This window comes from Corythoichthys intestinalis, chromosome 3 (genome assembly GCF_030265065.1).
Source record: "Corythoichthys intestinalis isolate RoL2023-P3 chromosome 3, ASM3026506v1, whole genome shotgun sequence".
NCBI lineage: Eukaryota > Metazoa > Chordata > Actinopteri > Syngnathiformes > Syngnathidae > Corythoichthys > Corythoichthys intestinalis.
In genome coordinates, this window is record NC_080397.1 from 66,259,558 (window position 1) to 66,403,736 (window position 144,179).

At 39.9% G+C, this 144,179-nt stretch overlaps 5 protein-coding genes and 1 long non-coding RNA gene across 7 annotated transcripts; 3 read left to right on the forward strand and 3 right to left on the reverse strand.

Annotated features, from left to right (window-relative positions):
• Positions 1-13,371: 13,371 nt before the first annotated feature.
• Positions 13,372-24,473, forward strand: LOC130913577 (coiled-coil domain-containing protein 42-like). Its single transcript, XM_057832279.1, has 7 exons — positions 13,372-13,491; positions 13,583-13,727; positions 16,051-16,143; positions 19,087-19,269; positions 19,360-19,581; positions 19,666-19,824; positions 23,790-24,473. The coding sequence occupies exons 2-7, from the start codon at positions 13,596-13,598 to the stop codon at positions 23,886-23,888; spliced, it is 888 nt and encodes a 295-aa protein (XP_057688262.1). The 5' UTR covers positions 13,372-13,491; positions 13,583-13,595; the 3' UTR covers positions 23,889-24,473.
• LOC130913576 (dynein regulatory complex protein 10-like) lies at positions 23,805-41,076 on the reverse strand. Its single transcript, XM_057832278.1, has 5 exons — positions 40,842-41,076; positions 31,279-31,939; positions 29,166-29,387; positions 29,014-29,085; positions 23,805-27,072 (listed from the first exon to the last, which is right to left on the reverse strand). The coding sequence occupies exons 1-5, from the start codon at positions 40,850-40,852 to the stop codon at positions 26,773-26,775; spliced, it is 1,266 nt and encodes a 421-aa protein (XP_057688261.1). The 5' UTR covers positions 40,853-41,076; the 3' UTR covers positions 23,805-26,772.
• On the forward strand, positions 40,570-85,406 carry LOC130913575 (two pore channel protein 1-like). The gene is made up of 27 exons (XM_057832277.1): positions 40,570-40,812; positions 41,018-41,112; positions 45,114-45,250; positions 47,246-47,422; positions 47,493-47,606; positions 49,537-49,667; positions 51,641-51,729; positions 54,753-54,787; positions 54,885-54,943; positions 55,017-55,116; positions 55,214-55,330; positions 55,408-55,532; positions 58,371-58,419; positions 58,493-58,556; positions 58,629-58,673; positions 58,747-58,803; positions 62,633-62,686; positions 62,815-62,887; positions 62,976-63,083; positions 63,156-63,317; positions 67,667-67,782; positions 72,225-72,271; positions 72,335-72,403; positions 72,484-72,580; positions 72,680-72,813; positions 79,641-79,733; positions 83,722-85,406. Exons 2-27 carry the CDS (start codon positions 41,019-41,021, stop codon positions 83,863-83,865), a joined length of 2,490 nt encoding a protein of 829 aa, XP_057688260.1. The 5' UTR covers positions 40,570-40,812; position 41,018; the 3' UTR covers positions 83,866-85,406.
• Positions 85,407-96,788: 11,382 nt separating this feature from the next.
• On the reverse strand, positions 96,789-107,486 carry LOC130912869 (uncharacterized). The gene is made up of 2 exons (XM_057830962.1): positions 107,406-107,486; positions 96,789-99,973 (listed from the first exon to the last, which is right to left on the reverse strand). The coding sequence occupies exon 2, from the start codon at positions 99,872-99,874 to the stop codon at positions 99,206-99,208; it is 669 nt and encodes a 222-aa protein (XP_057686945.1). The 5' UTR covers positions 99,875-99,973; positions 107,406-107,486; the 3' UTR covers positions 96,789-99,205.
• Positions 107,487-120,853: 13,367 nt separating this feature from the next.
• On the reverse strand, positions 120,854-122,637 carry LOC130913644 (uncharacterized). The gene is made up of 3 exons (XR_009062795.1): positions 121,711-122,637; positions 121,478-121,600; positions 120,854-121,296 (listed from the first exon to the last, which is right to left on the reverse strand). It is a non-coding gene; the product is annotated as an uncharacterized LOC130913644 (long non-coding RNA).
• A 12,430-nt stretch (positions 122,638-135,067) lies between these two features.
• Positions 135,068-136,507, forward strand: LOC130913594 (uncharacterized). Of its 2 annotated transcripts, none has more exons than XM_057832319.1 (2): positions 135,068-135,144; positions 135,523-136,507. In XM_057832319.1, the coding sequence occupies exon 2, from the start codon at positions 135,902-135,904 to the stop codon at positions 136,460-136,462; it is 561 nt and encodes a 186-aa protein (XP_057688302.1). In that variant the 5' UTR covers positions 135,068-135,144; positions 135,523-135,901; the 3' UTR covers positions 136,463-136,507. The 2 variants fall into 2 exon arrangements, with proteins under 2 accessions (XP_057688302.1, XP_057688301.1); XM_057832318.1 differs by having other exon boundaries at positions 135,070-135,144; positions 135,870-136,507.
• Positions 136,508-144,179: the final 7,672 nt, after the last annotated feature.

Here is a 144,179-nt window from a genome sequence, read left to right on the forward strand (position 1 = left end):
GCCAAAAAATATCGGCCATGTCTTTTTTAAATATATATATTTTTTTAAATTAAATCGTTTTCTAATCGTATTTAACGTTACACACATAATATGTTACACTCATCCAGAGTCTTTAGTTTAGGCGTACGTTAGGGTTATCAAATTTATCCCGATAACGGCGATAATTATGTTTTAAAAAATGTATCACGTTAAAATATTTAACACAATTAATGCATGCACTGCATGACCCACTCATGCATTGTCGCGCTTAATTTGTAGTGGCGCCGTTTTGCCTATATAGAGAGATAAAAGGCAACGTAAAATGAGTAGAGTGAATTTTGGCAGCCTTTGGAGCCTTTTTTTAATTGGCTAAAGCTTTACAATCCCTCTCCCTACGATTAGAAATATCATGGGAAGCAATGTGGGGAAGCAAGGTAGCAACTAGTCTTTTTCTTAACACCTTATGTTATTTCCCAACGCAGAGAAGATATATCAATTGGTAGCACTACGCACAGTCATGGTTCCACTTCCCATCATGCATTTGGGCATGGCTACAGTATCATTTACTGAAAGCTCAACAAATACACTAGATGGCAATATTTAGTCACAATATACAAAGTCACAAGTCTTTCTATCCGTGGATCCCTCTCACAGAAAGAATGTTAATAATGTAACTGCCATCTTGAGGATTTATCGTCATAATAAACAAATACAGTACTTATGTACTGTATTTGGAATGTATATATTCGTTTTTATTCATTCGAGTTTTATTCATTTTTTTCTTAATGCATTGCCAAAATGTATATAATCGGGAAAAATTATCGGGAATGATTGGAATTGAATCGGGAGCAAAAAAAAGCAATCGGATCGGGAAATAGCGGGATCGGCAGATACTCAAACTAAAACGATCGGGATCGGATCGGGAACAAAAAAACATGATCGGAACAACCCTATTAAAAATATTTCGGGACCCAAGATTGTTGTAATTTTTTAATTTCGGACCCAGAGGATTTTTAATTCATGACCCCTGCTGTATACCCACCTGGACGCCACGGACGCTCGCCGATAGAGCTAGCCTATTTCTAACGCAAATGCTATGCTAACGATATAAGTTACATTTAGTGCAGCACTTCTCAAATAGTGGGGCGCAAAGCCATGCCAGGGGTGGCGCAAGTGACCTCGGGGAAACATACTTTTTTGCTGTACGAGAATAAGTTGTACTTGCACACCCACTCAGTAGGTGGCAGTGGTGCTCTCATTTTAAGAGTGTGCGCAGTATTTTTGAATAGAATAAGAGCACACAGAAAAGAATACAGTACGAGACGAGGAATGACCAGTCTATTTACTGTGTGTAAACATGTTTGCAGCGGGAAGCCAAATCAATTAAGATGTCACTTAAAGCGCTTGTGACACGAAAAAGCATGTTTATTTCATAATACACGAGGTATTTTATGCTCCTGAATGATATGGACCGCTTGGATGTGTGTGGAAGCGATCGCTATATTTATTTAGTTTTTTGAATCCCGCGCCAGGAAAATGAGTGACTTCCGGCTTCGGTCTCGCATTGAGGAGGAAGGCGCTGTGACGTGTACGGTAGAAGACGTCCTCTTCACGCTACAGTGTACTGTTGTGTATGAGGACGAAGGATTCAGCTGATTTTGCGGATTAATACTTTTATTTTTTGCATCACGCCAGCCAAACGGCTGCAGAAAAATCATTCTGTATGCGGGAGAGGCGTATGCGCCTTTTTGGAGTTTCAAAAGGTTCCCATTCACCGTGGATATTTACTGTGGGACCATTGGACTTACAAGGAAGTGAGTAAACATCTTGTTTTGTATTATGTCAAATACGAATACAGTGATTACAAAGTAAACACTATAAAATTCCTTTAAATAAAGGACTACTTACGTTTGATCATTGATAGGCATGTAAAAAGCTATTCTCACGCTCATTAGCAGTTAGCTGTTAGCACGTTAGCTGCACAACAATTCCAGCCACCCTCCTCCAGGGAACGAACTGTAAATTGCTCTCCGCCGGGCGGTTTGCCGATCCGCAAAGAAACTCGACAACCGGGTCGTCATGTCAAATAATCCAGGCTAGTTATGTGTGATTTTCCACTTCGAAGACTTTGAAACATCCCTCGGTTCGGGTTAGCATGTCGGCTAGCTGTCACTCCTTCTGGTCTGTTTACATTCTCCGAAGCCGGGGAAGGGAAATGACATATGTCCGATTTAGGTGTCATAAAATATCGTTCGGGAGGTGTGACAGTAAAGGTAAAGTCGACTGTTTTGACCATTATGGAGTAATTTTGCCATGTCGTCTTGAATAAATGGATTTTTATTATTTTATATTCCATTTAGCACAAGTTATTTGTCATGACCATGCCATTTATTTAGCAATTGGGGAAAGTACTTGGGTAAAAAGAATATCCTGTAAAAATATTGAAGTAAAGAGACAGAAACAATGACATTTTGCCACTCTCTTCGTCGCGTTTTCCTCATTGTGAATAGTTCCCCCTCGACGGGCTGACTGGTCCTTCTCAAGCCATTTATACAGCTATTGGGGAAAAATACTTGGATAAAAAGACTATCCTGTAAAAATATTGGAGTAGAGAGACTGAAACAATGACATTTTGCGGCTCTCTTCGTCTCGTTTTCCTCGTTCTGAACAATTCCCCCTCAATGGGCTGAATAGTAAAACCGATGAGCCCAGTCTACCGCTGACGTCATCCACCTGTTGGGGATGCTAAAGCCCTATAATGGTAGGCTTGGCTAACCGGCAGATTAAAAGACTAATTTCTCGTCATCTGCGCTTTGCTAAATTGTTGTATATAGTCGAATCGTCTCAAAATATGATTCTAATTCACATAATAATGCCATTTAAGACTTTTTTTCTCCTGTCGTATGCTCTTTAAAGACATTAGACCCCGATTACATCGATAAGCCGCTTGATCGTTTTTCATAACAGAAAATAATTGAGAAGCACTGATTTAGTGGGGGGAAAAAAACAGTTGTCCCACAGATTAGAGGATATTCGCCGTTAGCGTTAGCCTAATGCTATGGCGAATGTTATGCTAACACTATGTTTACATTTAGTGTGTGATTATCACTCAGCATAGATGTTTATAGGCTAAAGTAACATTGCATAATTGCGCTCGCCAAGAAAACAAATCTTACTGTGTGTGCAAGGCTTCATGGAATCTGGAGACGACACACTGGTGAGTCAGGAAGGGGAAGAGCGCGGCATGTCACGAGTGACAAAACCAGATACTGCTACTATAGACCCTACTCACCTACGTCACAAAATTGGCGTGTCGCTGTTTCCGGCCGCCATATTGTACCTCTTTTTCAGACCTATTCTCATTGTTTTCAATTAGTCGAGCAAGTTATACAGCAATTCATGGAAGCCCCGGTGTTATCTGACGCTGTAAACTCATTCGATCCGTTGCATAAAAGGCGTTACGTGGAAAAGCTTCAGTTTATCCATTCGCCAGATCTGTATTTGATGCCTAAATCGATGTTTTTCGACCCGCTGGCTTCGCCTGACATCTGATATCCTGATATTTACAACTATCTTGTCCACACAAAATCAGCCTATTCTCACGAAAGTTTGAAAAACTTTAAGAGCTTGGAGGCTTATAAATGCTACGTTACTGGTTGGGTGAAACAGGTCCTCGTACACGAAAATTCGGCAGGAATCTTGTGCTCGGAAGGTGAGTCACGAAATTTTCAATTCAAAATCTTTTGTTCTTGCTAACATCCACTGTCAAGTCTAATGTATTTCAAATCATTTGTCAATGGGGCTAGGGCTTTTAATGTTTATATGGTTTAGCGGTAGCACTCTCACTATATACATATATAATACGTAATAAATATGAAGTTCGATAGCACTACTCCAGATTGTCCCTAGTTGAATTTATTTTTTGGCTTTTGACCTCAATCGTGAAATTGTAAATTAATTGTATGACAACTGTCTGATTATCCCCTTATAATTATATATTTTCAGGTAGTTCATTCACAACGTCTGAGTGTATGTTGTCGGCGATTAGCCTAGCAATGATCTTAATTGTGGTTGTCAGCCCAAAACCCTCTAAATATATATTAAATGCATCTTACCAGATATAAAATGACTACTACATAATCTGTGGTAGTCGTTTGGAGCCCAGTTTTCTCGTCGAATTGCAGCAGTCAATCGCGATCTCCTCTTCGGGTCTCTCGGAATACGGTAAAAATTCAAATCTCTCCGTCTATCTTCTCTGTTTTTGCAACCGTCCGCCACACACAACTTCATCATTTTGATTATTAATGTTAACGAGCAGAAAAACACGCCATAATAGGAGGAATTTGCGAAGCGCTAATGCATTAACATGACTCGTACCCGGACAACATGGCGTGGGGGCGTGGCTGTGACGTCACGTGAGTAGGGTCTATAGTCTAACTAGACATAAAATGTCAAACATTGTGAACATGTGACGGAAACTTGTGCATTTTCGTCTCAATCACGAGTTACTTTTCGACAATCACATTTACAGTCGCTGAACAGGATTTGATCCCACACTCTATGCATAAAAAGTGTCAGCTGTTATTAACCGGGACTCTACCCTGTATTTACAGCCATTAAACCATGTACTGGTTTTCCTACTTCTTCTGATTTTATGGGACAGGGAGTTAGAGAAAGTCACGTTTGATGTTTTCAGATTATAGCCAGATTTACACCGTCAGGGTCATGTCCCGCATGAAATTCTCAAATAATAGGACAAATTAATTTAATACAGCTGGTTTATATTTAAGTCTGCACGTGACAGGAGATTTTCCTTGCTTCTGTCGCCAAAATGTTTGATCATATAGAGTTCTGTTGAGTTGCTTTAAAGTGCGTACATGGAGCGCAGTCCAGGCCTGATTCCTTTGGAAATTATAAATGGTCATGTTTGTAAAATACCAGTGTACCCTATTAATTCCTGGATAAAGTCAAGCGCTGGCCAAGTTTTTTTGTGTGTTTCCTGTTTTTCAATCAATTCATGATAATGTCATTCTCCCTATAATCTGTGACAATAACACATTTAACTCTCACAACAGTAATGGCCCGAATTCTCCTTGTCCAACCCACAAAAGACAATATACCTAAACAACGGCCAAACACACCCTTTTTCCCGACCACAGCCCGTCTTACCAGAGCCTTTAAAAGACTGAATGTTTAAAGCTGTAATGTGAAGTAAGGTTAGCCAACCATGTTTTTGAATAATATCAATGGCTAAACAGTTATAAGCATATTTTCATTATTTTTTTAACGCAACCCTTCCAGATTCTTTGTTTAACCCATAGCAACGCCCTTGACAACGAAAATGCTTTTCTTCGGCAATCTTCGGAAATCTTCGGAAATTACGTCACACCGGGAAGTGCGAGGGAAGTCCGCCATAGAACAGTATTGTTTGTTGCATTGCTTCTCGGTAAGATGCCACGGCGGTGTGTGGCAATGTTTTGTTCTCACTCAAATGAAAAGTTGTATGAGTGGCCAAAGGATAGCAGGGCACGTAAATGGACATCTTTCGTTTGCACGAAGCGAATTAATTTCACGCCATCATCAAGTAGTGTTCTCTGCTGCAAACACTTCGAAGATGCCTGCTTCCTTAACTGGTCTGGTTATGATCAAGGATTTGCCAAAAAGTAAGTCTGATTTTTGGATAGATGACTGATGACTTTATCAAAGCAGAGCTGCCAACTGTTGTGGAATGAACAGTATAAGCTAGCGACGTTAGCCGAAAGTTAACTCGTGGCAATCCCCGATCATAGTTGTTGTTGCGTTCGCTAGGTTAAGCGTGTTTAAATTGTGAATCATCTACAATCTTGTCCGAAAGGGTTAATCCACTGTCAATCGGGAAAGGGGTGTGGAGGTGAACATAAGCGGGTCGGCGTCGCGGTAATTCATGGTCACGTTGCAGTAAGAGACACACACCGCCGGTGAGTTTGTGCACATTTATTTGTGTTATGTATTTCCACCTTCATGCTTCAAGCATCGCATTGCATTTGTACAGTTCGGCGTTTCTTAAATCTGGCCCCCTTTGCAAAAAGTTTGGACACCCCTGGCTTAAGACTAAGGTCAACGCGTGGAGTTTGGCCTTTTGACCGGGTTGTCAGGCTTCCGCCGGCACGGGTCGTTGGAATTGCGCTAACGCGGTTATAGCGTTTCAGCTGGCGTGATTCCGGCAAACTGGCTAAAAGGCCAGATTCCTTCAATATTTATAATTAAATAAAAAAAATTTATCTGATTACTCGATTAATTGATGGAATTTTCAGTAAAATACTCCATTACTAAAATATTCGATAGCTCCAGCCAAATGTATTAACAAATCATATGAAGCTCATTAAACAGTGCGTTTGAATAAACGCAATTTATAATACATTTTCGGTGGATTTTAAACTAGAGCTGGATTTTCAGTATTTTAAATTCTTCAATGCAGTTTGCATCAATATACCATATATTCTGACACTTCTTTATCTTTTCAGCAGTTAAAAAGGTCTTCTGATGTTTACATGGGTGTGATATCGCCACCTCCTCAATCTCACACTTGGCCTGTCACGTCCCACAACATGCTTTTATTATAATAGCATTCTCTTCCATTAGTATTAATAAAGTACATTCTATGAATATGTGTGTGTGTGCGTAGTAAGCTGTCCATTCATTAAATATAGATACAGAGGCATCTCAATGTGTTTTTGTTTTTCCTCTTCATTGCTCTTTGGTCAAGCATGACTTATTTCTTCACAGTGTATTCAGTGTGTGGATGCGTACATGTTAAAATCATTTTAAATCAGCAGATGCATTTTTCTGGTTCTTATGTCTGCATCACCATCCCTGCGTCACCTGGTAATTATTATGGAAAAAGAGCTGCACATAACATTTCCATTATGTGTGTGAATGCCACAATGTCTTAACCAAGGAGCATCGCATCTCCCTGAGAGGTGATAACAACAAGTCTTGAAATATATTTTAGGCATGGATGTCCTGCACAAGGTCAGACTTATTTGCTGAAGAATATAAGACAGCTCGCTAAAGGAGTTTATTTTAAAGTGAACATTTAAAAAAAAAGAAGAAAAAAAAGCCATAAAAAAGCATTATTATTGATGCACCTCTGTCACCTTAGATTAAAAAAAAAACAAAAAAAAACTAATGAACTGTCCAGTGTATTCACAAGTAACCCGCAGTTAAAATTGTCTCATAACACAATGTGAGGCACACTTACAGTGCCTTGCAAAAGTATTCGGCCCCCTTGAATCTTGCAACCTTTCGCCACATTTCAGGCTTCAAACATAAAGATATGAAATTTAATTTTTTTGTCAAGAATCAACAACAAGTGGGACACAATTGTGAAGTGGAACAACATTTATTGGATAATTTAAACTTTTTTAACAAATAAAAAACTGAAAAGTGGGGCGTGCAATATTATTCGGCCCCTTTACTTTCAGTGCAGCAAACTCACTCCAGAAGTTCAGTGAGGACCTCTGAATGATCCAATGTTGTCCTAAATGACCGATGATGATAAATAGAATCCCCCTGTGCGTAATCAAGTCTCCGTATAAATGCACCTGCTCTGTGATAGTCTCAGGGTTCTGTTTAAAGTGCAGAGAGCATTATGAAAACCAAGGAACACACCAGGCAGGTCCGAGATACTGTTGTGGAGAAGTTTAAAGCCGGATTTGGATACAAAAAGATTTCCCAAGCTTAAAACATTTCAAGAAGCACTGTGCAAGCCATCAAATTGAAATGGAAGGAGCATCAGACCACTGCAAATCTACCAAGACCCGGCCGTCCTTCCAAACTTTCTTCTCAAACAAGGAGAAAACTGATCAGAGATGCAGCCAAGAGGCCCATGATCACTCTGGATGAACTGCAGAGATCTACAGCTGAGGTGGGAGAGTCTGTCCATAGGACAACAATCAGTCGTACGCTGCACAAATCTGGCCTTTATGGAAGAGTGGCAAGAAGAAAGCCATTTCTCAAAGATATCCATAAAAAGTCTCGTTTAAAGTTTGCCACAAGCCACCTGGGAGACACACCAAACATGTGGAAGAAGGTGCTCTGGTCAGATGAAACCAAAATTGAACTTTTTGGCCACAATGCAAAACGATATGTTTGGCGTAAAAGCAACACAGCTCATCACCCTGAACACACCATCCCCACTGTCAAACATGGTGGTGGCAGCATCATGGTTTGGGCCTGCTTTTCTTCAGCAGGGACAGGGAAGATGGTTAAAATTGACGGGAAGATGGATGCAGCCAAATACAGGATTATTCTGGAAGAAAACCTGTTGGTATCTGCACAAGACCTGAGACTGGGACGGAGATTTATCTTCCAACAGGACAATGATCCAAAACATAAAGCCAAATCTACAATGGAATGCTTCAAAAATAAACGTATCCAGGTGTTAGAATGGCCAAGTCAAAGTCCAAACCTGAATCCAATCGAGAATCTGTGGAAAGAGCTGAAGGCTGCTGTTCACAAACACTCTCCATCCAACCTCACTGAGCTCGAGCTGTTTTGCAAGGAAGAATGGGCAAGAATGTCAGTCTCTCGATGTGCAAAACTGATAGAAACATACCCCAAGCAACTTGCAGCTGTAATTGGAGCAAAAGGTGGCGCTACAAAGTATTAACGCAAGGGGGCCGAATAATATTGCACGCCCCACTTTTCAGTTTTTTATTTGTTAAAAAAGTTTAAATTATCCAATAAATGTTGTTCCACTTCACGACTGTGTCCCCCTTGTTGTTGATTCTTGACAAAAAATTAAAATTTTATATCTTTATGTTAGTGTTAGGTTTTGTGTTGGTTTCTCCTAGTGTGACTTGTCCCTGTGATTACCCATTGCTCTCACCTGTGTGTGTTTTCCCAGTGTATCCTGCAATCTGCATCCACCTGTGTTACCCAGCTGTTCCTCGTCTCGTTACCCCTTGTCTGTGTATATAATGACCCAGTTTCTGGTCACTCCTGGTTGCGTCATTGTCTATGTCAATGTCAGCGTCTATGTCCATGTAAAAGCCAAGATCCTGTCCAAGCCCTCGTGTATCCGTCCCTCCGATTTAAGTAAGTTTTGTTTGACTCTTGCCCTTTTGATCCCCAGTGGTTTTGGTTGTACTTTGTGTTTTTGATAGATATCATTAAAACGTTTTTTGAGTTCATCGCCATCTGCCTCCTGCCTTGCATTTTTGTTTCTCTGCTTTTGGGTCCACACAACCTGCCTGCCCAGCATTTCCTGACAGTTTGAAGCCTGAAATGTGGCGAAAGGTTGCAAGGTTCAAGGGGGGCGAATACTTTTGCAAGGCACTGTATAATGCAAAATGCCATTGAATAAACCTGATGCAAGTATTTTGTGGGTCTGATCTGATGCAAGTATTTTGAGGCGCCATTTGCCGTAGCGTGTTCGGGCCAACATTATCAGAAGCATCTGCAAGACAAAAGTGTGATATAAAGTGTGACTTTTGTGCTTGAAGTTAAAAAGTCACACATTTCACATTATTAACACTTGTCACTCACACCATCAATGAGGGCCATCATCATTAAAGTTTCATATGTACAGTGGGGCAAATAAGTATTTAGTAGGGCTGTCAAACGATTAAAAATTTTAATCGAGTTAATTACAGCTTAAAAATTAATTAATCGCAATTAATCGCAATTCAAACCATCTCTAAAATATGCCATATTTTTATGTAAATTATTGTTGGAATGGAAAGATAAGACACACGACGGATATATACATACAACATACTGTACATCAGTACTGTATTTGTTTATTGTAACAATAAATCCACAAATGGCATTATTGACATTCTTTCTGTTAAAGTGATCCACAGATAGAAAGACTTGTAGTTCTTAAACGATAAATGTTGTAGTTACAAGTAATAGTAATTTTATATTGAAACCCCTCTACATGTTTTCGTTTTAATACAATTTGTAAAATTTTCAATCAAAAGTAGAGTTCATATAATAATAAGAAGAAGAATAAAAATAACAATAATAAAAATAGAGTGAACAGTTTTACGTGTATTTTGCATAGCTATTTTGATATGGAATGCCAGTTCATTTTGCATTGTTGTTTAACTGTGTGTCAGAATAGGGCCTCATTACTATAGGCTAAAGTGCCGAATAATATTGCACGCTCCACTTTTCAGTTTTTTATTTGTTAAAAAAGTTTAAATTATCCAATAAATGTTGTTCCACTTCACGATTGTGTCCCACTTGTTGTTGATTCTTGACAAAAAATTAAAATTTTATATCTTTATGTTTGAAGCCTGAAATGTGGCGAAAGGTTGCAAGGTTCAAGGAGGCCGAATACTTTTGCAAGGCACTGTGTACATATATATACATATATATATATATATATATATATATATATATATATATCGTGCAACCGCTTTTGTTTCAACCCAGCCATTAAAAAAAAGTTAATTAACTATATCTATTATTTAAAATGTCATTTTTAGCTTAGAATCATTAATTGATGTGTAATATTTCGTTTTTTTAAAAAATGACTTTAAAAAATTATTCCCTCGCATATTTTAAACTTTTAAACAAATTACTTCAGAATGGAAAAATGGTGTCTGTAAAAGAGTCACGGATATCTGCGTCATAACTATCGCTTAATTGTATTTTTTTGTTACTGTTGCATTTTCCCCGATATGTTATCTGATTCATAACTGATCCAAAGAAAGAAAAATTGAAAAAAACAAAAAACACGTTTAAAAGGGTAAATATATGAAAAAGAACATCTCGACCACTCTTTGATGTCTGCAATTTCTGCATCATGACCCTTGTTATATTACCATGTTTAACCCATAAAATCCCCCAAAAATCTGGCTGTGACCATTCCCCTCTGTGTCTTGACACTCGATGATACATGCTACATGGAGTTTTTTTAGATCGAAACAAGGTAAGTACGTGATAATATCTCGTTAAAATCATGATGTCTCTATATGCTCTCGCGTGTTCTCACCTCCAGTTAGGGTTTCGCTGTTTAAATTTTTTTTTTTTAAAAATGCCCACTTTTCAAAAAATTTTCCCCCAGAAAATTAAGATTTTAAGCATAGGCGGAGTTTGGCTTTTGGAGCGGGGGGGGCCAAAACATGTTGATGACCCCAAAACGCAGTGTCAGCAATAAAATTAACTTACAAGAATATTAATAATAATAAGTTGAAAATGAGCGTTTTTTGTTTCCCATTATTCTTGAGGGGAATTCTAAATCAGGCTGCTTAGGACAGCTATACTTTTCGCCAAGATCGTCATCCATTGAATATGGTACGCCAGCCGGTGTCGTGCCAATGTAGTTACCCCAGTCAAAATTGTGTGCCCTGGGCGGAGCCATATGGAGGTAGATTTGTGTCTTCATTATTCGATCCCCCAAAAAGTTGCTTCAATCAAAAAAAAGTTGCTTCAAGCAAAATGTATATTTTCAATATAGAAAAGTCACTTCAATTTAAAAAATGCTTTTTTTTTTTTTTTTTTTTTTTTTTTTTTTTTTTTGATTGAAGTAATGTTGTTTGTTGTTGTTGTTGCGTTTGGCTACATTTTGGCCGGGACATTTGTGTCTTTATTATTCAATCAAAAAATAAGTTGCTTCAAACAAAAAATATATATTTTCAAAAGAAAAATCACTTCAATCAAAAAAAAGAAAAATTTCAATCATAGAAAAAAAGTTTTTGAATGCGAAAAAATATTTGAGAGTCAAATATTTCCCTTTGAACACTTCATTTTTCATTAAAAAAGTTTTTCAAACCTTTTTGTGTGACATTTGTGTCAAAATCATTCAATCCCCAAAGAAGTTGCTTAAGTCAAAAAAACATTTTCAAATAAAGAAAAAAATCATTTGAAAAATAAAATTGCCCTCCCCTAATTTTTTTTTTTTGGGGGGGGATAATATATGCAAAGCAAATGACCGTCTAAGGTGATCGTCACAAGATCTGTTTGAAAAATCATTTTGAACCATTATAAAAATATTGTTTTTTGTTCATTTGTTCATTTCATTCATTTTTGTTGTTTGTTTTATTGCTTTACAACTTTTATATATGGCGGAAAACACAGACAAGACTGAAAAAGCAGTTTCTGCTCTTGCACTCCTCTTTAAAAGAAACTGCCGTATTTGAAGCCAAAACAACTGTTGTGTTTGATAGAACAACATGTCTATATGCAGCCATAGCAGATTCATGGCGCATAAAGCCTCCGAACTATTTTTAATTTGTCCGTTTTACCCTGAAAACTCACGCAACCGCTTTTGTTTCAACCCAGCCGTAAAACAAAGGTAATTAATTATATTTATTATTCAAAATGTCTGTCGTTTTTAGCCTATAATCATTAATTGATGTCTCATATTTCGTTTAAAAAAATAAAAACGACTTTAAAAAAAATTATTTATTACTTTTAAACTTATTATGTCACGATGAAAAAATGGCGTCTGTAAAAAAGTCACGGATATCTACCTCATAACTATCGCTTAATTGTATTTTTTTGTTACTGTCGCATTTTCTTGATATTTTAGATGATAAATAATCGACCCAAACCGGGAAAAAAATTGAAAAAAAAGTTTAGAAGGGTAAATATATGAAAAAGAAACTCTTGACCACTCCGTGATGTCTGCGATTTCTGCATCGCGACCCCTGTTAAATTATCATGTTTCACCCATAAAATCCCCCAAAAATCCAGCCGTGGCCATTCACAGCTGTGTCTTGACACTAAAGGATTCATGCTACATGGAGTTTTTGGATCAAAACAAGGTAATCACTCGATAATATCTCGTTAAAGTCATGGCGTCTGTAATTCTGCTCTCGCGTTCTCTCGCCTCCAGATGGGGTTTTGCTGTTTAAAAAATTTTTTTTTTCTAAAAAATGCCCTCCTGTTCAAAATTTTTTGTCCCCCAGAAAATTGAGATTTTAAGCTTTCCAATGATGTATCACACATGCATATTGGACAATTTTGAAAGTTGGCTAAATTGGGGGTCTCAGAGCGGAACTTCAATCACCTGAGTGTTTTCCGCCATATATAGGAAAGTCAATTACATGCAATGACACTTTTCTGCCACAAGGGGGGCCTTGACCCCCTCCCCCCTTAAATTCCGCTTATGATTTTAAGCTTTTCAATGATGTATGACACATGCATATTGGACTATTTTGAAAGTTGGCCAAATTGGGGCACTCAGAGTGGAACTTCAAGTCACCTGAGTTTTTTCCGCTATATATATTTTTTTGCCACTGTTCAGTGAAAGAGCTTTAGTTTTTGTTTGTTAAAACTTCCTTACAAAATTTGAGTATTTTGGTGTAGAACTCTTGTTTATGTAAAGATCCTAGCGACTGTCTGGTGGTTACCATAACAACGACCAGAAGCACCCCAGCGTCGACAAAGACTTGGAAAAGTGATACCAATACAAGCCAAAGTACACTATCAGAGCCAACCTTCAAATTCAGTAGTTGAATTTTGGACATCATATATTAATCATCTCCGAGTTTCCCCGAGGAGAGCATTTCACACACAGTAAGTTGACACGAAACCGTGAAACTCGGCCACTGTCCGCGTGTCAGCCATCAATGATCATTAACACGCTCCTTGTTGTTGTGCGTTCAAGTGTGAAGTGCAGCATGTCCGAGGGTGGACGCTGCGTTGTGACGGCGAGGAGGAGGAACTTCGACAGGAACGACACGCTCAATGAGCTCATAAAAGGTCGTCTTGAGCAAGAACATCTAGTGGCCGTACTGGAGCAACGCGCACAGGTGGCTCCCCAATCTCTGCTTAACCCTTAGATCAGTACTTCTCAAATAGTGGGGCGCGCCCCCCTGGGGGGGCGCAGAGCGATGCCAGGGGGGGCGCATGTGTCCTCGGGGAACATGCTTTTTTCTTTTTTTCTTTTTTTTTTTTTGCCGGACTGGAATAAAGTGTACTTGCACATCCACTCAGTGGGTGGCAGTGGCGCTCTCATTTTCAGAGTGCGTGCAGTATTTTGGAACTAAGGAAGGGCACTCAGCACACAGAAAACAGATATGAAGAGCAGTGCGCCGCCGCCGTTTTCGAAAGCCGTTTTCCGACCGGACTCACTCACGCAGCGACCCACTGTCTTGTCCAGTTCTCACGTCGCCGCCCGAGAAGTGCCATTTTCGGCTTGGGATCGTCACGACGACCGCCCTCACCTACGGTTCTACCTCGGCCGCCGAGAATGCGCTTTTTTCGTGCCGTTTGCCTTTTAGCTTTGACTTTTAATACAGTGGGGTGATGAGGAAAGACTACTGTTTACTGTGTCTGAAAATAATTATAGCGGACTGCCAGAAGCCAAATCAATTAAGACGCCACTTAAAGACATTCGACCCCAATCTCATTGATAAGCCGCTTGATTGTTTTTCAGCGAAAACGTGTCGAATGTTGCCAACAATAGTCCTGCTTTGTCAGTGTTATATCAGTAAACCAGTGAGCATTGTTAGCATGCTCATTGCAAAATGACTCCACACCATTGCAAAGGAGGTAATACTGAGTGTGAGCAGCAAAAATAAAAACTGTCCTTCTGTCCAAGGACACTCTTTTTTTTCCTTTATTCATTTTTGTTTTTTCGGACAAATTTTTTGGCATATTGTCCTCATGAGTAAATGTTTCTAATCAATTTGAATTTGTTATTATTTACGGATTTTATTACATTTTATTTTTCTGTATCAAATGGTCAAAAATACTTTGAGTGTATTTTTACAGTTTGAATGTGACTTTTTTTTTAAAATTCAGGCAAATTGATGCACGTCAAGTCTTCTCTGTTACAAACAAAACAATGTTAAAAAAGTTATACTTTATTATAAGTTCATCTGTTACTTTTTTTCTTTATTAGAAAAAAAGGACACAATGTTAGGCAGATGCGTATTTATAATAGTAATTTTATAGACGAATAATACTATTTACAGTGGCGGCGGAGAGTTTGGGGGGGCGCGAAACATTTACGTCTTGCTTGGGGGGGGCGTAACAGAAAATAATTGAGAAGCACTGCCTTAGATGCATTAGTGCAGGGGTCGGGAACCTTTTCGGCTGAGACAGCAATCAACACCACATATTTTTAAATGTAATTCTGTGAGAGCTACGGAAGCATATTGCATTCACATGAAAAATTTTTTAAATGGGGGGCTGTTTTTTGAAAAAAAATTTTCAACTCTCCGTTTTTCTGACATTTATTTTTGGGGCTATTTTTTGAATTAATTTTTTTTTCAACCCTCCGTTTTTCTGAGTAATTTATTTTTAAGGTCGTTTTTTTTAATTAATTTTTTTCCCAACTTCGTTTTTCTGAGTCATTTATTTTTGGGTTTGTTTTTTGAATTAATTTTTTTCCCAACTTTGTTTTTCAAAATAATTTATTTTGGGGGTTGTTTTTTTAATTAATTTGTGTTTTTCCAACCTTGTTTTTCAAAATAATTTATTTTCGGGTTTGTTTTTTGAATTATTTTGTGTTTTTCCAACCTTGTTTTTCAAAATAATTTATTTTTGGGTTTGTTTTTTGAATTAATGTTTTTCTTGGTAGCCATTAGCATTAGCCAAGCTCAGGAAAAAATATTTATTTGAAAAACGACCCTTTGAAGGTCTCGCGAGAGGTGTCTTCCAGTATTGAACTTGCAGGACAGAGTTCGCGCGAGACTTCCAAGTGCTTGAATTTTGAATAAATATTTTTTCCTCGGGAGCCAAGCTCAGGAAAAAAAAAATTAATTCAAAAAAACAAACTCAAAAATACATTATTTTGAAAAACAAAGTTGGAAAAAAATTAATTCAAAAAACAAACCCAAAAATAAATTATTTTGAAAAACAAAGTTGGAAAAACACAAAATAATTCAAAAAACAAACCCGAAAATACAACCCCAGAATGGAACCGCAATGGTGCTATTTGTTTTGTGCTAGGTTTGTCCTCATGTGTGCTGCAAAAAAATTCGTTTGTGCTAGTAAATATTTTGTTTATTGATTTACTTTAAAAAAATGTCCTCAACATCAGAGGGCAGCACCCCACTTCCCGCTTCACTGATAACAAAATTCACAAAATGACAAAAGTAACCTTGTGCCTTTCGTTTCCCTATGTAGACGTTGGAGTGTTTGCAACGATGTGAAGATGAGCTACTTAATAAAGTGAAGACAGCCAAGAAATTACTCACAAACCTTGTTAATTCTCCAAAGGTACATTAGATGATAACTTCACAAACACTTTACATAAGACCTCATGATGACGCTCAATATCAATATCCCCCCCAAAAATTTGTGGAGTTCACACCTGGGTGTTTTCTCAAATCATGACATATTCGTTAGGCATTAAGGCAGGTAAATTATCATGAACTCTAAGGCTAGAGCACAAAGGAATGTTTTTATTGGGGACTCAAATCCCTTGAAACGTATCTATTACTGTAATGAAATTTGAATACCATTTCCCCCAAGTACATTTAGCATTTCCTACATGAAATTTAAAGCAACACTAGGTAACTTTTTAACCTTTATAAAATATTTTCATAACATTTGTGATGTCGACTTACAACTAGTTGAATGACACCTCTTTTATATCTGGAGGGGGTCTGTATCACTTTCACCGGCACTAATTAACTTTGAGGAGGGTGGCAGGAACTCTGCCACACAAAAAACTACAAATGTGCTGACTGCTTTACGGGATGGCCATACTAAGCCACACGGTCGCTAACCATCATATGTTATCATTAGCCACAATTGGATTCTTTACCATATTACCAGTGTTGTTAATAACGGCGTTACAATATAACGGCGTTACTAACGGCGTTTTTTTTTTCAGTAGTGGGTAATCTAATTAATTACTTTTCTTATCTTGGCAACGCCGTTACCGTTTCTGAGGACGGAAAGGCATGCATTACTATGCGTTATTATATTGGTCGAAAAGTCTGAGGGAGACGGACGGACTCACCGAGACGACAGAGCAGAGCAGGAGTGGGGAGGAGGCAAGAAAGTTGTAACGCCGAGCAAACGCGATGCTAGGTAGAGGTAGCTCCAATAATACATGTTGTAGCCGATAGGCTACAAACTACGCCCAAATGTTATGGTAGATATGGTAGACATGGTAGATATCACATATAATGTATATACAGTGCCTTGCAAAAGTATTCGGCCCCCTTGAATCTTGCAACCTTTCGCCACATTTCAGGCTTCAAACCTAAAGATATGAAATTTAATTTTTTTGTCAAGAATCAACAACAAGTGGGACACAATCGTGAAGTGGAACAACATTTATTGGATAATTTAAACTTTTTTAACAAATAAAAAACTGAAAAGTGGGGCGTGCAATATTATTCGGCCCCTTTACTTTCAGTGCAGCAAACTCACTCCAGAAGTTCAGTGAGGATCTCTGAATGATCCAGTGTTGTCCTAAATGACCAATGATGATAAATAGAATCCAAATGTGTGTAATCAAGTCTCCGTATAAATGCACCTGCTCTGTGATAGTCTCAGGGTTCTGTTTAAAGTGCAGAGAGCATTATGAAAACCAAGGAACACACCAGGCAGGTCCCGAGATACTGTCGTGGAGAAGTTTAAAGCCGGATTTGGATTCAAAAAGATTTCCCAAGCTTTAACCATCTCAAGGAGCACTGTGCAAGCCATCATATTGACATGGAAGGAGCATCAGACCACTGCAAATCTACCAAGACCCGGCCGTCCTTCCAAACTTTCTTCTCAAACAAGGAGAAAACTGATCAGAGATGCAGCCAAGAGGCCCATGATCACTCTGGATGAACTGCAGAGATCTACAGCTGAGGTGGGAGAGTCTGTCCATAGGACAACAATCAGTCGTACACTGCACAAATCTGGCCTTTATGGAAGAGTGGCAAGAAGAAAGCCATTTCTCAAAGATATCCATAAAAAGTCTCGTTTAAAGTTTGCCACGAGCCACCTGGGAGACACAGCAAACATGTGGAAGAAGGTGCTCTGGTCAGATGAAACCAAAATTGAACTTTTTTGCCACAATGCAAAACGATATGTTTGGCGTAAAAGCAACACAAAACCTGTTGGTATCTGCACAAGACCTGAGACTGGGACGGAGATTTATCTTACAACAGGACAATGATCCAAAACATAAAGCCAAATCTACAATGGAATGCTTCAAAAATAAACGTATCCAGGTGTTAGAATGGCCAAGTCAAAGTCCAGACCTGAATCCAATTGAGAATCTGTGGAAAGAGCTGAAGACTGCTGTTCACAAACACTCTCCATCCAACCTCACTGAGCTCGAGCTGTTTTGCAAGGAAGAATGGGCAAGAATGTCAGTCTCTCGATGTGCAAAACTGATAGAAACATACCCCAAGCGACTTGCAGCTGTAATTGGAGCAAAAGGTGGCGCTACAAAGTATTAACGCAAGGGGGCCGAATAATAGTGCACGCCCCACTTTTCAGTTTTTTATTTGTTAAAAAAGTTTAAATTATCCAATAAATTTTGTTCCACTTCACGATTGTGTCCCACTTGTTGTTGATTCTTGACAAAAAATTAAAATTTTATATCTTTATGTTTGAAGCCTGAAATGTGGCGAAAGGTTGCAAAGTTCAAGGGGGCCGAATACTTTTGCAAGGCACTGTAAGTCTTGTTATTTCAAGAAATCTCATTGAGTAAAATCGATTTCAAGCGCTGTAGCAGTAGCAAAATTAGTGGAGTGTACCCCACCTCCACAACATTGACGTCTTTTTACATTACTTACAGTGGCTGCTGCTCGCAGGAAAAACTTGTAATAGCCCTCGTCTTTGAAGGGGGCGGGGTCAATTTAGCAGCCAATCAAACGTGCGTTTTAGGGAAAAAAATGGACTGGCACATTCATAGAGTGAAAAGGGGTCAATGTAAGTCTGAACATAATAAAAGTACTGTAATTCACTTAATAATGGTAGGATCTATTTTATCCTTACAATATATAGGAAGATAGGAAGGATATATAGGAAGAAATTACCTATATAACTGAAGTCATTATATAATGCAAATAAGGTTGCTTAAAAGTTGGTGGGGATAATATGAGCATCCTGAAAAGTTGGTCGTGTTATGTCCCTCCCGTCCCTATGCAAACGCCCTTGGGTTTTACTGTAAGTTACTGTCTTTTAAAGCCAAAATATCCCCTTGTGAAGGAACAAGCTGCAGATCAAAATGTTAAAAAAGCAGAGAAAGAAGCCAACGAGAAAGAAGTCGAGATGAAGATGCTTAAGGAAGAGTACACACAAATGCAGCACACAAAACAGGAGCTCCTTCTTCGCATGCAAAGTTATACAGTTCATCAGGACTACATGCAGCAGGTGGTAAAACTAACTCGGGTAAGGTAACAAAGTCACATGATTGCACAGCAACGTGAAGAGAATCGGTTATGTTATTTTAGTCTCTGACATGTTTGTGTATGTGAACAGTTTGAAGATGAAGCATCTCTAGCAGGTCATCTGGAGAATCTTCTTCGCATCAGGGAGCAGCTTTGTGAGAAGCAGAGGTTAGCAGAAGATCAGATGGACCAGCAGAGGAAAGCCCTGCTGACCTTTAACAGCCAGCATCACATGATGCTTCTGCAATGCAACAATCAGCTGGCACAGATGCACCGCAAACTGGATAGGGCCCATTCTGAAGCAGAACACTGGGTATTGAACCTAATGCCCATGAAAAGGAATCTTATGTTGAATGTTGTACCATAGTAATTGTTTTTCTGTCATTCCTTTACACAGGAGACAAAGTGGAAGCACATTCACAGCACTGCAGCCAAGGCAACGCTCTTACTGGGACAGATCAAGATGGCGACACTCAACCTCTACGAGTTGACGGGCGGTGACATGGAGGGAGAGAAAGGTGTCCCTCTGAATGACAATGACACACAACTGGACAAGGTAGGTACCCTGACGGAGCAACTACTGCAGCACATACAGTGTAACACAAAAGTGAGTACACCCCTCGCATTTCTGCAGATATAAGATATCTATTCATGGGACAACACTGACAAAATGACACTTTGACACAATGAAAAGTAGTCTGTGTGCAGCTTATATCATCGAGTTAATTTATTTTCCATTCAAAATAACTCAAAAATTAGCCATTAATATCCAAACCCCTGGCAACAAAAGTGACTACACCCCATAGAAGCTACGTACATCCCTAAATGTCCAAATTGAGTACTGCTTGTCATTTTCCCTCCAAAATGTCATGTGACTCGTTACAGGAGTGCTGTCAGCATTGCTGCAGAGATTGATGCATGGCTGTCACCCCAGGAGGAAGAGGCTTCCTCCTGGGGTGACAGCTATGCACACCAATTTGATGCAGAGTGCAGCGCAAACACGGCACTCCCCATACGCATAACACGCACTGCGCGTAGGGCACCAACTCTGCCTGAAGGGGCACAAAAAAAAAAAAAAAAATCAAGTTTGTAAAAAATCCTAAAAAATAGTAATTGTAATAATAACAACAATATATAGTATTTAAAATAAAACTTTGTAAAGCCTGATAAATGCAAGTAGTACAAATATAAGTAACATAGGCTCATTATTTACACAAAAAAAGAATCTCCTGTAAGGCCCTCTCGTCAGTCTACCTTTGCCCCCCCATTCCCTAGTGGTTTGCTCCATTATGCTTCAGTCGCAAATTTGGCAGAAGTTTTATTCTTGAAAGGAAATGTCATCGAAAAGAAAACAAGAGTCGGGGCGGAAAAAAAGAAGAGGAAAAAGCAGCGAGATGATGCCCGCGCATCACTTGCAGGTAAGAATGTTGTTGTTGTTGTTTTTTTTAAAACAATTGTTTATTTATTATCAGCTACGTTTACATGACTACAATAATCTGATAACTGGGAAAAACCATGTAATGACAATAATGAGATTTGACACATTTACGTGACGTGATAATCAGGAAAAAACTGGTTTACATGTTAAGTCAATAGTTCGATTTCTTTTCAAGTACATGATGTAAAACTCTTGGTCTCCGCATAGGCCTTCCTCCATGTTTACCAAAAACCCATGCTTGCTTGAAGTTGTCCCACTGAACCTCTTCAAATGCCTGTGTGGCGATTGCGTTACACAAGCTCGCTAACTGCAGAGTAGGCCCATAGGCTGAAAGCGAATCAGTTTGGCGTCCCTAAGGCCTCTCTAGCGACATCCATTTTTCCATTTGTACACATGCTCAGAGATGTAAAATAGCTGTGTTTATCAGATAAAGGATAGCGGATCATGCTCTTTACATGACCACTTGAATAATCTGGTAACTCCAGAAATCAGGTTATGAACGGTTTATTAGTGTGCACAACCAAAAAAAAACACTCCAAAACACTGTGGTGGAAATGATGTGACTTGCAAATTCATTGCACAATGAAAATTAAATGGAATGTTACGAGACATACCGGTAGTGGTTTTATGCAACGACTATGTTGATACCGAAATTTTTCCATTAGTAAGAAGCCGTAGTCATTTTCGAGAGGTTCAGAGGCCAAGAGCGACATCTACTGGTGAAACTAATTAGTAAAAAAAAAAAAAAAAACAATCTTAAAGCTACAGTGCCTTGCAAAAGTATTCGGCCCCCTTGAATCTCGCAACCTTTCGCCACATTTAAGGCTTCAAACATAAAGATATGAAATTTAATTTTTTTGTCAAGAATCAACAACAAGTGGGACACAATCGTGAAGTGGAACAACATTTATTGGATAATTTAAACTTTTTTAACAAATAAAAAACTGAAAAGTGGGGCGTGCAATATTATTCGGCCCCTTTACTTTCAGTGCAGCAAACTCACTCCAGAAGTTCAGTGAGGATCTCTGAATGATCCAATGTTGTCCTAAATGACCGATGATGATAAATAGAATCCACCTGTGTGTAATCAAGTCTCCGTATAAATGCACTTGCTCTGTGATAGTCTCAGGGTTCTGTTTAAAGTGCAGAGAGCATTATGAAAACCAAGGAACACACCAGGCAGGTCCTAGATACTGTTGTGGAGAAGTTTAAAGCCGGATTTGGATACAAAAAGATTTCCCAAGCTTCAAACATCTCAAGGAGCACTGTGCAAGCCATCATATTGAAATGGAAGGAGCATCAGACCACTGCAAATCTACCAAGACCCGGCCTTCCTTCCAAACGTTCTTCTCAAACAAGGAGAAAACTGATCAGAGATGCAGCCAAGAGGCCCATGATCACTCTGGATGAACTGCAGAGATCTACAGCTGAGGTGGGAGAGTGTCCATAGGACAACAATCAGTCGTACACTGCACAAATCTGGCCTTTATGGAAGAGTGGCAAGAAGAAAGCCATTTCTCAAAGATATCCATAAAAAGTCTTGTTTAAAGTTTGCCACAAGCCACCTGGGAGACACACCAAACATGTGGAAGAAGGTGCTCTGGTCAGATGAAACCAAAATGGAACTTTTTGGCCACAATGCAAAACGATATGTTTGGCGTAAAAGCAACACAGCTCATCACCCTGAACACACCATCCCCACTGTCAAACATGGTGGTGGCAGCATCATGGTTTGGGCCTGCTTTTCTTCAGCAGGGACAGGGAAGATGGTTAAAATTGACGGGAAGATCGATGCAGTCAAATACAGGAACATTCTGGAAGAAAATCTGTTGGTATCTGCACAAGACCTGAGACTGGGACGGAGATTTATCTTCCAACAGGACAATGATCCAAAACATAAAGCCAAATCTACAATGGAATGGTTCAAAAATAAACGTATCCAGGTGTTAGAATGACCAAGTCAAAGTCCAGACCTGAATCCAATCGAGAATCTGTGGAAAGAGCTGAAGACTGCTGTTCACAAACACTCTCCATCCAACCTCACTGAGCTCGAGCTGTTTTGCAAGGAAGAATGGGCAAGAATGTCAGTCTCTCGATGTGCAAAACTGATAGAAACATACCCCAAGCGACTTGCAGCTGTAATTGGAGCAAAAGGTGGCGCTACAAAGTATTAACGCAAGGGGGCCGAATAATATTGCACGCCCCACTTTTCAATTTTTTATTTGTTAAAAAAGTTTAAATTATCCAATAAATGTTGTTCCACTTCACGATTGTGTCCCACTTGTTGTTGATTCTTGACAAAAAAATTAAAATTTTATATCTTTATGTTTGAAGCCTGAAATGTGGCGAAAGGTTGCAAGGTTCAAGGGGGCCGAATACTTTTGCAAGGCACTGTATGTAGATTTCCCCTTTCATATTCATTGTTTCCACATTATGTCCAGACTGTTTATATAGTGCCCTATCCGTCCATGTATATAAAGGTATAATATTAAAGTTTTCATGTATCTGTGTTTTACATATGGGCCTGCATAATACTATAATTAATTTAGAAAATGTTTGTACCATGGTTCAAAAGAATATTTCACCTTATAATCCCTGAATGTTTTGTCTTGTATTGGTGGATGGGGGGATGGGGGGGCACCACAAAGCATTTATGCCTAGGGCACCAAAATAGCTAGTGCCGGCCCTGGTGCAGCGTATGGTCTGAGCACTAACAGGCTGACCCCCCCCACCTCTTCAATCTCTGCAGCAATGCTGACAGCACTCCTGTAACGAGTCACATGACATTTTGGAGGGAAAATGACAAGCAGTACTCAATTTGGACATTTAGGGATTTAGTTTCTAAGGGGTGTACTCACTTTTGTTGCCAGGGGTTTACATATTTGGAGTTATTTTGAGTGGAAAATAAATTAACTCTATTATATAAGCTGCACACAGACTACTTTTCAATGTGTCAAAGTGTCATTTTGTCTGTCTTGTCCCATGAAAAGATATACTTAAATATCTGCAGAAATGCGAGGGGTGTACTCACTTTTGTGATACACTGTAAGATCAACACATTCATTGTTCTGCCTTTTCTGTAGATCAGGATGTTCATACAGGACCACAAGGACATTGTCAGACAACATCAAAGTAGCTCACACAAGAATGATGCTGAGATGATCAAACATTACAGTATTTAATTTTGACTTGTTGTGTATTATTGCTTTTATTTCTTTAATTTCTAAATCTACTGTGTGCAAGATTTTTTGTATACTTATGAAATGGTGGATGCTACAGTATATGGAATCACATAAACTTGTTATGAAAAAAAATGTCACAATGTATGTATACTGTATCTAAAAAAAGACAATTCGCATTTAATTAGCAAATATGACTTCCAAAAATATCAAGATACAGCAAGGCATTTCCATAAAACAGGCATTTTCTGTTATTGTTTGAATCAAGTATGATCCCTCTAAACAAAAAAAATATACGTACGTCTGAAATAATCTTACCTACAAAATCTTATCAGATTGCTGAATTCTAAAGGAATCTAAGACTTTTGAGAGGTATATGTATACAGCAAAAGAAATTCAACATATTTCGAAGAAAAACCTAGAAACGCAAAAAAAATGATATCTGTAGTTTGCAGAGAAATACTTTTACAGATCTCTGGTACAAAGTTTAGATTGGGTGGATATCCACTTTTTGAGTTTTCAGGGTGAATTTAAAATGCTTAAGATTTTGTCTGTTTTTTGTCCTACATTATTAGAAAATTAACTCACAAACGGTAATAAAATATAATAAATATTAACCTGTCCGTGAGATTTATTCATGTTGAATGACTCCTGTCGCTGTATGACATTTAACCCTCCCTTCAGTTTCAAGCCATTAGGAGGATTGCTAGGCCCACACGAGATATGATTATTTTTTATAAATTTAGTGGCATAGACATATTTTGATAGCATTTAAGGGGCTGTTCTGGCTCCCTGTTTTTGTTACCCCCTACTCTACTTCTCTAATTGTAGCTTATCACCACATTTTACCTGCAGAGCCGAGAACGAAAAGTGGTATTCAGTATATGTCCAAATCGCTTTTGGCATATGGCAAAATGGCTTTTAGTATATGACATTTTTTTACATATGGCATTTTTTTTATATGGCAAAATGGCTTTTGGCATACGGTGGTTTTTTTGTTTTTTTGGGGGGGAATATGGCTTTTACAGCACATTGACACAAAACTGGCACCCAAGTAAGGTGATGCCGTTGACAGCCTTGAACGTCCAAATTTCCCATCCATTTTCAATGACAGAAAACTATTATAATGGTAAATGTATGGTCAAAAATCACACGTTTTTCTGCCATTTCAAATGAATGGGAAATTTGGACATGCATGGCCGTCAATTGCATGGACATGCATGTCCAGCTAAAATACAAAAAAAAAAAAAAAAAAAAAGCCATATGCCAAAAGCAATTTTGCCATATGCCCCCCCCCAAAAAAGTCATATGCCAAATGTTATTTTCCCATATACAAAAAAAAACTACCGTATGTCAAAAGCTATTTTGCCATATACCAAAAAAATGCTATAAACCGAAAAAAATGCCATATGCCAAAAGCTATTTTGTCATACGCCAAAAAATGGCATATACCCAAAAAATCCATATCATATTCCAAAATTCATTTTGCCATATACCCCCCAAAAATGCCGTATTCCAAAAGCCATTTTGCCATGTACCAAAAAAGACCATATGCCAAAATCCATTTTGCCATATACCAAAAAAAAGCCATATGCCAAAATCCATTTTGCTATATACCCCAAAAAAGGCCGTATTCCAAAAGCCATTTTGCCATGTACCAAAAACGACCATATGCCAAAATCCATTTTGCCATATACCAAAAAAAAAGCCATATGCCAAAATCCATTTTGCTATATACCCCAAAAAATGCCATATTCCAAAAGCCATTTTGCCAAATACCAAAAAAGCCATACGCCAAAATCCATTTTGCAATATACCCCCAAAAAATGCCGTATTCCAAAAGCCATTTTGCCATATGCCAAAAAAATGCCATATGCTAAAAGCCATTTTGCCACATGTCAAATACCACTTTTCGTTCTCGCTATCTCTTCATTTTAGGAGGCTGACGTTGGATCACTATTCAACAGTCCCATGTTGCCATCATGTGGTTGAACAAGGAAACAGCAACTGGTGGGTAATTTGTGTTCTAGTTTATCAATCCTCCGCTAAACAACTTTAATACAAGCTTACTTGGTAAATGTGAGGTGGAAAAACTTGGAAAAAGCTCAGACTTTCCTTTCTACTACAATTTTGTGTATATCTGCTGCTTGGCTTGTCTTTCACTGGGAAGAAAGGTCACTAAACCCTTTCATATAAAAAATATTTTTTTTTTTTCTACCCTTACAAGGCACTCATTTAACTCATCATGCTTATCTTTCAGTGTCATTGACAGCGCTCGACATCTAATCCCTTTTGACTGAGAGGGGCGAATGAACACAGATTGGATGTCTAGCACCGCCAATGGCATTGAAAGATCAGCATTCACGGCCAGTCCTCCCAGTTTAAATGAACTGGAAATCTATCACCGTTAATGACATGTAATGAATTAAACACTATGACAAAAAACTACTTTAGCGTGTACATCCATTTTTAGTCATTTAAGTAGCTTTTAATAACATTATATAAACTCAGAAAACTATTACAGTAAAATACTGTAATATAAAATATACTATATGTAATTAATCATTTCAATGATACATATAATATGTAAGTTGTCCTCTGTAGTGACCACTGTCCCTGAAAGGGGTATTACTATAGTACAAGGTATAGGTTGACCGCATAAACCAACCAAAAAGTGTAAATATACACTAGATAAAAATGCTTGTTTTTTTCCCACTGTCTGGACTCAGACTAAACTTTTCCTGCTTTAGGTCAGTTAAGATTACCAAAATCATTTCCATTTGCTTTATAGCTAGTTTAATGAAAAGGGTTTATAAAGCAGACTTTTCCTTGCTTCAAAACTAAAGCAGGAAAAGTTGAGTGGCATTCGATGACATTAAAATCTGGACTATTTCTTCTTCTTGCCTTTGCCTTTACCTTTGCCCTTGCCCTTGGCTTTCTTTTTGCCCTTACTACTAGGTATGATGGGGTTAGCGAGTAACATCTTACGAGTACAGTAGCCCCTCCACCATGATTGACAATAGAGAGCAACCTTGAGCTTGCACTCAGAAACTCTTTTCTCATCTGCAATCCGCCGCCTCTCCATGATGTGGTCATATTCCTTCTCCAGGTCTGCGTAAGGCTCCTCCAACCTTTTACGTTCCCCCTCTTCCCTCTCGACATCGATCTGACATAACTCCAGTTCAGTCTGAGAGACAAAGACAGTGAAGTGGATTAAATCACTTTGTGGATTGTCACAATTTCATATCCAGTTCTAGATTTTTTTTTTAGATTATGTCTCTATAAGAGGAAATGCATCTATGATTGAAATTTCAGATTTCTACCTATTTTCTAAGTGGGTGAACTTGCAAAATCACAAGGGGTGCAAATACTTCTGCTCACTGTACATTATTAAAGGGATCCTCTATTCTTAAGACATAAATGTTAGTATGAGTTATAATAATTTGATATTAAAACCCCTCTTAATGTTTTTGTTTTAATAAAGTTTATAAAATTATTTTCGGTGATAGGTCGCCATTCTTGTTACGTCGCAATGCGTGACGTCACTGGTCCCGTTGGCGAAATTCCAGCGCGTCACTCGTTAGCTTTCCCAACATGTCGTCAGTTCTACCCTTCCTATTTGAACCAGATCTGAAAAGTGAAGAGCAGGACAGCACTGTCGGTCGTTCAAAAGACGAGCTTCAGGGAAAAATGCGTGCAGCAAATACCTGATAAGACAAAAGTTGGGCAAAACTGGTGATGCGAGAGAGTCCTGTTGTGAACTCCGGTTGGGAGCGAGAGTGCATGCTGTTGGGATTCGGGAACTCCGGTTTTATTAGCAGATATTCAAGGTAAGCATATTGCATTTTCAAACGTTTTCCCAATATAATTATGTAGATTGTTAGCATCCAGAGCTGTCGTGTGCTTTACATACAGTACAGGCCAAAGAGCACACCTTGTGTAATCCAGGTCGTGTACATTGTAACGCGTGGTAACTAGGATACGTGTATAAAAGTACCAGAAAGGAGAGAAGCTTCCACTTATGCACATTCATTCACAAAAAATAATATTTCCACCTTGACCACTCTTCACTCGGGAGCTCAGCAGTACGCAAACACGCATTGCCTGACGAACTCCAACATTGTTGTAAGGTCCACGTCAGAGTCACTGTCGTCACTGTAGCGTGCCATAGTGCATTAATTATTTAGTATGATTTGGGGAAAACTCCCACGAAGAATAGTCAACAAAAAAGATAGCTATACTAATCCAAATCCACGTTTTTTACTCACTCGAAGATCCAGGAATTAGACCGATCCCATTGCAATATCGCAGCCGCGATTAGGCCGTCGATTCCACAAAAGAGACTGATCCGAAAAGCCGCTGTGGGACCGACGAATAACAATAAATGGACAGATCCAAAACCATTATTGCAGATGCGATGGGACCCTTACTTGACTGAGGATCCAGGAAAAATGTTCGGGCGCCAGTTGTAACGCGTGGTGGGTAGGATACATGCATACAGGGACCAAAAAGGGGGAGAAGCTTCCACTTATGCACATTTATTCAATAAAAATAATAATTCCACCTTGACCCCTCACTTCACTCCCCTTTATTCCATTTGACTGGAAATTGCATCCAAAAGCAGCACATCGTGGCATTTTACTTCGCGAGTTTATAAGCAATTGTTGAACACGCTACACATTTGGAAAGATACCAATTACGTCATCACTGCGAGCCCGGAAACCATGGTGCCAACTAACGGTCAAAATATGGACTAAATATTATGAAATATTGCCATTGATTTAACATTTTATGAGTTTATAACAACATTTTTTAGTACAAGAGAACAATTGTGGTTTATTAGAGCCTACATGTATTTAAATCAGAGGATCACTTTAATAATATAATACTTGCTAACATTTCTTGTTTTTTTGATGACCAAAAATGCTCTTTCGTATTAACTTGCTATACTATACATTGGGTTAAACTTCTTAACTGTTAACAAAAATAATAATTCCCAAAAGTAGTCACTTGCTCTATAAAAGGCTAAAGAGCTTAAGTGTCAGCTTTTGAATAGCTGTCCACTGTAGTAACTAATATCCATCAAAGGGTGAAGTAACAAAAAAAGAAAAAACTCAAAAGTTTGTACCTGGTGTTCTTCTATTTCATCGTCAAACTTTTGGAGCAAGTACTCAATTTCCATTTCCACATTTTCATTTATCTGCCAAAGAAGGAAAAACAGGAGGTTCATATAATCCCAGCCACATAAATGATGTCATAAGAAGCTATAAAAGTGCACACCTCTTGGAGTGTTTTCTCCCCCTCTCTGAATTTAAGTGTCGAAGTGTGGATTCGGATGTTGAGTCGGTCTATTTCCTGCTGGATGCTGGTTTGCTTCTCTTGCGACGCCTTGATGATGGACTGGCATTGTTCATCAGCGAGAAGCTGCCAGTCAACTGGTTCTATCTGGTTCTCCTTAAGAAGACGCTCCAAAGTTTGGATGTCATCTGTCTTCTCGGAAATCTAAGAATCCAATCCAAGAGTTGGGAGAGGTCACACAAGTGCTCTGAGTCACGGTATTTTATTGCTATTTCCAACAAGGGATGAATAAACAGTGGACATGCCCCTGTTAAAATACTTTTCTTGCCAAAGTAATGTGGCAGTTTATATTCTTACATAAAAATGCATGTGATGAGACACTAATGCTATCTTACAGAACATTGTTTCTATGACAGTATTGTATCTTTTCTGGAGTGGAAATCATTTTCATTTCGGTATTCACCACCCTTCTACAGTATCTTCTAAAAGTATCTGAACCTTTTGGAATTTCTCACATTTCTGCATAAAATCACCATCAAATGTGATCTTTTTGTCAAAATCACATAGATGAAAAAAAACGGTGTCTGCTTTAACTAAAACCACCCAAACATTTATAGGTTTTCAAATTTCAATGAGGATAGCATGCAAACCATGACAGAAGCGGGAAAAATAAGTGAACCCTCTACGTAAGGAGAGTTAAAGAGCAATTGAAACCAATTTTTCCAAAACAATTTAAGTCAAGTGTGTGCCCAATCACTGATGAGTGGCTTAAAGCTGCCCTGCCCACTATAAAACACACACCTGGTAAGAAATGTCTTGATGAGAAGCATTGTCTGATGTGCATCATGGCTTGGTCAAAAGAGCTGCCTGAAGACCTGCGATCAAGGATTGTTGACTTGTATAAAGCTGGGAAAGGATACAAAACCATCTCTAAAACTCTGGATGTTCATTAATCGTCAGAAAAGTTGTCTACAAATGGAGAGAGTTTGTTGCTTCTCTCCCAGGGAGGTCCCGTCCACCAAAGATGACGCCAAGAGTTCAGCGCAGAATAATCAGAGAGGTAAAAAAAGAATCCTAGAATGTCTGCTAAAGACTTACAGAAACCACTGGCACAGTCTAACATCTATGTGGACACATCAACTTATGTAAAACTATGCCCAAGAATGGTGTTCATGAGAGGACTCCACGAAGAAAGCCACTGCTGTCGGAAATAAAACAACAACAAAAAAAACACTGTTGCTCGTTTAATGTTCGCAAAACGGCAGTTGGACACTCCACAGAAGTTTTGGCAAAATATTTTGTTGACTGATGAAACCAAAGTTGAATTGTTTGGGAGTAACACACAATGTCATGTGTGGAGGAAATATGGACCAGCTTACTAGCATCAACACCTATTCCCCACTGTGAAGCTTTATGGAGGGAGCATCATGATTTGGGGCTGTTTTGCTCCCTCAGGACCTGGACAAATTGTAATCATTATTGGAAGAATGAATTCAAAAGTTTATTAGGATGTTTTGCAGGAAAACCTGAGGCCGTCTATCAAACAGTTGAAACTAAAAAGAGGATGGATGCTGCAACAAGACAATGATCCAAAACACAGAAGTAAATCAACTTCAGATTGGTTTAAGAATATCAAAATACATGTTCTGGAGTGGCCAAGTCAGTCTTAAACCCCATTGAGATACTTTGGCATGACTTAAAGACAGCGATTCATGCCAGATCTCCCAGGAACCTGACTGAACTACATCAGTTTGGTAGAGAAGAATTGGCCAAGATCTGCAGAAACAGGAATCTGGTTGAAGTTACTGCAGCCAAAGGGGGGCACAAAAAATTGAATGTGATGGTACTTATTTCCCCCCCTTCTGTCATTGTTTGCTTACTATCCTCATTAAAAAATGAAAACCTATAAATGTTTGGGTGGTTTTAGTTAAAACAGACGTTTTTTTTCATCTGTGTGATTTTGATAAAGATTAGCTCACATTTGATGGTGACTTTATTCAAAAATGTGAGAAATTCCAAAAGGTTCAGATACTTTTTCATACCACCGTACATTACATTTTGGCAACACGGAAGATGTGATTATACAACGTCTCACCTCCACATCTTTTTGTATGATAGCTGCTGCCGTTTCTTCTAGTTTGACTATAAGTTCCGTGTCAGGTGACACGGTCTCAAGGGCTAACATAATTTCCTCTTCTGGGGTGGTCTGCAACCTTTCCATCATATGCACATGAAATTTCTTCAGTCCCACTACGAGTGTGGACTCCATCTCCCCGACGTCAATGCTAACCTCTGGTCTCAAACCCAAAAGGGTGTCAGGGTGGCTGCGGAAAAACCGGAGCAAGTCCCTGACAGAGTACTTGAATTCCCTCTCTAGCTGAGCCTTCCTTTTCCTTCTGGCACTTTCTTCTCCCGCCGGTCCACCAATGATCTCCTGGAAGTCATTGGAAGATTCCAGCCTTTCGCTTAACATTTGATGCGCAGCGAGAAGTCTGGTAAACTCCTCTTCTACATCACCACATGGACAAGCTAATTGGGAGAAGCCAGAAAGGGATGATACGATCTCTATTTGACTGATGCAGTTCTCCAGAATGTTTGAGACAGTCTGGGCCTCGGCAGAAAGAAGCCTCTGCTGTGGCACCTCATTGACGAGACCAGCTTCCCAGTCGTCGTCCTGCTGCAGACTGGGGGACAAGCGCGGTGGGCTATCCTTGTCTCTCTCCCTCTCCAGCAGCAGAACATCAGACATGCTGTCACTGATGGAGAAAAGAACCGGGATGTGAGACTGCTGATTTTGAATAATGGGATCAGTGTTGTTTTCATCAACGATGACGAGAACGAAACTAATTCGTCAATGAACACTTTTTTCATGACGAAGACGAGACGATAACAATCTATAAGTGTGTTTTGGGAGACTAAAACATAATGAGACCAATCCAGTTTTCATCTGACGAGAACAAGATGAAAATGCGCAATGGTTTCTGTTACCGTAATTTTCGCACTATAAGGCGCAACTGACTATAAGCCGCCGCACACCAAATTTGACATGAAAACGACATTTGTTCACAGATAAGCCGCACTCTACTATAAGCCGCAGCCTTCCTCACTGTATTATGGGATATTTACAAAAGATATTAACCGATAACACTTTATTTGACAGCGGCATCTTAAGGCTGTCTAAGACCAAATGTACCACCATGAAGCTTCGAACCAATTGGCTGCAAAGCGTAACGAATTAATAATTAATAAAAGAAGCCTCATTTGGCAATCACTGTTCCCTTGGAGGAGACAGTCAACTTCTGCTACCACCTGCTGTCAACACTGTTGTCATCCAACATGCCTCTTAGCATGCATTCCAGCCCTACAGATATAAATAATAGTCAAAATGCATGTACTGTTCAAATTATTTCTTCAGTTACTGTTCCAGTTGTTTCATTAATTGCTTGTTACACGTTATTTGACAGTGGCGCCATAAGACTGTCATTAGACAATCATAATTATGACATGAGACTGTCATGAGCATTAATGAATGTTTATAGCAGATGTCTTTTAGTGTTATCCGGCAAATTCTCACATTTTGAATGGATGTAAAACATCCAAGATGGACACAAATGGAGTTAGTGACATAATTTGCCAGATGACACTTAATGACATCTGTCATAAGCATTTAGTAATGCCCATGATAGTGTCATGCAGGGGTCGCGTTAACCGAATATTTTCCGTCGTTGACCGTTTTTTTTAAAACGGTGACGGAAAAAACTGAAGTCCATCTGTCATTTTGACAGGTTGCAATTCACACCCCAGACCACAGGGTGGCGAGTGAGCATATTAATTAGCTATTGTCTCTCTTGATGCATGACGTCGTTGGCCTTACTCGGAAAAATGTCAAAGCAACTGAGTGTCCGAAGTTTATTCAAAAAGCCCCAAAACGACGATGGAGTTGATTAAAGAGGTGAAAAAAGAGGGACTGCACAAGCGGGCACGCAATACAAGTCCATGCGCACTTGGAGGAAGGTGTGAGACTGCGTTCAGGCAACACAGCAGGTGAACTATTAATTTCATTGTTCCATATGTAGCCTTCCTACTGGGGCCACAGTCAGCTGTTTTTGTCACTGCGGAGAAAAAGTTACATATTCATCTGCTTGATGTGTGATGGCACGGTGTGGATTCTCTGTTAAGCTTGTTCGGACAGAATATTAATTAAAAATGAATGAAAACTAAATATTATTGAATATGTCATTATTATCATTTTAAAAATTTAAGTGACGGGTAAAAATAGATTATGACCGGATTTTTATGACCCTGTCAGTCAAAATGACAGACAACGAAAAAGTCTAGCGCAACCTCTGGTGTCATGTTATAACTATGACGGTCTTATGATGCCACTGTCAAAAAAAAATGTGTTAACTATTAACCCAAATAAATCAACAAATAAGCCACACTGGACTATAAACTGCAGGATTTAAAATGAATGAAAAAAGTAGCGGCTTATAGTCCGAAAATTACGGTACATGTTCATAATGTATGACATTTTGTGTAGTTGGCCTGCATCGTAGCAGCGTCTGGTTGTGTCACTCGTGACGTTTTGCGCCCCGCCCCCGTCCCAACTCACCAGTGTGTCGTTCCAGTCTCCAGTCAGGCTCGCATACATGGTAAGATTTGTTTTTTTTGGCCAGAGAGAATATGCAATGTTGCTTTAGGCTTTAAAGGCCTGTGCTGAGTGATCATCACACATTAAATGTAACTCATAGCGTTAGCATTAAGCTAACGCTAACAGCGAGCATCCTCTAAACTGTGGGACAACTGTTTTTTTTTTCATACCGTTTGTGGCGTTCAGGTGTCTGTAATTAACTCATTCACTCGGCAGCAATTTTCACCAGAGAAACCCCCTTCGCTCTTGGCCGTTTTACTGGATTTTGACTGATTTTGCAAGCAAGGCCCACAGAAAATTTTGTTCTATTGCTATATAAACATTGAACCAGCCGAAAGAAAGATTAGACTTTCTTCTTTCAGCAGGAAAAAAAGTAAGTTCGTATCTTTTTCCATTCTTTAGATATCAGCATTAGAAAATAGCTTAGTTTGCGCAATTTTCCAATTTCTAATGAAAAAACAAGAGAAATTGAGCTTTTTGTAAAAGCATATATTTCAAACATAACTTTGACTTTAACACAGCTATTTTTTTCTTTTGTGACATCCCAAACATCTGAATAATGTTCCCCTTCTACAAAATAACAAACAACAAGACAAATAGAGCTTTGGATAGCAAAGTAACAATTTATTTACACATAACTAAACTATTGAACTGAGAGATGACGCTGTTGTGGCCGCGGCTGTATCGGCAGACGGGGTAAAAATTTTCCCTCATCACCGCCTCTCTGTCTCATCAAGATAGATTTTTTTTTAATCTTTCTTTTGTAGTGACCACTACCTCATAAAATAATTCACCTAGGGAACTTGTGCGGGGCATGTGCCTTGTGTTTAAATCGTTCTCCGCATTTTTCTCACGCTTCTTACTTCTTCCTGACTATTTCTCTTCATTCATTTCCTTTCGTGGTCCGATATGAGTTCTTACCAAATGCGCAACTGCCCTCCAGTGGCCAGTTTTATTGTTTTAAAATGGATTTTGAGCATTGTGCTTTGGAGCAAACTTGCATCAGAACCTAGAGATGTCTGTTGTGAAAAAAAAACGTAAAAGACGTATAAATACGTTTTTGGGACACTTAAACAATTAAAAATAGAACGTATTTATGCGTTTTAGGGAGCAAATGAGTTAATTGAAAATAATTTACTGTTTTCCTGCTGAGTGAGTACTATCATCAAGTTTGTGTTGTCCTTGTAGATGCTACAAGATCTGCTCATCTGTCAATGTTCAAATACATAGTTGAATAGAAATAGTTGGAAACCTTTATTTGTTATTTTTGGAGTTTTTTTGTTTTTAATTTTACAGACCCAAAAATGTTTCTTAAACATCAACTAAAACTAGACAAAATTAGTCTTGAGTTTTCGTCAACAAAAACTAGACGAAACAAATACATTTTGAGATTAACAAAATATGACCAAGACAAGTATTATCATCTAAAAGATTAAGACTGAGACGAAAATGAAAAGGGCTGCCAAAAACAACACTGAATGGGATATGACAACACATTGTTAGCCTCTACTTTATAACAAAATAAATATCGATTGTGAACGAAGTTATCATCTTACTTGAAATTGATTTTTCTAAAAATTTAATGGATCCGCCCCAACATCATAGGCGGAGTTTGATTTTTGTAGGGAGGGGCAAAACATGTTGATGACCCCGAAACGCAGTGTCAGGAATAAATGTAACATTTACAGTTGTGGTCAAACGTTTACATACACTTGTGAAGAACATAATGTCATGGCTCTCTTGAGTTTCCAGTTATTTCTACAACTCTGATTTTTCTCTCATAGAGTGATTGGAACAGATACTTCTTTGTCACAAAAAATATTCATGAAGTTTGGTTCTTTTATGACTTTATTATGGGTGAAAAGAAAAAAGTGATCAAATCTGCTGGGTCAAAAATATACATACAGCAGCGCTAATATTTGGTAACATGTCCCTTGGCCATTTTCACTTCAATTAGGCGCTTTTGGTAGCCATCCACAAGCTTCTGGTTGAATCTTTGACCACTCCTCTTGACAGAATTGGTGCAGTTCAGTTAAATTTGATGGCTTTCTGACATGGACTTGTTTCTTCAGCATTGTCCACAAGTTCTCAATGGGGTTTAAGTCAGGACTTTGGGAGGGCCATTCGAAAACCTTAATTCTAGCCTGATTTAGCCATTCCATTACCACTTTTGATGTGTGTTTGGGGTCATTGTCCTGTTGGAACACCCAACTGTGCCCAAGACCCAATCTTCGGGCTGATGACGTTAGGTTATCTTGAAGAATTTGAAGGTAATCCTCCTTCTTCATTATACCATTTACTCTCTGTAAAGCACCAGTTCCATTGGCAGCAAAACAGACCCACAGCATAATACTACCACCACCACCGTGCTTGACGGTAGGCATGGTGTACTTGGGGTTAAAGGCCTCACCTTTTCTCCTCCAAACATATTGCTGGGCATTGTGGCCAAACAGCTCGATTTTTGTTTAGTCTGACCACAGAACTTTCCTCCAGAGGGTCTTATCTTTGTCCATGTGATCAGCAGCAAACTTCAGTCGAGCCTTAAGGTGCCGCTTTTGGAGCAAGGGCTTCCTTCTTGCACGGCAGCCTCTAAATTCATGGAGATGCAAAACACGCTTGACTGTGGACACTGACACCTGTGTTCCAGCAGCTTCTAATTCTTGGCAGATCTGCTTTTTGTTGATTCTCGGTTGAATCTTCACCCTCCTGAGCAATTTTCTCTCAGCAGCAGGTGATAGCTTGCGTTTTCTTCCTGATCGTGGCAGTGACAAAACAGTGCCATGCACTTTATACTTACAAACAATTGTTTGCACTGTTGCTCTTGGGACCTGCAGCTGCTTTGAAATGGCTCCAAGTGACTTTCCTGACTTGTTCAAGTCAATGATTCGCTTTTTCAGATCCATGTATGTATATTTTTGACCCAGCAGATTTGATCACTTTTTCTGTTAACCGATAATAAAGTCATAAAAGAACCAAACTTCATGAATGTTTTTTGTGACAAAGAAGTATCTGTTCCAATCACTCTATCGGAGAAAAATCTGAGTTGTAGAAATAACTGGAAACTCAAGAGAGCCATGACATTATGTTCTTCACAAGTGTATGTAAACTTTTAACCACAACTGTATACTGTAGTATATCTTGACACTGTTCGTATTCAATCCTTGGGTCATGCGCAGTTGTTGTTGAAGCTTTTGAAAGCTGAGGTTAAAAAAAAATATTGTTATCTTTCTTGCCTCCTCAGGTGTAGTTTTGGCAAAGCAAAGCAAAGGACCGTCTCTAAGGTCACATGATCCGTTACAAAAATAAATTTGATCTATTATGAAATACTTTGTAGGAGTCTTGTTCATTTCATAATTTTTCTGGTTTGTTTTATTGCTTTACAACTTTTATAGACAACATTGTAAGGCTAGGCCTTTAGTCTAAAGGGGAAATTCAGAATTTTTGACATTAGGAATAATCTTCAAGTTAGTGGGGGTTTAATTATTCGGTGGAGTTGATTTCAACAAATTCCATGCAGTTTGTCAGTTATTTGTTAGTTTCAGGGCTCCGGAGTGGCTATGCTAGCGCGAGTCAATGGTGCCTGCTTAGAATGCCAATAAAAAAAAAAAATGATATCAACAGATCTAACATGGTCAAGTAAATACAAAATGCAGATCATTGTTCGAAATAACCAACAATGTCACACCAAACTGCCGTAATTCATTTCATTCTGCAGGACTATTTTTTTTAGATGCGTAATGCAACCAAAATAGAGAGGAGTGCTTCGGCCACTCGTGCTCAGTCTGCTGGGAGTCCCTTTTGCCCCCCCCCCCAAAAAAAAACAGCGGTGAGAAAAACAAATGTGATATCACTCTGCCCTGTTTGCCAAGACAGCCTGTTCCCTTCAGAGCTGCCCAATTACAAATGTTGCTGTTCATACTACAATTATCGATATGCAATGATAAGTTTTGATAACTTTATCCTGAAAACAAAGCCAACATTGTTGATTGCATGGGTCATCGGTGATTCTCATACATGCATGTTTTTTATTGGTATGCTAAGCAGGCACCGTTTACTTGCGCTAGCTTAGCCACTCCAAAGCCCTAAAACAAAAAAATAACTAACAAACTGCATGGAATTTGTTGAAATCAACTCCACCGACTAATTAAACACTCGCTAACTTGAGGATTAAAATGCCTATGACAGCAAAAAGCATGTTTATTTCATATTTTCCGCGGTATTTAATGCTCCTGAATGAAATGGACCGCTTGGATGTGTGTCAAAGCGATCGATATATTTATTTAGTTGTTTTTTTTCCCGCACCATGAAAATGAGCGACTTCCTGTTTTGACGAGGATTGCTAATGTGACGTCAGCGGGATAGTCATCGTCAGTATACAGCCAATGCTACAGTATGCAGAACGACTGCGGATTCAGCTGATTTTGCGGATTAATTTGTTTATTTTTCGCATCACGTCAGCCAAACGGCTGCAGAAAAATGTTGCTGCACCAGGGAGAGGCATGTGAGCCTTTTTGGGGTTTCAAAAGGTTCCCATTTACCGGCAGGTATTCACCAAAGCAAGCCCTACTACTGCGGGACCACTGGACTTACGAGGAAGTGAGTAAACTTTGTGTTTTGTATTATGTCAAATACTGGGATCATTTTAATACGGAGGTGGCTTGCATTTTGTTGTTGACATGCTCCATGTCCACTCGGCCGACGACCGGCGGCCTGTCGCACACCCCCCCTCCGGGAGAGCACTATACCTATTGCCCTTTGGTGTGCCCAGTGTTCTGTCAAATTTTCCACCCAATCAGAAATTGCAACTTTGTGTTAAAAATGGCCGGGTTTTACAAAGTAAACTCCACAAACTTTCTTTAAATAAAGAACTATTTATTTACGTTTGATCCTGGATGGGCATGTAGAAAAGCTCTCCTAGGCTCAGACACATTCTGCCATGTTAGCTGCACAACAACTGCTGCTGCTCTCCTATAACTCTCTCGCTGTTTACGTCTTCGCTGTGTCGTAAAGCACTATTTTGCCGTATTCGTGTTGACCATGTGGCAGCTACGCGCTCCTCCGACATCGGCCGGTTTGCTTCCCCGCAATCGTGCCCTCTGCCCTCAGCAGGGAACAACGAGCTCTAACATGCTCGCCACCGGCCGGGTTGCCGACCGGTGAAGACAATCGATAACCCCGCTACCGTGTGAAATGATCCGGGCTAGTTATGTGTTATTTATCGTTTCAAAGACTTTGAAACATTACTTGGTTCAGGTTAGCATGTTGGCTAGCTGTCACGCCTCTTGTTTTGTTTACATTCTCCGAAACCGGGGCAGGTAAATGACAAAAGCCCGACTAACTACAGTGGCATAAAATATCGTTTGGGAGGTGCGACAGTAAAGGTGAAGTAGACAGTTTTGACCATTACGGAGTAATTTTGCCATGTCGTACTGAATAAATGCATTTTTATTATTTCATATTCCATTTAGCACAGTGGTCTCAAACCGGTCCTCAAAGGGCCGCAGGGGGTACTGGATTTCATTCCAACCAAACGAGACAAATACCTTTTCACCAATCTGGTTTCTTACAAGTGTAATCAGTTGATTGCAATCAGGTGCTGCTTATGTTAGTAGAAACCTCATTGGTTGAACTGTTTGTGCTGGATCTGTTGGAACAAAAACCAGGACCCACTGCGGCCCTTTGTGGAGTCGGTTTGAGACCGCTGATTTAGCACAAGACTCTTATTTGTCATTACCATACCATTTATTTAGCTATTGGGGAAAAACACTTGGATAAAAAGAATATCCTGTAAAAATATTGGAGTAGAGAGACTGAAACAATTACATTTTGCGGATGTCTTCCTCCCATTTTCCGCCTTCTGAATAATTCCCCCTCAATGGGCTGTATAGTAAAAAAGATGAAACCATTCTCCTGCCGACGTCATCCTCCTCTTGGGGATGCTCGAGCCCCATAATGGTCGGCGTGGCTAACCGTCAGATTAAAAATCAAATTTCTTGTCATCTGCGCTTTGCTAAATTGTTGTGTATAGTTGAATCATCTCAAAATATGATTATAATTCACATATTAATGCTATTCAAGACTTTTTCTCTTCTCCTGTCATACGCACTTTAAATTAATTTATAGGAAAGTCAATTACATGCAATCACATTTTTAAGCAAGGGGGGGGGGGTCATTGCCCCATCTGCTCCCCTCAATATCCGCCTATGCCTAATTACACTGACGACGACGTAACCGTCCAGACGTGGTTTTTTTTTTTTTTAAATGCACTTTCCATACTTATTCTGCATTTACATGCAACCATTTTAAAATGGTTGCATGCATCCTGATCCATTCATTTAATTTATTAAAGTTAATAAGATTCTGTTCTGATTCTACTGGAAGAAATAGCACAATATCACTATTATGGTCTTGGTTAATTGGCAAATAATAATTTTTAAAATAATTTACCAAAGGAAAATATTTCATATGCACTGGCCAAGATTAAATAGAAAAATTTAGAAACTACAGTACTCTACTTACGTTGGCGTGTCAGCCGCGTTCATACTGTTGCTATGATACTATCAACAACAATGGCGGCTCCATGAAATTCTCAAAATGTTCATGTACAACCATATCATCTATTAATAGGCCCATTAAAATATGTATAGAAATAAAGTGTTTATTGTATTGGGGACTTTTATTTTGAAAACACAATGCGACAGCTTGCCGTGAGTCGCTGAAATTGTCGTAAAAAAAACCAAAACATTGCCACACCAAAAACCGACTTAGAATCAGAACTAGATTTAAATGCCCTACGTCCGTCAGCGTTGTTGCTTATGAGAAAATAGTCATAAAATAACTAAAAAGTTGGACTATTTTTCCAGCCTTCCGGATTCTGAAAATGCAGCGATGGACACAAGAGGACAGCTTCGGCTTGTGACACTTAGCCAATTGATTCCCTGACAGACGTCCCCTGCGTGCTAGGACACGACCAACGCTGTAAACAACAAAGAATTTTCCATACTTACTTGATATCCATTGCTTGTTTTCTCTCGGTAGTTGACTTGTTAGCTTCACGTTAGCGTTAGCTCCTTACCGCTGTGCACTTCTCCCGTGTACCCACATAGCTAGCTAGCTAGCTAGCTTTACAACTATATTTGCCTAATTATGTCGGGATACGTAATGATGTTTTATGTGTATTAAGAATGGAAGTCGACGACGATGACGTGCCTCTCATCCTCACATGGGACGATGCAAACAGCGGTCTACTTAATGAAGACCCAGAGAGGGGGGACGAGAGTGAGTACAGATATTTGTCTTCTTCACTTTTTGGACCCCAAATATAAATAATATTTTTCTAAATAGTAAAAATAACATGGAATGAATCAATTGAATCCAAGATGGTGTCCTGTACTGATGGTCGAGACTCTGTGTGTTAACCCTTTATAAAGCAAGTGATTGTTTTTGGTAATTTAAAAATAAATTAGATTGATTTTTTAATTAATTTTGTACTTTTCCGGGCTTGCACAATAAAATAAAATGTCTCCTTTTTAGGCTGGATACAGAATCACTAAATATACACCCATTGGCTCCCATTTACGTGATAGGTGGCCTATTCATTTGAACTGGGAGGGCTGACAGTGATCGTTCTCTGCCATCCTTTCCCCGTTAAAATGGATTGGACATCTATAGTCGTCCATGACACTGAAACATGATCCAATAAGCCATGAATGTACATCAAACTTAATTCATATTGTACAGCTTTGTATATAGCTATTTACAGTTGCAAATTATCGTATATGTACTAGTAATTTAAATGTTAAATATGTGTTTTCGAGATTCATAATCATGTTACACCAGTGACTTTCAACAAGGCTGTCTTCACACTCCTTGTGGCATAAGAGATCAAAGAAGTTGGCCAATTGTATTTTATAAGAACATTTCAACAAATGGCAGAAGTAATATTTGTAGTCTCGCTCTGCCAGTAACTTACAAGCAGAACACTAGAATAGCTGTAATAAAGAGCATTAGTTTTTTTGTGTTGAATTGAAGAGGCCCAGATTTCACATTTAGTGTTTTTGAGTACTTTAAAGCAACACTAGGTAACTTTTTAACCTTTATAAAATATTTTCATAACATTTGTGATAATATGTCGACTGACATTTAGTTGAATGACGCCTCTTTTATATCTTGATTGAGTCTTTCACCAGCACTGATTAACTTTAAGGAGGGTGGCAGGAACCCTGCCACACACAAAAAAAAGTACAAATGTGCTGACATTATGGCATACGTCACTTCCCCCATTCATTATAAAGACGGAAGTCGTTGCGAACGCTTTCGCAAGAATTCTGTAAAGATGTCAGAGCAACAAAAGAGACAAAAAGTCTGAGGAGGAGAAAAAAATGGTTGCTAACAGGATATACAGAATAAACATTGGCCCGGGTTTCACTCGTTAGCATGACACCCCGCCCCCACCCCTTAAACGAACTCGGGTGGGGGAGTTAGCCACACTAAGCCGCACGGTTGCTAACTGTCATATGATATTGTTTAGCCATAACTGGATTCATTACCTTATTACTATTCATCCTTCACACAGCCGCTGGAAACAGAAATGTTGTTTAAGCCGTCTGCAGGCGACCGGGTGATTGATTTTTGATTGGTTGACGATTTTACGACACTGTGCGGGTGTGCGTTGGTCCTCATGGGAAACGCAGCGCTGGTCTTCATGGGAAACGCAGTCTTCCTTAAGGCAAAACACTACCACTTCCGTCCACTGGTGTCGCTAAAATCGACCAAAACTGAAAAGTTAACAAGTTTTGCTTTAAGAACAGGTCATCATTATTTGCGTTCATTATTTCAGACTTTTTGGTTTGGATTGGTAGTGCGCTGTTGGTATCATATATATGATGTATACGTGTATTTCTGTATATGTACAGTGGGAACCTCTTGGTACTTCACGATACGATACAATTTGCAATACAAAGTTCACGATCTTAATGATCTCACGATATGGCGATACAACGATTATCGATACATTGGTCAGGAATTCTTTCCAGAAAACAACTTATGAACAGAAAAACAAGCTTCATCCTTCTGCTGTAAGTTTATCAGTATTTCAGGGTCACCTCTTGTTGCTTTTGGGGCATTTTATTGGTCACTTCCTGTTTATTTTGGGTTACAGAACAGGAGGTGACTCATGAATGAATAGGCAGCGACTCAAACTCAACAGGAATTGACCTGTAAATGCCCTAAAATAAACAGAAAGTGACCTGTAAATGCCCCGTAAATCGGAAAGTATGACAGTGAATGCGCTGGTTTCGAACGAACGAACGTTCATTTGCCCTTCCTGGTCCTACTGGACTGGGCATCGAGCGCCGTCAGAATTAACTGAAACACTATTATGGTGGAGGATTTTGGTAGCAACTTGTTGGTTCCTTTTTTTTTTTTTTTTTTTAAACATTGACACCTTTTTAAAACGATATCTTGATTCTTGGCACTAGGGTATCGCTAACCCTTTTTGATGCAGAATATCACGATATATCACCATTTTGATATTTTGTCACACCTGTAATAAATATACAGTATATACCGTATTGGCCCGAATATAAGACGGTGTTTTTTGCATTGAAATCGGACTGAAAAAGAGGGGGTCGTCTTATATTCGCAGTTTAGACATTATACCCATTCACGACGCTAGATGGCGCCAGATATCCTTGAAGCGATGTTCTGCCATGATAGAGCTCAGCTACTCTCCCCATTCATCACGCTAGATGGCGCCAGATATCATTGAAGCGATGTTCTGTCATGACAGATCTCAGCTAATTTTTAGTTTAACCAGTTTGCATTGTTTTATTCCAATGTTATTCCTTATTCTGATTTGTTTCAAGACTACAGTTACAGTTAGACTTCACTTTGGTGGTTAAAGCAGTTATTGCAATTTTGTTGTTTTATCACAATAGATTGGTTTATTTACATTTCGAAAACCAGAAGCGATTAATTTACGAATGTGATTGCACTTTAGTTTACATATTTAAATGATCAGATATTAAGATTTGAATGAGGCAAAATAACATGCTTTGTTGCTCAAATATATTGTTATAATCATTTGTTTCGGATGTACTGTAATTATTTTCTGTATAAAAATTAATTTGGTGTTCAAAAAGTATTTTTTCAAACTTGTCTCGAAAAAGAGGGGGTCGTCTTATAATCAGGGCCGTCTTATATTCGGGGTTAATACGGTATATACACACACCAATTAGCATTGCTTCAATAAAGTGTTGGATCAATACTATTTTTTCCCACCTGTAGTCCACTTTTGTAGGACATGCAAGCATCCTCTCAGCCTTTTGTGTCACTCTCCATAAAAGTTACATAGTGACTCATCAGAGAAAATGTTGCCTCAGCAGAATCCTCAGCCCCTCCTTGGTGGTCATGTGTAGCATGTGTGTGAATTTATGCTGTGTGCAGTATTCAAAGTGTATTTTGTGCTTGAGCGGATCAGGACTGGACATGAACAGGAAGAGAAAATGTTGTTTTCAAGAATTCCGGGGACTGAGGAGTGTCTGATTAGAACGAAACATTCTGTTACTAGGGAATATCCTTGGCAGACTATTCCGAACGGACGGAACTCTTGAAATTGGATTCCTTGAATGAGACTGCAGTGATTACAAGTCATATGACGGGTCACATGATGCGATTTTCAGGGATCATAGCTCTTTTTCATGACTCTTTAGATCAGTCAGGGTTTTTGCTCCAAATGTGATTGTTCCCTGACATATCATGGATTGAAATAGCCGAAAGCGGACACTACTTGTGCTCCTTTCGGCATTAACGGTGGAATGGAATTTGAGCTTCACACTGTAGTGTCACATATCGACCACAAAAAAGGCTGTGCCTGCCTTTTTCAGATTTGAGTGTTTGATTGTGACAACATTTTAAGGCGTTACGCCTGAATCATGGAATAATTCACTTTGCGGAGGATGAGAACAGAGAGCAAGCATGCAGCTGGAGAAGCACAACATGTGTGTTTGTGGAATGTTGGCTATTTGTGTTAGGAAGCTGAAACAACTGTAGCATTGCAAATAACATGCTGTGGACTTCAACCACAGAGGAGCACACACACATGTAGATCTAAAAGGATCAATGGAGCATTTAAACAGCTATCTCACATCTTTACAAGATTCGAGAAGCAATGAGGTGCCTTTGGTGGTCTCCTCCTATTTTGGTAGGAGAAGCTGTGTACTACAACTGTGTTTATGTCTGATGTTTCATTAACTCTTCTTTTAAACTTTCTCCACCAGATGGTGATGTGGGAAACAGTGACGTAGTAAATAGCAGTGTGGTGTCAACACCTGGGCCTCAAACCCACCGAGCACACAACGTGACTTTACGGCAAAGCTGGGAGATGAACTACCAGGAGGCGGCCATCTACTTGCAGGTATTCACGTGCATGCCTGCAAGAGTACTCTATTGTATTTGCAAGCAGAGCTGTGGCATCACATGATTTTATGGTTTTATTTCAACGTGTCAAAGTCGTTGATTGTGTTATTTTGAAGCTTCAAATTGTGCACTTCCTACAGAGGGTTCAGGAGTGAACTGTATAAAGGCCAGTGTTGTTAATCTTACTTTAAAAAAGTAATTAGTTACAGTTACAATTTACTTCTCCCAAAAAATAATTGTTAGTAACTCAGTTACCTCATTGTAAAAGTATTTAGTTACTCGGCAAAGTAATTGACGTTACTTTTTACGTACTACATGTTATTACATGTTACATTCTATAACATCTTTCAAATCAGCATTCTATAACAATTTTCACATCAAACAATAGGAAAACAGTACATTATTTTCATCTAGCTGTACCAATTTGTACGACACAAACTGTATGCAAAAAAAGAGTTGCCCGGGAGTCAGAGGTTGCGCTAGATATTTTCGTTGTCTGTCATTTTGACTGACAGGGTCATAAAAATCCGGTCATAATCTATTTTTACCCGTCACTTAAATTTTAAAAATGATAATGATGACATATTCAATAGTATTTAGTTTTCATTCATTTTTTAATAAATATTGTAACGCTTGCTTGGCGGCGAAAAATTAGACACGGAAGTCATGGTATTTTTCTCCCTCTTTTTACTCTGCTTACCGCCAACAACACCAGCAAAACAACAACTCCGCCCCCAAAGAAAAAGAGGCAACGATATAGACCCCAATCACCAACATCACACAATGATCTTAATTGTGGTTGTCAGCCCAAAATCTTCTAAATATATATTAAATGCATCTTACCAGATATAAAATGACGACTACATAGTCTGTGGTGATCGTTTGGTGCCCAGATTTCTTGTCGAATTACAGCTGTCCATCTCGCTCTCCTCTTCGGGTCTCTCAGAATACGGTAGAACTTCAAGTCTCTCCGTCTATCTTCTCTGTTACTGCAACCAACCGCCACACACGCCTTCACCATTTTGATTATTAATGTTAACGAGCAGAAAAACACGCCGTAATAGGAGGAATGTACGTAGCCGTAACAGATAAACATGATGTGTTGACGGACAATTGGGCGGCACCAGTCAGGAGGGCGGAGTTGTGACGTCACGTGGGTTGGGTCTATAGAATGTTCTTGTAAAAAAAAAAAAAACACAAAAGACGTATAAATATGTTTTGGGGAAAATGAAGCATTTAAAAATAGAACGTATATTTATACGTGTCTGTGAGTAAATGAGTTAATACTACCTGTCTGCAAAGCCATTGTCAGTGAAATGCTCGGCCTTAATGTGGTAAAAGACATTGCTAAAGTCCTCCTGTTTGATAATTCTAAACTTTTCAAGCCGAACCATTCTGAAAAAAAAATTAAAACAGAGAGACGCTGAGAGCTGGTGAAGAAGGTTCCTGCCAGGATATCGGCTTTGTATTCATCTAAACATACTTAAGTTTCACACTGAGTAAGTATAAATACTGAGAAATGATTTTATAATCAAACATACTGTACAGAAACTAATTTTGGAACATTTTTGGTTTGTGGTGTGCCGCGAGATTTTTTCCAATGTAAAAGCGTGCCGTGACTCAGAAAAGGTTGGAAAAACACAGGCAACACCATTTTTGCGTCCAAGTTTGGCCTACATGCCTAAACTCATTGCTTGCCATTAACAATGATAAACGTCCAAATCATTTATAGTGGTAGAACTGGCTGTGAATGTTCACCTTTCAGTACCATTGACAACATCAGACTTCCAATCCATTCTGACTTGGTGGCTGGTTGGCTTCCAGTCACTCAGTCAAAAGGGATTGGAAATCTAGCGCCGTCAATAGCAGCCAATGAGTGCCCTATAAAGGGTTTAATGTATGCTTCTGTGAGTCTGGGGGGAAAAAAAACTTGAATTTAATATTGTAATGTTTTTTAAATGAAAGTATCTCTTTTTGTGACGTTCACCTATAGGAGGGAGAGAACAATGACAAGTTCTTTACCCACCCTCGAAACACCAAAGCGCTGGCAGCATACCTTTTTGCCCATAACCATCTCTTCTACGTGATGGAGCTGCTGACAGGCCTATTGCTCATGACGCTGTCGCTGTGTGAAGCTCCTGCGGTGCCTTCGCTGCGCCTGGACGTCTACGTGAGAGAAAACGCATGCATGTCAAAATAAATGTAAAACCTTCGCTGAACATGTTCGATCCCCCGTGCAGGTTCACGCCACCCTGGAGCTGCTCGCTTTGGTTATTGTGGCATTTGAGCTGTGCATGAAGCTCCGCTGGCTGGGCTTCCACACCTTCATACGACACAAGAGGACCATGGTTAAGGTATTTAACTGATGTGGCGCTTATAATGTTCAACAAATCTTGATATATACAACCCTAACCCTATTTGTACATTCAAGATAGTCAATGGATAGCCCATATGCGGCGCATTCGCTGCTCAACGTGTAGTTGCGCCACTGGGGATATACAGTGTGGCAAATAAGTATTTAGTCAACCACCAATTGTGCAAGTTCTCCTACTGGAAAAGATTAGAGAGACCTGTAACTGTCAACATGGGTAAACCTCAACCATGAGAGACAGAATGTGGGAAAAAAACAGAAAATCACATTGTTTGATTTTTAAAGAATTTATTTCCAAATTAGAGTGGAAAATAAGTATTTAGTCACCTACAAACAAGCAAGATTCCTGGCTGTGAAAGAGGTCTACGGTAACTTCTTCTAACGAGGTCTAACGAGCTCAACTCGTTACCTGTATTCATGGCACCTGTTTTAACTCATTATCGGTATAAAAGACACCTTTCCAAAATCTTAGTCAGTCACACTCCAAACTCCACTATGGCCAAGACCAAAGAGTTGTCGAAGGACACCAGAGACAAAATTGTAGACCTGCAGCAGACTGCGAAGACTAAATCTTCAATAGGTAAAACCCTTGGTGTAAAGAAATCTACTGTGGGAGCAATTATTAGAAAATGGAAGACATACATGACCACTGATAATCTCCCTCGATCTGGGGCTCCATGCAAGCTCTCACCCCGTGGCGTCAAAATGATAACAATAACGGTGAGCAATAATCCCAGAACCACACGGGGGGACGTAGTGAATGACCTACAGAGAGCTGGGACCACAGTAACAAAGGCTACTATCAGTAACACAATGCGCCGCCAAGGACTCAAATCCTGCACTGCCAGACGTGTCCCCTTGCTGAAGAAAGTACACGTCCAGGCCCGTCTGCTGATCGCTAGTGAGGATTTGGATGATCCGGAAGAGAACTGGGAGAATGTGTTATGGTCAGATGAAACCAAAATAGAACTTTTTGGTAGAAATACAGGTTTTTCTTGTGTTTGGAGGAGAAAGAATACTGAATTGCACCCGAAGAACACCATACCCACTGTGAAGCATGGGGGTGGAAACATCATGCTTTGGGGCTGTTTTTCTGCAAAGGGACCAGGACGAATGATCTGTGTAAAGGAAAGAATGAATGGGGCAATGTATTGAGAGGTTTTGAGTGAAAATCGCCTTCCATCAGCAAGGGCATTGAAGATGAGACGTGGCTGGGTCTTTCAGCATGACAATGATCCCAAACACACAGCCAGGGCAACAAAGGAGTGGCTTCGTAAGAAGCATTTCAAGGTTCTGGAGTGGACTAGCCAGTCCCGACCCCATAGAAAATCTGTGGAGGGAGTTGAAAGTCCGTGTGTCCCAACGACAGCCCCAAAACATCACTGCTCTAGAGGAGATCTGCATGGAGGAATGGACCAAAATACCAGCAACAGTGTGTGAAAAGCTTGTTACAGAAAATATTTGGCCTCTGTTATTTCCAACAAAGGGTACATAACAAAGTATTGAGATGAACTTTTGGTGTTGACCAAATACTTATTTTCCACCATGATTTGCAAATAAATTCTTTAAAAATCAAGCAATGTGATTTTCTGTTTTTTTTTTCCCCCACGTTCTGTCTCTCATGGTTGAGGTTTACCCATGTTGACAATTACAGGCTGCTCTAAAATTTTCAAGTTGGAGAACTTGCACAATTAATGGTTGACTAAATACTTATTTGCCCCACTGTATATGTTAATGTAAATGTTGATGAAAGCTAAATGAAACTAAAATGTAAAAACAGAAATACACACTGGTTATAGCAGTGAATACTCATCTTTCAGTGCCAATGACAGCGCTAGAGGTCGAATCCTTTTTGATTGGGAGGGGCGAATGAGCAAATGTGTCTTAGTTACAGCTCCCATCTCTTTTTCCAGTCATGTGTGTTGCTGCTGCAGTTCGTGGAGGCCATAGTGGTTCTGGTCCGACAGACGTCCCACATGCGAGTGACCCGCGCCCTCAGACCAATATTCCTGGTGGACTGCAGATACTGCGGCGCTGTACGCAGGTGAACCATGTTTGACCAGCTATGAATTGCTGTATACGCAAACATAAAAAAGTTGAGAGGTCAATGAGATTTTATTTACCTTGTTGCAGTGTTTCTGAATATCTTACTGGTTTTTTTTTTTAGTTTTGGAAAAAAAAGTATTTACATTAACTTATCTGCCGTTGACCGCAATGGACGGCTAATCCATTTCATCTGGTCGAAATGAGTTAGAAATCCATTGCAGCCAATTGCAGCCAATGAGTACAAAAAACCCAAGGGTGACCCAAAACCTTTGAGTGCTAGTCACTAATACAGTGCCTTGCAAAAGTATTTGGCCCCCTTGAACCTTGCAACCTTTCGCCACATTTCAGGCTTCAAACATAAAGATATAAAATTTTAATTTTTTGTCAAGAATCAACAACAAGTGGGACACAATCGTGAAGTGGAACAAAATTTATTGGATAATTTAAACTTTTTTAACAAATAAAAAACTGAAAAGTGGGGCGTGCAAAATTATTCGGCCCCCTTGCGTTAATACTTTGTAGCGCCACCTTTTGCTCCAATTACAGCTGCAAGTCGCTTGGGGTATGTTTCTATCAGTTTTGCACATCGAGAGACTGACATTCTTGCCCATTCTTCCTTGCAAAACCGCTCGAGCTCAGTGAGGTTGGATGGAGAGTGTTTGTTAACAGCAGTCTTCAGCTCTTTCCACAGATTCTCGATTGGATTCAGGTCTGGACTTTGACTTGGCCATTCTAACACCTGGATATGTTTATTTTTTAACCATTCCATTGTAGATTTGGCTTTATGTTTTGGATCATTGTCCTGTTGGAAGATAAATCTCCGTCCCAGTCTCAGGTCTTGTGCAGATACCAACAGGTTTTCTTCCAGAATGTTCCTGTATTTGGCTGCATCCATCTTCCCGTCAATTTTAACCATCTTCCCTGTCCCTGCTGAAGAAAAGCAGGCCCAAACCATGATGCTGCCACCACCATGTTTGACAGTGGGGATGGTGTGTTCAAGGTGATGAGCTGTGTTGCTTTTACGCCAAACATATCGTTTTGCATTGTGGCCAAAAAGTTCAATTTTGGTTTCATCTGACCAGAGCACCTTCTTCCACATGTTTGGTGTCTCTCCCAGGTGGCTTGTGGCAAACTTTAAACGAGACTTGTTATGGATATCTTTGAGAAATGGCTTTCTTCTTGCCACTCTTCCATAAAGGCCAGATTTGTGCAGTGTACGACTGATTGTTGTCCTATGGACAGACTCTCCCACCTCAGCTGTAGATCTCTGCAGTTCATCCAGAGTGATCATGGGCCGCTTGGCTGCATCTCTGATCAGTTTTCTCCTTGTTTGAGAAGAAAGTTTGGAAGGACGCCCGGGTCTTGGTAGATTTGCACTGGTCTGATGCTCCTTCCATTTCAATATGATGGCTTGCACAGTGCTCCTTGAGATGTTTAAAGCTTGGGAAATCTTTTTGTATCCAAATCCAGCTATAAACATCTCCACCACAGTATCTGGGACCTGCCTGGTGTGTTCCTTGGTTTTCATAATGCTCTCTGCACTTTAAACAGAACCCTGAGACTATCACAGAGCAGGTGTATTTATATGGAGACTTGATTACACACAGGTGGATTCTATTTATCATCATCGGTCATTTAGGACAACATTGGATCATTCAGAGATCCTCACTGAACTTCTGGAGTAACTTTGCTGCACTGAAAGTAAAGGGGCCGAATAATATTGCACGCCCCACTTTTCAGTTTTTTATTTGTTAAAAAAGTTTAAATTATCCAATAAATGTTGTTCCACTTCACGAAATTTCATATCTTTATGTTTGAAGCCTGAAATGTGGCGAAAGGTTGCAAGATTCAAGGGGGCCAAATACTTTTGCAAGGCACTGTATGTGTATATGTAATATGAGTTTGTCAGCATTACCACATGTGGATTTTTTTCTGCAAAGCTAATGAATTGTATTTCTCCTCTCTGATCAGAAATTTGCGGCAGATCTTCCAGTCGCTCCCACCATTCATTGATATCCTCCTTCTACTCCTGTTCTTCATGGTTATATTTGCTATCTTGGGTAAGTAGCAACATCAACCCATACATAGACCTCATCACTCGCACACATTAAGATAAAATTCAGAATAAAATGATTGTAACGGGTGCACGCAGGTCCGTTGTGTGCGTTGCATGGGAAACCATGCGGCTAGAGCTGCTGGCCTGGGCTTTCATCAGGGTTCCAGACTAACATTTTTTACAAGGAGCACATTGGTCCCTACCTTAAAAATTTAGGGGAGCTAGCCAAAATTTAGGGGCGCACACTGTGAATCGAAATGTTAAGATTTTCTCAAATTTTCTCATTTCAACCAATAAATACTCCATAATAAATGCGTAAAATTACAAACTTATGAATCTTTATTTTATTCTCTGTCAGTTTTGACATCAACCAGTGTACTGCTTACATTTGAGGTTAACATGGGATTTTTAGGGGGAGATCCAGCTGTAACATGGATGCGGATTGTACCATTTATGACCAAAAAAAATAAATATATATTTCCAGTGATCTCTCGCTACTTTGCGCTTCAAACTTTGCTTCAAACTTCGTGCCCACAGTCCATCAGGGATTTTTTTCCCTCATCAAAAAAAAAAAAAAAAGAATAAATGCAGTATTTTATAGAGCAGGCGTAAATCATTGTTTAACTTGTTAAATAGTTGTTGTGGCAACTCATTGTGTGTCAGTGAGCAGCTTGAGCGGATTTGAGTGGACTCACTCAATGAAGCATTTAATAAAGACAAGCATTGTTCTACTTTATTCTTGTTTAAAAATAATATGGTGGGACATCAACATGTTTAAAACTTATCATAATTATTAAATTTTAAGTGCTTATAAACCATTTATTGAAAAATACAGTATATATATATATATATATATATATATATATATATAAACAACGAACAAACAACAACATAAACAACAAACGAACAAAAAAAACATTTGGGAGGTTTTTGGGGGGCAATACTATGCAGTTTTTCACTTATTGAGGCAGGATCTGGTCCCCATTAACTGCGAAAAACAAGGGGTCACTTTGCATGAAATTGAAATTAAATGATTATCACAGAAATTCATAATGGGTACTGTTAAAATTACCGTAATTTTCGGACTATAAGCCACTACTTTTTTCTCTCATTTTGAATCCTGCGGTTTATAGTCCAGTGCAGGTTATTTGTTGGTTTATTTGGGTTAACACTAGAGCTGGGCGGTAAAACGAAAATTTACCGGCACCGAAATTCTTCACGACGACCGACGTAATTTTAACCATGATGGTAAATTCGGTAATTTAATAAAACAAGAAAATATAGTCTTTTCATCCCGCTTTGACTCAATGTTCATTCCCCTTTAAGAAAGCAGAAAGTGTGCTTACGTATGGAGTCACGTGGTTATCAGGAAGCCAAACAAACAAGAGCCCTGTGGCTAACGCTAGCAGCTAACGCTACAAGCAAACGTGATGGAGTTGGGCTTAAGGGAGGTTCGCCAAACCTTCACCCGACATTAAATAGACTCTTGGCGGCATCCAGACAGGCTTTCACCCGCTGTCCTCCCTTGTTCTCACAATTTTTCAAAGAGGATGCTTTCAATGCTTTCTACTAGTAGCCAAGACACAGGGTAACGCTAGTGGCTAACGCAAGCGGCTAACGCTACAGATAAACGTGATGGAGTCGGATAGCGGCTCTAACCTTGGCGAAACAGCTGAACTTAATGAGTGGATTGGGCACGGACTGCATCCAGCAATTAGTATGTCACGTTATTGTGTATCTCTGTTTATGTGTGATTTCTGATGGCTGTTGTGACAGTAAAGCATTCAGCATAAAGTACAATCCAACAGTGAAAATTTTAATATGACTGTTTAATGGCCCCAGCTATTTTTCTGTATGTGGTTAATTCTGTGTCATTAGATCAATGCAGCTTTAATGTGTGTGTGTCTGTGTGGGGGTTCATGTGTGCTTGCATGTATCAAAAAATGCACTGGGGAAAAAAAAACTGAAACCTTGAAGTAAAGACTTGTGTTAAGCAAATATGTCACAGCAGCCATGAACAATAAGTTGTCTTTTTGAAGTGTACTTTATAAGCTGTAAGTCATTTGTATTACAATGACATGTTTGCACAGGCATGTTGATTTTGACAATGTACGTTGTTCAAGCCATACAAGCTGTTATAAATGTTCATACTTGAATTCTTATTGTTTACAATAAATTTTTGTATACTCAATGTTTAGACTGCATGTACGATTGTTAAACATATTAAATTGAAAGCTGGTAAATAAATCAACAAGAAACGGTTAATCTATTTCATGCATTGATTCAGATTTTCAAATTATATAACAGTCCGCTTGGGCGAATTTATCGAAATCTGCTCAATTAACCGCGATACGTGCTTAAGGCCATATCGCCCAGCCCTAGCTTAACACTTTATTTGACAGCGGCGTCATAAAACTTTCATAAGACCGTCATAATTATGACATGACACTGTCATGGGCATTAATGAATGTTTGACAGATGTCATTAGGTGTCAGCTGGCAAATTTTGTCCCTAACTCCATTTATGTCCAGCTCAGATATTTTACATCCATTCAAAAGTGAGATATTTTCCCGAATGACACTAAATGACATCTGTCATCAGCATTCATTAATGCTCATGACAGTGTCATGTCATAATTATGACAGTCCTATGACGCCACTGTTAAATAAAGTGTTACCAGTTAATATCTTTTTGTGTTAATATCCCATAATACAGTGAGAACAACTGCGTCTTACAGTGCGGCTTATCTATGAAGAAATGCCGCTTCGTGTCAAATTTGGTGGGTGGCGGCTTATAGTCAGGTGTGCCTTATAGTCCGAAGATTATGGTAATACAAACCAACTGAATTCGAAATATTAAGGTAGGATCAAAAAAATAATAATTTTGAAATATACTTGGCTACTATATGTTTGCTATATGACTTTTTGCTGCAGATTTTCTTAAAGTGATTCACCTCAAATATGTTTTTTTTTTTCAAAAATGATTATCAACTTTTTTTATTGTTGTTTTTTGTTTGTTTTAATCTAGGATTCTGCCTCTTTTCCACAAACTCATCAGATCCGGTAAATTTAGATTTAATTTCTTTTGGTAATGTTCTCGTTTTGAGATGTTTGTGTGTATTCTGGCTAAATTTCTGGAGCATCTGTCTCGTCACCACAGTACTTCAACACACTGGAGAACAGCATGGTCAGTCTTTTTGTGCTACTGACCACGGCAAAGTAAGCGCAAAAGCACCATGTGACAGGGAAATAAACAACCATGAGTTATACTTGCCTTTTTTTTCTTTTGTAGTTTTCCAGATGTGATGATGCCAGCTTACTCAAAGAACCGCTGGTCTTGTATATTCTTCATTGTGTACCTGTCCATTGAACTCTACTTCATCATGAATCTGGTAGAGCCTTGCTTTAAGTCGTTCAAGCGCAACATGACTGATACAATGGTTCTTAATACTTTTCCAACCTTGTTGTTGCCTCTCCTGCACCCTCTAGCTCCTGGCTGTTGTGTTTGACACCTTTAACGATGTGGAGAAAATGAAGTTCAAATCTTTGTTGCTTCACAAACGCTCTGCTGTTGACTACGCCTTCCAGCTGTTAGTCAGCCGCCAGGTATAATTATAATAAGAGAGTACGTGTTTACTCCTCCACAATGACCAAATACGTGCTGTTCCGCCTGTTCCCTTCAGAGGCCGACTGGCGTCTCGCTGAAACAGTTTGATGGCCTGATGCGTTATTACAGACCGAGGATGTCTGCGAGAGACCGTTTCCTCACCTATAAAGCTCTCAACACCTCTGGCGCGCCTATGCTGAGGTGAATGACTCACCGTCTTGACTTCAAATCAAATTTTGCTTTGTTACACTTCTCATCTTTAACTCATTGGCTGCTATTGACAGTGATAGACGAACCAGATCTGCTCGAAAAATAAACTGATTTTTAGGGAAGTCCCAATCGCATAATTTTGCATCCAGTCACCTGACTTTGAGAATCTGCTGATACGAAGTCACCATCCGATACCGAAAAAAGTTTTTTTTTTTTTTTTTTTTTTTTTTTAAATTTGAACAAAAGTTCCAAACAGTACTGTACTGTTTACAGTACTCCCTCTTCTGCTTTTTCCAGGAAAGGGCACAGGTTTGCAACTTTGCGTGGGAACGGTAGGGACATAACACTAGCAACTTTTCAGGATGCTCAAATTGTCCCCACCAACTTTTAAGCAACCTTATTTGCATTATTAAATGAGTTCAGTTAAATAGGAAATGTAGATTGTTTTCCCATATGTTGTAAGGATAGAATCGACCCTACCGTTACCATTAAGTTAATTGTTTCCATCATGTTCAGACTTATATATCCCATTTCATTTGCTGGGCGTGCCGGTCTATTTTTTTCCCCCTCAAACACATTTGATTGGCTAATGACTTGCATTTATTTAAAGCAACATTAGATAACTTTTCAATCTTTTCAACTTTTCAACCTAAAATATTTTCATCACAGTTGTCATGCCAACAATATGCCAACTGACAACTAGTTGAATGACACCTCTTTTATACAGTGGGGAGAACAAGTATTTGATACTTTGCCAATTTTGCTGGATTTCCCACTTGCAAGCCATGTAGAGGTCTGTAATTTGTATCATAAGTTCTCTCCAACTGTGAGGGACTGAATCTAATACAAAAATCCAGAAAATCACATTGTATAATTTTTAAATAATACATTTGTATTTAACTGCATGAAATAAGTATTTGATACATTACCAACTAGTAATTATTTCGGCTCTTAGTACTTTTTTAAGAACCCCTCCTGTTCTCCACTCATTACCGGAAGTAACTGCACCTGTTTGAACTTGTTACCTCTATAAAAGACACCTGTTCACATGCTCAAACAAACAAACTCCAACCTCTCCACAATGGCCAAGACCAAAGAGCTTTGTAAGGACATCAGGGATAAAATAATAGACCTGCACAAGGCTGGGATGGGCTACAGGAAAATAAGCAAGCAGCTTGGTGAGAAGGTAACAACTGTTGGAACGATTATTAGAAAATGGAAGTTCAAAATGACGGTCAATCTGCCTCATTCTGGGGGTCCATGCAAGATCTCACCTCGTGGGGCATCACTGATCATGAGGAAGGTGAGGGATCAGCCCAGAACTACACGACAAGACCTGGTCAATGACCTGAAGAGAGCTGGAACCACAGTCTCGAAGAAAACCATCGGAAACACATTACGCTGCGATGGATTAAAATCCTACAGCGCACGCAAGGTCCCGCTGCTGAAGCCAGTGCATGTCCAGACACGTCTGAAGTTTGCCACTGACCATCTGGATGATCCAAGTGGTCCATGAGACCAAAATGGAACTTTCTGCTCTAAACTCTGCTCGTCGTGTTTGGAGGAAAAAGAAGGATTAGTACAACCCAAAGAACACCATCCCAACCGTGAAACATGGAGGAGGAAACAACATTTTTTGGGGATGCTTCTCTGCCAAGGGTACAGGACGACTGCACCGTATTGTGGGGAGGATGGATGGGGCTATGTATCGCCAGATCTTGGCTGACAACCTCCTTCCTTCAGTGAGAGCCCTGAAGATGGGTCGTGGCTGGGTCTTCTAGCATGACAACGACCCAAAGCACACAGCCAAGGCAACTAAAGAGTGCCTCCGTAAGAAGCATCTTAAGGTCCTGGAGTGGCCTCACGAGTCACCAGATCTGAACCCAATAGAAAATCTATGGAGGGAGCTGAAAGTCCGTGTTGCCCGGCAGCAGCCCCGAAACCTGAAGGCTCTGGAGAAGATCTGCATGGAGGAGTGGGCCAAAATCCCTGCTGCAGTGTGTGCAAACCTTGTCAAGGACTACAGGAAACGTTTGGTATCTGTAATAGCAAACAAAGGTTTCTGTACCAAATATTAAGTTCGATTTTTGTGATGTACCAAATACTTATTTCATGCAATGAAATGCAAATTTATTACTTAAAAATCATACAATGTGATTTTCTGTTTTTTTGTATGAGACTCCGTCCCTCACAATTGAAGAGAACTTATGATACAAATTATAGACCTCTACATGCTTTGCAAGTGGGAAAACCAGCAAAATCGGCAGTGTATCAAATACTTGTTCTCCCCACTGTATCTTGAAGGGGTCTGTATCGCTTTCACCGGCACTGATTAACTTTGAGGAGGGTGGCAGGAACCCTGCCACACAATTGTGTCTCTGGTGTCCTTCGACAGCTCTTTGGACTTGCCCATAGTGGAATTTTGGAGTGTGACTGACTGAGATTGTGGACAGGTGTCTTTTATACCGATAATGAGTTAAAACAGGTGCCATTAATACAGGTAACAAGTGGAGCCTCGTTAGACCTCGTTAGAAGACGTTAGACCTCTTGCTTGTTTGTAGGTGACCAAATACTTATTTTCCACTCTAATTTGGAAATAAATTCTTCAAAAGTCAAACAATGTGATTTTCAGTTGTTGTTTTTTTTTTCCCCCCACATTCTGTCTCTCGTGGTTGAGGTTAACCCATGTTGACAATTACAGGCCTCTCTAATCTTTTCAAGTAGGAGAACTTGCACAATTGGTGGTTGACTAAATACCCCACTGGCCCACTGTATGTCTATCACTCTCAACGAACGAGTTAAATGTGTGTTTTTCTCTCTTTTTTGTAGTCTTCAGGACTTTTATAAGTTCTATGAGGTGACGGGCCTTAAATGGAAGGTAATGAGCAATCATGCAGTTTAACATTTCAGATTTTGTGGCAGCTGATACAAATAAACATTGTATTGTTCAGGCACGTCGCAGTGGAGAGCATTGGTTTGATGACCTCCCGCACACAGCCTACATTATTTTAAAAGGCGAGTTCTTCACATTCCCTTTATCTTCTCCTCCTAAAGCTCACAGGCCTCTGTTAACATGCAATTTTACAGGAATCAACCTGCTCGTGAAATCTAAGGCCTTTAAGTACACCATGTGTAAGTATGTGAGCATTTATAATGAGTTCATTCATACTGTGCACGTGCCTCACTTTGCTTTTTCACATGACAGATGTCGTTGTGGCTATTAATGGCGTTTGGATACTTGTGGAGACATACACTCTTAACAGTAAGTCACTTTTCTCGCAATGCCAATGCTTGAAATGAAATGAACCCTTTCAGGGACAGTTCTCACTTCAGTGGACATCTATTCAAATATCGTCATTAGCTTAAATAATTCACTGCCATTTAGGCATGTGCCGGTGTGAGATTTTGACGGTATGATCACCTTAAGCAAAAATACCGCAGTACCACGGTATTGAAATTATAGCACTCAATATGTGTTATTTTGAGATGTTTGGGTTTTAAAAAAAAAAAAAAAAAAACACCTTTTTTACATTGAACAGGATTTTCACAACATATTTGCAAATGGCGTACCGCACGCAGGCTATTTTTAGACCATGACGTCGCATCGTAAAGCGGAAGTAAAGCCGAAGTGGGACATTATAGACCCGCCCTCGCATAGACCCAACGTAATCCGGTAATCTTTCAAAAACAAACATGCCGATCACGCATTGCTTTTTTGGAACTTGTAGAAACGACTCTAGACATTACGACACATGAAGGATGTTTTCTTCATACTTTTTCGGAAACCAAAAACTCGAGAGGAAAAAATGTGAAGACCGAATCAACTTGCACGGACTTTAACACCAGCTCTGCGAATCCGTTCACGTTTCATATGCAGTAAACATTATGTTGGGTTGGCATGGTCTTTCAGAGGACAAAGAGGTAAGCCATTTTTATATTTTTAACTTATTTTTTTAGCGTAACGTTGTGCCGTACTGCTTCTGTCTGACACTGAATGACCTTAAAAGAATTACAATGGTATCTGACTGCCACTGTTACCGTTTCCGTTATATATATAAAAAAAAACAACTTTAGTAAGGGGGAAGTGTAAATAAATTATAGGATTAAGATGTGTTATCAATGAAAAAATGAAAAGTGTTCGTTGGCTGTCACTGAGTAGCATTTGCGATCGCTACACAAAGCTAACTAAATTACCCCCAAGAACGGTAAGAGACGCAGGACAACCAGAGGATATATAAGAAAGACAGAGCTGATGGTAAAGGATAACTTGTTGAAACAGGAGAATGTCATTGTCAGTCGTGTCGATATAAAAGCTAAAGCTATGCTTAGGTCGGCTGGTTTTTTCGTCTTTTACAGCCTTCAACACTAAAGCCATCTCTTTAACTGAACATTTTTAGGTTATGTTCTATCTTTGCCAGTGAATTTGGCACCAGGCACATCATTTTCAGAAAAAAATTGGTAGGTTTCACTCTGTAAACATCTCCTTCGTACACGATTTCCATTCATTTCCTATTAGGGACAAACGGTGGCTTGTCCTTATTTAGCAACAGTAGCTAATGTCATAAATATTAATGAGCGGAAGTGACGTGTTGCTTCAGTACGCCATTGGAACATAAACATGAATATAATGTTAAAATAAATATAAAAATAACAAAAAATAAATAACTGAACAGCCTCTCTCAACGCAGTTAGTCTCCTGAAAGAAAAAACACCACTGGCTGTATTATGAAAACATTATTTTGAACAGATGTTTACAACGACGAAAGACTTTACAAAAGTAGCCTAATGGTAGAGAGGAAACTAGTTAGCCGTAGTGGCATGCTAACTAGCTACGTTATCTGCCTCATTAACAAGCTTACATTCTAGTATTTGTTTAACCATCGCTAGACACACTAAACACGCTGGAGTGAACTCTCGTAGCTGGTGGAAAACGTTCATGACTGCGTTTACTTAACTTACCGTAATTTCTGGACTAGAAGGCCCACCTGACTATAAGCCGCCAGCCACCAAATTTGACATGAAAACGGCATTTGTTCATAGATAAGCCGCACTGGACTATAAGCCGCAGTTGTCCTCGTTGTGTTATGGGATATTTACACCAAAAGATATCAACTGGTAACACTTCATTTGACAATGGCATCATAAGACTGTCATGAAACCAAATGAACCACAATTAAGCTTTCAACCAATTTGGTGCAAAGCCTTATTGTTTTAAAAATCTTCATTTCGCCATCACTGCTCCCTTGGGGGAGACAGTCAACCTCTGCTGCCACCTACTGTCAACACTGTTGTCATCCAACATTCCTCCTAGCATGCATTGCGGCGCTACAGATGTAAAAACAATCAAAATTCATGTTCTGTGCTAATTATTTCTTCAGTTACTCTTCCAGTTGTTTCATTAATTGCTAGTTATGGTATTTAGTAACATTTTCTTGGATAGTGGTGCCATAACACTGTCATAATTTTTACATGACACTGTCTTAGGCATTATTGAATGCTTATAATAGATGTCGGTTAGTGTCATCCAGCAAATTATCTCACTTTTGAATGGACGTAAAAGATCTGAGCTGGACATAAATAGAGTTAGTGACATAATATGCAACATGACACATTTTGACATCTGTCATGATAATTCAGTAATGCCCATGATAGTGTTGTGTCATGTCACAATTATGACGTTCTTATGACATCTTATAATAATAATAATAATAATAATACATTTTATTTATAGAGCGCTTTTACCGGTGCTCAAAGGCGCTTTACAGTTGAGGGAAAAAAATAAATAAAACTCACACAACGTGAGCAGTACAAAACAATAGAGGAAAGAATTACACATTAAAAGCTAGTTTAAAAAGGTGAGTTTTTAACAATTTTTTGAATGTGGGAAGATCAGAACAGGTGCGGATGGTTTTAGGGAGTGCGTTCCAAAGTGAGGGGGCAGCAATGGAGAAGGCTCTGTCCCCCCAAGTACGGTGTGTTATTTGTGGGGGCAGTGCGAGAATGTTTCCATTAGATGAACGGAGGTGACGGGAGGGGGTGTGGGGACAGAGAAGGTCCGTGAGGTAAGGAGGAGCCAAGTTATTGAGTGCTTTGTATGTGAGAAGGATGATTTTGAAATTTATCCTGTGTGAGATGGGAAGCCAGTGCAGTTTGTGAAGGACGGGGGTAATGTGATTCCTGTAGGGGGTACGGGTGAGAAGGCGTGCAGCGGAGTTCTGGATATATTGTAGTTTATTGAGGAGTTTGGCTGGAGATCCGAAAAGAATGCTGTTACAATAATCGAGTCTGGAGGTGACGAATGCATGTATGAGGGTTTCTGCAGCAGAGTAGGTGAGGGAGGGGCGGAGGCGGGCTATGTTCTTAAGGTGGAAGAAGGCGGTTCTGGTGATGTGGTTGATGTGCTGATCGAATCTTAGTTTATTGTCGAAGATGATACCTAAGTTGCGGGAGTGTGTTGAGATAGGGAGGGTGTAGTTGTCGATGGTTATGATGCCGCAGTCTAACAAAGTGTTACCTATTAACCCAAATAAACCATGAAATAAGCCCCACTGGACTATAAGCGGCGGGAGGCCCCGGGGACGACCCAGGACACGCTGGAGAGACTATGTCTCTCGGCTGGCCTGGGAACGCCTTGGGATCCCGCCGGAGGAGCTGGTTGAAGTGGCTGGGGAGAGGGAAGTCTGGGCTTCCCTGTTAAAGCTGCTGCCCCCGCGACCCGACCCCGGAACAAGCGGAAGATAATGGATGGATGGATGGATGGACTATAAGCCGCAGGATTCAAAATGAGTGAAAAAAGTAGCGGCTTATAGTCCGAAAATTTGGGTAAATTTTGTGTAAAGTGATGGATGATGGTCACGTAAATGTGAAATCATGTTGGACTTGCTGCCTCCCCTGGCAACCACCTTCCGCAAGCATGTCGGGCCTCCTCTAATCCGCGCCCGTCTGTTTCTTTTCGGTAGCCGAAGTACTCCCATACACTTTCTTTTTTGAGTCACAGGGGGGTGCTCAGGTGTAGTTTCAGGACAACTTTTTAAGGAAATAAATTGTATATGATACGTTTAAAGAAATTTGACTTGAAATCTCTTCTGCAGGCAGTTTCTCCTGGTCAAGATTGGTGCCATGGAGTTACATTGTCTTTCTTACAAGTGAGCAGACTGCACAACCTCATCCACAGATGTGCAACTGAATCTTCTTCACATTAACTATAATCATTCTCTTGGCTGTCATCTCACTTGTTTGAATTTCTTTCTAACGCTTCTCATTCCACGTTCAGTTTATGGTGTGGAGGTGCTATTGAAAATATCCGGTTTGGGACCATTGGCTTATTTCAGTTCCGGATGGAATCTGTGAGTACTGGATGTACATTAAAGCAGGAGTGTGAATATTGATTTCAGTCTTCTTGTATGAGCATTTGGTTGTCCTCTTTGTGTCCAGCTTTGACTTCTCCGTTACCGTATTTGCCTTTCTGGGTCTGATCGCGCTGGCCTTCGACATGGAGCCTTTCTACTTTATCGTCGTGCTACGACCCCTTCAGCTGCTGAGGTGAACGTGCAGCTTTCTTTTTGACGTGTCGAGAGACCTTTCTGACTAATTTCACCTAATGCTTCCCTGCAGGTTGTTTAAAATCAAGAAGAGGTATCGCAATGTGTTGGATACCATGTTTGAGCTCCTCCCCAGGATGGCAAGTCTCGGTTTGACCTTGATCATCTTCTACTACTCCTTTGCAATTGTGGGCATGGAATTCTTCGCTGGTGCCGTCTACCCCAACTGCTGCAAGTAAGTCGGTGAACTTGTGTTGCTCTGGTCTTAAAGGAACAATACACCAAGAACTTTGGAAATGACAACAAAATAGCAATTTTTTTTCTGTGGAAAAATTATTCACACCTCATAAAACCCGTGTATGGGCGTGTGTGGTTACCATGGTAACCAGAGGCATACAACTAAATGGTTATCTCAAAAATATGAACCGCTGGTGTAAACTATGCTATTTATTGTTGATATTTGGTAGGTTAATGCAACTCAGAGAAACAAATGCTTTGAATGAGTATTTTTGAAAAATGCTATTTCCTGTTGCCATGACAACCATTAATGCCCAATCAGGATTCACATCAATATCTTAAAACTAAAGCACATAATTTCAAAATAACTCTTTGTGGAGCAAGTGACTATTTTTTGTCATTAAAAAAAAAAAAAACAAAGACTTCACTTTGACATGTGGACATCAAATTTCGGGTCAAGTAGGCCACAATATTTCATAGTTATATTACAGTATTACAGAAATTTTATATAATACAAGTGTGGCCTACATTAGCCAAAATGGATGTCCACATATGAGGACACCAGGTCTCAATTATACAGTGAGGAAAATAAGTATCTGAACACCCTGCGATTTTAAATCCCCACTTTGAAATGATGGGTAGATTTCAAATTTTAATGGCAGGTGCTTGTCCACAGTGAGAGACAATCTAAAAAAAATCCAGAAATCACAGTGTATGATTTTTTAACAACATATTTGTAATATGAAGCTGCAAATAAATATGTGAATACCTGTCTATTAGCTACAATTGTCGTCTCAAAGACCTGTTAGTCGCCTTGAGAAAGTCCAACGAATAAGTGGGGTGGAGGTGGACTTTTTGAGTCTAACTTTTTGACCTTTTTGATGCGGTTAGCTGCATTTAAACAGCTGTCCACCCTATACACCACAAAGAGCGATCCAAAGACACCAGAGACAGAATTATAGACCTCTACAAACCCTGTAGGGTTTCAGTGAGCCTAAAAATGGTGAGGAATCAGCCAAGAACTACACAGGCGGAGCTGGCCAATGACCTGAAAGGAGCTGGGAACACATTTCCAAGGTTACTGTTGGTAATACACAAAGACGTCATTGTTTAAAACCCTGCTTAAACCAGCACATCTGTTTTTAGTTTGCCAATGACCATTTGGATGATCCAGATAAGTCACGGGAGAAAGTCATGTAGTCATATGAGATCAAAATGGAAGATTTTGCTCTTAATTCCGCTCATAGTGTTTGGGGGAAGGAGATTGATGAGGACCATCCCAAGAACACCATCCCTACTGTGAAGCACAGGGGTGGTAGCATCATGCTTTGGGGTGTTTTTCTGCACATGGGACTGGAAGACTGCACGGTATTAAGGAGAGGATGACCAGGGCCATGTATAGACCCTACTCACATGATGTCACAACCACGCCTCCGCGCCATATTGTCAGTCTACTCGTCGTGTTGATGCATTACCGCTACATACATTCCTCCTATTATGGCGTGTTTTTCTGCTCTTTAACATTAATACTCAAAATGGTGAAGGCGTGTGTGGCGGTTGGTTGCAATAACAGAGAAGATAGATGGAGAGACTTGAAGTTCTACCGTATTCCGAGAGACCCGGAGAGGAAAGCGAGATGGACTGCTGCAATTCGACAAGAAAACTGCGCTCCGAACGATTACCACGGATTATGTAGTAGTCATTTTATATCTGGTAAGATGCATTTAATATATACCTGGAGGGTTTTGGGCTGACAACCACAATTAAGATCATTGCGAGGCTCATCGCCGACAACATACAGTTTCAAATTCAAGATGCTTATTTGTTCCACCATCATTATTTTTTTTAATAATATTTAGCTGGTAACAAGTGAAAGAAGTTAAACAGGTGTGTCCAAACCTTTTGCAAAGGGGGCCAGATTTGGTGTGGGGAAAATGCGGGGGGCGACCTTGGCTGATTTACATAGAACAATATATTTAAACAAATTTTAGCAAGCCCTTCTGTGTGTCACCTTTGCTTTATTATTTTTTTTAAATCATAATTTCAACAGTCTCGTCTTTGTGGCTTTCTCTTTCGACACTCGGACTCTTGGGAAATACTGCTACTGTGAAAAAATAAACTAGCTTCAAGTTGCTATAATTTCTCGCTGCGTATCTTTCCTGTAATGTTGTCGTACATGTCAGCGTGTCTTGTTTGATAATATTATTATCGCGTCACATCGAACTTTTTGAAAACAGAGACTGTCGCTTTGCAAATGAGGCAGACACAGTTGTTGCGTGTTTTATTGAAGAAATAGTCCAATATCCATCTATCCTTGAAGCGTCGGCCATCGCAGTCAACTTTTATTGTCATCATCATCATCAAAATCAAAATCATATTATTTTTTATTGTCGCTATTTTAGAAATCACACAGGGTAATGTTGCTTAGAGTGCTGCTCTTAAAAGTTTTTCAAGCTTTCGGGAGAATAGGCTGAGTTTCTGTGGACAAGATAGTTGTAGCTATCAGGGTAGCAATTGTCAGGCGAAGACAGCGGGTTGAAAAATATCGATTTAGGCATCAAATATGGATCTGGCGAATGGATAGACTGAAGCTTTTCTACATAACGCCTTTTATGCAACGCATCCAATGAGTTTACAGCGTCTGAAAGCACCGGGGCTTCCATGAATTGCTCTATGAACTGAACGACTAATTGAAGCCATTGAGAATAGGGCTAAACAGGGACGGACAATATGGCGGCCGGGTACAGCGACACGTCATTCTGTGACGTTGGTGAGTAGGGTCTATTGTCAGATTTGGGGGAATAAACTCTTTCCCCCAGTTAGAGCATTGAAAATCGGTTGTGAATGGGTGTTCCAACATGACAATGGCCCAAAGCAGACAGCCAGAATAACCAAGGAGGGGGTTCGTAAAAAGCATGTCAAGGTTCTTGCCAGTCTCCAGAACCTAAACCCTAAAGAAAATCTTTGGAGGAAGCTCAAACTCTGTGTTTCTCAGTGACAGTCCCGAAACCTGATTGATCTAGAGAAGATCGTTGTGGAGCAGTGGTGCAAAAGCCCTGCTGCAGAATGAAACGTTGGACTTCTGCAACTGCAATCAAAGGCTACTGTACCAAATATTAACATTGATTTTCTCAGGTGTTCAAATACTTATTTGCATGAGTATAATACAAATAAATTGTTAAAAAATCATATACTGTGATTTCTGGATTTTTTTTTTTAAGATTGTCTCCCGCAGTGAACAAGCACCTACCATGAAAATTTCAAACCCGCCCATCATTTCTAAGTGGGAGAACTCAAATACAGGGGTACCTCTACATACGATCGCATCGACACACGAACTTTTCGACATCCGACGTAAAATTTGACTCGCCATTTGTTTCTACATCCGACGACATGCTCGAAATACGACGACAATGGCAGCACCGCAGACGAATGCACGGCGGATTTTCTTGTGTGACAAATCAACACTCGTTTCAGAAAAGGTTGGTACAGGTGGTGAAACAAGGAAAAAGTTGATGCTTACCTTCTAAATGAAGATGCAAATGACAGAAAAATATGAACGTAGGGTGGGCATCCGTGAAATGGCTCAACAATACATCTCCACGGTCCTCCTCCGACCATCGTTCGCCAGTCTTTATAAGTTAAGCTGACAATTCTTATTGTGGTAACATCTCCAGAGAAATTGCCAACTTCGCCACGTTTTTATCATTTATTTCACAACTTATTCAAAACAAAAACACCTTCTGTCTGCCGCAATTGACGGTGTTCTCAAGAAAACATTCAAAGTGAAAGTGAAAGTCAAGCTCACCGGTCTGTCTCTGGCACGTCAGCCCCGCGGTGCGTTCAGGGTCAGCAAAAAACGTCGGCCACATTAGAACCCGATTCGTTACATTAATACAGGAATTATTATTATTATTATTATTTTTATTCCGATTTTGATTTATAATTTATTTGTTTTGCTATGTGTAATTGCCATTTGTAATAGTACCAGCAGTATTTTTTAAGGATTTAGTGAAGGTTTTTGGGCTGTGAAACGAATTAATGGAATTATAATGTATTCCTATGGGAAAATCCTGCTCGACATACGACCATTTCGACTTACAAACAAGGTCCTGGAACGGATTAACTTCGTATGTAGAGGTACCACTGTACTTATTTTCCTCGCTGTTATTAAAAATTTTATATGGACAGAATGGTGGTTTTGGTTGAATCGGTAGCACGTCTGTCTCACAGTAATGAGAACAAGGGTTCTATCCAGTTTTCATGTTCTGAAAAAAATGTGATATTGATGTCATTTTCAATGTTCTTGCTGTAAGAAATAATTATAACACACACTTTGATCCCCAGCACCAGCACGGTGGCTGACTCTTACAGGCAGGGCAACGTCACACATGGTAACAAAACCGTGCTGGAGGAAGGCTACTATTATCTCAACAACTTCAACAATATTCTCAGCAGTTTTGGTAAGAATTTTTTAAAATGTTGTGTTTACAGAGTCACCACACTTTTGTCATAGGAGTGTGACATCTTAGGCACTCCACGATTCGATTCGATTACGATTCAGGGTGCTACGATTCGATTTTTGAACGATGATCACGGTAGTAGCGATGATCGCAATTATCACGATTATCTCTGCATCGTACATTACTGATTAATAAAGTAGCCTAACAAATTTATGTCCATTATTTTATTTAAAATATCCTTATGATTCAACAGGAATGATGGAAACATGCCCATACAACAAAAAGCTGCCCTTAAGCTTTTTTATTCATCTATTTTTTACAAGAACGTGCAAAAACATTAACCTTTTTAAATGGAATACTTATTTCTCTCAACAATACAATAAAATTTACACTGGTGGATTGAATTCCACATTTTCTGGACACAAAGTGTCTTTAGAAATAAGACTTCTTTTAACCAATATACAGTGGGGCATATAAGTTTTTAGTCAACCACTAATTGTGCAAGTTCTCCCACTTGAAAATATTAGAGAGGCCTGTAATTGTCAACATGGGTAAAGCTCAACAATGAGAGACAGAATGAGAGAAAAAAACTGAAAATCACATTGTTTGATTTTTAAAGAATTTATTTGCAAATCATATGGGAAAATAAGTATTTGGTCAACACCAAAAGTTCATCGCAATACTTTGTTATGAACCCTTTGTTGGCACTAATGGAGGCCAAACGTTTTCTGTAACTCTTCACAAGCTTTTCACACACTGTTGCTAGTGTTTTGGCCCATTCCTCAATGCAGATCTCCTCTAGAGCAGAGTTTTTTTGGGGCTGTCATTGGGCAACATAGACTTTCAACTCCCTCCACAGATTTTCTATGGGTTTGAGATCTGGAGACTGGCTAGTCCACTCCAGGACCTTGAAATGCTTCTTACGAAGCCACTCCTTTTGTTGCCCCAGCTGTGTGTTTGGGATCATTATGCACGTCTCATCTTCAATGCCCTTGCTGATGGAAGGAGATTTTCACTCAAAATCTCTCGATACATGGCCCCATTCATTCTTTCCTTTACACAGATCAGTCGTCCTGGTCCCTTTGCAGAAAGACAGCCCCAAAGCATGATGTTTCCACCTCCATGCTTCAAAGTGGGTATGGTGTTCTTCGAATGCAATTCAGTATTCTTTCTCCTCCAAACACGAGAACCTGTGTTTCTACCAAAAAGTTCTATTTTGGTTTCATCTGACCATAACACATTCTCCCAGTCCTCTTCTGGATCATCCAAATGCTCTCTAGCGAACCGCAGACGGGCCTGGACGTGTACTTTCTTCAGCAGGGGGACACGTCTGGCAGTGCAGGATTTGAGTCCCTGGCGGCACATTGTGTTACTAGTAGTAGCCTTTGTTACTTGGGTCCCAGCTCTCTGTAGGTCATTCACTAGGTCCTCCCGTGTGGTTCTGGGATTTTTGCTCACCGTTCTTGTTATCATTTTGATGCCACGGGGTGAGATCTTGCATAGAACCCCAGCCTGAGGGAGATTATCAGTGGTCTTGTATGTCTTCCATTTTTTAATAATTGCTTCCACAGTTGATTTCTTTACACCGAGCATTTTACCTATTGCAGATTCAGTCTTCCCAGCCTGGTACAGGTCTACAATTTTGCCTCTGGTGTCCTTTGACAGCTCTTTGGTCTTGGCCATAGTGGAGTTTGGAGTGTGATCGACTGAGATTGTGGACAGGTGTCTTTTATACCGATAATGACTTAAAACAGAGGCCATTAATAGACCCAGTCACGTGACGTCACAGCCACGCCCCCGTGCCATGTTGTTCGTCTACTCATCATATTAACGCATTACCGCTTCGTAAATTCCTCCTATTGTGGCATGTTTTTCTGCTCATTAACATTAATAATCAAAATGGTGAAGGCGTGTGTGCCGGTCGGTTTCAAAAACAGAGAAGATAGATGCAGAGACTTGAAGTTTTACCGTATTCCGAGAGACCCGGAGAGGAGAGCGAGATGGACTGCTGCAATTCGACGAGAAAACTGGGTTCCAAACGACTACCACGGATTATGTAGTAGTCTTAAGATCATTGCGAGGCTAATCGCCGACAACATACAGTTTCAAATTCAAGATGCTTATTTGTTCCACCATCTTTATTTTTTGAATAATATTTAGCTGGTAACAAGTGAAAGAAGCTGGCCTCGTCTATGGATCATCGGTTAAACAGGGGTGTCCAAACGTTTTGCAAAGGGGGCCTGATTTGGTGTGATAAAAATGTGGGGGGCTACCTGGGCTGATTTACGTAGAACAATACATTTAAAGAAATTTTAGCAAGCCCTTCTGTGTGTCACATTTGCTTTATTATTATTTTTTTAATACATAATTTCAACAATCTCGCCTTTGTGGCGTTCTCTTTCGACCCTCGGGCTCTTGCGAAATACTGCTGCTGTGAAATTAAATTAACTTCAAGTTGCTTTAATTTCTCGTTGCGTATCTTCCGCGACTGTCTCTTTGCAAATGAGGCAGACACAGTTGTGTATTTTATTGAAGAAATAGTCCAATATACACCTATCCTTGACGCGTCGCAGTCACCTTTTTTTTTTTTTATTGTCGCCATTTTAGAAAATTGGAAGTAAAGGGTCACACGGGGTAATGTAATGTTGCTTAGAGTGCTGCGCTTAAAGTTTTTCAAACTTTTGTGAGAATAGGCTGATTTTGTGTGGACAAGATAGTTGTAGATATCAGGGTAGCAGATGTCAGGCATACACGGCGAAGACAGCGGGTCGAAAAATATCGATTTAGGCATCAAATATGGATCCGGCGAATGGATAGACTGAAGCTTTTCCACATAACGCCTTTTATGCAACGCATCTAATGAGTTTACAGCGTCAGATAAACACTAGGGCTTCCATGAATTGCTCTATAACTTGCACGACTAATTGAAAACAATGAGAATAGGTCTAAAAAATGATGGACAATATGGCGGCCGGATACAGCGACATGTCATTTTGTGACGTAGGTGATTAGCGTCTATAGAGGTAACGAGTGGAGCCTCATTAGACCTCATTAGAACAAGTTAGACCTCTTTGACAGCCAGAAATCTTGCTTGTTTGTAGGTGACCAAATACTTATTTTCCACTCTAATTTGGAAATGAATTCTTTAAAAATCAAACAATGAGATTTTGTTTTTTTTCACATTCTGTCTATCATGGTTGAGGTTTACCCATGTTGACAATTACAGGTAATCTTTTCAAGAAGTAGAACTTGCCCAATTGGTGGTTAATTACCGTATTTTTCGGACTACAAGTCGCTCCTGAGTATAAGTCGATCCAGCCATAAAATGCCCAACGAAGAGGAAAAAAAACATACAAGTCGCACCGGAGTATAAGTCGAATTTTTTGGGGAAATTTACTTGATAAAATCCAACACATAGAACAGACATGTCATCTTGAAAGGCAATTTAATATAAAAATACAATAGAGAACAACATGCTAAATAAATATACAGTGTACAGTGCATCAACAACAAAATGTGAATATACGATACGCTACGGCTCGGTCCTGGCAATACAGCGAACTCCCAAAAGACAATGCTGGACGTCCGTATAATTTGCTGAATCAATTTGGTCCTCGATAGAAAACAGGTTCGCATCAACGTAAATAAATGATAATTAGGTACTATTAGTAATAAGTAACAGGTTAGCATGCGTTCGCTATCATTAGCACATCGTTCAAACAACCACACAACTGGCTCTAAGTGTCCAATCGCGGGTGGAAAACACAACAACAACAGAAAAGATGATACACGCAGGCGTTGCCTCTGTAGAGATGATTTAAAAGCATAAACAATGAAAGTAGGTTCGCAGCCGTCTATTCTCTCTCGCTGTAACTCCCCCACTCACTCACTCAGAGCTACGTAGCTGTCCGTCTTCTTCTGGCGTGTGAGCACCCTTCTCCACGTAAACAAGTGCGAGTGCGCCTTCACGTGGGCGTGAAAGCGCCACAAACTAAATGCATCCATTTCAAGATAAAAAAGTCAATAATACAATTGAACATACACTACCAAAGTCAGAACGCGAACGTGGCCATAGCTATAAAGAGTTATTCAGATAACTATAGCATAAGAACATGCTAACAACTTTACAAAACCATCAGTGTCACTGCAAAACACCAAAATAACATGTGAAATTATATCATAATGTGTTAATAATTCCACACATAAGTCGCTCCTGAGTATAAGTCGAACCCCCAGCCAAAATATGAAAAAAAACGCGACTTATAGTCCGAAAAATACGGTAAATACTTATTTGCCCCACTGTATTTGTTGTCTTGCCACATAACTGTTCTATTGATATCTCTCAGCCCCTTAGTATTATAATACCCTTTCATGTGATGAATGTAATACAATTTTATTTTCGCCATTTTCAATCATACGCACATTTTTCCTATTACCTTTAGTGACTCTCTTCGAGCTGACTGTGGTCAACAACTGGTACATCACAATGGTGAGAAATTGATCACGTATCACTTCGCACATAGCGTCCACTTGACCACTGCCTCCTTTGTAGGAAGGTGTGACCTCCGAGACGAGCCACTGGAGCCGTCTCTACTTCATGACCTTCTACATCGTCACCATGGTCAGCCTTGACATCTTTAGTGTCACCAAACACCTTTCACTTTACTTTCTTGTCACTCGTAACATTGCTTTACCCCCCAGGTGGTTATGACCATCATTGTGGCCTTCATCTTGGATGCGTTTGTGTTCCGCATGAACTACAGCCGCAAGAACCGGGAAACCATAGAGAACCCAGGGGGTGAGAAGCTAGGTTTTTGTGTGCCATCACATTTGTCGGTCTTCCATTTGTTTAGTATAAATTAATATATTCAACTCATTTGCGACATGTGCATTCTAGATGAGAACGGAATCGTGTTTGAAGTAGAAGTGAGCCGAGCAGAAGCTCTGTCCACTTTAGAGTTATACAAGCAGATGTGTCCAGCGTCCCTCGGCTCGCTGGTGGCAGTCGTGCAAGTCATGGACCGCATTGGGGTAAACAACAAAAACATAGCCATTACATTTCCGTTCCTCAGTGAAGTTGGTCCCCCGTCAGCTGCAAATATGAAAATGATGTCAATCGTTTGTGCTGGTTGCGCTGCTATCATTTTAAAGATATTTATGTTGACATCACATTAGGGCTGCAGCGATCGAATATTTTAGTAATCGAGTAATCGACTGAAAATTCTATCGATTAATCGAGTAATCGGATGAAACAAATATATTTTTAGGTGAAGAGCAATTATAAATATACATGAGAAAACAAGACATTTAATCTAATCTTGAACCATTTTCAGTCAATCAATGTCTTTATTTTCAATGTATATTGTTGAAAACAGCCAACAATTACATCTCAGATGTAGCTAGAATTAAAAAAAAAGACTAATTGACTGCTTTCACTCAAAAAACCTTTAGATCTTATTAAAAAAAAAAAAAAAATTTAATATATATATATATATATGTATATGGCGGAAAACACAGACACGGCTGAAAAAACAGTTTCTGCTCTTGCACTCCTTTTTAAAAGAAACTGCTGTATTTTAAGACAAAACAACTGTTGTGCTTGACAGAACAATATGTCTATATGCTGCCATAGCAGATTCGTGGCGCATGAAGCCCCCAAACTATTTTCAATTTGTCCGTTTTACCATGAAAACCACCGTTTACAGACGTCGCGCAACCGCTTTTGTTTCAACCCAGCCATAAAACAAAAGTAATTAATCATATTTATTGTTCAAAATGTCTGTCATTTTTAGCTTAGAATCATTAATTGATGTCTAATATTTCGTTTAAAAAAAAAAACGATTTAAAAAAAATATTCACTCACATATTTTCAACTTTTAAACAATTTATGTCACAATGAAAAAAATGGCGTCTGTAAAAAAGTCACAGATATCTACCTCATAACTATCGCTTATTTGTATTTTTTTTGTTAATGTCGCATTTTCTCCGATATGTTAGATGATAAATAATCGAGCCAAACAAAAAAAAAAGAAGAAAAATAACGTTTAAAAGGGTAAATATATGAAAAAGAATATCTCGACCACTCCTTGATGTCTGCGATTTCCTTATCAGCACCCTTGTTATTTTACCATGTTTCACCCATAAAATCCCCCCAAAATCCAGCTGTGGCCATTCACAGCTGTGCCTTGACACTCAATGATACATGCTACATGGAATTTTTGGATCAAAACAAGGCGAGTAGGTTATAACATCTTGTTAAAGTCATGGCGTCTGTAATTTTGCTCTCGCGTGCTCTCGCCTCCAGATTGGGTTTTACTGTTTAAAAAAAATTTTTTTTTTCAAAATGCCCTCCTGCTCAAAATTTTTATTCCCCCCAAAAATTGAGATTTTAAGCTTTCCAATGATGTATCACACATGCATATCAGACAATTTTGAAAGTTGGCGAAACTGGGGGTCTCAGAGTGGAACTTCAAGTCACCCGAGTGTTTTCCGCCATATATATATATATATATATATATATATTAGGGCTGCAGCTATCGAATATTTTAGTAATCGAGTAATCGACTGAAAATTCTATCGATTAATCGAGTAATCGGATAAAAAAAATTTTTTTTTCTTTTTCTAGGTAAAGAGCAATTATAAATATAGATGACAAAAATACATTTAATCCAATATTGAACCATTTTCAGTTAATCAATGTAAGGCTAATATTTTAGTAGTCGATTAATCGATAGACTAGTTAGTTCGAATAATCGAGTAATCGGATAAGGAATATAAAAAATTAGAATACCTGAGCTGAACCTCAAACATTATAAATTTATCTTAAACAAATGAGAATCTATGTAAAACAAAAGAACAATTGGCTAACTTACATAGAAAAAGTCCACTAGCCTAAATGCTATAAAATGCTAAAGTTTTTTTTACAATGCTCTAAAAATTGGTTCAGACACATATTCCCACCCAAAAAAAAAAACGGCTAAAAATACCTATAAACTAGATTATAAATGCATTAAAAAAAACATTAGCTCAAACTAAAACTTAGCTTACGTTGGTCTTAACAGGGAGCAGTTGGATCCAGCCATGTGAAAAAAGGCGGACCAGACAGCAGTGTGTCCACCCTAATCAATAAAACTCAATGCAAACACTTTCAAAATAAACCATTACAATGCCACTTTAATTAAACGAATACTCGAGGCAACAAAATTTAATTCGAATATTTTTTTCTAATCGAATACTCGAGTTAATCGATTAATCGTTTCAGCACTAATATATATATATATATATATATATATATACTGGACTGTCTCAGAAAATTAGAATATTGTGTATTCTAATTTTATGAGACAGTCCTGTATGTTGGTGCTATCGTCAACTGGATGTACAGTATATATATATATATATATATATATATATATATATACAGGACTGTCTCATAAAATTAGAATACACAATATTCTAATTTTCTGAGACAGTCCAGTATATATATATATATACCTAAAATGCTGTTACGCTTGATAACACACATCACTTAAAAGTCATGATTTTTTTCCCACGTGTTTCAATTGAATTTTCTAGTTGTGTTTTAAAGCCATTTTTAAGTTCTAGTTAAGTTTTAAGTTAGTCTAAACTGTAAGTCCTGATAGGATTTTGAGTTTTTGCAATGTTCAAGATAAATGTATGATACAGGCTGTATTGGAGCACATTAGGGACCAGTGCTACTTGGTGTTTTATCCAGCAATGACTACTGAGCTAAAATTGATCGTTAGCATTATTGAGTTTTTATTTTACACCCTCATCACTCCACAACGCTGTTATGTTAAAGCCTGTATGTAAGACACGTTAGCCACGCATCGAAAGTGGTCATAATTATTAGAAACCTAGCCCTCGCAGGGCTAGCCAGAGGTTGCGCTAGACTTTTTCGTTGTCTGTCATTTTGACTGACAGGGTCATAAAAATCCGGTCATAATCTATTTTTACCCGTCACTTAAATTTTTCAAATGATAATAATGACATATTCAATAGCAGTGTTGGTCAAAAGCGGTGCGTTACTTACTTAACTCTGAATAAATTGAAGAAACTACCAGCCATGTTGTGTCTACTCTCTGCTCTGTTGATTTGTCATCCAAGACTCGGGGTGCGTTCAGATTTGAGAATAGCGCACGTACTTCTGACTCCAAGCTGTTTGTCCCTGCTCATTCAATTAGGCTACGTTCATACTACAGGTCTTAATGCACAAATCCGATTTTTTTTGTCATATCCGTTTTTTTGGCGTGCCCGTTCAGACTGCTTTTGTCCATTGAGACCATTCAAGTATTACGCATGCGCTCTAATTCGCTGTCCGACACGCGCCAGTGCGCAGAAGCATCAAAACAAATGACAAGTCATCCGTCATTCCAGGGATATCATATTTTGCTTTTCAAAGGGAAGAGACAAATAACAGACATAAATAATCCCCGTTTAAGCTTATATTCAGTTTATATGGATCGATAGCATGCATGATGCACGCACTGTCCGTCCATGTCACACTGGCAGTTTGCCCCGACTCTCCAACACGGGCTGCAGCCAGACCCCTCTCCCGACTCTCGGCCGTGTAGGAAATGTTGAAATATAGCTCACATAGAGCAGAGAGAAAACCGATCATTCTCATGCTTATCCTCAACCCATTTTTACTTTTTTTATGACTGTTGTCACGCCCGGCCCTTCCCCAAAAGCCGTGTTCACTGCAAGCTAGGCGCTAAGAACGCACAGCTGAAATCAGATTTGGGACACTGGACGGTACAGACCGCCGCGACAGTCTGGAAAAATGTGGCCCTGATCGGATTTGAACCACATACAAAAATGCCAATGTCACACCCCCGTACCGGTGCCCTATATTCGGCTTGGACTCCAGGAGACTCCGATGGCTGGATGGAGCCGTGGTGGCCATTATTCTTGCTTCATACTTTTATCCCATTGGCCCAATCGCCTGTCACTCAAACACACGGGAACTAGCGTTGAAGTTGAATCTTTGTGTCAAAATGATTCAATCGAAAAAAAGTGCCTTCAAAACTTTTTCCACTTCAAAAAAAAAAAAGTGTTCAAATTTTTTTCCATTTTGAAGTAAAAAGTTTTAAACTTTTTGCTTTTCAAAAAGAGTGACACTTCAATTAAAAAAATGTATATATTTAAAATAAAAAATATATTTTCAAAAAATATATATTTTTGCAAGTGATTTTTTTCTTTGATTAAAAATAGTTTTTTGATTAAAGCAACTTTTATTGTGATTGAATGATTTAGACACAAATGTCCTACCCCTAATATGGCTCAAACACAAAAAGGATTGCTTCAATCAAAGAAAACAGTTTGAATGAAAAATAAAATGTTCAAATGCGAATTTCTGAGTCTCAAATATTTTTTCACATTCAAACTTTTTTTTCTACGATTGAATTTTTTTAAATTTTTGATTGAAGTGATTTTTCTTTTGAAAATATAATATTTTTTGTATGAAGCAACTTATTTTTTGATTGACTAATAAAGACACAAATGTTCTAGCCAAAATGTGTTCCAAACGCAAAACTACATGACTTTAATAAAAAATGGTGTTTCAATCAAAAAAAACTTGACTTAAAATCCAAAAAAAAAAGAAAAAAAGTTTTCAAATATATTTTTTGAGTTTAAAATTCATTTTTGCATTCAAACACATTTATTTGATTGAAGTGACGTTTTCTTGGATTGAAAATATATATTATGATTGAGGCAACTTTTTATTTGATTGAAGCAACTTTTTTTTTTTTTGAATAATAAAGACACAAATCTACCTCCATATGACTGCCGAGCGGAAAAAAAAGCTGCCGAAAACCACGAAGAAGAAGCGCGTGTTTGTGCATTGCAACTTGATTACAACCATGGACACGGTGCGGCGGTGCTCAAAAGTTTGGCTTAACTTAACAAAAAAAACAAAATGACCAGTCAGCTCAGTGCAACATTTGCAACACAACTATATCATGCAAAGGTGATTGCATGACCAATCATACACAATCGGCTTCAAGGAATATAGACCCTACTCACCGACGTCACAGAATGACGTGTTGCTGTATCCGGCCGCTATATTGTCCGTTTCTGTTTAGCTCTATTCTCAATGGTTTCAATTAGTCGTTCAGTTTATAGAGCAATTCATGGAAGCCCCGGTGCTTTCAGATGCTGTAAACTCATTGGATGCGTTGCATAAAAGGCATTATGTGGAAAAGCTTCAGTCTATCCATTCGCCAGATCCATATTTGATGCCTAAATCGATATTTTTGGACCCGCTGTCTTCGCCCTTTCTGCCTGACATCTGCTACCCTGATATCTACAATTATCTTGTCCACACAAAATCAGCCTCTTCTCACGAAAGTTTGAAAAACTTTAAGAGCAGCACTCTAAGCAACATTACCCTGTGTGATTTCTAAAATAGCAAGAATCAAAAAAAAAAAAAAAGTTGACTGCGATGGCCGACGCTTCAAGGATAGGTGGATATTGGACTACTTCTTCAATAGACCCTACTCACGTGACGTCACAGCCACGCCCCCAGGCCATGCTGTCCGTCAACCCGACGTTGTAACACATTGCCGCTACATATATTGTGTATGATCATTATTGTTAATAATTAGTATTGTATTCATTACGAAAGCAGTGTATTACATTTATATTTAATGTTTTTCCTGTTAATTTAGATATACATTTGTACAGTATATGTTATGGACTACAAATAATATAAAATCAAATCAAAGGGAGTGTGTGATAGTTAATAGTTTGAGGTTGTTTGTGTGTTTTGCTTTTTTAGACAGTTTACAATATTATTAGCATGTTTTACTGTTTGAATGTCATTTCTGTTTGTTATTTATAATGTTTTGTGTTTATCATTTAATAAACAGGTCAGTTTCTTGTTACCAACCATTATGTGTTATTCCAACTCACCTAATTCAGCTGGCAAGTTGTTATCAAGACTACAAAAACCCTTTTCAACATGAGTCTGACAACTAAGTAAGGAGGCTAAATAACTTTAAATTAAACTTAAATACATGCTCAGAGAGGCCGGTATCGGTATTGGCCAGTATCGGTATCGGAAGTGCAAAAACCTGGATCGGGACATCCCTAATCAATACTGTTGTTTTTTACTTAAGAGGCATGGTCTATTGTTTTTAATTGTGATTTCTTAAGTATTTATGAATTTAAGAGTAAATATTTATCGCGTTTAAATGGGTGTACTTGATCTATTAATATATACTGTATTCTCACTGTTATTGTAAATGTTTTTAAAATATATGGGGGCGCAATAATATCGCATATCGCAATAATTTATGAGAATGATTATCGCACACTAAAATTTGTTATCGCGACAGGCCTAATGTCAATGCCCTGTAACACTAAGTGTTTTGTCAAAAATCACAGCCACACAAAAAAATTGGACGTGCATAGCTGTCACTGGCATGTACGTGAATGGCCAGCAAAAATGGCATATACCAACAACAAAAAAATGCCACATACCAAAAAAAAAAGCTACTAGTTTAAAGCGTTATTTCTGACTTTTTATGATAGATAAGTGCAATTTTTTTTTTTTTTTTGCCAGCTCGACTGTGCCCCAGTATTGTATTAGGTCTAGTGATGCCCCTGAACAATAGACACCATTTTTAGCCATTTTTAATTAAATAGGGTCTGATTGACCTCTAAAAGGGTTGTGAATATCTTAAAAATGATAGCAGCACAAATGTAGCACTAATGATTGACACCATTTTTATGTAAATTTGTGTGTGATGTAGGGTCAACTTCATGGAGGTCATTTTCATTCCTACTTTAAAAAAAAAAAAAAAAAAAAAAACTGCCTGTCCTTTTAATTTCAGAGCGAACAACACTCATCTTCTCTATTATACCAAGGGCGAAGGTCAAGGACAAAGTGTGACCTAAGCATGAAAATGTATGAGGAGGAGATGCAGGTAAGGATTAACACAACTAGGAGCATATTTTTGGCATTTTAGTCCGAGTCATCTGAATTTGAGGATCTGCAGATAGAGTCCTGATCCAAAACCTTGGAAATGAGTGGGTGAAAAAAATGAACAAAGCTATCCCAACTTAGCCATATAAAAATGTTATTAGTGCAGCAGTGGTTTCAACGAAGCAAAAAAAAACAAATCAGTTGTACACCACACAATGAGGTTGCAGGCAAATTACTAGTGCTTCAACGATTAATCGATTAACTCGAGTAGTGCTGCAACGATTAATCGATTAACTGGAGTATTCGATTAGAAAAAAAATATTCAAATTAAATTTTGTTGCTTCGAGTATTCGTTTAATTAAAGTGGCGTTGTAATGGTTTATTTTGAAAGTGTTTACATTTAGTTTTATTGATTACGGTGGATATACTGCCCTCTGGTCTGCCTCTTTTCACATGGCTTAATCCAACTGCTCCCTGTTAAGACCAACGTAAGCTAAGTTTTTGTTTGAGCTAATGTTTTTGATGCATTGATGATTCAGTTTATAGGTATATTTAGCCTTTTTTGTGGGAATATTTGTCCGAACCATTTGTTAAGAGCATTGTAAAAAAAAAAAAAAAACTTTAGCATTTTGTAGCATTTAACCTAGTGGACTTTTTCTGTGTAAGTTAGCCAACTAACTGTTGTATTTAGATCCTCATTTATTTCTTTTTCCAATGGACTAGGGTTAGGGTTTAGATCCTCATTTAAAAAAAAAAAAGTATACCGTTTCAGGCTCAGCTCGGGTATTTTAATTTGTCATATTCCTTATCCGATTACTCGATTATTCGAACTAACTAGTCCATCAATTAATCGACTACTAAAATATTCGCTAGCTGCTGCCCTAAACTCGAGTAATTTGTTTAGAAAAAAAGCTTCGAATCAAATTCTGCTGCTTCGATTATTCGTTTAACTCATTCACGCCCAGCCATTGTCAATGGAGCAAGGCCCTTCGCTTCCGGCCGTTTTACTGGATTTTGACTGATTTTGCAAGGCCCACAAAAACTTCAGTTCTACTTCTATTTAAACATGGTACCCACCAAAAGAAAGATTAGACTCCCTTCTTTCAGCAGAAAAAAAGTACATATCTTTTTCCATTCTTTAGAAATCAGCATTAGAAAATAGCTTAGTTTGAGCAGTTGAGCTTTTTATGAAAGCATACATTTCAAACATAACTTTCCCAAACATCTGAATGTTTTCCTTTTACAAAATAACAGAACCAACAAGACAAATAGTAGTGATGCATGATAATACACTATACACTATACTATAATACTGCTCCTTCCACCCGATAACCGATAATGTCACGCCGATAATTCTTTTCAAATATGTATGTAAAATTTTAAAGTATACAAAGATCAAATGTTACTGTGCCAAAATGTAATTTTGTGCTATTTTTTCCACATCAAATGTGAACAAGTAGTGAATTCCAACATCTAAACAATGGCATTGACATTGTGTAATGGTAAGCTTTTGGCAACAATTACTTAGAGAGTAAACACCCAAGTTGCAAAAAAATGCCTTTAAAACTAAGCCCTTCCTAACATATATCACATTACTACAGTGCAAAAACACCTCCTTAAAACTAGCAGAATTGGAAAAAACTGTTGATTGCGCATATTTGGAGGCTAAATCAAGTATATAATTATCGGATTGCATTATCGGTTGAATTTCGTTTTATCTGGATTATCTGTGTGACGTCATAATTGCCATTATCGGCCGATAATTATCGGTTACTGATATTATCGTGCACCTCTAACAAATAGAGCTTTTGATAGCAAAGTAACAATTTATTTACACATAACTAACTGAAAGATGACGCTATTGTGGCCGCGACAGCCAGTTAAACTTTTCCGTCATCGTTGCCTGTCTCAAAAAGATGAATTTTTTTGAGTCTCTGCGGGCTCTGCTCGCGAGCAGCACGGGCTCAACGTTACGCCAAGGTTTCTGACTTGATTTGTAGCTGTAAGTGACATTGTGTTAAGTTCCCTGCTTATCTTTGACCTTTCCTTTTTTGGCCCAAAAATGATCACCTCTGTCTTCTCCACATTTACCTGGAGAAAATTCTGGCACATCCATTCATTGATTTGATGATTGCATTTACTCAGGGAGACTAAGGGACTATAATCATGTGGGTACACAGAAATGTACAGTTGTGTGTCATCTGCATAGGCGTGATAGGGAGATGTCATACTGTTCCATTATCTGAGCTAACGGAAGCATATAGATGTTAAATAAGAGTGGTCCAAGAATTGACCCTTGAGGGACTCCACACGTGAATTTGGTTTGTTCTGACTGATAGTTTCCGATTGACACAAAGAAATCCCTATCATGTAAATAGGATGTGAACAACTGAAGAATAGTGTCAGTAAGCCCTACCCACTGTTCCAATCTGCTGAGTAGTATGTTGTGATCAACCGTGTCGAACGCGGCGCTGATATCCAATCGTAACAGAACAGATGATTTGCCTGCATCGGTATTTCGACGAATATCATTTAGGACTTTGATAAGCACGGTCTCGGTGCTGTGTTGTGGCCGAAATCCAGACTGAAATGAGTTAAAAAGATTGTTTTGCATCATAAAAGTCTGGATCTGTTCAAACACAACCCTTTCGATAATTTCCCCCAGGAATGTCAGATTTGATATTGGCCTGTAATTGCTGATGGTTGAGGCATCCAGATTAGGTTTTTTTAGGAGAGGTTTTATTACTGCAGTTTAAGTCTGTGGAAACTCCTGTTTGGAGAGAAGTACAGTGCCTTCAAACAGACAACTTATTGTTAATGGCCGCTGTGACATAATTACTCAACACAAGTGTTTACGTCAAGGTTTCAGTTTTTTTTTCCCAGAGTATCTTTTAATACATGCACGTACATATACACCCCCCACACAGACACATACACACATTAAAGCTATATTGCTATTTTGCCAATGAAACATTTAAGACTTTGCACAGAATAAAGCAAGCACATACAAAAGATTCACTGTTGGATTATAATTTATGATAAATGCTTTACCATCATAAAAGGGATAGGCTATCTAGAAATCACACACACACACACAGATACAAAATAACGTGTAACACTGATTCCTAGATGCAGTCCGTGTCGACTGCAATCCACTCATTAAGTTCAGCCGTTTTGACAAGGTTAGAGCCACTATATGACTCCATCACGTTCATTTGTAGCTAGCGTTATCCTGTGGCCTGGCTTCCAGTAGAAAGCAGTGAAAGCACCCTCTCCTGAATGTGTTGTTCATTATAAATGACACTAAGTCGAGTAATGAACGAAAGAGCTGGTGCTCTCATTTATTAGCCAGCAACTTCGCTAGGCTTGGTTTTTTTTCTGTTGTTCGACATACCGGAGGTATCTATCCAAAAACTCCTCCCGTCAACACTCAACACAAATACAAACACATAGCGCCCTCTGCTGCTAATAATAATAACAACATCCATAATTTCACATATCAGGACACTGAAATCTTGAGAAAGCGGGCGAAAGCCCGTTTAGAGGCCGCCAAGAGTCTACTTAATGTCGGGTGAAAGTTTGTCGAAGCTCCCTTAAGTCCGACTCCATCATGTTTGCTTTGTAGTGATGGCCGCTAGCGTTGGCCTACCGGGCTTCTGTTTGTTAGAATTCCTGATAACCATGTGACTTCATACGTAAGCACACTTACTGCTTTCTTAAAGGGGAATGAACATAACCGAACAACAGAGTCAAAGCGGGATTAAAAAGACTATATTTTCTTGTTTTATTAAAATTATCAAATTTTCCGATATGGTCAAAATTACGTCGGTTATCGTGAAGAATTTCGGTAACGATAAATTTTCGATATGTTGCCCAGCTCTACGTCTAGCGTTGTCAATGGCAAGCAATGTGTTAAGTGACTGCCTTATAAAGGGTTAAGTCTTGCATACTGTTGAGTTTTCATATCCTGCATGTCACTCTTCTTTCAGGAGTGGTATTCAGAGTACTCAAGGGAAAACCTGCCTCAGCCAGACCAAAGTCAAGGACCCGACTCAGACAGTCCCACCTCCAGTCCGCCTTTTGTGCCTGCGCCTCAACTAAACTCACATACTGGACGTTACAGCATTAACTAACTCCTGTGACCAATGACCATCACACTCACTTCTTCCCACGCTGGGACTTGCTGGTGTTTTTTGAACTGATAAGAGATGAAGACATGTCTCTGGACAGACAAGATCACTGTACAGACTGGCAGGTGGTGCAGCGTCATATGAATGGGACCGACCTACCAATACTTGTCTTGTAGTATGTAATGTACATATAACACAAGAATCCTTTTGTGACCTAATTTAAACAAAGTCGGGCTGCAGTGGAAAATGTCAATTATAAAATACAGTGGTACCTCTACATACGAATTTAATTCGTTCCAGGACCTTGTTTGTAAGTCGAAATGGTCGTATGTCGAGCAGGATTTTCCCATAGGAATACATTATAATTCCATTAATTCGTTCCAAAGCCTAAAAACATATACTAAATTCTTAATAAATACTGCTGGCACTGTTACAAATGGCAATTAGACATAGAAAAACAAATAAGTTATAAACAAATAATTCAGAATAATATAATAATAAGAAGAATAATTAATAATTATTCCTGTAAATAATGTAACGAATCGGATTCTAATATGGCGGACACTTTTTACTGTCCCTGAACGCACCGCGAAGTGAGATAGGTCGGTGCGGTAGAGATAATACTTTCGTTTTCTTGAGAGCAGTCAACTGCTTAAGACAGTGGGCGTTATGTGTTGGATAAGTTCTTAAATTAATGATAAAAACGTGACGAAGCTGGCGATTTCCTTGGCAATGTTACCACAATGATAATTTTCACCTTAACTTATAAATAGTGGCGAACGGTGGTCGGAAGAGGACCACGGAGCTGTATTGTTGAGCCAGTTCAGGCTTTTTACTGTCCCTGAACGCACCGCGAAGTGAGATAGGTCGGTGCGGTAGAGATAATACTTTCGTTTTCTTGAGAGCAGTCAACTGCTTAAGACAATGGGCGTTTTGTGTTGGATAAGTTCTTAAATAAATGATAAAAACCTGACGAAGCTGGCGATTTCCTTGGCAATGTTACCACAATGATAATTTTCACCTTAACTTATAAATAGTGGCGAACGGTGGTCGGAAGAGGACCACGGAGCTGTATTGTTGAGCCAGTTCAGGGACACGCACCCCAAGCTCATATTTTTCTATAACTTGCATCTTCATTTCAAAGGTAAGCATCACTTTTTTCCTTGTTTCTCCAACTGTATCAACTTTTTTTGAAAACTGTGTTGATTTCTCACACAAGAAAATCCACCGTGCGTTCGTTTGCAGTGCTGTCATGTCGTCGTATTTCGAGCAACTCGTCGGATGTAGAAACAAATGGCGGCTCAAATTTTACGTCGGATGTCGAAAAGATCATGTGTCGAAGTGATCGTATGTAGAGGTACCACTGTATAGCTAATTAATTTCTTCAACATGTTAACAATTGATAAATTAGCCATGTTTTTCCAAATGAGCCCAAATAGCAATAACCATGTAATGCAGTAATTCTCTTATTGTGAATTACTAGGTATTAAGTCAGTTTTTGTATATTAACTAAAACTCTTTGTACTGTATTAAATTATATTATTTCTGTGTAACATAACGCCTTTGGAGTTGGTGTTTAAAAATGATCTTTTTCGTCCCAATGCCTTTAAATTAGTAGCTCAATGAAATCACAACCGAGTTTTAGCAGTTTCCCCTAGGATTTTTTTCGAAGCTGTGGTGGTGGTGGTAGGCTTCTTCGGAGTCGGACAGCCCCACCATGTCGTTCCGCGGAAAAATTGCCTCATGTCATGATAAATGAGATTTTTGATTTTTTTCACAAGAAGAACCATAACAAAGATCTTCGGAACATGACGGTCTATATTAAGAGTGTGACAATATCTCGATACAGCGATATATCGCGATATTTTTGCAACCCGATGGGTTATCGATATGCTCCCGCCAAGAATCGATACTTTTATTTAACATATTGGCCATACAATGGAGTATGGATGCTGTAAACTGCTCAATGTTTGTTGAGCAATTCCTTGGCGGTCCACTAGGGGCGCTCGGGAGTAGCGGTGAGGGTAAAGTGCGCACAAGTTGTCTAGAGAAGAAGAGAGGAAGCTCCAAGTGGGTTGAAACAATAAAAAAGCTCCGTGAGAACGGTGGAGGAAAAAAGTGAGAAAAATATTGCTACAAATCACAAATGGGGACACACTTTAGATTTTACACCAACAAGAAAGGAAGTAAGGTGAACAAGGACTTTGCTGTATGCAAGAATTGTCTAAGAAAAATAAGTTTCACTGGGAGCTGGTGACGTAGTGGACACCGGAGATTGTGAGCTTCGCTTTCATCACTTGAGGTAAGAAAGTTTTGCAACGTAATTGACTTTTTAATTTACATGTATTATTTTGATGACATTTGGTGTTGAATGATATAAAATAAACCAGGACCCTAAACTGGATGAAAATGAATATCGAACAAGCCCACTTGAATTTACCGATTTATTTGAGAACCAATTTCCATCTAGTTTACTTCACAAACTGTTATTACTGTCATTTTGATACAATAAGCTATAAAAATGGTTTGAATAGGTTCCAAGATATATAAAGTGATGTGCATGATTATTAATGTAGAATTAAAAATTAAAAATAGGTAATTATTGATGTAGCCTACATATTAAAAATAGGTAATTATTGAATTTTTAATTTCTATACATTCATATTTTTTTTAATTCAATACTTCCAACACAAAAAAATTCAGGATTTCAACTCAAACGCTATGAAGTAGCTAATATTTTTTGTTTTATTTTGTTGTTTTTAAGGTGAGGAAGACTGTGACTGAGCAAGTCTGACATCTTAAATGCTGAAGCAGATAGCGGAAGTGCTCAAACCAAGCAACGAAGATCATATACGAAGAAAAGACCCACCAATTTTATCATTGCCCCACTCCAAGCTCAACTGCTGACACCTACGGCACTTTTTTTTTTTTTTTTTTTAAAGATTTAAAACTTTAAAGAAATTTAGGGTGCCATTCATCATGATCTCTCCAAGCGATATCAGTGGTGGTGGTTGGTTTCCTCTATAGACCCTACCCACGTGACGTCACAACTCCTTCCTCCTGACTGGTGCCGCCCAATTGTCCGTCAACACATCATGTTTCCCTATTACGGCTACGTACATTCCTCCTATTTACGACGTGTTTTTCTGCTCCTTAACATTAATAATCAAAATGGTGAAGACGTGTGTGGCGGTCGGTTGCAATAACAGAGAAGATAGACGGAGAAGACGGAGAGACTTGAAGTTCTACCAGATTCCGAGAGACCCGGAGAGAAGAGAGCGAGATGGGCTGCTGCAATTCGACGAGAAAACTGGGCTCCAAACGATTACCACAGATTATGTAGTAGTCATTTTATATCTGGTAAAATGCATTTAATATATATTTAGAGGGTTTTGGGCTGACAACCACAATTAAGATCATTGCTAGGCTAATCGCCGACAACATACACGTATGTATGTAGTGAGAGTGCCATCGCTAAACCATATAAACATTAAAAGCCCTAACTCCATTGACAAACGACATGAAATACATTAGACTTGACAGTGGATGTTAGCAATAACAAAAGATTTTGAATTGAAAATTTCGTAACTCACCTTTCCAAGCACAAGATAGATTCCTGCCGAATTTTCGTGGACGAGGACCTGTTTCACCCAACCAGCAACAAAGTATTTATAAGCCTCCAAGCTCTTAAAGTTTTTCAAACTTTCGTGAGAATAGGCTGATTTTGTGTGGACAAGATAGTTGTACAGTTCAGGGTAGCTAGCAGATGTCAGGCAAATACGGCGGAGACAGCGGGTTGAAAAACATCGATTTAGGCATCAAATATGGATCTGGCGAATGGATAAACTGAAGCTTTTCCACATAACGCCTTTTATGCAACGCATCAAATGAGTTTACGGCATCCGGAAGCACCGGGTCTTCCATGAAATGCATTATAAATTGCTCGATCAATTGAGACCATTGCTAATACAGACACAAAATGACGGACAAGTGGGCGGAACCATACAGCGAGCACGTGATTTTGTGACGTCGGTGGGTAGGGTCTATATGTGCAGGGGCACAATTTGCAGTAGATTTATATTTTACAGCAATGTTGCACAGAAAAGGTGTCACTGTTTAATAAATGACAAACAGTATTTTTTCTATTTTTAAATATCTTTTTTTTTTTCTTCGTTTCAACAGTTGTATCGTAGAATGTCATGTATCCAATTTCTGACCAATATATCGATAATCGCTGTATCGTGATATAATCGTTATCGTGAGCTGTGTATCGCGAATCGTATCGTATCATGAGGTGCCCTGAGGTTCCCACTCCTAGTCTATATTTACACGGTGTACATGTAACGGGTACGCGCAGGTCCGTTGTGGAGCATGGAAACCTCCCTGCTGAGTCCTTCATGTAAGGACGCAAGCGGCTGTGCCGTTGGCTCGATCTTATTGGCGCAGTGGTTACTGGTTACTGTCCTTGCCTGCTGTGTGGAAGCGTCGCAGCGTGCGGGGTTCGCTTCCCGGCCTAGTCAGAGGTGGGAGCAGAACGCGGGGCGGCGCTGACACACCGGTTACATACAGTTTTAGGGCCAGATAAAAAATAAAATAAAGGACTACGAGATAGGGCTGGGCGATATGGCCTTAAGCACGTATCACGATAAATTGAGCAGATTTACCTCGATGACGATAAATTCCCCCAAGCGGACTGTTATATAATTTGAAAATCCGAATCAATGCATGAAATACAGATTAACCGTTTGTTGATTTATTTACTAGCTTTCAATTTAACTCATTCACTCCCAGCCATTTTCACCAGAGCAAGGCCCTTCGCTCCCGGCCGTTTTTTTACGGATTTTGACTGATTTTGCAAGGCCCACAGAAAATTCTGTTCAATTGCTATATCAACATGGAACTAGACATGTGCCGGTTACCGGTTTCACGGTTTACCGTGGTGTGAAAACGTCGCGGTTTCAAAACCACTAAATTTTTCCGTCAGACCGTAGTATTAGTAATAGTAGTAGACATTTTTCATGTGTCAAAAACGCAGCCAGAAGTGGCGTGGCGTGGCAGCACTCACCCCCTCCCGTTTGTTGTTGTGTGTGAAAGTTACTATCGGCTAAACAGCCAGCGAACCCTAAACAAATACTCCAAACATAGGGCTTCTTTTCTTCAATTTATTGAGTTCTCAAATCGTGGTAAGTGGAATATACAAGATGAATACATTTAAAACGTTGTACAATTGTATTTTTCCAAGTACAGTGTGAGTAGCTTCAACAAATTAGCACTGAAAAAGTTCGCCAAAAACAAAACACATATTTTCCTTTGAAATTCGATATACAAACTAACTAAAAGCTTACAAAGACGAATGTTAGCCTAGGCTTAGCTGGGAGAGCAACTTCGTCGAGTGTTAGAGCCGCAGAGTGAGAAAACAAGCTTGATTCGCTTGAATGAAGGGGGAAAAAGGCGTAGCATCAAAGATCGTTAATTGAGTGCCCTAAGCACAAATCCATGTTCGTTGGATCAAGGAGAGGTCTCACTCCTAATGATTTATTTTTTTATTTTTTAGATGAAACCTTTCCACAACAATATTTACATTTTAACTTATACATTTTTAACTAACTTATTAACTTTTGAATTCTTTGTTCTTTATAACTCAAAGGCATGACATCATGTAGACTAGAGTTGACATAGTGGTAGAAAATGGCGAAACTTCACTTGAGCTTTTCAATCATCCAAAAAAATTATGCAGTATAAATTTTTTTTTTGATTTATTCAGAAGTTTTTACTTTTTTATAAACCCTACTCACCTACGTCACAAAATGGGCGTGTCGCTGTTTCCGGCCGCCATACTGTACCTCTTTTTCAGACCTATTCTCATTGTTGTCAATTAGTCGAGCAAGTTATAGAGCAATTCATGGAAGCCCCGGTGTTATCTGACGCTGTAAACTCATTGGATCCGTTGCATAAAAGGTGTTACGTGGAAAAGCTTCAGTTTATCCATTCGCCAGATCCGTATTTGATGCCTAAATCGATGCTTTTCGACCCGCTGGCTTCGCCTGACATCTGATATCCTGATATTTACAACTATCTTGTCCACACAAAATCAGCCTATTCTCACGAAAGTTTGAAAAACTTTAAGAGCTTGGAGGCTTATAAATGCTACGTTGCTGGTTGGGTGAAACAGGTCCTCGTACACGAAAATTCGGCAGGAATCTTGTGCTCGGAAGGTGAGTTACGAAATTTTCAATTCAAAATCTTTTGTTCTTGGTAACATCCACTGTCAAGTCTAATGTATTTCATGTCATTTGTCAATGGAGCTAGGGCTTTTAATGTTTATATGGTTTAGCGATAGCACTCACTACATACATACGTGTATGTTGTCGGCGATTAGCCTAGCAATGATCTTAATTGTGGTTGTCAGCCCAAAATCCTCTAAATATATATTAAATGCATCTTACCAGATATAAAATGACTACTACATAATCTGTGGTAGTCGATTGGAGCCCAGTTTTCTCGTCGAATTGCAGCAGTCAATCGCGGCCTCCTCTTCGGGTCTCTCGGAATACGGTAAAAATTCAAGTCTCTCCGTCTATCTTCTCTGTTTTTGCAACCGACCGCCACACACAACTTCACCATTTTGAGTATTAATGTTGACGAGCAGTAAAACGTGCAATAATAGGAGGAATTTACGAAGCGCTAATGCATTTCTATGACGAGTATCCGGACATCATGGCGCGGGGGCGTGGCTGTGACGTCACGTGAGTAGGGTCTATAGAAATTATTTTTTTCTTGCTCTAAACTTAAGCAATTTGAGCTGTGGCTGTGGGTATATTTCATTTATTCAGAAGTTTTTACTTTTTTATAGAAATATTTTTTTTCTTGCTCTAAACTTAAGCAATTTGAGCTGTGGCTGTGGGTATAGACCCTACTCACCGACGTCAGAAAATGGGCGTGTCGCTGTTTCCGGCCGCCATACTGTACCTCTTTTTCAGACCTATTCTCATTGTTTTCAATTAGTCGAGCAAGTTATAGAGCAATTCATGGAAGCCCCAGTGTTATCTGACGCTGTAAACTCATTGGATCCGTTGCATAAAAGGCGTTACGTGGAAAAGCTTCAGTTTATCCATTCGCCAGATCCGTATTTGATGCCTAAATCGATGTTTTTCGACCCGCTGGCTTCGCCTGACATCTGATATCCTGATATTTACAACTATCTTGTCCACACAAAATCAGCCTATTCTCGCGAAAGTTTGAAAAACTTTAAGAGCTTGGAGGCTTATAAATGTTACGTTGCTGGTTGGGTGAAACAGGTCCTCGTACACGAAATTTCGGCAGGAATCTTGTGCTCGGAAGGTGAGTTACGAAATTTTCAATTCAAAATCTTTTGTTCTTGCTAACATCCACTGTCAAGTCTAATGTATTTCATGTCATTTGTCAATGGAGCTAGGGCTTTTAATGTTTATATGGTTTAGCGATAGCACTCACTACATACATACGTGTATGTTGTCGGCGATTAGCCTAGCAATGATCTTAATTGTGGTTGTCAGCCCAAAACCCTCTAAATATATATTAAATGCATTTTACCAGATATAAAATGACTACTACATAATCTGTGGTAGTCGTTTGGAGCCCAGTTTTCTCGTCGAATTGCAGCAGTCAATCTGGGTCTCCTCTTCGGGTCTCTCGGAATACGGTAAAAATTCAAGTCTCTCCGTCTATCTTCTCTGTTTTTGCAACCGACCGCCACACACGACTTCACCATTTTGATTATTAATGTTAACGGGCAGAAAAACACGCCATAATAGGAGGAATTTACGAAGCGCTAATGCATTAACATGACTAGTATCCGGACAACATGGTGCGGGGGCGTGGCTGTGACGTCACGTGAGTAGGGTCTATAGTCTGTTATATTTTAATTTTATTTAAAATGTTTTTTTTATTGATTATTTTTAACAATACATTCATATTCCAATTTGCAACTATGTTCTAAAAAAAAAAAATCCTGTTCAATGGAAAAAGTTTTTTTTTTTAACCCATACATCTCAAAATAACACATTTTTGAGCTATAATTGCAATACCGTGATACCGTGAAACCGTGGTATTTTTGCTCACGGTTATCGTACAGTCAAAATCTCATACCGGCACATGCCTACATGGAACCCACCAAAAGAAAGATTAGATTCTCTTCTTTCAGCAGAAAAAAAAAGTATGTTCATATCTTTTTCCATTCTTTAGAAATCAGCATCAGAAAATAGCTTAGTTTGAGCAATTTTCCAATTTCTGATGAAAAAACGGAGAAAATGAGCTTTTTGTAAACGCATACATTTCAAACATAAGTTTGACTTTAACACGGCTATTTTTTTTGCTTCAGTGACATCCCAAACATCTGAATGTTTTCCTTTTACAAAATAACATGAACAACCAGCCAAATAGAACTCTTGACAGCAAAGTAACAATTTATTTATGCATGATTACTGAGAGATGACGCTTTGTCGCCGAGATGACGCCGTTGTCGCCACGTCAGCCGTGTAAACTTTTCCCTCATCGTTGTCTGTTTCACAAAAATGGATTATTTTTGCGTTTCTGCGGGGTCTGCTTGGCGAGCCGATTTACCGAGCGTCTCACTCGTTTTGCGCAGTCGTCCAACGCCTGGCCTTCCAGCCGTCCTCTCGTTGTTTTGTTCGGTCGGAGCGCCGCCTGACATCATGCCGCCAGCGCTCCGACCATGCTGCCCGGCCGTTTACTGCTGTTGAATCGAGTTGCCTGGTCTTGCAAAATGCGCTACTGCCCTCCAGTGGCCAGTTTTATTGCTTTAAAATGGGTTTGGAGTGTTGTTCTTTGTTTTTCAGATACAGCGAAAGGTATATATGCTTCTTATTTAAAAAAAAAAAAAAAAAAAAAAAAACGCAAAAGACGTATAAATACGTTTTTGGGACAGTGAAGCATTTAAAAATAGAACGTATTTATACGTTTCCGGGAGCAAATGAGTTAATATATTTAACAGTTGTACATGGTCTAAACATTACGTATACAAAAATTTATTGTAAACGATAAGAATTCAAGTTTGAACATTTATAACAGCTTGTATGGCTTGAACAATGTACATTGTCAAAATCATTATGCCTGTGCAAACATATCATTATAACACAAATGACTTACAGCTTGAACAGTACACTTCAAAAAGAAAACTTATTGTTAATGGCTGCTGTGACATACAGTGCCTTGCAAAAGTATTCGGCCCCCTTGAACCTTTCGCCACATTTCAGGCTTCAAACATAAAGATATAAAATTTTAATTTTTTGTCAAGAATCAACAACAAGTGCGACACAATCGTGAAGTGGAACAAAATTTATGGGATAATTTAAACTTTTTTAACAAATAAAAAACTGAAAAGTGGGGCGTGCAATATTATTCGGCCCCCTTGCGTTAATACTTTGTAGCGCCACCTTTTGCTCCAATTACAGCTGCAAGTCGCTTGGGGTATGTTTCTACATCGAGAGACTGACATTCTTGCCCATTCTTCCTTGCAAAACAGCACGAGCTCAGTGAGGTTGGATGGAGAGTGTTTGTGAACAGCAGTCTTCAGCTCTTTCCACAGATTCTTGATTGGATTCAGGTCTGGACTTTGACTTGGCCATTCTAACACCTGGATACGTTTATTTTTTAACCATTCCATTGTAGATTTGGCTTTATGTTTTGGATCATTGTCCTGTTGGAAGATAAATCTCCGTCCCAGTCTCAGGTCTTATGCAGATACCAACAGGTTTTCTTCCAGAATGTTCCTGTATTTGGCTGCATCCATCTTCCCGTCAATTTTAACCATCTTCCCTGTCCCTGCTGAAGAAAAGCAGGCCCAAACCATGATGCTGCCACCACCATGTTTGACAGTGGGGATGGTGTGTTCAGGGTGATGAGCTGTGTTGCTTTTACGCCAAACATATCGTTTTGTATTGTGGCCAAAAAGTTCAATTTTGGTTTCATCTGACCAGAGCACCTTCTTCCACATGTTTGGTGTGTCTCCCAGGTGGCTTGTGGCAAACTTTAAACGAGACTTTTTATGGATATCTTTGAGAAATGGCTTACTTCTTGCCACTCTTCCATAAAGGCCAGATTTGTGCAGTGTACGACTGATTGTTGTCCTATGGACAGACTCTCCCACCTCAGCTGTAGATCTCTGCAGTTCATCCAGAGTGATCATGGGCCTCTTGGCTGCATCTCTGATCAGTTTTCTCCTTGTCTGAGAAGAAAGTTTGGTGGGACGGCCGGGTCTTGGTAGATTTGCAGTGGTCTGATGCTCCTTCCATTTCAATATGATGGCTTGCACAGTGCTCCTTGAGATGTTTAAAGCTTGGGAAATGTTTTTGTATCCAAATCCGGCTTTAAACTTCTCCACAACAGTATCTCGGACCTGCCTGGTGTGTTCCTTGGTTTTCATAATGCTCTCTGCACTTTAAACAGAACCCTGAGACTATCACAGAGCAGGTGCATTTATACGGAGACTTGATTACACACAGGTGGATTCTATTTATCATCATCGGTCATTTGGGACAACATTGGATCATTCAGAGATCCTCACTGAACTTCTGGAGTGAGTTTGCTGCACTGAAAGTAAAGGGGCCGAATAATATTGCACGCCCCACTTTTCAGTTTTTTATTTGTTAAAAAAGTTTAAATTATCCAATAAATGTTGTTCCACTTCACGATTGTGTCCCACTTGTTGTCGATTCTTGACAAAAAAATTAAATTTCATATCTTTATGTTTGAAGCCTGAAATGTGGCGAAAGGTTGCAAGATTCAAGGGAGCCGAATACTTTTGCAAGGCACTGTATATTATATACAGGGGTGCACATAAGTGGTCCGCATGCGCGCATGCGTACTGGACGTAGACAAACGCACTGGCCCTCAACGGCTTCCATACGCTTTTGCGTACCGATGGCTGACCACCGTATTTGCGGCGGACACGAGAAAATAACTTCTCAAAATGTCGAAGAGGCAGGCCACACTGAGTAATTACTTCCGTGTTCCCCCACCCCCGTCAAAAGACAGACGACAGAGACGTCACCGGCGCTACCGAAAAAAAGGACTTCTGCCGAAAAGTGGCTACAGGAGGTACCGTGGCGAGAAGCAAATGATGCTCGCACGGAAATGCGGTACAAAATGTGCCGTGAGAATCCCAATGTCGCCGATGAGAGCAGCGCATTTTATGTAGGGTCAAAGAATTTCAGCCATCCAAACTTTGAAAAGCACGAAAAAAAAACAGCATGTGGCAATTAAGCAAACTATCGATGTCAGCCACGAGCCCACTCGCCCTATGGACAAGTCGCGGAATAAAGGTAATGAACAGCGACATACACTGACAAACGTGTTTTTGCTCGCATTTTACAAAGCTAAACATTGCACGTTTAATGAGGTCTTATGAGGAGGACATCCCACTTTTAAAAAGGCTTGGAGTTAATGTGGGAACCGCATAATGCCCTTTATTTTGAATTGGTGCTTTTATGTTTATTTCTTTACATTTCACTTCAAAGTAATGGCAATTTTGTTGTGCCAGTTGATGTTAATCCAGCATTAATTGTTAATATAATTAATTAAAGTTAATTGGCTCTAAGTAAAACTTGTCATAAATTTATCGCATCAGGCGGGTCGGCTCTCAAGCTCAATGAGGACCAAGTCACATCTCCAGGTCCTCCTCTGAGTACCTGGGCGAAAAAATTATGTGCACCCCTGAATATGAACTTACGTTTGATCATGGAATCACTTGTAGAAAAGTTCTCTTCAGATACATCCTGCCATGTAAGCTTCACACAACAGCTGCACACCGCGCTCACCATTAAGGACTTCGCGTTGTCGTTAAACATTAATTAAGAAGCCCGCTTCACAAAGATACGATGTTGGAAATTGTAGCAAGGTTTTCAACGCTCTTGTCGCGATGTCAGGATATTCCAGAATGACTTTAATCCAGAACCTCGGTAGAGTTGTTGTCTCAAATGTACGTTTAATAAGGTCGCCGTCATTTGCGAGCTCTCTGTTTATTCACAAACGGGTCACGAGTCCACTCCTTCGCAGTTCGTGGGTCTTCGAGGTTGTAGGCTTGTCAGGTGCCCTTTTCGCCGTAAAAATATTTCCAAAGACGTCTGTTTTCCTGTTATCTTCGCTCGTGTGGAGGCTAATTATTTCCGGGAATAAATGTGCTGCGTCGCGGCCTAGTAATACGCTATTATCGAGGACAAGCGCACATAGATATATTATATACACAAACAAGATGTACTGTTAGCCGTCCAATCAGTGGACTTCTATGACACAATTGTAATCTATCCCGTAGTATTATATCTAGAGTAGACAGATATATTGGTGTGTTAAGCAGGGGCACAGGGTCAATTCAGCCAGAATGCGGTCGTTATTAAATTATTTTTTTCTTTGCGGCCCGGTCGCAAATGCGCCACGGACCGGTTCCGGTCCGCGGCCCGGCAGATGGGGACCCCTGCCCTACAGTATGACCAGCTTACCAGTTAAGCGTAAGAAAAAGAGAGGCAGGGAGCAAGGTGTTGAGAGAGAGTTGTGCGAAGAGCGCCATGAAAAGTGGCTGTGTCCCATGCTGGTTTTAGTTTTGTTAATAAAAGTCTCCAGCAAAATACCATCCAACGTGTCACTGCGTTTTTATACACATCACCACCTCTCTGAAGTAAGCATCGGGCGAATCGACGACAACAAGCCACGTTAATCGCCTGTCCACTACACACTACGGTGCAGAGTTGCAATTACCAAAAAGTGCAATTGGAAACACAGTGTACTTCCGCCAGCTCTCTGATTGGTCGGCTTTGTGACATTTTAGTAGCGTGGGCTGAATTAAACGCGCAGAGAAAAAAAATCCGACAAGCGCAGCAGTCGAGAAATTGGGGAAGAGCTGGAGGTGTGCTCAAAATCCATTATTGCTCGCATATAACGCCACAGGCAGAGTGGGTGAGAGGGGCGGTCCCGTAAAGCCCCTAAATAACAGGGCGCGCAACTGAAAATGCCTTAATTTCCGGTAAAAAGGCACATTGTAAATGGGCTCGCTTCCGCTATCCAAACAGCTAAACATGAAAAGGTTCACACTCCAGATGTTTTCAGTAATCCTTTATGTGTCTCTTTTCATTTTTATGAAACTAAACCAATGAAAAAATACATGCAATCAGCAACAATGCTGCAAATAACAAAAATGCCATCCATATATGCAAACACAATTAGCCTGTATTCAGTAGTTCTTAATTAGAAATATCAAACACATTTCCCCTCAAACATGCAACCTAAAGACAATATAAAGAGTGTAATTCTCAATTTGACAACAAAATACTCACAAACATGGCTCTAAAGACCACAAATGCCACTCAAGTTGTGAGAGTGGAGCTGCCATGTAACACACTGAATCCCATTTGAAGAACTTCCTATTTGCATTTTTCTTCTACTGTTTTAGAACCAATAAATAAAACGGCCACAAGATGGGGCGCTTCAGCAAGTGATAAAGATACAACCGACAATAAACATTCCACGCAGTTTTTTTTTTTTTTTTTTTGCCATGCCCTCGCGTGTCACTGGTTAACCCTTCGCGTGCTAGTGCTGACACGCGTGTCATAGGTTGCCGATCCCTGGTTTAACATAATCAAAATCAACACTAATAGGCATTATGGCTCATACAATTCCGGCCCCTAATTATTGTGTTACCGAAAGTATACCAATAATTACCATTACGATCATACTCCAATTCAATGACTACAAAAATACACATCATTGTCACATTGTAATTCAGTCATAATTACACTATAATAATAAATGCTTCATAAAACTGCATACCCTACCAGTAGGTGAAAGAAGTTAAGAAAAGAGTGAAAGATGTGTAAGACGAAGTTACTTGCACATGGCCTTCAGTCAGATGTGGAGCATTCACGTACCCATTGTCCATTGGCAAGGTCTTTAAGTCGTCTGCACAGTGCATAAAGGGCAAGGGGCAATGTTGCAAAGAAGAGATGTGCTTCTTAAAGTTCTGCCTCTTGCAACAGGCAAACCTTGCTGATAGGTCTGTTCAAATGTCCAAACTTGGTCTTGATCCGTAGCATGCGCACAAGTCCTTTGCTGTCTGTGATGGTCTCAACGACTTTGCCGATCGGCCAGGAGTTTCGTGGAGCTGAATCATCAACGACGATCACGATGTCTCCTGAAGAGAAGTTGCGTCTGGTTCGAGCCCATTTCTGCCGCTCCTGCAGTTGTGGAAGATATTCCTGAATCCATCTTTTCCAGAATACATCCGACATGTATCTGTCTCCATCTGCGACGAGCATATATGTCTGTCTTCTCAGACACTCCTGGTGGCAGTGATGGTTTGGAATTGAGAAGCAAAAGATGGTTTGGCGTTAATGCTTCAAGGTCATTAGGATCTGTAGAAGCCATAGTGATTGGTCGCCCATTGAGAATCGCTTCAGCTTCACAGAATACTGTTTGAAGGCCTTCTTCGTCCAGACTCTGCAGGTTTCAGGTAGAATTGAGAACTTTTCGCACTGACTTGATCATTCTCTCCCATACACCACCATGGTGTGAACCAGCAGGGGGATTGAAAATCCAGCGTATTCCTTTCTGGAGCAATGCATTGTGGATCTGCTCCTGATTCCAACCTTTAATGGCCTCCTTCAGCTCACGTTGAGCCCCAACAAAATTGGTGCCGTTGTCTGATCTTAGCTCCTTTATTTGTCCACGTCTGGCAATAAAACGGCGGAGGGCATTGATAAAGGAATCTGTGTCGAGTGAGGATGCCACCTCCAGGTGAACTGCTCTCATGGTCAAGCATGTGAAAATCACGCCGTAACGCTTCACCACACTCCTGCCACGCTTCACTCCAAAGGGTCTAAAGTAATCAACTCCAACATATGTGAAGGGTGGTTCGTCAGGTGAAAAACTGTCCGAGGGAAGATCAACCATCAGTTGTTGCCCAGGAGTAGCATTCAAGCGGCGGCAAACAACACACTTTGACAGAATCTTTCTGATTGACACTGTGGCGCCGGGAATCTAATATTTTTGGCGTAATTTGGATAACATGTAATTCCGGCCACCATGTCCTATCTCCTGATTTACATGTCTGAGAATGAGATTGGAGATGTGAAAATCCTTGCCAAGTATAATTGGATGCTTCTCTTCTTCCGGCATGGCTGCACGGCTGAGACGCCCTCCAACTCGCAGTACATCATTCTCCAGAATGGGATTGAGTTTATGAATGTGACTTTTTCTTGACATTCATCCCTCTTCTCAAAAAAGAGATTTCCTCTGCAAATCGCTTTTTCTGGCAAAAGCGGATGATCTGCATTTCAGCATGAGCCAGTTCTTCCACTCAGAGTCCAATGGCTTTCTGAGTGGTATGTGGATCACTCATTTGTTTCTTCTTCTTGCTTTGAAGCCATTCTTTGAATCTAAGCACCCATGCTGCAGCTCTCTTTAAACCAGTCCAGGTTGAGTAATGGTTGATGAAGCGGGTCGTTGGATCCACTTCCTCCATTATCAGAGTTGCGTTGACACTGATGCTCTTGACTTCACAGTCTTTGGGCGAGATTTCTTCCAGTCCATCTGGATTCCGAGGCCATTCTTCTTGTGCCTGCCGAAGAAATGAAGGTCCAGCTGGCCAGATCTCATTCTTCAGAAAGGCTTTAACTGTCAGACCTCGAGAAGCCATGTCTGCTGGGTTGTTCGCAGAATTGAAGTGTCTCCATTGCTGTACTTGTGACACCTTGGCAATCTCAGAAATTCTGTTCGCCACAAAGGTTCTGAATCGTGAAGTTTTGTTATTGATGTATTTTAGCGCGGAGGTGCTATCCGTCCAGAAAGTGGAGTCTGCCAATTCCATTTGCAGCTCCTTCCTCAACACTGTGTCCATTCTGCTCTCCGTTGTTGCAGCTGTCAACTCCATGCGAGGGATTGTGGATGGCTTTAATGGAGCCACTCTCGCTTCCATGACGAACACACAGTGTGCCTGGTCGGGATTGTTATGTAGTAACAAGTTCATTTTATTTTTGGATTCAAACTGGACCTGATTCCTTCCGAACTGGACCTGGACCTGGAACTGGTACCCCGATTCTACTGGGTAGAAGTGCCTGGGTTGGCCCTGCCGGGTGGTGGAGAAAAGTGTTGTTACAAGAAACAATTGTAGAAACAATTGCTAATAACCTGACTTTTAATTATTCAATTGGTTTCAGAAATGGCTAAGACCCTCCAAATGATGTTGAATGTACAAAAATGTATTTGTTTCACTGAAAAAAGATGAATCATTTAAAGGGGAACTGAAGAGCTTTTCAGATTTCGCTCTTAAAGGGGAACTTTGAAGTAAGGTTGGCCAACCATGTTTTTGAATAATATCAATGGCTAAACAATTATAAGCATATTTTCATTATTTTTTTTTACGCAACCCTTCCAGATTCTTTGTTTAACCCATAGCAACGCCCTTGACAACGAAAATGCTTTTCTTCGGCAATCTTCGGCAATCTTCGGAAATTACGTCACACCGGGAAGTGCGAGGGAAGTCCGCCATAGAACAGTATTGTTTGTTGCATTGTTTCTCGGTAAGATGCCACCGCGGTGTGTGGCCATGTTTTGTTCTCACTCAAACGAAAAGTTGTATGAGTGGCCAAAGGATAGCAGGGCACGTAAATGGACATCTTTCGTTCGCACGAAGCGAATGAATTTTATGCCATCATCGAGTAGTGTTCTCTGCTGCAAACACTTCGAAGATGCCTGCTTCCTTAACCGGTCTGCTTATGATCAAGGATTTGCCAAAAAGTAAGTGTGATTTTTGGATAGATGACTGATGACTTTGTCAAAGCAGAGGCTGCCAACTGTTGTGGAATGAACAGTATAAGCTAGCGACGTTAGCCGAGGCTATCCCCGATCATAGTTGTTGTTGCGTTCGCTAGGTTAAGCGTGTTTAAATTGTGCGTCATCTACGATCTTGTCCGAAAGGGTTAATCCACTATCAATCGGGAAAGGGGTGTGGATGTGCACATAAGCGGGTCGGCGTCGCGATAATTCACGGTCATGTTGCAGATAGCCTTCTAGTTTGTGTTTCGCCGCTTTGCGAGAGCCGCTGACAGGTGACAAGTGTTGCTTTTAATGTCTGGCAGCGAATCAGCGAGCGCGCAGGCCACGCAGTGAATCATGGGAAATGTAGTCTCGGGACAACACTGAATTGGTGCTTTGTAATCTGTTCGCTTGTGTGAAAAAACTACATTTCCTCACGCCATTAGACGCCACTTTGTTTACTTAATGATGCCTCAAAAAAGTGAAGAAAGTCATCGGCGACTGTGATATAGTAGATATTATTTAGTTGTAATACGGGAATTGACCAGTAGAGTGTACGCATGTCATTTAGATGTGTTATTGTTTGTGCCTTACTCCTTCACTAAGAGAAAAACGTTATTGTTCAGAGTCACTTGGCAAGACGTTGAGTAAAGTTGTAAAAGCCAATAAAGGTGTCGTGTGGGTCACTCGGTCAAGATATAACAACGATTCATCTCCTCCCCCGCCCCCCCAACGTTTTTGTTTTATTATTTAATATGCACGAGAGCTGCCGGATCTGCCAAAATGAACATGAAGTCTGATTTTTTTAAATTTTTTTTTTTAACAATGTCATCAGATAGACAAAACCATAAAATTATGTGCAAATGCCTGCATCTTCAAATCATGAAAATAATAACAGCCTATATCTTACCAATGTTGTAATCTCGATGGGTCTTGTATCCATTCCATGTCAGGAAGTCTAGGCACATTGTTGGCATCCTGACTGGCGTCTGGCTAATAACATAAAATTCCAATCTCCTCTTCTTCCTCCAACTCTTCAAAAACTTGGATCTCCTCCCTTGCGCTTGATCTATCGCTGTTTGGATCATTGTTTGAAGGGCTTTGTATGGCGGCCGTATGTATGGAGGTGCCATCGCGTTCCCGGTGTGACGTATTACTTCCGGGTTCGTCCCCTTTCAGGCTCGAACTTCGGAAACGCGACTATTTTGTCAAATATACAACATATAAATTATTTTTTCATGCTTTATTTGTTGGACAATGTTTAATTACTTTACTTGTGACCCTATTTGGCATGTGAAGAAATTAGTTCCAACTACAGCTTTAAGTGTTTTACTCAGTTGAATTGTATTAAATGCGTCATTCGCTCTCTCAAAAAGTCACATAAAAAAAAAAATAATTGACCGCGTAGTTTTTGAGTTATGGCCATAGCAACACCATAGCAACGAGGGACGCGCCGTCCTGCCGACCCCTACCTCGTGACGTAACTTCCAGGAAGCCTCGCCACCACTAAACACGGAAATATAGCACCACGCTAAATACATATTTCCCACTGCCATTATTATTTTTCAATGTTGCGCTAGTCCGTTGCTATCCTAACTTTGTGTTGCTTACTAAAATTATGCTCTTTGATGTGTGCCGTTGTGTGCTTGGTATAACATGTTGTGTCACAATCTGACAACGAAAGCTAATGCAGATTCAACATAAACCTGGTATTTATTATTGCGGCCTATTGAATATTTTTTCAGAATGTAATATAATTACAATATAATACATTAAACAGTCAACAAAATGTGTCAATGTTGTTAACAATTTATGGTTTTATTTTTCTTATGAAATTCATGCCCCTGTCAGTGCTTCAGCCTCCGCAAGTTTGGCTCTCACGTCTGGGATCTCCTGATGACACAGGCATACTCTTGGAAGGGTAATTACTTGACGGTTTACAGCAACACCTGGAAAATAAAATGGTTTTGTCATTTATTTTGAAATATCAATAACATATCATTCATTTAGCCACATTTGGGCTAGCTTTATCATATTTAGATCGGTAGGAGCTGTCCCATTACCTAAAATCCAGTTTTAGCTATGTGTAGAGCATTCATTTAGCCACATTTGGGCTAGCTTTATCATATTTAGATCGGTAGGAGCTGTCCCATTACCTAATATCCAGTTTTAGCTATGTGTAGAGCATTCATTTAGCCACATTTGGGCTAGCTTTATCATATTTAGATCGGTAGGAGCTGTCCCATTACCTAATATCCAGTTTTAGCTATGTGTAGAGCATGGAAAAATATACAACCATGTAATCGCATTCTAATAAAAAAATCACGATGCTGGACTTACCACTCTCCCGTTCGTGAAGTGTCGAGCTGTCAATTGGCGTCATGACGCCATCTGCTGTGTCAAGTAAATCGCCGTCATCTGACGCCTCAGGTTCAAACATGTAGGGATTAATTGTAGTTCATCTTTCCTGGGAGCTTTTGCCATCAGTAGCGTCACGAAAGAGCGATCCTGAATGGTTACCTTTGGTGGAAATATCACTGACATCGTTGTTGCTGCTATGTTAGCTGTGGGTAGTCTTCTGTTGCCTACGTCACACTTCCGGGTTTGCGAAGGGACCATTAACGGAGTGCAAAAAAACTAAAAAAACGCAAATTATCCTTACAATTACGTGTTGATAATGTCATGGTTGTTTTGATGAACTTGTCCTAAGTTTATATTCATAAAATTACACCAAAATCCGGAAAGGTCTTCAGTTCCTCTTTAATGATGACATAAAGGTCAAATTTTGGCAAGACAAGTTTTTGTGTGAAAATTGAAAAAGTGTACTTCAAATTAAAAACTCACATTTTTTTTTTTTTTTATCGAGTTAATCACAGCTTTTCTGTAAATGATTGTTGGAATGGAAAGTTAAGACAAGACTGATGTATACATTCAACATACAGTACATAAGTACTGTATTTGTTTATTTTAACAATAAATCCACAAGGTGGCATTAACATTATAAACATTCTTTCTGTAAAAGGGACCCACGGATAGAAAGACTTGTAATTCTTAAAAGACAATTGCGAGTTATAGTAATTTTGATAGTTTGTATATTGTGGCTAAATATTGTCATCTAGTGTATTTGTTGAGCTAAATTAATTTTTTGAATAGAGTTTGACCACCAACGCCTGAGTATTATTTTGCATAGCTATTGTGATTGGGAATGCCAGTTCTCTTCGCATTGAGCGCTTTTCTTTTTGTGAACATTATTATTATTATTTTTTTGTTTGTTTTTTTTGTGCGAGATAGGATTATTATTTTTGTTGTGCTTTCACTAAATGATACTGTAGCGGCTTAACTGTTCTTAACTGGCCAAATGCATGATGGGATGCTGGGCAACCATGACTGTCGGTGGTGGCTGCAAATGGTATATTTTCTCCGCGTTGTGCTCCATAAAGGGTGTTAAGAAAAAGATCATCTCCTCTCATTCTTCCCCACATCGATCGCCACGATAGTTTTAATTGTTGTGGGAGAGATGCTAAAATCCCTTTTTATGTTTAGGAATGTTAGAGGCAGCTAAGATTTGTGGATATTTCAGACTGTTTATGTTGCCTTCCAACCTGCAGATCTCTCGAACACCCCCATACTGGATGTAACCCCAGACCATGATTTTCCCACCACCAAACTTCACTGTTTTGTGGCAAAAAGTGGATTTTTCAGATGAATCTTCCATTGCATTACAGCACAGTCGCCGCAAATGTTGCAGGAGACCTAGTGGAGCCCGCATGGATCCGAGATTCACTCAGAAAACAGTGACGTTTGGTGGTGGCAAAATCATGGTCTGGGGTTACATCCTGTATGGGGGTGGTGCGAGAGATCTGCTGGTTGGAAGGCAACATAAACGGTCTGAAATATCAACAAATCTTAGTTGCCTCTTACATTCCGAACCATAAAAAGGGACAAATTCTGCAGCGGGATGGTGCTCCATTGCGTACTTCAATCAAGATCCTCCAGGACTGGCCAGCCCAGTCTTCGGACATGAACAGGATGAAAGAGGAAGCATGGAAGGCGAAACCCAAGAATGTTGATGAACTCTGGGAGGCATCCAAAACTGCTTTCTTTGATGTTCCTCATGACTTGTATGAATCCTTGCCAAACCGCATGGATGCAGTCCTTCAAGCCCATGGAAGTCATACAAAATATTAAATTTGGATCTCACAGCACCACTACTTAATTCGCTTGTGTTATGTAACATATTTTTGTATTTGAAGTACCGTAATTTCCCGAATTTAAGGCGCACCCGTGTATAATGCGCACCCCAAATTTACTTGTAAAATCTAGGGGAATTTATTGTACCCGTTTATAACGCGCAACCTGATTTTAGCACCAATAAACAGAAGAATACAAGAAAACAGAGCTCGTGTACAGATACAGAAATGTCATTTTACTGACTGGTGAAACACAGCACAAGCATAGCACATTGGTAGTTCAAAACATGACCATAAAGTGACAATATTTACGGTAATAATATGATTTGACAACTTCTCCAACTTACCAGAATCTAGGAGAAAACAAAACAGATGTGACTTTTCTTTTAAAGGCTGCTGTATAAGTTGCTCGTTTCATCACGATGAATAAAAGTTTCTCTCATGGATTGATACGGTAAAATGAAAGTGAGAATGTCAGTCGGAAATCCGTGAGAGCGCATCGCTGTCAACACGAGAGTAACAATCGGAACTATTGTTATTTGGGTTTGAGTTTCCCGAGGGACAGATATAGTTGACGGACACAGGAAGTCTGTGTGCTTACGTTTGTTATGGTCCGAGTTAGGGGTGGGCGATATGGCCTTAAATACGTATCACGATAAATGGAGCAGATTTACCTCGATAACGATAAATGACGATAAAGTCGCCCAAGCAGACTGTTGTATAATTTGAAAATCTGAATCAATGCATGAAATACAGATTAAGTTTCTTGTTGATTTAGTTACCAGCATTCAATTTGATATATTTAACAATTGTACATGCAGTCTAGACATTAGGTTTATAAAAATGTATTGTAAACAATAAGAATTCAAGTATGAGCATTTATAACAGTGTGTATGGCTTGAACAATCTACATTGTCAAAATCCATATGCCTGTGCAAACATGTCATTGTAACACAAATGACTTGCAGCTTGAACAGTACACTTCAAAAAGACAATTTATTGTTAATGGCTGCTGTGACATAATTATTCAATACAAGTGTTTACTTTATGGTTTCAGCCCCCCCCCCCCCCCCCAAGTGCATTTTTTAATAAATGCAGGCATACATGAACCCCCAAACAGACAGACAGACACACATTAAAGCTATATTGATCTTCTGCAAATGAAACACTTAAGATTTTATGATAGCAATAATGACACAGAATTAAGCACATACAGAAAAATAGCTGGGGCCATTTCTCGGTCATATTACAAGTTTCACCGTTGGATTGTGCTTAATGCTGAATGCTTTACCATCACAAAAGCTATCAGAGAAATCACACACAGTCAGATACAAAATAACGCGACATAGTAATTGCTAGATGCAGTCCGTGCACAATCCACTGATTAAGTTCAGCCGTTTTGACAAGGTTAGAGCCGCTATCCGACTCCATCACGTTCATTTGTAGCGTTAGCCGCTAGCGGCCGCTAGCGTTAGGCGCTAGCGTTAGCCTGTGGCCTGGCTACCAGTAGAAAGCAATGAAAGCACCATCTCCGGAAATCGTGAGAACAAGGGAGTACAGCTGGTGAAAGCCCGTCTGGATGCCACCAAGAGTCTATTAAATGTCGGGTGAAAGTTTGGCGAACCTCCCTTAAGCCACACTCCATCACGTTTTGCTTGTAGCATTAGCTGCTAGCGTTAGCTTGCCGGGCTTCTGTTTGATTAGCTTCCTGATGATCACGTGACTCCCTACGTGAGTACATTCACTGCTTTCTTAAAGGGGAATGAACATAGGCGAACAACACAGAGTCAAAGCGGGATGAAAAGACTATTTTATTGTTTTATTAATTTACCGAATTTACCGACATGGTCAAAATTACGTCGGTCATCGTGAAGAATTTCGGTGACGGTAAATTTTCGGTTTACCGCCCAGCTCTAGTCCGAGTTGGGGAGCTGCAATAAACGTTGACTCAAAGGAGTTCAAGAAACTAAATTCTGTGCTTTATGAAGAGTGAAAAAAGCAGAATCTAACCTGGACGAAATCATTCGGCCGATTAGAGTGAAGTATTACCGAGACAAAATGGTGTACGTCACGTACCGTAATGGTCGGCAACGGGTCGCCGCATACGTTTCTTCAACACAACGTGGCCGTGTCAAAAAAAAAAAAAAAATTGGCATATATATATATATTTCTGTCTCCGTCCATGTAGCCGTTTATAATGCGCACCATGATTTTACAAGTTGATTTTGGGGGAAAAAAAGTGCGCGTTGTATTCGGGAAATTACAGTACATTTTTTTGTTCAATTTTCACACTACTTTCTGTAGGCGACAAAACTTTTGTCTTGCCAAAATTTGACCTTTATGTCTTCATCAAATGGTATATCTTTTTTCAGCGGAAAAAATATTTTTGTACATTCAACATCATATGGGAGTGTCTTAGCTTTCATACGAGCCATTTCTGAAACCAAGGTTATTAGTAATTGTTTCAACAAAATGGATAAACGACAACTTTTGTCAGGGACTGTATAGTTAACCAAAACAATAAAAAAGAATCAATTTAATCTTTTATCTTACGGGGGTGGGGGAGGAGGCACGCTTCCCTGCTGGGTCTGCTGGGCCTGCGCCAGGCCCTAGTCCCGGGTCCTGGTACGAACTCTTGCTGGAAAGTAGGAAGAGATGATTCAGAAGTTTGTATTTCTTGTGGATGATTGTCCATATAATTTTTGTTCGGATATTCCAATTTAAATTTGCTTATGAAACCCAGAAACTTATTCTGGAGGTTTTCAAAATGTTTCTTTAGTAGTTTTTGAAAACAAAGGTTTGAATTGAACGGTGTACCACCTAAACCAGGAGTCGGGAAACTTTGGGGCTGAGAGAGCCATGAACACCGCAAATTTTTAAATGTAATTCTGTGAGAGCCATAAAATATGTTTAAAACTAAAAACACAGGTAATATGTGCATTTTATGCCATTTCAACACTTTTAAAGTACAGTCAAAATGCACATTTCAACACTTTTTAATAACTTAAATAATAATTACATGAATACCTTCCTTGTATTGTAGTCAATACAATGTGTAACAGCATAAACTGCATGTACACTTTTTGCATTAATAAAACCAAACAGACTGGGTGAACGGGGGTCAGGGCTACATTTCTCACTAACGCGTACCTAACTGATAGGCTAAATGATCAATGCAAAAATAAATCTGTATTGACTTGTAATAACTTTCACGCTGCAAATTTATAAAGTCTTAATCTGATCATTTTTCTTAGATCTTTTTCTTAAATCGAGACGAATAATTTTCTCCATCTTGTTTTGAGTGTTTAAGACTAGTTAACAAAACACTAGCTTAAAAAACTAGCTAATAGATTCATGGGTCAGATTATTCAATTTACGTTTGGTAAGTATTACCATTTGTTCTTATTAAGCCCATATATCCAAAGGTTGGTAATTTTTCACCAAAATCAAGGGAAAAATGCTTTCAAATAATGTTTTGAACGTGATAAATTCTTGAATTAAGAACATTTCTGACGAAAAAAAAAGAAAAGGTTTTTTTTTAAAGATTAAATATACTCACTTTTTGCCTGCTGGGCCTGCGGCGGGCGCTGGGCCTGCGGCGGGCCCTGGGCCTGCGGCCGGCCCTGGGCCTGCGCCGGGCCCTGGGCCTGCGCCGGGCCCTGGGCCTGCGCCGGGCCCTGGGCCTGCGCCGGCCCCTGGGCCTGCGCCGGCCCCTGGGCCTACGCCGGCCCCTGGGCCTACGCCGGGCCCTGGGCCTACGCCGGGCCCTGGGCCTGCGCCCGGTCCTCGTCCTGCGCCCGGTCCTCGTCCTGCGCCCGGTCCTCGTCCTGCGCCCGGCCCTGGGCCTACGCCGGGCCCTGGGCCTGCGCCCGGTCCTCGTCCTGCGCCCGGTCCTCGTCCCGGTCCTGGTCCCACTTTTTGGCCGCCCTCTTAACCCTGTCTTCGTTGGGGCGTACGTATCTCCCATAAGCATAGAACATGAGGGCCTCTTTTGAGGCCTGACTACTCGGTCCCGGGTCCTGGTACGAACTCATTGCTGGAAAGTAGGAAGAGATGATTCAGAAGTTTGTATTTCTTGTGGATGATTGTTCGAAAAAAAAAGAAAAGGTTTTTTTTAAAGATTAAATATACTCACTTTTTGCCTGCTGGGCCTGCGTCCGGCCCTGGGCCTGCACCAGACCCTCGTCCCGGTCCTGGTCCCACTGTTGGACTGCCCTCGCAAGCCTATCTTCGTTGGTGCGTACATATCTCCCAAAAGCGTGTAACATGAGGGCCTGTTTTGTGGCTTGACTACTAAGTCCCGGGTCCTGGTACGAACTCATTGCTGGAAAGTAGGAAGAGATGATTCAGAAGTTTGTATTTCTTGTGGATGATTGTTCATATAATTTTTGTTAGGATATTCCAATTTTAATTTGCGTATAAAACCCAGACACTTATTCTGGAAGTTTTCAAAATGTTTCTTTAGTAGTTTTTGAAAACAAAGGTTTGAATTGAACGGTGTACCACCTAAACCAGGGGTCGGGAAACTTTGGGGCTGAGAGAGCCATGAACACCGCAAATTTTTAAATATAATTCTGTGAGAGCCATAAAATATGTTTAAAACTAAAAATACAAGTAATATGTGCATTTTATGCCATTTCAACACTTTTAAAGTACAGCCAGTCTCTGAATACTTTTTAATAACTTAAATAATAATTACATGAATACCTTCCTTGTATTGTAGTCAATACGATGTGTAACAGCATAAACTGCATGTACACTTTTTGCTGGGGACGGGACATTGATAAAACCAAACAGACTGGGTGAACGGGGGTCAGGGCTACATTTCTCACTAACGCGTACCTAATTAACTGATAGGCTAAATGATCAATGCAAAAATAAATCTGTATTGACTTGTAATAACTTTCACACTGCAAATTTATAACGTCTTAATCTGATCATTTTTCTTAGATCTTTTTCTTAAATCGAGACGAATAATTTTCTCCATCTTGTTTTGAGTGTTTAAGACTAGTTAACAAAACACTAGCTAAAAAAAAAACAAAACAAAAAAACTAGCTAACAGATTCATGGGTCAGATTATTCAATTTACGTTTGGTAAGTATTACCATTTGTTCTTATTAAGCCCATATATCCAAAGGTTGGTCATTTTTCACCAAAATCAGGGGAAAAATGCTTTCAAATAATGTTTTGAACACGATCAATTCTTGAATTAAGAACATTTCTGGCGAAAAAAAAAGTTTTTTTTTTTAAAGATTAAATATACTCACTTTTTGCTTAAAATAAGTGTTTGGAAAAAGAGCCAGCTGAAAATTTTATTTCAAGAAATCTGAGTAAAATTTACTTGAAGCACTGCCAGATAATTGCACCCATTTCTAGTAGATTTACACTGACAGCAAGGGAATTTAGACATCAGCCAATCAAGCGCGCGTTTGAGGGGGAAAAAAATGGTGTCAGTCTAAGTCTGAACATAACGGAAGTAATTCGCTTAATAATGGCAGGGTCAATTGTATTCTTACAAAATATGCCAAGACATTCCAAATTACCTCTGTAACTGAACTCATTCTATAATGCAAACAGGGTTGCTTAAAAGTTGGTGGGGACAATTTGAGCTTCCTGAAAAGTTGCTCGTGTTATGTCCCTAACGTCCCTATGCAAACCTACACCATTGGTCCATTAACAGAAGGGCTATAATTGTCGTGGTAATGTCGTACGTATTAGGGCCAAATAAAAGGAAAAAGAAGTACTACGAGATGTAAGTTGTACTATTCCTAGGAGAGAAAAAAGTGGGATTATTACGTAGGGTAATGTAGCTGTATCAGCTACGCATTTGACATACATGTACCAAAGCTGAGAGCCATGACATTAGCCTGGCTAATGAAATACTGTATTTCAAATAGATCTTTGTTATGACTGTTCTTGGAAAAGACAAAAAAAAAAACCAAAAAGAAAAATCTCATCTGTCATGCTATGACACAATTTTGCCGTGGCACAACAGAGTGAGGCGGTCCGACTCCGAAGTAACCCACCATCCCAGCTTCAAAAAAATCCTAGGGGAAACCCTGTATTTATAAACAATTACAAGTTTTCGTGACAAAACATATTTAACTTCTGCATTTTAGACACTACTAGCATTCACTCGTCGTCCGCTCGCCATTACGAAGACATCCGCAGTCATACATAAACATACTTAAAGAGTGACATACTTCTGACCTATATTAACACACAGTACACATCACAATCATCCTGAAATAAAGCAATCCGCTAATATACACAGTCAAATTATGCCCTTTTTCTCACCTGAAACAAGAAACGGTTTTATATTGTGTTTAATTGTGTAGATACTTTTTAATCCATTCTTTGTGTAAGTGTGTGTGCACTCCCTCCATAGGGCAGCTTTGAATCTCATGACACTTTGTGTAATGACAATAAAGGCATTCTATTCTATTCTATTGTTGCACAGACGGCTCATTTCTTATTCGCTCTAAAATGCGAACACTTATTGCCCATGCACGCCGAGAAGTGAACCCTGCCCCCTGCTGGTTTCAAACCGTAAGTACAACAGTCTTCTCAGCCTGAAACTTGCGTGTATATTTTCCACAAACAACGAAATAAGATGAAACATTTAAAACATAGGGTGAATCTATCTGTGGACACATAAAAATTAGGGCTGTCAAATGATTAAAATTTTTAATCGAGTTAATTACAGCCTAAAAATTAATCGCAATTCAAACCATCTATAAAATATGCCATATTTTTCTGTAAATTATTGTTGGAATGGAAAGATAAGACAAGATGGATATATACATTCAACATACGGTACATAAGGACTGTATTTGTTTATTATAACAATAAAGCAACAAGATGGCATTAACATTATTAACATTCTGTTAAAGTTATCCATGGATAGAAAGACTTGTAGTTCTTAAAAGATGAATATTAGTACAAGTTATCGAAATGTTATATTAAAACGCCTCTTAATGTTTTCGTTTTAATAAAATTTCTAAAATTTTCAATCAAAAAATAAACTAGTAGCCCTATTCTGTCCTCAATGTGTGTGAGTACACAAATTGACAGAGAGCGAACATAAGTTCCAAAAAGAAATCAGACTGTGTGGCAAAGTTGCATGGGCTTTACTGAAGTCATCTCTTTTTGACAGTAGCACATTTCTTGTATTTTGGTAAAACTGAAAATAACAAGGCAATGTGTGAATAACTTGCATAAATCACAAAATAATATAAAATGTACACACACGTGTCCATTTGAGCAATAGCACTAGCCAATTAGCTCACAAGCATCTAACAATGTAACTGCATTTGACCATATATGTGAACAAATTCAAATACACATCATCAATAACCATCTAATGCTCATGAATATAAAAAAAGGAGGAATATAACTCACAAGCGATGCATGTGTTAGACACAAACAGTGTGATGGGGCTATGAGAACTGCCACTGAATACTGGATGCGGACGTTAGCTGTTCTGAATAGCACTGTCTATTAGTGTGAGTTCGCGTCGACATAAAATCACGTCAGAAAAGCGCGCCGAAACCCAAATAATCAGATGCACTGAATCGCCAGCAGAGGGCGACATTACGCCACATAACATATGCAAGTCACATCCAAGCGCCAGCAGAGGGCGGGAAAAACTCCATAAAACACAATTAACAAGTTGGCCTTTCACTGTACTAACATTTAAATCTGTCTGAGCGGGCCTAGTGCGTTAATTGCGTCAAATATTTTAACGTGATTAATTTTAAAAAATAATTAACGCCCGTTAACGCGATAATTTTGACAGCCCAAATAAAAATATTAAAATAACTATTTTAATATTATTTAATTATTATTTAACCTTTGTCTTGTGTTGGGGTCGGTACCGACCCTTTTGCAGTTTTAAATAATTATGAGCACTATATATATTTTTGGGTATCACATTAAGACTATGACTTTATCAGCAACATCAATTAAAATGTTTTGAATTTTGGAATTCACCCCCTTCTTTTTTTTTTAAATGATCACATCTTCGCTGAGGATGAGGCTGGGGACTCAGAGCAGCAGTGGGATACGGAAGACCTGAGTTCTGAGGAGGGAGACGTTGTGGAGTATCCATCGAAAGACACATCATTTCAAACATATACATCCGAATGTGGCACTATCTGTCTGTTCCTTCTGTCTGACTAAAAGTATAACAGCATTGAGCATTACCATGAGATTGGTAAAACTCCTTCCTGATCTCCAACCCAGGGCCAGAGGTGAAGGTGGATGAACATTTACTCCCTTTCCAAAGAAGATGCTCCTTTTGGCAACACATGCCCAGCAGGCCCACAATCGGGAGAACCGGGACAGTTCCCGGTGGGCCGGCCGGACGTTTGGGCCGGTCGTGATACACATTTTTAACGAAGCTTTCAGTTAAACTATTTACTAACGGCATTAACGCAACCCGCTTTGCGCAAAAAATTGTGGCCCTTCTCGCATTCCGTAGTTTGAAATTCGATACCCCGCAACAGGCTCCCATTCTCCAATGCCGCCAGCTCTGCCTCTGGGAAAGAGTATCATGATATCGTCCTGTTGACTTGATTCTGGAAAAACTTAATTTTGGGTTTTAATGGCCGAAATGGGGCACGTTGAGGCAGCATGACGAGCGTGAACCCGTCTGGCTATTGGCGCGACCCATTATCGTTGTTTTTGAGCATGTTTGGATAAAAGTACAGCGATAAACCTACCGGCTTGTTAGCCGCCCGAGCCGCCCTATGGGCAGGCGGAAGCACTCGGAGGCTACTGCAGTCAGACCAGCCTCACCCTCGGGGTGAAATCCCCTGGCCTTTGTATTTTTCTAGACCAAAATGTGGCACTCTTGTCATTTATTACTGCAATACACAGCAAACGTAAATGAACATGCAGAATGAAATCATTTTAATGAGAGCACCACTAAAACTTCCACCATGGAGGCTCCAGGCACTATTTTTGGGCACAAAGATGGAGGATTGGGGTGAAATCCACGTTCTCAGGCAAAACATAAGTTGGGCATTTTAACCCAAAACATTGCACTCTGAGGTGGACTGATGAGCGTGAACTACCCTGAAATTAGGGCTGCAGCTATCGAATATTTTAGTAATCGAGTAATCGACTGAAAATTCTATCGATTAATCGAGTAATCGGATAAAACAAATATATTCTTAGGTGAAGAGCAATTATAAATATACATGAGAAAACAAGACATTTCATCTAATCTTGAACCATTTTCAGTCAATCAATGTCTTTATTTTCGATGTATATTGTTGAAAACAGCCAACAATTGCACCTCAGGTGTAACTAGAATAAAAAAATAAAAAAAAGACTAATTCACTGCTTTCACTCAAAAAACTTTTAGATCTTATTAAAAAAATATATACTGTATATATATCTTACCTAAAAATGCCGTTATGCTTGATAACACAATAAAACAAATTACATTGTGTTTCGCTCTCATAAAAAACAAGCCACTAAACAAATCTGCCTAAACATAAACAGAGAAAACATAGAAAGGGTCGACTCTACAAAATTTTTGGGAGTCCATATTGATGAGTGCCTTAATTTTAGAAAACATATTGATGATCTTACACATAAACTGTCAAGATATGCTGCTCTTTTCTTTAAACTGAGACACTATCTCCCACTCTCTGCACTTCTCATTTTGTATAAATCTTTATTTGAACCACACTTACAATACTGTAATGTCATATGGTGCAACACATATCCGACTTATTTAAAAAAGCTTGAAATACTACAGAAAAAAGTTATACGTGCCCTAACATGGTCTGAGTTTAATGCTCCAACTAAAATAATTTTTCACCGCCACCACCTCCTGAGGCTTAAAGACCACAACTATTACCAAAATGCTTGTGTAATGTATCAGATTATCTATCGACTAAATTACAAATTAGGTGACCTCGTCCCAGTCTGTACTCCTCAACACACATACACTACCAGAAGAAAACATCAAATCACAGGGAAAAAACGAAGGCTAAAGTGTACAAGCTTTAGCATTGTGTGCAAAGGACCACAGATTTGGAATGAATTGGATGAAACACTTAAAATGTCACACTCCATCTCCATCTTTAAGAAAAAACTCAAAACTCATCTCCTAGCAATGTATATATAATATGCTGATTATTTGAATAACACTACTGATGTCTCTTACCAAATCCAATGTAACCAAAATTTTGAAATTGTCCACAGTTAATTGTGTGTGTGCCTGCGTGTGTGTGTGTGTATGTGTGTGTTGTCTAACTGGGCCCCTGCTAAAAGCTTTGAATAGCTTCTTTGGAGTGTCCTATTTGCCCATCTTAACATGTGAACTGCTAGCGTATGATTATGTACTGTATTTGATGATGTGCGGATAAACTGAAACTGAAACACATCACTTAAAAGTTAAGATTTTTTTCCCACGTGTTTCAATTGAATTTCTCTTTGTGTCAAGCCATTTTTAAGTTCTAGTTCAGTTTTAAGTTAGTCTAAACTGTAAGTCCTGATAGGATTTTGAGTTTTTGCAGTGTTCAAAATAAATGTATGATACAGGCTGTATTGGAGCACATTAGGGACCAGTGCTACTTGGTGTTTTATCCAGCAATGACTACTGAGCTAAAATTGATAGTTAGCATGATTAAGTTTTTATTTTACACCCTCATCACTCCACAATGCTATGTTATGTTAAAGCCTGTATGTAAGACACGTTAGCCACGCATCGACAGTGGTCATAATTAATTGAAATCTAGCCTTCTGCAGGGCTAACGTTACGTGAGCTAGTAGCGACAGTAACGTTAATCTTATTTATTAGCGCTTAGCGCTCTTTATTAGCGCTTAGCGCTCTACTGCTTTAAGATGGCGGCTGTTTACTAACGCTGCCCAGACGCGGCCGAGTCTGTCAATGCGCATATAGTTCAACATACATGTGATCTCTATGAAACGCATCAGACGCTACCTGTACCAACGTAGCATCGTGCGGGCTAGTATTTAGCAACGTCGGCGTCGTTTATGGCGGCTGTAGTAAGTTTTTTTTTTCCTTCTCCGCACGTGACAGCGCGTTGTCCCGCACTAAAAGTAGTCTGAGCAAAACGTGATGCTTAGAGCTGTCAAAATAAACGATTACTCGAGGTGAATAAAATTACTCGGATTAGTTTTTAAACTCGAGTTACTCGAGTACTCGTTTCAGCTCTACCTGAAATACACAGGTGTCTGAACTGTATAAGTGCATTTGGACACAGCCGTTTTGGTGAGTTCAATTATTCTTTCAATCAGTCATTCAATCTTTCACATTTCATTTTTTGCGGTAATTGTATGTCATGAATAATATGAAAACACTCATAAGCAATGATATATTACATGATTTTTTTTGGTTTATTTAAACTATATACAGTACGCCCCCAAAATTCTGAATAACAAGTAAAAGTTGTTTTATTTTGGTCGATTAAACCAACAAAATGGAGTATGTCAATTTGCATGTACCACAAAAAAAAAAAGAATATGATGAAAAGCCTGTTTTGTACACACTTGCCACATGTGTAATTTAAAACACCTGCAAAAAGTTCCTCATTCTTTAAAAAGTCAGTCTAATATAAGGTAAAATTATAGCTAGTACCCCAAAAATAAAATGGTAACTTCACACAGAACCCGCGCTTGAGCCCTTGATCCCAGAACTGTCAGTAGATATGCTCTTCCTCCGTGCCTCCCTTTTTACAAGTTATTTGGGGAAAATTCGTATTTGATTCATCCCTACAAGTGTAAAGGAACTCTTTTCTTGTTTCAAATGAGGCTTAAATTTGATGAACTCCTGTGCTAATAGGTGTATTTACAAATTGAAATATATCATTTATGCATTTTTTAAAAATTGCAAGTTTACTATTGACATCATGTGATTAGTCTCGATTTAAAAAAAATTAATCGCTTGACAGCACCATTATTATTACAATATTTTAATAAGGTAGGTCATGACATAAAGAGGGCCGGTCTGTGGCACGAAACTCCAGGGCTGAAAATGAGTCCCACTCCGGCCCTGATGCCCAGGAAGGCAGGAAAATATGGCATAAAAATATGGGCAACCTGTGACGCAGAAACAAGCTCCGCCTGGAATCTTCAGATTTACACTGTCAAATCTGCGAGTGGCATTCTCCATAAAAAACAAACATACAAACAAACAAACGGTGGCATTCGCCAGCCCTACCTAAACATCATCCAAAACGCCCACAGAGAAATTACAAGATTTTCCCCCCCTTTTATTTCTAACTAAATATATATGGGTCGAAATTGACCCAAACACCATATATGTTCCTATAGTTGATAAAAATATTCGAATTAAAATATATACAACTATGAACATTTGACCGATGCCTTCTCTTATCCCTCAGGATAGTCTGGTAGCATGACAACCTTTACATTATTTATCTAATTGTCTTGGGATTTTTGGAAGTTTTTTTTTTTTTTTTTTTTTTAAATATTGAACGAGTATGCTGCCTAAAGAAAAACCCTCGATGGGTACAAGAAAAATATTTAAACCTTTTTTTTCCTCACAGATGAAGAATCCTAACAAGTAACCGAGAGAGAAAAAAAACATTGGATCATAATAACAGGCATGAAAATGGGTCAGGGGTTAAAAAGGTGAGAAGGGTGTGGAGGAAATATGTTCCAGTACACTGTACACCCCAACAAAATATAGAGCTCTGTCGAGCCACACTGTGTTTCATCAGGGGCGTGCAGAGACCGGTGGAGGGGCGGGTGCTCGTAGATCAAAAGGAGCACATGAACAAGTATTTAATACACCTTATAACAACATAACTTCAATCTTCAACTGCGACTGTGACATACTTTAATTGGGAGGGGGCAACAGTGAATAGAAATCTAAACTGTCATCAACACTTTATGACTGACTCAGTCAGTCTGCCTCTTTTCTTCCTTCAACCTCTGCATCAAAACTTCCTTCCTCAACTTGTCCATCTGAGAACAAACCACATCAGATGGTCACTGACCCACCAACAGCACAGTTTTCTCAAATTATTTCATTATTATCCATACTTAACAACTCTAGCACCTAATGATTAATAAAGCAATGACATAAAAATCTTATAGAAAAATAACATTGTAATTGTGTTTATAATTGGATTTAATACCCGACTATCCTTGCAAACTTGTTCTTACCAGGTCTGCTATTCACCCAGCTGATGAGGGATCCACTGCCTTTAGCAGCCTCATCCAACTCCTTTTTTTATCCCTCAATCTCCCTTCCCTACGACGCATGTCTATGTAATGAAATAAATATTTTAAAAAACAGACTCCCCGGTGGCTTTTAGTTTTAAAGCTTTCTTAATTTCTTTCTCTCTCAATAACGATTTGTGTTTGTATTATTCAATCAAAAAACAAAGTTATTCCTATCAAAAACAAAGTTGCTTCAATCAAAATACAGTATATACTTTTAATCCCCAAAAAGTCACTTCAATAAAAAAAAATGTTTTTGATTGCAAAAATAAATTTGAGACAAAAAAAGCATTTGAAAACTATTTTTCTTGATTGAAACAAATTTTTCCATTGAAGTAATGTTGTTTTGCATTTGGGCCACATTTTGGCTAGGACGTTTGTGTCTTTATTATTCAATCAAAGAAGTTGCTTCAAACAAAAAAATTTATATAAAAAGAAAAACTTTGCACATGTGTCAATCACTGTTTACCAAAGCCTGAGAGGGTTTGAGTAGACTCACTATGAAGCATTTAATAAAGCCAAGCATTTTCTTACTACTTTATTCTTGTTTAAAAATAATTCGGTGGGGCAGTAACATGTTTAAAACTTATCATAATTCTTACATTTTGAAGTGCTTGAAAGCCATTCATAAATGATACTTTGGTGAAAAAAGTGAAAAAACATGTCTTATATATATGTATCTTTTTTCCAATGTAAAATCTGAATAAATGCATTGAACACGCACAAAAAAAGGGGAGGGGGGGGGGCGCTACTTCACGGTTTTCACTTATTGCGGCGGGTTCTGGTCCCCATTAACCGCGAAAAACGAGGGATCCCTGTATTTCTGAAAAGCTTTAAGAAGCAGGACTTTCCCACCACTCGTCGGGCCGGTGTTGTGCCGACACAAATCCAAATCCAAGCCGAAAATAATGCGTCTCCGGCGGACGACGGGAGCGATGTGAGGCGCCCCCTCCATCCGAGAGCATGCCGCTTAATTTGACTCAACAGCGTGGTTCTTCGTTTGTATTACCGCTAAATACACAAGCTTGACGCCAATTTAACGGGAGCTATTTTTTTTCATGGGAGATTTGGCTAGCTCTGGCAGTGTTCAACGCAAGCTGCAACGAATGGCAGTAACTTTTTTATATCGCAAAATGTGAAAACGATTGAAACCATTACTCACCAACTTCAATCTGCTGGCAAATACAGGCAAGTGTGTATGCTGCGCTCTGGTCTGCCCCGGTGTGGATAAGGCCTGCTTTTTGTTTTCGCAGCTTTGCAATGCAACGAAAGGCTCTCCGAGCACTCCATGTACAGTAAGGAGTGCGCGCGTTTGGAATAATGGAACGCAGCTTGGGCCGATGATTGGTTCTCGTCAGCGAAGCATCTAGAAGGATTTGCTGACTGTGCTCTTAAGTGCTCAGTTTACGTACCAAGTTAATCACATGATGATAATAATAATAATAATTAAATAAAACCTCCCGACCCCCCCTCCTCCCAAAAAGAATTTCTCCTCGGATCTACGCAATTCACGTAGGTCGTCCTTTTTGACTTCAAAACGGCGAATTTCGCCGAAAGGTGAGAGATTTTCATGCCTGTAATAAATATTTGTTTTTTGATGGTATTGTATGGCAGATTTAAAAGACGGGTCAAAAACCACCCGAGCACCGGGGAAAGTAACAGAAAGCTAAATATTTGTTTTTTGATGGTATTGTATGGCAGATTTAAAAGACGGGTCAAAAACCACCCGAGCACCGGGGAAAGTAACAGAAAGCTAACACAAGACGATGGTTAAATAACAATGATGTCATATGAAAATAGTAGTTTTAATATTTTTGTGTCCACAGATAAATTCGCCCTATGTTTTAAATGTTTCATCGTATTCCGTTGTGTTTGTGGAAAATATACCTGTACCCCAAAGTTTCAGGCTGAAAAGACTGTTGTACTTACGGTTTTAAAGCAGCAGGGGGCAGCGTTCACTTCCCGCGAAGCAGCAGCCGTTGGGTTTTATTAATGTCCCGTCCCCAGCCAAAAGTGAACATACGGTTTATGCCGTTACACCTCGTATTGACTACAGTAGAAGGAAGGTATTAAAATAAGAATAAGCACTAGGTAAAAACTTGAAGCTACACCATAAAACAAGTGGAAATATTATCTAAACACCATTCGCAAGAAACGTGAAGCTTCAAATTAATCTTAATACTGTAGATTGACAAGCACCCAAGTTAGCAAAGTCAGCAACGTAGCTACTTGATTTTTTTTTCCTGATACTGAAAACATTCCCATGTTGCTGACATGTACTTCGTCAACATAAGTGAAAATAAAATATTGTGCTTAGTTAGAAGCAGGGGCGTGTCTAAGATTTTTTTCTTGGGGGGGCCAAACAGGGTCACAATCTGTAGAGGGGTGGCATATTTTACTGTAGGGGTGTAACGATACAAAAAAAGTCACGATTACCTCGGTTTTGGGGTCACAATTCGTTTCAGTAAAGTACAGGAATAACATGTTAAACCATTTGCTTGCTCAGCATGTTGTTTATTAAAACAAAACTCACATGATCAAATCAAGGATTTGCTTCCTCATGAATGATTAAAATCCTTACCTAATCACCCCAATCATGAATGAATACCCTCTTGAATATTACTGCAAATGCAGTGGCAGCATGCAATCATGGCCTATGTAAACTGACTGCAGGCCAGCGTTCAATACAGCATTGTATTGAACCTAACATTCGATTGCGAGCGGTTTGGTAAATATACATGTACTTTTACACCCCTATTGTATTGACATAAAATGGTTTAAAGTTTCCAATGATAGCTTCTGATTTTAGGTGATGACAATAATGACCAGTAAACTAGATTACAAGTAATGACTTCATCAGGGTTAGGGGTTAGGGGCCATTTGGGGGCCCTTAGCAAAATAATGCCAAGGGGCCCATACTTATGGCCCACCATTTCATCACAGTGTACTGTGAAACCCATACATGCAATCCAACCCATACGTCCATATTTTGTATATTAATCAGATTTTGTTACACTGCATACTTCAAACTTCTCACCCCAAATGATTGTCAGTACTTACAGTAGATGGCGCAAAACCTTTTTCTAAAAGAGGAAAAGAAATGGGAAATGTTGGTACCATGAGCTGTTAAAGGATCTCTTCCTCCCTGCCTGCACCGTCCTGGGATACATCCTCAGGTATGGCCGTGATGGTCCATCGGCTGGGCACCGTGATATATCTAGGAAAAAATATATATATTATTTTTTTAATTACTGAACGTTTTTATGCAATGGTAATAAATTGTAAGTGTTGTTGTGACCTAATCCTGGGTCAGCAATTAAATAATGCACCCAACTGCTTCATCCATATTTTTTGTACAAGTTTTCCTTAATCTTCAAACAAAACTAGAAGTTAACTACCTGATGACTGGGACGATGTGGGGAGCGGAGAATGTGGAGCCTCGTCTGTGTCGCTGCCACTTTCACATATAGACGCTTATGGATCCTCATCTGAATGGCTGTCACCCTCACAGATGAGAATCTCTGACCACACAAAGAAATATTCAATTAATGCATAAACATAAGGACTATATTTCAACTTGTTGTCTTACAGATAAGTACACATTTAGAACTTAATTTTATGATATATTTACCTGCTGAATGCTGTCCTGAAGAGGATGCTGTAGCCCCACTGTCTCCAGCAGCTGATCTTTTTTTCTTCTTGACAATAAAGAATGTCTCAATGTTTTGAGATCTCTTCATTGTTCTTTCCCTTATCTGCCCGAGAAAATGAGGCCATAATGCTCAGGCATTTATCATGTTGAAAAAAACTAAAATCACAGCAAACGCAAACAAACTCAAGTGAAAATTACCCCAAGAAAAAGGCAAGAAAAAGGAAAAAAACTACCAAGTTCTAATCAGTTAAATTCTTTCAAACGATTCGCGCTAGTGTTGCTAACATTAGCTTCTTAACTCGAAAAAGCAAGTATCCGCCATTGCGTAAAGTGTTCAAAATGCCTCAGACTTCAGCGAGGCTCGTCGGGGTCACCAGTGAAGCGGGATGCGTTGTTAAGAGTCTTTATTGCACAATTGCTGTGTCCAGCTCTGTAACTACTCTCTGTGAACTCTCGTACACTCTCTCTAATGAGCCGGAACGCGCGCAGCTCTTTATAGTTTCTGTCACGTGACTGACGCAGCCGGTAACGCGCACGGCCAAATGGACACTCAAGTATGGTGGGTGAATTGTGCCAAACAAAGGGTCACCACACAGGTCCCCCTAGAATTCACCCACACAGGACGCCATGCGCAACCCGAATCAACAGCACAGAACGGAAGGGTTGCGCGGCCAGGGCGTCAGTGGAGAACGACCGAACGGACAGTCAGGCGGCCGTCCAGGATGCCAGATGCGGGACGCCCAAGCAGAACAGTCTGGAGGACGCCCAGGATGTCAGTCAGCGGGCGACCGAAAGCGACGGTCAGGCAGCCGTCCAGGACGCCAGATGCGGGACGTCCGAGCAGAACGGTCTGGAGGACGCCCATGACGAAGAGCGCGCCGTGCAGCACCGCGCAGGCGAGGCCGGAGAAGCGGACGCCAACAGAGGTGTTGCTCAGTGGCGGTAGAGGAAGAGGTCGAGACGTGCGACGAGCAGCACCAACCAGTCGAGGCTGCAGACAAGGGCAACGAGCACGGCGGTCGGAATGGACTGGTCGAGGCCGGAGACGAGGGCGACCGGCGTGGCAGTCGGAGTCGCCCGGCTGTGGACAAGGGCGACAGGCGAGACGAACCAAGTCGACCGGTCGTAGCAGGAGCGGGGGAAACGCCGAAACCGGAGCGACGCCATCGTTGTCCAAAGGCGGCGGACGAGGAGAGACGTCGGGGACGACGTTCGCTGGCCGATGTGCAACCTCGGAGACTTCCGGAGGCGCCAGCACAGCAGCAAGGCTAGCGGCGATGGCCAGCGACGTAGGCTGAGGACTGACCTCGGAGACTCCCGGAGGCGCAGGAGCGAGGTCAGAGGCAGCGGCGTCCAGCGGCGCCGGGAGAGGAGTGACCTCGGAGACTTCCAAGGGCGCAGGTGCTGGAGCGACGTCAGCAGAGGCCAGAGACGCAGGCACAGGAATGACGTCGTGAGGAAGGCCAAGAGCAGGCTCAGTGTCGACAAGACGACCAGGGCCGGACGGGGCGCCGTCGAGTAGACTGGAGACGGACGGGGCGCCTTCGAGTAGGCCCGAGGCGGACGGGGCGCCGTCGAGTAGGCCCGAGGCGGACGGGGCGCCGTCGAGTAGGCCGCAGGCGAGCGCACCGTCGTCGAGTAGGCCGCAGGCGAGCGCACCGTCGTCGAGTAGGCCGCAGGCGAGCGCACCGTCGTCGAGTAGGCCGCAGGCCGGCGCCGAAGCCGAGAAAGCCAGGGACGGGCGCAGCGGCGTCGGTGGAGAGTGGCGCCGGAGGCGAGGCGAGCGAGAGCGGGGCCGGAGGCGAGACAGAAACGTCGGCGTCGGGAAGTGCCAGAGCGGAAGCGCGCGGCAGTGGCGCGGGTACCGGGACAGCAGTACGGCTGCAAGGAACCGGGGCGGAAGTGCCGCCATTTTTGGCGGGAACCTCGGGCAGCAGGGAACTTCTGAAGTCGGTTCGTACGACGGCTCAAAAAGTCTGAGGAGGTGCGCCTTGAGCCCCGTGTACTTGTCGACCTTCGGCGGATAAACCACGAAGTGCTGTGCTCTGACCACCGTTGAGTACCCGAGCGCGGCCACCACGTGGTACAAGCGCATGGTGTCGTCGGAAACACCACGGAGGACGTTAGCGAACCACGCGGCCGCAGAAGACTCGTTGAATGTCGCCAGCTTGAAAAAGCAAGTATCCGCCATTGCGTAAAGTGTTCAAAATGCCTCTGAGACTTCAGCGAGGCTCGTCGGGGTCACCAGTGAAGCGGGATGCGTTGTTAAGAGTCTTTATTGCACAATTGCTGTGTCCAGCTCTGTACCTCTACTCTCTCTGTGAACTCTCGTACACTCTCTCTAATGACCCGGAACGCGCGCAGGTCTTTATAGTTTCTGTCACGTGACTTTGACGCAGCCGGTAACGCGCACGGCCAAATGGACACTCAAGTACGGTGGGTGAATTGTGCCAAACAAAGGGTCACCACAACACAAACGTTACCCAACCACCTGTGACATGCCTATACATTAAACACTAACATTCACATTTTTTTCAGTTTGGACATTCTCACTTACCTCAATTATGAATGGTGTTTAACCACCGCCGTGGTAGTAGTGTTCTCAAGAACAATATAAACACCAAATTGTCCAACTTGGTCTGTTGTGAATGCATGATATTGACGTTCTCGACGCCAAACTCAGTCGCAGAAAGTTCAACCAAACCATCTCCTTGGTGGTGCGTCAAATTTGACGAGCTACAGTCAATTTGGCGTCATCGCATTGCCCCGACGCGACATGTGTGACACGTTCACATTTACTTTCATGGGAGCCCGCGGCGCGACAAGCAAATTAAGCGGCCGGTGTGAACGTAGCTTTACTGAGGTGGTGGTTGGTTGGGGGGGCACTTAGGGTGGCCAACCAAATTTCAGGCCGGCCACCCTTGTGGCCACGCCTATGGTTAGAAGATAAGTGTTAAACCATTGTTCTTACCAGCAACGCAAATTGTTTTTTTTTTGTCTTGTTTTAAGGAGCAGAGAGCCTTCTTCAACGTCGCGCCCCACCGACTCAAATGAATGCTGCCTTCACATGCGCTGGGAAAGATGAAGCTTACTTTCGCTAATTACTAAGTACGAGTATGTCCTGTTCGTTAGTGTTGTATCGGTCTCAAACGATTCGTTCTTTTTGAACGAATTGTTTGGGTGAACGAGACCGAACTAATCACCATCTGCACTGATTCGTTCTATGAGGTTGGTGCTTGTTCGCTGCGTGGGAGGGCGTTGAGCAAGCGGCAGCGTCTTCTGACATCGCACACGACCAATCAGACGCCAGCCTCATCGCGGGCAGGGGAGGGAGCGGAAACAGAATCAGGGCGTCGGTCACTCACTTCCACGTGTAGCCAATAAGCAGCCAGCGTGCAGGCAGGAGGGCAAGACTGAATTATGTCACTTGCCGTTCAGTGACTCTGTCCTCCGGAGGCTCCGGTTCCTGACCTTGCTTGCTGCTAACTTGACTTTGCAGTAATGCGGTGAACGAGTCAAAAAATGAAAGGAAATGACTTTGTCACATATTTGTTAATGTGGAGCCTATCAAATGCTGCTCAAACAGACAAAAATACCACACAAACCTAGCGAGCATGGTTTAGTGTACTACTTTTTTCAACAGACTCGGGACTACATATAATGACATACTATCAAATTTACAGTAGTTTAAAGAGCATATGACACCAGAAAAAAAGTCTTAAATGGCATTATTATGTGAATTAGAATCATATTTTCAGACGATTCGACTATATACAACAATTTAGCAAAGCGCAGATGACGAGAAATTAGTCTTTTAATCTGCCGGTTAGCCACGCCTACCATTATAGACCCTACCCACCGACATCACAAAATCACGTGCTCGCTGTATGGTTCCGCCCCCTTGTCCGTCATTTTGTGTCTGTATTATCAATGGTCTCAATTGATCGAGCAATTTATAATGCATTTCATGGAAGACCCGGTGCTTTCGGATGCCGTAAACTCACTTGATGCGTTGCATAAAAGGCGTTATGTGGAAAAGCTTCAGTTTATCCATTCGCCAGATCCATATTTGATGCCTATATCGATGTTTTTCGACCCGCTGTCTGCGCCGTATTTGCCTAACATCTGCTAGCTACCCTGATATTTACATCTATCTTGTCCACACAAAATCAGCCTATTCTCACGAAAGTTTGAAAAACTTTAAGAGCTTGGAGGCTTATAAATACTTCGTTGCTGGTTGGGTGAAACAGGTCCTCGTCCACGAAAATTCGGCAGGAATCTATCTTGTGCTTGGAAAGGTGAGTTACGAAATTTTCAATTCAAAATCTTTTGTTCTTGCTAACATCCACTGTCAAGTCTAATGTATTTCATGTCATTTGTCAATGGAGCTAAGGCTTTTAATGTTTATATGGTTTAGCGATAGCAATCTCACTACATACATACGTGTATGTTGTCGGCGATTAGCCTAGCAATGATCTTAATTGTGGTTGTCAGCCCAAAACCCTCTAAATATATATTAAATGCATCTTACCAGATATAAAATGACTACTACATAATCTGTGGTAATCGTTTGGAGCCCAGTTTTCTCGTCGAAATGCAGCCGCCCATCTCGCTCTCTCCTCTCCGGGTCTCTCGGAATACGGTAGAACTTCAGGTCTCTCCGTCTATCTTCTCTGTTATTGCAACCGACCGCCACACACGCCTTCACCATTTTGATTATTAATGTTAACGAGCAGAAAAACACGCCGTAAATAGGAGGAATGTACAAAGCCGTAACAGGTAAACACGATGTGTTGACGGACAATTGGGCGGCACCAGTCAGGAGGGCGGAGTTGTGACGTCACGTGGGTAGGGTCTATTGCGGGGTATCGAATTTTAAACTACGGACTGCTAGAAGGGCCACAATTTATTGCGCAAAGCGGGTTGCGTTATTGCCGTTAGTAAATAGTTTAACTGAAAGCTTCGAAAAAATGTGTATCACGACCGGCCCAAATGTCCGGCCGGCCCACCGGGAACTGTCCCGGTTCTCCCGATTGTGGGCCTGCTGGGCATGTGTTGCCAAAAAGAGCATCTTCTTTGGAAAGGGAGTAAATGTTCATCCACCTTCACCTCTGGCCCTGGGTTGGAGATCAGGAAGGAGTTTTACCCATCTCATGGTAATTCTCAATGCTGTTATACTTTAAGTCAGACAGTCAGAAGGAACAGACTGGTAGTGCCACATTCGGATGTATATGTTTGAAATGATGTGTCTGTCTTTCGATGGATACTCCACAACGTCTCCCTCCTCAGAACTCAGGTCTTCCGTATCCCACTGCTGCTCCGAGTCCCCAGCCTCATCCTCAGCAAAGATGTGATCATTAAAAAAAAAAAAAAAAAAAAAGAGGAGGGGGGTGAATTCCAAAATTCAAAACATTTTAATTGATGTTGCTGATAAAGTCATGGAGTCTTAATGTGATACCCAAAAATATATGTAGTGCTCATAATTATTTCAAACTGCAAACGGGTTGGTACCGACCCCAACACAAGACAAAGGTTAAATAATAATTAAATAATATTAAAAGTTATTTTAATATTTTTATGTATCCACAGATAGATTCACCCTGTTTTAAATGTTTCATCTTATTTCGTTGTTTGTGGAAAATATACACGCAAGTTTCTGGCTGAGAAGACTGTTGTACTTACGGTTTGAAACCAGCAGGGGGCAGGGTTCGCTTCTCGGCGTGCATGGGCAATAAGTGTTCGCATTTTAGAGCGAATAAGAAATGAGCCGTCTGTGCAACAATAGAATAGAATAGAATAGAATAGAATGCCTTTATTGTCATTACACAAAGTGTCATGAGATTCAAAGCTGCCCTATGGAGGGAGTGCACACACACTTACACAAAGAATGGATTACAAAGTATGTACACAATTAAACACAATATAAAACCGTTTCTTGTTTCAGGTGAGAAAAAGGGCATAATTTGACTGTGTATATTAGCGGATTGCTTTATTTCAGGATGATTGTGATGTGTACTGTGTGTTAATATAGGTCAGAAATATGTCAATCTTTAAGTATGTTTATGTATGACTGCGGATGCCTTCGTAATGGCGAGCGGACGACGAGTGAATGCTAGTAGTGTCTAAAATGCAGAAGTTCAATATGTTTTGTCAAGAAAACTTGTAATTGTTTATAAATACAGGGTTTCCCCTAGGATTTTTTGAAGCTGGGTTGGTGGGTTACATCGGAGTCGGACCGCCTCACCCTGTCGTGCCACGGCAAAATTGCGTCATAGCATGACAGATGAGATTTTTCTTTTTGTTTTGTTTTTTGTCTTTTCCAAGAACAATCATAACAAAGATCTATTTGAAATACAGTATTTCATTAGCCAGGCTAATGTCATGGCTCTCAGCTATGGTACATGTATGTCAAATGTGGAGCTGATTACAGCTACATTACCCTACGTAATAATCCCACTTTTTTCTCTCGTAGCAATAGTACAACTTACATCTCGTAGTCCTTCTTTTTCCTTTTATTTGGCCCTAATACGTACGACATTACCACAACAATTATAGCCCTTCTGTTAATGGACCAATGGTGTAGGTTTGCATAGGGACGTTAGGGACATAACACTAGCAACTTTTCAGGAAGCTCAAATTGTCCCCATCAACTTTTAAGCAACCCTGTTTGCATTATAGAATGAGTTCAGTTACAGAGGTAATTTGGAATGTCTTGGCATATTTTGTAAGGATACAACTGACCCTGCCATTATTAAGCGAATTACTTTCGTTATGTGCAGACTTAGACTGACACCATTTTTTCCCCCTCAAACGCGCGCTTGATTGGCTGATGTCTAAATTCCCTTGTTGTCAGTGTAAATCTACTAGAAATGGGTGCAATTATCTGGCAGTGCTTCAAGTAAATTTTACTCAGATTTCTTGAAATAAGAATTTCAGCTGGCTCTTTTTCTAAACACTTATTTTAAGCAAAAAGTGAGTATATTTAATCTTTTTTAAAAAAACTTTTCTTTTTTTTCGCCAGAAATGTTCTTAATTCAAGAATTGATCATGTTCAAAACATTATTTGAAAGCATTTTTCCCTTGATTTTGGTGAAAAATGACCAACCTTTGGATATATGGGCTTAATAAGAACAAATGGTAATACTTACCAAACGTAAATTGAATAATCTTACCCATGAATTTGTTAGCTAGTTTTTTTGTTTTTTGTTTTTTTTTAGCTAGTGTTTTGTTAACTAGTCTTAAACACTCAAGATGGAGAAAATTATTCGTCTAGATTCAAGAAAAAGATCTAAGAAAAATGATCAGATTAAGACATTATGAATTTGCAGTGTGAACGTTATTACAAGTCAATAGAGATTTATTTTTGCATTAATCATTTAGCCTATCAGTTAATTAGGTACGCGTTAGTGAGAAATGTAGCCCTGACCCCCGTTCACCCAGTCTGTTTGGTTTTATTAATGTCCCGTCCCCAGCAAAAAGTGTACATGCAGTTTATGCTGTTACACATCGTATTGACTACAATACAAGGAAGGTATTCATGTAATTATTATTTAAGTTATTAAAAAGTATTCAGAGACTGACTGTACTTTAAAAGTGTTGAAATGGCATAAAATTCACATATTACTTGTATTTTTAGTTTTAAACATATTTTATGGCTCTCACAGAATTATTTAAAAATTTGCGGTGTTCATGGCTCTCTCAGCCCCAAAGTTTCCCGACCCCTGGTTTAGGTGGTACACCGTTCAATTCAAACCTGTTTTCAAAAACTACTAAAGAAACATTTTGAAAACTTCCAGAATAAGTGTCTGGGTTTTATAAGCAAATTTAAATTGGAATATCCGAACAAAAATTATATGAACAATCATCCACAAGAAATACAAACTTCTGAATCATCTCTTCCTACTTTCCAGCAATGAGTTCGTACCAGGACTCGGGACCGAGTAGTCAGGCCTCAAAAGAGGCCCTCATGTTCTATGCTTATGGGAGATACGTACGCCCCAACGAAGACAGGGTTAAGAGGGCGGCCCAAAAGTGGGACCAGGACCGGGATGAGGGCCTGGCGCAGGCCCAGGGAAATACAGAAATACAAACTTCTGAATCATCTCTTCCTACTTTCCAGCAATGAGTTCGTACCAGGACCCGGGACCGAGTAGTCAGGCCTCAAAAGAGGCCCTCATGTTCTATGCTTATGGGAGATACGTACGCCCCAACGAAGACAGGGTTAAGAGGGCGGCCAAAAAGTGGGACAAGGACCGGGACGAGGGCCTGGCGCAGGCCCAGGGCCCAGCAGGCCCAGGGCCTGGCGCAGGCCCAGCAGGCAAAAAGTGAGTATATTTAATCTTTAAAAAAAACAACCTTTTCTTTTTTTTCGCCAGAAATGTTCTTAATTCAAGATTTGAAAGCATTTTTCCCTTGATTTTGGTGAAAAATGACCAACCTTTGGATATATGGGCTTAATAAGAACAAATGGTAATACTTACCAAACGTAAATTGAATAATCTTACCCATGAATGTGTTAAGCTAGTTTTTTTTCTTTTTTCTTTTAGCTAGTGTTTTTGTTAACTAGTCTTAAACACTCAAAACAAGATGGAGAAAATTTTTCGTCTAGATTCAAGAAGAAGATCTAAGAAAAATGATCAGATTAAGACGTTATGAATTTGCAGTGTGAACGTTATTACAAGTCAATAGAGATTTATTTTTGCATTGATCATTTAGCCTATCAGTTAATTAGGTATGCGTTAGTGAGAAATGTAGCCCTGACCCCCGTTCACCCAGTCTGTTTGGTTTTATTAATGTCCCGTCTCCAGCAAAAAGTGTACATCCAGTTTATGCTGTTACACATCGTATTGACTACAATACAAGGAAGGTATTCATGTAATTATTATTTAAGTTATTAAAAAGTATTCGGAGACTGACTGTACTTTAAAAGTGTTGAAATGGCATAAAATGCACATATTACTTGTATTTTTAGTTTTAAACATATTTTATGGCTCTCACAGAATTACATTTAAAATTTTGCTGTGTTCATGGCTCTCTCAGCCCCAAAGTTTCCCGACCCCTGGTTTAGGTGGTACACCGTTCAATTCAAACCTTTGTTTTCAAAAACTACTAAAGAAACATTTTGAAAACTTCCAGAATAAGTGTCTGGGTTTTATAAGCAAATTTAAATTGGAATATCCGAACAAAAATTATATGAACAATCATCCACAAGAAATACAAACTTCTGAATCATCTCTTCCTACTTTCCAGCAATGAGTTTGTACCAGGACCCGGGACCGAGTAGTCAGGCCTCAAAAGAGGCCCTCATGTTCTATGCTTATGGGAGATACGTACGCCCCAACGAAGACAGGGTTAAGAGGGCGGCCAAAAAGTGGGACAAGGACCGGGACGAGGGCCTGGCGCAGGCCCAGGGCCTGGCGCAGGCCCAGCAGGCAAAAAGTGAGTATATTTAATCTTTAAAAAAAAAAACTTTTCTTTTTTTTCGCCAGAAATGTTCTTAATTCAAGAATTGATCATGTTCAAAACATTATTTGAAAGCATTTTTCCCTTGATTTTGGTGAAAAATGACCAACCTTTGGATATATGGGCTTAATAAGAACAAATGGTAATACTTACCAAACGTAAATTGAATAATCTTACCCATGAATGTGTTAAGCTAGTTTTTTTTTTTTTTTTTAGCTAGTGTTTTGTTAACTAGTCTTAAACACTCAAAACAAGATGGAGAAAATTATTCGTCTAGATTCAAGAAAAAGATCTAAGAAAAATGATCAGATTAAGACGTTATGAATTTGCAGTGTGAACGTTATTACAAGTCAATAGAGATTTATTTTTGCATTGATCATTTAGCCTATCAGTTAATTAGGTACGCGTTAGTGAGAAATGTAGCCCTGACCCCCGTTCACCAAGTCTGTTTGGTTGTGTACATCCAGTTTATGCTGTTACACATCGTAATGACTACAATACAAGGAAGGTATTCATGTAATTATTATTTAATATATTAAAAAGTATTCAGAGACTGACTGTACTTTATAAGTGTTGAAATGGCATAAAATGCACATACAGTGGTACCTCTACATACGATCACTTCGACACACGATCTTTTCGACATCCGACGTAAAATTTGAGCCGCCATTTGTTTCTACATCCGACGAGTTGCTCGAAATACGACGACATGACAGCACTGCAAACGAACGCACGGTGGATTTTCTTGTGTGAGAAATCAACACAGTTTTCAAAAAAAGTTGATACAGTTGGAGAAACAAGGAAAAAAGTAATGCTTACCTTTGAAATGAAGATGCAAGTTATAGAAAAATATGAGCTTGGGGTGCGCGTCCCTGAACTGGCTCAACAATACAGCTCCATGGTCCTCTTCCGACCACCGTTCGCCACTATTTATAAGTTAAGGTGACAATTATTATTGTGGTAACATTGCCAAGGAAATCGCCAGCTTCGTCACGTTTTTATCATTTATTTAAGAACTTATCCAACACAAAACGCCCATTGTCTTAAGCAGTTGACTGCTCTCAAGAAAACGAAAGTATTATCTCTACCGCACCGACCTATCTCACTATGACGTCAGCTTCGCGGTGCGTTCAGGGACAGTAAAAAGTGTCCGCCATATTAGAATCCAATTCGTTACATTATTTAAAGGAATAATTATTAATTCTTCTTCTTATTATTATATTATTCTGACTTATTTATTTATAACTTATTTGTTTTTCTATGTTTAATTGCCATTTGTAACAGTGCCAGCAGTATTTATTAAGAATTTAGTGTATGTTTTTAGGCTTTGGAACGAATTAATGGAATTATAATGTATTCCTATGGGAAAATCCTGCTCGACATACGACCATTTCGACTTACAAACAAGGTCCTGGAACGAATTAAATTCGTATGTAGAGGTACCACTGTATTACTTGTATTTTTAGTTTTAAACATATTTTATGGCTCTCACAGAATTACATTTAAAAATTTGCGGTGTTCATGGCTCTCTCAGCCCCAAAGTTTCCCGACCCCTGGTTTAGGTGGTACACCGTTCAATTCAAACCATTGTTTTCAAAAACTACTAAAGAAACATTTTGAAAACTTCCAGAATAAGTGTCTGGGTTTTATAAGCAAATTTAAATTGGAATATCCGAACAAAAATTATATGAACAATCATCCACAAGAAATACAAACTTCTGAATCATCTCTTCCTACTTTCCAGCAATGAGTTCGTACCAGGACCCGGGACCTAGTAGTCAAGCCACAAAACAGGCCCTCATGTTACACGCTTTTGGGAGATATGTACGCCCCAACGAAGATAGGCTCGCGAGGGCGGCCCAAAAGTGGGACCAGGACCGGGACCTAGTAGTCAAACCACAAAACAGGCCCTCATGTTACACGCTTTTGGGAGATATGTACGCCCCAACGAAGATAGGCTTGCGAGGGCGGCCCAAAAGTGGGACCAGGACCGGGACCTAGTAGTCAAGCCACAAAACAGGCTCTCATGTTACACGCTTTTGGGAGATATGTACGCCCCAACGAAGATAGGCGTGCGAGGGTAGCCCAAAAGTGGGACCAAGACCGGGACGAGGGCCTGGCGCAGGCCCAGCAGGGAAGCGTGCCTCCTCCATTAGCACACAGAGTTTCACCTGACGAACCACCCTTCACATATGTTGGAGTTGATTACTTTGGACCCTTTGGAGTGAAGCGTGGCAGGAGTGTGGTGAAGCGTTACGGCGTGATTTTCACATGCTTGACCATGAGAGCAGTTCACCTGGAGGTGGCATCCTCACTCGACACAGATTCCTTTATCAATGCCCTCCGCCGTTTTATAGCCAGACGTGGACAAATTAAGGAGCTAAGATCAGACAACGGCACCAATTTAGTTGGGGCTCAACGTGAGCTGAAGGAGGCCATTAAAGGTTGGAATCAGGAGCAGATCCACAATGCATTGCTCCAGAAAGGAATACGCTGGATTTTCAATCCCCCTGCTGGTTCACACCATGGTGGTGTATGGGAGAGAATGATCAAGTCAGTGCGAAAAGTTCTCAATTCTACCTTAAACCTGCAGAGTCTGGATGAAGAAGGACTTCAAACAGTATTCTGTGAAGCTGAAGCGATTCTCAATGGGCGACCAATCACTATGGCTTCTACAGATCCTAACGACCTTGAAGCATTAACGCCAAACCATCTCCATCTCCAAACCATCACTGCCACCAGGAGTGTTTGAGAAGACAGACACATATGCTCGTCGCAGATGGAGACCGATACAATACATGTCGGATGTATTCTGGAAAAGATCTTCAGGAGACATCGTGATCGTCGTTGATGATTCAGCTCCACGAAACTCCTGGCCGATCGGCAAAGTCGTTGAGACCATCACAGACAGCAAAGGACTTGTGCGCATGCTATGGATCAAGACCAAGTTTGGACATTTGAACAGACCTATCAGCAAGGTTTGCCTGTTGCAAGAGGCAGAACTTTTTAAGAAGCACATCTCTTCTTTCAACATTGCCCCTTGCCCTTTATGCACTGTGCTGACGACTTAAAGACCTTGCCAATGGACAATGGGTACGTGAATGCTCCACATCTGACTGAAGGCCATGTGCAAGTAACTTCGTCTTACACATCTTTCACTCTTTTCTTAACAGCTTTCACCTACTGGTAGGGTATGCAGCTTTATGACGCATTCATTATTATAGTGTAATTATGAGTGAATTACAATGTGACAATGATGTATATTTTTTTTGTCATTGGAGTATGATCGTAATGGTAATTATTGGTATACTTTCGGTAACACAATAATTAGGGGCCGGAATTGTATGAGCCATAATGCCTATTAGTGTTGATTTTGATTATGTTAAACTATTTCTTTTGTTTAAGAGCCTGGTTATCTTCCTTTGCTTATTGTTTGACTGTCACCTTTGGTTTCTGGTAGGTGTGGGCGTGGTTTTAGGTAATCAGCCTTTGACACATTTCAGCTGTTATGCCTACTTCAAATTGGGCTGTCAGAAGGAGCCAAGTCAGTTGAACACACAGAGCGAGGGGGTTACCTGGCTCAAGGCATATTTTCTGTTGACCGTTGTTTCACTGCTGCACGTTATTGTTTAGTTGTTTATTTGATTAGAAACCACAAGTAGTATTGTTTGAATTTTGAGTTGGAATAAACACCTTAACCCTTTGATGTTTAGCTCGACAATTTGGTAGATCACATTTTGTGTCCCTATATTTATGGTATAATGTGTTGAACTGAACTCAACCTGATTGTGTCCTCTCTACAACTTGGTTGAGATATGCTGTGCGTAAAAAATCCACTAGAGGTCACTGTATTTTTCGTTAGTAAGAGTTTTCACTCATCCTTCTGCTAGCAAGGTTTCAACAGAAAAATCACTCCTGACATGTGGGCAACTTTTGGCTACAATATGACAGGTAGATTCTTTTTTTCAACATATTTGATCTTCTAACATGTTACTTTACAGAATCATGTAACTTAATGCAAGATAAAACCACATTATAAGGGTCAAATAATTTTTCATGAATGTGCTTGATCAAACGGTTGAGTTGTCACTTGATGGTAAAAATTGGTATGGAGTGACAGCTCAACCATATGGTTACTACGGTGAATTTATGCAAATTTTATTGAAATATAAATACTTCTGTTAATCCATTGTTGTCAATATGTCACTTATATAATGATAATAAATTTATATAAAATGGTGCATGATTAAATTTTTAGCCTTCCATTTTTTTAATTCTATTTTTTTAGATTAGATTCAAAAGATGAATGCTAAATATCTTTGTTTCAAGAACATGGAATTTTCTGGCCTTTGTACCAGAAGATCCTCAAGACTCTGAGGCTGATCTGAGTGATGATGACACAGTAGGGGATCCTGATTTTCTGCCCAAATAAGTAGAGTTGATCGGGGATCTTTGCACTCAATCTTCAGATGAAGAGTTGCCCTCTAAAAGCACATCTGCAAAGAGGAAGAATACCCTAGAAACATTCAAAGAAGAGGTGGATGAGGCTCCCTTTTCACCCCCGGTGTCAAAAAAGAAGAAAACGTCAGAAAAGAAACAAAAAGAAGCCAGGAGGATCTAGAAGCATGTAGATATTGAGGAATTCCAGGTCCCTGATTCATGTTTTGCATCCCCAGATCCTGTCAAGACACTCTTCCAGTACTTCAAAATGCTCTTGACTGATGGGATGATTCAACATATTGCTTTTCAAACCAACCTGTACTCTGCCCAGAAGTTGGGGGATCCCATCAAACACAAACCTAGTGAGATTGAAGATTTCCTGGGTATGCTATTTTTCATGGGTATTCTTCAATTTCCGACCATAGCAGACTACCGGTGCCCTGCATCACATTTTGACGTGATTGCTGACATCATGCCAAAGAGGAGATTCATGCTGTTCCGTGGCATTGATCTTTCCGACATGCTAGTTCACCTATACAAGACCCCAGCCAAGTCAACCCGTTGGTACTTCCCCCTGTTTGGATACGCCCTAGATCTGTGCATCTCCAATTCCTGGCTGGTCTACAAGAGAGACTGTGGCCTTCTGAAGGAAAAACCAATTCCTCTGAAAATGTTTCGCTTGGATGTGTCCCACACTTTGAAACAAGTCAACAAGCCAGCATCCAGAGTAGGCCGACTACCGTCTGCCAGTCCACCAAATATGTCCTGTGAGAAGAAACACTTTTCTCCACCACCCGGCAGGGCCAACCCAGGCACTTCTACCCAGTAGAATCGGGGTACCAGTTCCAGGTCCAGGTCCAGTTCGGAAGGAATCAGGTCCAGTTTGAATCCAAAAATAAAATGAATTGACAGACCAAATGACTGACAGCTTCGACTTTCAATGTGTTGTGTTTAAAGCCAATTCCTACACAAGGCTAGGCATGTGCCAGTATGAGATTTTCACAGTATGATAACCTTAAGCAAAAAATACCGCGGTTTCAATATAAAATTATTGTAACTCATACTAACATTCATCTTTTAGGAATGACATGTCTTTCTATTCGAGGATCCCTGTAAACCAGGGGTGCCCAAGTTGGGTCCTCGAGAGCCCCTATCCAGCTTGTTTTCCATGTCTCCCTCCTCCAACACACCTGAATCCAATAATCAGGATTGTTATCAGGCTCCAGCAGAGCTTCCTGATGAGGTAATCATTTGATTCAGGTGTGTTAACGGAGGGAGACGTGGTAACCGGGGGGGGAAAAAAAACGGATAGGGGCTCTCGAGCAAGGGCGTAGGTTTGCATAGGGACGGTAGGGACATAACGCTACCAACTTTTCAGGACGCTTAAATTGTCCCCAGCAACTTATCAGCATTATATGATGACTTCAATTATATAGATCATTGAAATTGTCTTCCCATTTTGTATTAGAATTAACCCTACCATTATACATTGACCCCTCTTGACTTGCTGAATGGGCTAGTCCATCCCCCCGCCTCAAACCAAGTTCGATTGGCTGATGACTTGACATTTACACACGTTCACAGCCGGTGTTCTGACAACTTTTTCACCCTGATACTATTTTGCACCCGAAGCTTTTGTGGTGGTGAATAAATGGCACTCTTTTAAATTCAGTTGGACTCTCAAAAGTTATCCAAAGGTGCTAAATAAACAAGAGATTAATTAGATTATTTTTTCGCAAGCAAGTAGCTCTATCGATTTCACCAATGAGACGTCGCAAAAATAATCACAAGACTCCATTGCACCAATCAGAGGCAAGTTTGCCGTTCTAGCTTCACGCAGCCTGCTGAATCATGTGGTGTCTTTAGCACCGTAAAAAATGAAGTATTTGATATTGAGCGCTGCTCTCGACATGACTCGAAAGTGCGGATTTCAACCTCTCTCCCAGTTTTTATTTGGCACTGATTGACCAAGGAAAACCGGATATATGCTCATTTTAATTTCTAAATTGTAATTATGAAATAACTCTTCACTATTCAAACTAGGAATTATTTTCTCCACCAGAGGGCGTCAATGCTCTTTGGACGAATAATGCATTTTTTTTTTCCTCATTGGAATTCAAGGTATTTTTATTTTCTTTATTGTATTTATTTATTTTTTATTATTTCTTTGGCTTAATGTGGTTATGTGTTATTGTCCAGTATCATTATAACAACGGTTCATATACCATTGTTTAAAAAAATCAAACAAAAATAAGTAAGAGTAACATTTTCAGTAACTGCTTGAGTATTCTTTTCACTGTATACTTGTACTTGGGTACATTTTTTGGATGACTACTTTTACTTGAGTAATATTATTTTGAAGTAACGCTACTCTTACTTGAGTAAAATTTTTGGCTAATCAACCCACCTCTGCGTTTAAATATTGCAATTTAAATTTGCTTATAAAATCTTTAGTCTGGAAGTTTTCCAAATGTTTCTTTAGTAGTTTTTGAAAAGAAAGGGTTGGATGGAACGGTGTACCACCTAAACAACCAATACATATGCACTGCAAAACTTCACCTTCTTAAAACGGAGAGAAAAAAAATTAACTTCCCTTGTTTTCAGTGTAAATCTACTAGAAAGAAGTGAAATGATCTGCTAGTGCTTCAAGTAAATTTTACTCAGGTTTCTTGAAATGAGAAAAATACCAAGCAGAAGATAAGCTTAACAGACTTATTATAAGAAAAACGTTGGTATATTATATATATATATATATATATATATATAATTATTAATTTTTATTTTTTTAACTTGTCAGAAATGTTCTTAATTCAAGAATAGATATTGTCCAAAAGATTATTTGACAGCATTTTTTTTTTCTTGATTTAGGTGAAAAACGAACAACTTGTAATTGTATGGCCTTAATAAAAAAAAATACTGTAGTAATATTTACTTCAAGTAAGTGGAAGAATCTGACGCATTAATCTGTTAACCAGCCTTTAACACTCAGGACAACATGGAGAAAATGATTCGACTAGATTTAAGAAAAAGGATCAGATTAAGACGTTATAAATTTGCAGTGCATGCGGAAGTTAAATAAATTTGTATTTATTTTGCATTAATAATTTAGCCTATCAATTAACTTGGTTCTCATTGGTGAGAAGTGTAGCCGTGACCGCCGTTCACCCAATCTTCTTGGTCTTATTAATGTCCCGTCTCAAGCAAAAAGTGTACATGGAAGTTATGCGGTTATATCGTCCCTACCAATACTGGGACCAAACCTACGCCCTTGGGCACACCATGCTTTAAGCATTGTTTTACGTGTGCGCCCTTATTCCACCATATATTACGCTAGAATATGGCTGTATTTGTGTTCAATACTTTTTGTTGTGACGTATTCCTCCTCAGCTGAGAAAGAGAGAGCGAGCCGTGTGGAGCGCGCAGATGCGAGCCTGTCTTTATAAGTTGCCAATGTGCAAATAAGTATGTCAGTTCAAGGCTAAACGTCAAGACACGCAAGACAGTCTGCGTTTCTTTTTCTTTGGCTACTTCAGGTGCAAATTTGACCAATCCGTGTTTATGAATCTTTTCAGTGTTTGGATAATACACCAACAAAGCTGGACTATTTTTATCGTAGCCCACAAATACACCCTGTTCACATCTCGACTCCAGTTTGTCTTTGTCTTGTTTGTAAACAAAACAGACTGATCCAAATTTTTGTAATTTGGCTACATTTGGTTCTTTGCCATTTAGCAATTGATATGTTTTCTTTGTACGTCTACTGTAACACCTATTTTTCACATAGGCTGCTGTTTGAATTGCGTAATTCCACAATTTGTCTGGAAGTTTGCCCTCTATCAAAAAGCATCTGCCCATTTCATATAGTGTTCTCCATTCTCTCTCCGCAGTGCCATTTTGGTACGGTGAGTCGGGTGACGACGTTTCATGTCTAATCTTAGTTTTTCTCAATAGTGCTTGAAATTCTCTATTTGTGAATTCAGTGCCATTGTCTGAACGAAGACATTTGACTTCCCCATAAGGTGCTATGCCTGCCAAGAATTTTTCGGTCGCTTGTATGGTGTCACTTTTAGACTTTAGAAAATACAATATGGTACCGGAAAAGTCATCGGTAAAAGATTGTGCATATCTATGCCCTTCTATGCTTGGTGTTCGCATAGGACCTGTCAAGTCAGTATGTATCAGCTCTAAGGGTTTCTTAGCTTTTCTATCTGGCTCCCTATTTCTCGATTGTGTAAATTTTCCTTTTCTACACACTTCACAAAATGTCGACTTTGCATTGCTCATGATTTTCATACCTTTGACTACACCTTGTAATTTTTGTACGTCTTGGTAGTTGCAGTGGCCCAAGATTTCGTGCCAGGTCTGTATATCATGGCTCACACATTGTTTACATTGATCAACAACATTGTTTTCAATAGTTGGTAAGTAAAACAAGTTGCCACTTTCATGGATGTCAAACCTGGTACTGTCCTTGGTAACGATGTGACTGTTCTCCTTTTCAAAGATGATTTTGGCTCCTCCATTTGTCGCTCTTGTCACTAAAAATAAATTGTGAGGATATGAAGGCATGTACAGCGCCTCCCGCAGGTGCGTTGTGTGTCGACGTCCGTTGCCGTCTTCGAGGTAGATCACCGCTGTTCCTCTGCGTTTCTTGTTCCATCCGCCAACTCCACTGAATGGGATTCCGGCTTGAATGAGTCGTCGAAACTTTAAAATTTTTCCGATGTCATTCACGATGTGCGATGTTGCTCCTCCGTAGGCCTGTTGCGATAACAAATTTTAGTGTTCGATAATTATTCTCATAAATTATTGCGATATGCAATATTATTGCGCCCCCCCCGATTTTATTGAAACCAATTTACAATAACACAGTGAGAATACAGTATGTATTAATAGATCAAGTACACCCATTTAAACGCGATAAATATTTACTCTTAAATTCAAAAATACTTGTCAAGAAATCACAACTAAAAACAATAGACCATGCCTCTTAAGTAATAAACAACAATATTGATACCGCACAGAAACACTGAATAAATAAAATGTGTTTAAGAAAAAAAAGCACTTAATAACTGAAGCATTTAGGCAAATGAAAACTTTTCCCGTCACAGCTTCTGCAGTGGTGTTCCATAGGGATGCAACGATACAGTTAAGTCACGGTTCGGTACGATTTTTGATACGGGGGACACGATTTTCGATCCGATTCAATACATTTAATGCTCTGTAAAAAAAGAAAAAAAGAAAGAAAAAAAAAAAAATTTTTGTTTCGGGTTTTTTTTTTTTTTTGCTAACGAGCAAAAATTAAATTGCCATCATATAAACATGCATTTTAGTGCATAATATTTATGTGCTTACTTCTTACTGATCTGAAAAAATGTTGTATAAAAGTGCTGAGAACAATCTTTACTATTTGTAAAGTGAGGCAGGGCACAATGTTGACTGCTACAGCTCTCTTAGCAGCTAGGTTTACTACATGAGCAAGACATCCTATTTGTGGTCCGTAACCATCTGTGTCACGTACTGAATTAACAATATTTGCAACATTATCTATAGTCACTGTTATGGATTGATTTGGCCTTCTTAACTTCCATTCAGTCATGACAGTTTAGAATTCATCGATGTAGTATATGGACTACGTGTCCCATAATCACTCTGGGCTGATGTAGCCAATGGCGCGGGACATAGCACATCTAGTTTGCCATTTCATTATATGGTAAATGGTGTTATACTTATATAGCGCTTTTCCACCTTTCAAGGCGCTCAACTAGTGTGTGGGCGCATTAAAAAAGTTAGCAAGCGCCGCTGAAGTCACGTCTGCTCATTACTACACAACATCAGCATATGACAATCGACTTTCATAAACAGGACGAGTTTGAAGCACAGCGCCCTTAATTTCATTCAGCTGTTCGTTGCCAAAGCGAGGTTGTTCGTAGCAGCCAAGTCGGTAACAATGCTTTGGCAGACTTCGTTGTAAATATCCGGCGTTGTGCCGAAAAATAGCCGCCCCGCGTGAAATGTCACTCCTGACGGGAGCGCCCACACGTCAACAACACCGGGGCGCCGTATATGGTCCACAGTCACTCCGGAGCACTGACGCGGCCGGTATACGTTGAACAATAGGATATAATGGGAACGATTGGCTCCGGTGCTAGTTTTTGCCAGACCTGGAACGAAGATGCATTTTGCGCAGTTGGTAACGTGGAATCAGAACTTTTAACAGCACGTCTGCCGCACGCGCGCAGGCGATAAATCGCAGCGGAAAAATTACCGCCTTCATTTTTATTTATCGCGCCATAAATGGAATTATTGCATATTGCGACAGGCTTACTCCTCCGTCGACCATAATGCCTTTCTTCTTCACGTTGTCCGCTGGTTTCTCCTGCTTTCTGTGGTCGGCCTTGAAGAACTGGTCCTGGTCACTCGTTTCTTCCTAAGCGACTTGTCTTGCTCCATCTTGAGCTCCTTTTTTCTTGTAAATTGATTCGTGGTGAGTGTTGCTCTTACAATGTCCGCACCACACTTTTCTGGAACATGTTCTTGATTTGTGTCCTTTTGTCCCACATCTATAACAGATTATGTCAGCAGCATTCTCATCGTTCTTGGTGCTGGTGTGCTTCTTGCTGAAGTTTCGTCCTGGCTTCACACAAGTTTTCATCACGTTATCCGCACAGTCTGCTGCTGATTTCATTTTTTCTGTCTTCTCTTGAAATCAGTGAATGTGATATTGTCTTCATTCTGCGTTACGTGTACAGCAAGGGGTTTGAAGGACTCTGGTAGGCCGTTCAACATCATGGCTATAGTCAGCCCATCACTCATTGTCTCACCCGCATCTCGCAGAGCAGTAATGAGGTTTTCTGTTCTTATCATGTAGTCTGTTACAGTTTCATTTTCAGCCATGCTTAACTCATTTGCTCCCAGAAAGGTATGAAGACGTTCTATTTTTAAATGCTTAACTGTCCCACAAACATATTTATACGTCTTTTGCGTTTTTTTGTACAAGAAGCATCTAGAGCAGGGGTCTCCAAACCGGTCCTCGAGGGCCGCTGTGGGTCCTGGTTTTTGTTCATACCGATCAAGCACAGACATTTTAACCAATGTGGTTTGTACTACAACAAGCAGCACCTGACTGCAATCAACTGATTACACTTATAAAACACCAGATTGGTGAAAAGCTGTGGTCTTATTTTGTTGGAGTGAAATCCTGCACCCACTGCGGCCCTATGTGGAATAGTTTGGAGACCACTGATCTAGAACTTCCGCTCTATCGCCAAAACAAAAAACAAGCCTCAAAACCCATTTTAAAGCAATAAAACTGGCCACTGGAGGGCAGTAGCGCATTTGCTAAGAGCCCACAACTCAATTCAAACACTACAACTTTATTTGGGAAGTTAGCAGAGCCCCTCCGCAGCTTGCTGCTCACGTCCACTGCACGCTCGAGTGTCCTGCACGGAAACGCGCACGGCCAAACCAGTTCCCCCCCAGGAACATAACTTCCCCTGGCGAACGAGACAGTGGTCACCACAAAAAAAGACTTAAAAAAAAAAATCCATCTTCACGAGACAGTCGGCAATGAGGGAAAAGTTTAACCGCTGTCGCAGCCACCAAACGTCATCTCTCAGTTAGGTAAGTGTGAATAAATTGTTACTTTGCTATCAAAAGCTCTATTTGGCTGGTTGTTCATGTTATTTTGTAAAAGGAAAACATTATTCAGATGTTTGGGATGTCACTGAAGCAAAAAATAGCCGTGTTAAAGTCAAAGTTGTTTGAAATTTTGGCATTTACAAAAAGCTCCTTTTCTCCGTTTTTTCATCAGAAATTGGAAAATTGCTCAAACTAAGCTATTTTGTAATGCTGATTTCTAAAGAATGGAATAACGTATGAACTTACTTTTTTTTCTGCTGAAAGAAGAGAGTCTAATCTTTCTTTTGGTGGGTTCCATGTTCATATAGCAATAGAACAGAATATTTTGTGGGCCGTGCAAAATCAGTCAAAATCCAGTATAATGGCCGGGAGCGAAGGGCCTTGCTCCGGTGAAAATGGCTGGGAGTGAATGAGTTAAATTTGTATACCTCGCTGACCAAGTTATTATTCTAGGTTTACTTTTACCTGAATAATGTTCCCTCAGGATTTTAAGGGCTTTTCTTCCATCGTCTGCTGCCTCATGTCTGATCAGTGATAGGCTTTTATCATCCAACAGCCTTATTAGCTCAGCATAGCAATCTGCATTTTTCGCCATATCTTCAGCAAGCTGTTCAGCGTTGGCGCCATCCCCGGGCTCCTTCAGAATTGTCCTTTTCAGCTTACGAATGTGCAAGTGGCCCAAAAACCTTGTTTCCCTCAACTCATATTTGTCTTCTGAACCATAGAATACAAGCTGCGTCGTGATTATTCCAGCCATCGAACTTGCCGCCATCTTTCCTGACTCGCGCCGTCGCCGCCTGAGGCCCGTCAACCGTTAGCTTGACTTTCACTTGTTGCGCTAGCTCGTTAGCATTCACGCTTAATAACACGCCACTTTTTCCGTGATATTTAACAAATCCACTTAG

Bases quoted from the DNA above. Each gene is read 5' to 3' on its own strand.
- LOC130913577 (XM_057832279.1), top strand. From the start codon at position 13,596: ATGTCCGAGGGTGGACGCTGCGTTGTGACGGCGAGGAGGAGGAACTTC. The intron at 19,270-19,359 runs GTAAGGTAACAA...GTATGTGAACAG, and splicing joins AGGTGGTAAAACTAACTCGG to TTTGAAGATGAAGCATCTCT. The intron at 19,825-23,789 runs GTAGGTACCCTG...CCTTTTCTGTAG, and splicing joins ATGACACACAACTGGACAAG to ATCAGGATGTTCATACAGGA.
- LOC130913576 (XM_057832278.1), bottom strand. The intron at 29,086-29,165 runs GTGTGCACTTTT...CTTCTTTGGCAG, and splicing joins GGGAGAAAACACTCCAAGAG to ATAAATGAAAATGTGGAAAT. The intron at 27,073-29,013 runs GTACAAACTTTT...TTTGTCTCTCAG, and splicing joins ATGAAATAGAAGAACACCAG to ACTGAACTGGAGTTATGTCA.
- LOC130913575 (XM_057832277.1), top strand. From the start codon at position 41,019: ATGGAAGTCGACGACGATGACGTGCCTCTCATCCTCACATGGGACGAT. The intron at 49,668-51,640 runs GTGAACCATGTT...CTCTCTGATCAG, and splicing joins TACTGCGGCGCTGTACGCAG to AAATTTGCGGCAGATCTTCC. The intron at 62,888-62,975 runs GTGAGTACTGGA...CTTTGTGTCCAG, and splicing joins TTCAGTTCCGGATGGAATCT to CTTTGACTTCTCCGTTACCG.
- LOC130912869 (XM_057830962.1), bottom strand. From the start codon at position 99,874: ATGAACTTGTTACTACATAACAATCCCGACCAGGCACACTGTGTGTTC.
- LOC130913594 (XM_057832318.1), top strand. From the start codon at position 135,114: ATGTGGGCAACTTTTGGCTACAATATGACAG. The intron at 135,145-135,869 runs GTAGATTCTTTT...TTGCATCCCCAG, and splicing joins TTTTGGCTACAATATGACAG to ATCCTGTCAAGACACTCTTC.